Source organism: Bactrocera dorsalis, chromosome 4 (genome assembly GCF_023373825.1).
Source record: "Bactrocera dorsalis isolate Fly_Bdor chromosome 4, ASM2337382v1, whole genome shotgun sequence".
In the NCBI taxonomy this organism is placed as follows: Eukaryota; Metazoa; Arthropoda; class Insecta; order Diptera; family Tephritidae; genus Bactrocera; species Bactrocera dorsalis.
In genome coordinates this window covers 43,390,240-43,534,418 of record NC_064306.1, presented here as the reverse complement: position 1 = coordinate 43,534,418, position 144,179 = coordinate 43,390,240, and the positions used below count along the sequence as shown (strand labels likewise).

The 144,179-nt window shown below is 34.4% G+C and overlaps 3 protein-coding genes across 3 annotated transcripts; 2 read left to right on the top strand and 1 right to left on the bottom strand.

The window, feature by feature from the left end:
• Positions 1-4,390: 4,390 nt before the first annotated feature.
• LOC105223640 (pituitary homeobox homolog Ptx1) lies at positions 4,391-21,337 on the bottom strand. Its single transcript, XM_011201401.3, has 3 exons — positions 19,281-21,337; positions 5,155-5,513; positions 4,391-4,992 (listed from the first exon to the last, which is right to left on the bottom strand). The coding sequence occupies exons 1-3, from the start codon at positions 19,975-19,977 to the stop codon at positions 4,534-4,536; spliced, it is 1,515 nt and encodes a 504-aa protein (XP_011199703.3). The 5' UTR covers positions 19,978-21,337; the 3' UTR covers positions 4,391-4,533.
• A 62,611-nt stretch (positions 21,338-83,948) lies between these two features.
• LOC105223633 (uncharacterized) lies at positions 83,949-93,326 on the top strand. The gene is made up of 4 exons (XM_029549203.2): positions 83,949-84,691; positions 88,778-89,094; positions 89,445-89,612; positions 89,778-93,326. Exons 1-4 carry the CDS (start codon positions 84,400-84,402, stop codon positions 90,135-90,137), a joined length of 1,137 nt encoding a protein of 378 aa, XP_029405063.2. The 5' UTR covers positions 83,949-84,399; the 3' UTR covers positions 90,138-93,326.
• Positions 93,327-107,090: 13,764 nt separating this feature from the next.
• Positions 107,091-119,200, top strand: LOC105223634 (uncharacterized). Its single transcript, XM_029549206.2, has 4 exons — positions 107,091-108,205; positions 110,714-111,315; positions 111,638-111,784; positions 115,998-119,200. Exons 1-4 carry the CDS (start codon positions 108,199-108,201, stop codon positions 116,646-116,648), a joined length of 1,407 nt encoding a protein of 468 aa, XP_029405066.2. The 5' UTR covers positions 107,091-108,198; the 3' UTR covers positions 116,649-119,200.
• Positions 119,201-144,179: the final 24,979 nt, after the last annotated feature.

The following is a 144,179-nucleotide window of genomic DNA, read 5'->3' as shown; positions in this document are numbered from 1 at the left end:
AACTACTTTGAGAAATTACAATCTAAAAATACTACACAAATTTTTCCAGTTAAAAATAACTGTTCATTTGTAAAAGATAGCTTGCTCTCTGCGGTTTTGATGAATGCCAGGGTAGCAACTCGACGAAGTTAAATAACTTTTTCTTTGCCATTATCGCAAAAGGTCAACGTGTGCATTTTGCTATTTCCGAAACCCACACGCTGAGAGTAATGAGAAAAAATGTTTGTAAAGTTTTCATTTCCTGTGGTGGTGGTGTCGCACCTGTCTATATGTTGCAAAAGCAACTGCACACTTCCTGTGCAGATTTACTTGTGGGTGACGTTAGTGCTTGCAGCACAGTGCAGAACTCTTTACTTACTTCAGTCAACTGCATTACTAAAGTCTTACAAAGCACGTAAAGTACACAACAGTTTGCGGGTTTTGTGTTTGTGTTTCAAATGTGCGTCATCACACAACCGCAAAATTAATGAGTTTCAAATGCATAAATGGAGAATACAATTTTGTGTGACAAAAACTTTTACAAGGCCAACGAAAGGGAACCATTACCTAGTTTTAATGCCACTGCGTAGGTAGGTCAGCTCCAGTTCTAATGAATTCAGTGAAGTTAGTCAACTTCGATAGCACCCACAATGAACATTTGCGTTTGTAGGACACATGCTGGGGGAATAGAGGCTATAACTTTAGTACACAAATTGAAAATAATTGCAATAGTGCACCTACGGTCTGAAATATTGGCTATTTCTGTTGCTGAAAATTCTTCTTAAACAGACTACTTAAGTAAAAATTATTGAATTGACCTAGAAAAGCGCTATATTATATAACATTTTGATAATAGAGGGCGAAGATGTACAAAATGGAAGAAGTAAGTTTTTGTACTAATAAAATATCTTATTATTCCTGAACACAAAATTGACCGATTTAAAACATCGTTACTGAAGGTATATTTTCCTCAAAACGAAATATCATTAAATATGCATAAAAAATCATTTGACATAGCTATAAACAATATTTAAGAAATACTAAAAAACAATGAAGACAAACATTAACTTCGGCTACTACAGGTATAATATCTTTCACAAAAGTATTTTTTATACTATAAAAAGGTATGAAAACATATGTAATTATCTAAAAAGCCATAGTGATTTTCGTGAATATTTAAGTTTTTCTATCTGAACATTTTGGAAATTATTACTTTTGATAATAGTTTATGCCAAATTTTTTGAAGATACCTTGACAAATAAATAATATTTCCCATACAGGTACATGAGTTCAATCATTCGCCGTTTCTAAAAAATTACCACCTCTTTGTGGAAAAAGAACGTGTGCAAAATTTCAAATCGATATCATAAAATCTGGGGGACTAGTTTAAATATATCAGCTCGGTGACCAAAGAGATGTACCTTTTCCAATAGCCTTTTTTTCGACTGGTCACGGTGAGTGTTGTCAAGCTGTCCTGTTATTTTTGCTCAGTATTATTTGTCAATTCATCATGAAAAGTTTTACGCCTGAAAAATGTTTACAAATCGTTCAACTTTATTACGCATTATCACATCGATAGACTTTTTCTTGTGATGATATGTAAAGTCTAAAGTCTATGCGGACAATCCCTTACGTCTTCTTTTAATAATATTGTACGACCTAATCAACGTTATTCTGCGTATCCTCTGCATAGTCTCAAACTAATTGCAGACGGTATTATTTATTATAGTAGTCAAATTACTAAACAAGTAAAAATTGATGGGAGATGATACACATTACCGTCTTTCTCTTACTTCATTAGTTAAGACTGGTAACTTGGGTTCAAAAAATCGAAAAAAATTTTTTTGCTTAATTTAAAATTACAATGTCTTGAGAATATATTGTGAAAATTATAGACAGAAATTCGAAATATTTCGGGAATTATAACGAGTTTCCTAGAGCGCCTCGGAGACCTCTCTCTCGGAGTTGTTGAACTTTAAACGCGTTTTTCTCAACACATTGCTTTTCTGGTCGGCCCGGTTCCTAACTTTTTTTCTACTGAACCGATTGCTTTCAAATTTTAACAGGCTCTTCTACACATTTATAATTCTCCTCATAACAAGAATTTTTTCAACCCTAACCTTTTATTTTACAACCTTTTCTTTGTTTAAATAAGATGACTTTTTTTCAAAGTTCGCCATTTTGTTATTTACCCTTGAAATTTTACTTCAGTAGTTCCGACCAGAATCACATGTCTATAGATTAAGAATAATCAAGAATACTTGATTTTAGATAACATCAAGAGCCAAAACCCCCGGGCCACCAACGTGCATTTTTTTTTTTTTGTTTTTTTTTGTGTAAAAGAAGGTTAAACTTAATAATGAACGCTTAATCGCATTTACGATGACACTGAATTTTCAAAAAATGTTCCAGTGTTTTAAATATAAAATCTTGTTTTTAACCTTGATTGGTACATACCAAATTTTCGTTTTTTAGTAGTCTAAGTACTAGTTGTGTCTAAGTTGTAATTAATTATAACGTTTGACAACACGTGGATAAAAAAAGATAAAATACTTTTCTTGTAAGACATGAAAGTTGGCGCCAGTTAACGGCATCTTTTAATCACTAATTATTTATCAAAATAAATTTCATTGGAAAATTTCAAATTATTTGCATTTTTCTATATTAAATACAAGAATATGAGAAAGGATAACCATTGTGATCTAAAACCTCGAGACCATCTTAAAATTTTACTAAAACAGAGAAATATGTACAGATAAGTCACGAATTTTTTCTTATTTTTCCAGAAAAAATTATTGAAAAAGCACTTAAATGGATTCAAGAATGACAAAAAGTTCAAACTTAGCCCTTTTGTCAAAACAAATATAATTCGCTATATTTAAAAAATTCAAAATAAGTTAAATATAATTTAAATATTAATATTGAACCATCAACTAACCACAAATTGCTTGCGAAGGGAAATTCCGAAGCAAATAAAAAATGCCTTTGTTCCCAAGGAAGAACGTGTGACATAGGCGAAAATTTGCTAAAGAGCATGTTCTTCTGGCCAAATACTATTGGCGCAGCGTTCTCTGGTCTGACGAAACAAAACTATAAACTTATTTAAGTCCTATCGAGGTATTCATCAAGTAAGAAAACACGAAAATATCCCCTTAAACATGATGGCAGAAACATTAGGACTGTATCTTACAGTACACTGAAAATAATATGCCACCATAGTTGATATTTCAGCAGGGCTAAGTGTACAAAGTAGTGGTAATCCCCCTTGGCCCAAATACTCTTGTGTCAACGTTTTTTCCGATCCTCGAAACAGTTGTTAAAGTCAATTTCCGGAATAGCTTTCAATGCTCATAGCGATTCACGTTGAATTCCTTCAATTGATTCTAAACGATTTCCCCGGAGCGGTCGTTGGAGCGCACCACACCTCGATAAGCGAAGAAAACTGTCAACATAACCTTGTTTTTTGTCCTGTTTTGACGTGGTCTTTTCGGCTTCGGCTTACTTTTACCACGATATTCGGCCGATTGGTCGTAGATCCAAGACTCATCGCCTGTAACAATACGTTTCATGACATCCTGGTAGTCGGGAAACATTGTTTCCCAGACGTTAACGCTGCGTTGTTTTTCGAAAAATATAGTGATTTTCGAACCTATTGTACTTTCACTTCTCTTAGGCCCAAATGATCTTTCAAAATGGTTTCCTCTGACTATTAGTCGTCATTTCTCAAGCAATTCCTTCATTTTATTTCGTGTTGATCATCAATTGATGTTGACGCCCACCCTTGGCCTGGTTCGTCGTCAACGCGTTCTCGACCCTTTTTAAATATTTGTTGCAAATCGAAACTCTTGTTCGCCAAAAACAGTTATTACAGAAGGCCTTTTCCAATATTCTAAAAGTGTTGGCACCAGAAACTTGATTCCGCACAAAAATTTAATGGAATTTCTTTGTCGAATAATAGCCAGCCTAGTAAAAAAAATATTTCGACAAATTTGTTTTCGCACGAAATTGAAAAGTCTTACTATTTTTTGCCCACAGTATTACAAAAGTATAGGCATAAATGTTAATTGGATTTTTTTTTGTCATGGCGAACAGAATTTATTAAGCAAATGATCTCCATCTATTTTTCCAAACAAAACGGTCGCTTGGACATGGAGGTCACTCTCAGTTAAAAAAGGCTTCAATGTCAGTAACAAAATATATTCCGCTGGTGAAAAGTTTTTTATTCACTCCTTCTTATTGATTTCACTAGCAAAAATTCAGCAGCGACAGTCTTATGATGACTCCGATTTCAATATTTCACAAAGTCATTCATTGCTATAAAAGACATCTCCCACAGATTTCTTAATAATTTGCAAATCCTTTTGCATGACCTTTTCACAAAATTGAATAAAAATCATTTGCATTCGTTTTACTTACAGTGCGCATAATAGATAATATTAAATAAATATTTTATTGAACGAATCTCCTTAAGTATATTAATGAAAATTTAACTAAGTTGTACTTTTTATTCACTTATCTGCAGCTTCTCTTAACATTTCATTTCATTTCATAGCGCTAAAATCCTTGAGCTCCCTTATACCGCAATGTTGCATAGCTGTGTTGATAACCAGTAGCAGGCGCGCAATAATTCGAAGAACCAAAGAAGCCACAGCCGCCACCTCCACCACCCCCGGCACCAGTGAGTCCATCCACAGTAGCACCAACCGCTGGTCCACTGCCAAATGCATTATAGGAATTTGCATAATTTTTTGCAGCAGCGGCAGCCACCGCCGCCGTTGAATACATGCCAAGTGTTGGAAAGCTCAAAGTGTAAGCGGCTGCCGCTGCGGCCGCATGATCCATTTGCTGATGAAAAAATCCACCAGCACTGCCACTACCGGCGATGGCTTTATCGAATTTGTGCGTGACGGTGATGGGCGGCACCGGTTGTGGCGTACTCGCCAATATGGAGCGGCCACACGTAGAGCTCCGTTCATTGCGGCGAAATTTGGCGCGTCTATTTTGAAACCATACCTATGACAGAACAGACAAACGTATAAGAGGCAAAGAGTAAATGGCAGTAGTTGTGGATATGGAAGTGGAAGTGAGTGAATTTTAAGAAAAGTGCATAAATGTATTCATCGCATGTGCAGGTATTAAAATTTCATTTGCGATTTTGTTAGTACAGACACCCACCTGTACACGTGCCTCACTTAGTCCCACTTTGTTGGCGAGCTCTTCGCGTACGAATGCGTCCGGGTAGTGAGTACGTTCGAAGACCTTCTCCAATGCAGTCAATTGGCCAGAGGTGAACGTAGTTCGATTGCGACGTGGCTTACGTGAATGTTGTTGCTGTTGAGCTGACGTTATGGGTGGCGGCGGTGCATGTTGTGTATGCATTTGTTGTTGTTCACTGTGTTGGTGCAACATGTGCGAGGTGTGCGAATTCGGCAGGTGATGTTGTGAATTTTGACGCTGCACCGGCACTGTGTGTGTTAGCTCCATTAAATTGGATGCATCGGGGTAGTCGTCATTGCTGCTACGGAAACTGTCATCTGAAAATTTATACATTGAGCCTTTAAAATACTGGTGCGTCGGCTTTTATGATGCGAAAGCCAAAGAATAATAAGATTAAACGGGATGCCGACGGAGAGATCATGACGTAATTTATACGACCCTTTTGAAAAATATGTGTGTTTATGACAGAGGAGTAGAAGGCTCGTCTTTCCAACAAAGAAAAAACCTCCGAAGGCGTCAGTTTGTACTCGGCTACCAGTAATATTTAGTTTTAAATAATACTTAGAACTGGCTGCTACAAAAAAGGTCTTGTTAAATACGTCAACGACTCACTTACAGGATTATATCCACTAGTGAACTAAAAAAATCCAATCGGGTTTTGCCGAATGTGCACATATTTGAAAATATTTTTCATAATTTAAATTCATTCGGCAAATAATGGGGTTTTAAATAGGGACTCTAAAAAATAGACCTTTTCAGAAAAACAATTGAGCGTGTAGTAGAAAATTTGAATTAAAAAATGTTTTCGAGCTAGTTAGACAAAGAAGTGCCCGTAGTGTCAGCTCATTTCTGGCTGAATAGCTTCCTCAATAACCAAAATATGCGTTACTAGTCAGATAGCAATCCACACCTACTCCACGAGTTACCATTGCATCCCGAAATAATTACGGTTTGGTGCGGTTTATAGGCCGGTGGCGTCATTGCGCCGGACTTCTTCCGTGATGATCAAGACCGGCTTCAATGATAACCAAATATTTTTGGCCCGAATTGGATGACACGGATTTGGACAACATCTAGTTCGAACAGGACGGCGCCACATGGGAATGTGAGAATCGATTTATTGAAAACCAAGTTTTGTGAATATGTTATCTCACGAAATGGCCAAATCAATTGGCCGCCTCAGTCTTGCGATTCCATAATAATGGTATCGCATGTTCCCTCACAGAAATACTTTTGAATCCTCTTATTGAAAATCCGTTAGTTGGCAAGATATGATATGTTTGTATCCCCTAAAACTAAAATCTATGACGAACTGAAATCCGGATATCTGCCTCTCCGTCCGCCCATCCGTCCATCCGTCCGTCCGTCTGTCTATTCAAGCTGTAAGTTGAACTATCTGAAAACTACCTGAAATATACTACTGAAACTTGGTATAAGTATTCCTTGGCAAAAATGGAGAGCAAGTTCGTAGATGGCTGCCAAGCAAATATTTTAAAAACTCCCTTGATGAAAAATTTATGAAATCGGATGATAACCCCGCTCACTTCTCATATAAATATTGTTATACTGTTAAATACTAATAAAAACGCGATAAATCAAGATCTATATTCGCCAGATGATTAAGTTCTGTCCCCGAGATAGACGTGCTCAACCGATTTAAACAAAATTCGGTATATGACATTACCACAATATTTCTATTTTGCAGTGTTAAAATGAGCTATAAGCGCTCCCATGCAATACAATTTTAATTTTCATTTGATCCTTTCACTTTCCGCTAAACAAAACAAAGCAATTAATATAACGCGATAAATAAAAATTTGCACAAATAGTGTCTCATGACAAAAAATTGTCCAAAACGAACCAAAACTGTTTAAGGCTCTTGGTACCGAATATGTGAATCTCAGGGCCTTTAGTTGACTTTTTACGGAAAATATCGGCCAATGTGTCAATACTTAAAATTTGAATATAATCCTGCGATAAATCAATAAATAAACAGAGACGTTGAATATATAGGTATTTATAAGAGCCGTAGTCATAAATGGTCATTTCAGTGAAATGCCTTATCTCAGGACCTACTCGACCGATATCCACCAACCTGTCAATCTCTGAAATATATTATAGAACATATTTTAGAAATACGAATAGAATCATTTCCTAACAATAAAATGCCTTAATGCCAAAAATGGGTTAAGTCGGATCAATGAGTTCTTTAGCCCCATATACCTAATAGAAAGATTTCCGAACTGCCAGTTGACTTTCTACCGCATATATCAACAAATTTATGTGTCATTTTAATAAAATTGAATAGGCCTGTTTTTCTAATAACGGCAAACAATTTCCTTTAGACTTCATATGACTTAAAACCATGCACCTGAAAGTATTTTCCTGACTTTGCTCCTGGCAGGTTGCAAGAGTTTTGAATGTTTGGTTACACCAGAACTTAGCGCTTCCTTACTTGCTAGTATATTCAAATTTCCATCCTTTGTTCCACCAAACGCTAAACGCACCTTCGGACAGAAAAACATCCTTATACAAGTATACCAAATTAAGTGTACTACTGAAAATTTTCCACGCATTATTTTACATTTAAGAAAGCAATAAATTCCTCTTCTCAAGTGGACGCGTGTGTAAGCCATATAGTATATGTACTCACAAGTAGTAGCATCGTAAACATTAAATCAATTCCACGTAGTGTGAGCGCCTTCAAATCAAAGCTCAAATTACACATTAGGGGAAAATGACCACCGCATCTATGTGACTTAGAACATATAGCTCCTTACGCACACCCACACTATCAGCCACGCCATTGTGTCGTTTACAACACATTAAGATTTTTACGACGCGTCAGCATTTGGCGGGCAAGCGCCAGAGGACGCATCAAATGTGATTTTATGTGTCAATGGTCGTTGTCAATTTCATTGTGCCGTTGCGGTGAATCATTAAATTTTGCCGTCTAGTTGCACAGCATGTTTACAACCTCTCAGACGACAGCGCCAACTACAATAACAACAAAATGGTCAATTGTCATGCTTCCCACTAGACTCCGCACGTATAGCAAATAACTTGATTTTGTTATTACTCACTTAACACCTTTCGCCAGCTGACGACAAGCACACACGCAAACTCACACATAACTACACAGATCCTTAAATAGTTTTTCCTGCATTTCTCTTGAATACATCTCTTTAATACTTTCACTTTCTGGTTTTCATAGAAATTTTAGCAAGAATTTCTTTCACTTAATTTCACACTTTACGGTGCTTGGTAGACCATTAGCGCACCGCAAGGCAATTTCATTTGGTAATCGAATTAAAAACTCGTAAAATAATGATTTAGTGTTCACATTTGCCGAGAAATTTGTATGTTTGTCAAATATTTAGTAGTTATAGCACATGTTTAACAGCTCATTGGGGCATAAAAATGTCTAGCATTACCTTGTGTATTTCAATTTAATATATCAATACGATTTTGCGTTCATCAGCTAAGCTAATTGATTTCTAAAAAGCATTTCTAGGCATCTGTGATCTTTTAATTCTCAGCTGCTTTTACGATTGCTCCATAAAAGTATGTTGGATTTATGTATTCGCATCCACAAAGCCCGGTGACATTTTGCACTTTGTTTCAATGCTTAATTTTTGCCAAATTTTATATACACTATTAGCACTAAATTTTTTATACGGTTTTTACGAAGTAAATCTTCCCAAACTTTATGACGGTTTTGTGTAGAATCAGTAGACTTTGCTCTTTGGATTAGAGCTTTCTTAAATTTTGCATAATTTTACTATTCTTAAATGGTAATAAAATAGATGACTAGGACTTGATTTGAAAACAAAGCCCTGCGAGAGAAATAATTTTTAACCGAAAAAATGGTAATTTTTTCAATAGCCTTTTTTGGACAGATCACGCCTGAGTCGTCACGTTATTTTTGTTCAGTATTGTTTACCATTTCATCATGGAAAACTTACGACTGAACAACATCTACAAATCGTTCAACAATTATTACGAAAATTCACATTCTGTAAAAAATGTATTTGGCGCGCTTCGTTCTACTGATGGTGGACATAATCGGCCTACTGAGCATACTATGCGCAACATCTTGGACCCAGCATTTATTATTGAATAATATTCGTTCGAAAACGAATACAGTGGAGAGTTGATTCGACGTCATTTGCAGCAAATCGGACTGACGTATGGAACGATTTTGTGTGATTTGTAGTAGTCATTGATCCATATTTCTTCAAAGATTATGCCGGTGAGAACATAACCGCCAATGGCGACAGTTAACGCGCCGTGATAACCGAATATTTGATGCCTGAAATTTAAGCTCATAATCAAAAGATTTATTGAGCGGTGAGCAAATAATTTCACGTTTTGGGTCGGTCGATTGTCCATCAAGATATCACACCGTTAAACTTATTTATGTTGGAATATGTTAAATCTAAAGCCTATGTAGAATATCCCCTTTCGATTCAGGGCTTGGAACAAAACATCACGTGTGTCATTCGCAGTTACCAGTCGAAATGCTCGAACGAGTCATCGAAAATTGAACTCAACCGATGGGCTATCTGAGACGTAGCCGCGGCCAACATTTGAAAGAGATAATCTTCAAAAAACAAATGTCAAAGAAAGTTCTTTCGAATGTTACTGAATATTCCTCATTAAATTTGAAATTTTTGTGTTATTTCTTTAAATAAGTAGGAGACCTTGAAATGGAGCACCCTTTAGAAGCAAAGGCATACGAATTTGAGAAAATCTTGCCTACGATTTAGACATAAAAACATTAAAGGATGAAGTTGCAACAATCCATGAATTGAACCGAAATTTAATTTATTCATCTCCCTACAATTGCAATTTCTTTCATATATTTCATGGCATTTATTTTCTCGTAAATAGTGGTAAAAATCAATCACTTTTCTTGCCCTCGGATGGCGAATATATTGATCTCAATGCCTCTGATCTCATTGAATCTGATCTTTTCCGGTAATAATTTACCCTTGTTTAAAAAATGGTCAAAATCGGGATACCCAATATTAAAATTTTTGAACTTCCATTTGAACTTATATTCTGCTTAAACATGGATCAATATGTGTGATAATGAGTGATGTGAGTTAATTAGGTTGATTGTAATATATATAAATCACACACGAAGCATATTAAAGTAATGATAATAAGTGAGTTTATGACCTATAATTTAGGTTTATAAGTCACCAAATATGATTGCAATCCATTATTAAAGTAGAATATCGTATATTAAACTCTTTTACAACGCTTCTTAATACCGGTTTTCGTCACCACGGAAAGTATTTTGCAGACTTTGATTCTTACTAGTTGCGAGAGTATAAAGGGTTTGATTACAACCGAGCTAAATTTTCCTTACTTATTCAAATATATTTTGTTTAAACTGAAGTACTTAGCAGTAAATTTTAACTTTAAACTAACTTTTGGTAATCAAAGAGGTATTTTTTTTTAATTCTGTATGATTTTATTTATTATACACGAGTTTGGACTGCTTGTTATTTTTAAATATGCATTAAACCACTATTTTACTATTATCAGGAACTGAAATAATTAGCAGATAACTGAAACGAAATCACTCATTCACTGTAAAATACCGCGAAACTACTACGAAATATGGTAAACATAAATAAATTCACATAAATTCCAAACTATAATACGAGTTTATGCCCAGTAGCAAAAAGTCATGCGAGCAGCGCTTGTCAAGGAACCGCCAAATGAAATGTCACTGATCCATGCGATGACACAAATTACGCCGGAACGCGCATAACTCAAAACAATGTGAAGGAGGCAGCCAACAAACAGCGGTCGGCAGTCGACACTGCTTGCAAGCAGGGGCTGAAAATCCGAACGAACGAAAAAAACATACAAAATGATGATGATTTATAATTAGGTGAGAATTTAGTGCTCTTTAAAATTTAATTATTCATCTCGTTCGCTGTGGGAAGTCACGCCGACAGCCACTTGAATTGTGCGTTGTAGATTTTTGTTGTAGTTGCTGTTGTTGTTATGCTTGCCGACACAGAGTATCTGTGCGCATAATGATAAATCGTAGCACACACACGCGCCATATGTGGGCAATTTTTGAAAGGCGGTGCTTGTGATTCTGATTTGACAGCGGCGCATAACCGAGCTGTCAACATAAAAGCAACACAGTTGACATTTCGAGAGGGGGAAGTGGAGAGTAAAAAATGAAACTAAAGAAATAGTGAATTTATCTATGAATAGTATAGTCAGAGTTATGGATAGGTCTTCAATATATGTATATCTATAAAATAAGGCGAGTCTCATATTTTTTTCCACAATTAAGTAAAGATGTAACACAAGTAATATAAAGTGGTATAAGAGGTCCCACATAGAGTTTAAAAAGGCCTAATTATGAAGTTGATTGGTACTTTAGAAGGCCAATTGCCCTACGGATTCTCGAAATTATCAAGTTTTAAATATTATTTCTATCTTGGAAAATACTACGCAGTGTGAAGTATTTTTATATGATCTTCTTCATATCTCGTCAATCGATCGATATTCAAATACATATAGTAGAAGAAAAGATAAGATCTGATCTAAGTAGTACAGGACAGCGAGCAGGAAGATTTTCTGAAGTTGAAATAAAAAAAGTTGAATTAGTCAATCTTACATAGGTAAACTTAAATATATTTGAACTCCCTGCCGACTTTATAATGATTGCGAAGTTCTACAAGATTTGCTATTCCTATTTGATATTAAGTGTTTTCAGTCAGTTTCTGTGATAAATTCGCTATGGAAAGGGGAATATCACAACCATCAAACAAATATTTTTGCGGCAAAGCCTTTGTGTGTAATAACCTGGGCGGCAATTCTCAAACGTTGACGTATTACTTACACGCTTCATATGATATGTCTCAATTTTGATGAGTTGCGACGGAAACAACTGACTGCCGTTCACAACCACAATGTGTGAGAGTATATACATATTTGAATGGTTCATGTGTATGTAAAGTTAAGTAAGCTAAAGGGAAACAACATGAAGAAAACGTGAACTTCAGCTGCACCAAAAGTACAATATACTCCTCAGACACATTTCTTATAATATAAAAGGGTGTACAAATCGTTATCTTGATTTTAATATTTTAGTTTATATGGAAGCTATCGGATATTTTCATAAAAGTAGTAGGGATACCTATAGATAGATCACGACGAATTTTTTCCCACTCTTTTGAAATTTCTCTTCAGTAAGGTTTGTCATACCAATTATTCCAATTTGCTACCGAAATTCGGAGTCAGTGGCATCAATTATAGTCGTCATAATGGTCTTGTCAGATCAACAATTAAGCGTTTGGTGGAAAAATTCTAATCCACAGGCACAATACATAATTTTCCCGTGCCAGTGAGACAGAGAAGTGCCCGTAGCGTCAAGAATATTGCTGGCTAACGCATCAGTTGAGGAAGACCCGAATCAGTCCCTCTCACATGGTTCTCAAGCGTTGGTCATCTCTGTGATGTCGTTGTGGCAAATTTCTAATTTTGGCGTACATCCAGAATCGTCGTATGTTCGTGAATTATACTAAACAACAACTTGAAAATTATCCGGACTTTCATCGTAAAATCATCTTCAGTGATGAGGCTCATTTGAATGACTGAATGACTTCGTCAATAAGCAAACTATCTGTTATCGGCGTAATTGGGCCGAACTTCTTCCGTGATGATCAAGACCGACACGATGCTGTGAATAGGAATCGCTACCTCTTAATTATAACCGAATATTTTTGGCCTGAAATGGATGATATGGACTTGGACAATATGTGGTTCCAACACGACACAATCGATTTATTGAAAACCAAGTTTGGTGAACGTGTTATCTCACGAAATGGCCCAGTCAATTGGTCGCCTCGGTTGTGCGATTTGACGCCGTTAGACTGTTTCCTGTGGAGCTACCTCAAGTGTATGGTCTTTGCCAACAAGCCAGGGACGATTGATGAACTTCGTATGAATATCGAACGTGAAATTTCAGCAATATCGGCTGATTTATGCTTGAAAACCGTAGAAAATTTGGTTCAGCGTCTGTTATGCTGTAAGGATGCCCGTGGTGGCCATACAAAAAAAATCGAGTCCCATACATAATGGAATCAAATGAACTTCCAGAGGAATAAAGACTTTCATTGATATCTAAACTGTTTGTGTTTTATTTAAAAACTTTTATAGCGCTCTTTTCATTCTATATAGGGCTCTGTTATATTCTATATAGGTTCGACCTGTACAATGTGGATAATAACTCTTCGAATACATTTCGTTAAGATAATTTGTCAAATAAAAAAGTTTTCCATACAAGAACTTGATTGAGATCATTCAATTTGTATATCAGACTATACTTGTATGTAGGGGTCAGGGTATAAAAAGAGAAAAGGAGGTAAAAGAAGTTTCCACGAGTATTGACTGACTGAGTAATTTAAGTCCTCATAAAAAAAACTCAAAAAATTCATGGTAGGCAAATGAGTACATCGATGGCACTTGAGAAAGACACCCACAAACAACACAAATATATTTAACACTTTTTATAGAGACAATAATTCAGTCAATTACAAATTGCGGAGAAGTAAAAAACAAATTAAATGTAAATTCGAAAACACTGCTTCTTGAAGATGATTATAAATAAACACATACACATGTGTACGAGACTGGGAGGTATAAAAAAACTCCATCAAAGCGACGCAGCACAAAATAAATCTGTCACATCACAAGTGATGCCAATTTGTCACCGAACTTCAAACATCACCCTATCACCACCACAAATAAGTAGTTAAAACGAACGCGCGCTATTGTTGTTGCTTGGTTTTTATATTGGCTGTGTGTGCCATAAAAAACCACAAGCAGAACAGTATAGCCTCTGAGGGATTGTTGTCTGTCAAAATAATGTGGGATCGCATAAAAAACGAGTGCGCCACAGAAACTCCTACCCTTTAAGTGGAGCTTCCTTAAAAGAAACTGAACAAATAAATACACAGATCGAAAAACGAGTAGCGTACAACAGCCATGAAACCGCTGCAAGCAAATGCTCAATGAAACAGAAGCGTATAAAAAGTGAAATTTCAAGTGGGGTGAAGCACCAGATAAAGTGCAATGCACACCAAAAGATACTAGAAACCATAGTGAATAAAGCCGACAAGCGACTACATGAGTGTGGCAACATTTGAAAAGGATACACCTTGTGTTGCATCGTTGCACATGCGGCATGCGACTCAAACTAAATTAACTTGGACGTTGAAAATGCCGTGACAGTAGCAAAGAGCGCATCTACGTGCATATATCTAGCGAAAATAAGTGTGTTGCAGTTGTTGTTGCCATGCATTGTTTGCTGCAGTCACCAGTATCAACAAGTCACTTGTGTATATTAAAGTTGCGCCATAAAAGAGCAACAAGCAAGGATGAGATTGCACGCGTAGTATATTGGATGCAAGCGCGATGACGGGTATCAAAAACAAACAACAACTACAAATATGCTAAGGAATTAAATACAAAAAGGAAGAAGTTTACAGTTATTACAAACGAATTCGGTTTTGGCAAAAGTTAAGAAATTCTAATGCAAAAATCTCACTAAAGGCCAAAAAGTTTGAACAAACAGAGCAACCTTGTATATATAAATTTATAGGTACATACAGATATACAAGTATGTATGGTATATGGCGTCTATTTCCACGCAAAGTGAACTTTTTTGCCCAGACTTTTAGTTGAATTTCCTCCCAATTTGCGTATGTGTTTGTATTGTTTCGCTTGCGGTTGCTCTTGTGGCTGCGCTTGTTGCTGGTTGCCGGTTGCCTTTCTGGCTGTCAGCAGCAGCCGGCACTGTCAACACGAATTAACATTATGTCATTTGTGAGAATGTTGGAATTTTTAGTTTTTCGTTCGGTTTAAATTACTGCCTTCCACTGCCCGTCGAGTGGAGTGGAAATGCACTTAATAGTGTGCGTGAGCAATACTCTGTCCATATTATGTACAGGCATGTGCTACATGCGACTATACGTACAGTAGAATGCACAAAGGTGATGCAGTCGACAAATTGTTGTGATATTCAATAATTTGGCGCAACTCTTACTGTATCACTAAAGGCTTCGAACAAATTATATTTTATATTAACGAATCCATTTCATCGAACTCAAAGCAAAATTTGAACTTGAGCTAGAAATTTTCTTCGGAAACGGAACTCATTTTAAGATTTTAAGTGATATAAAAGATCTGAAAATATATGATTGCTAGTGTTGGAAGAAATTTAAGATGCTTGTAAAAAATTATGAACCGATTTCTGCCATTCTTGGTATACACAACGTCATTATCGGTTATATACGAGTATAATTAACTACACAGCAGATACCTGAATTAACCCTTTCGTCATATTCGATGTAGGTGTGACCATGGTCATTAACTGATCGGATTCTAAATTTCTGCATGGAAAGTAAGCAATTTGCCATTTTAAAGTAATAACATACTCAGAATGCAAAGTTTTAATCGGTATAAAAAGCAAGTAAGGATGAGCAAAGTTTGGGTGTAATCAAACTTTTCATACCCTTGCAACTTGCCAGTGTCAAAACCGGAGAAATAACTTCAGATCCACAAGGTTTGTAAATTACGAGGTATGACAATTAAGTAATGAGACTGATTCCATAAAAACTGTATATTTGAAAATTATTCTATAACTCTGCCATCCTCTTCAAAGTAGTCCCCTTGGGCAGCTATACAGCGATTCCAGCGCATTTTCCATGCTTCGTAACATTTCTGGAACGCTTCGACTGGGATGTCCGCGAGTACCCTCGTCACGGCCGCCTGGATGTCCGTAATCGACTCAAAATGGGTTCCTTTTACCACCGATTTTGTTTTAGGAAACAAGGGTGACATGTCGGGCGAATAACGCGGCTATTGCAACACGGCGATCCCTTTAGAGGCCAAATACTGGGACACGCTGTGGGCAGTGTGGCACGGCGCGTTGTCGTAATGAAGGATCCAGTTACGAGCGATGTCTGGGCGCACCTGGTTAACTCGTTTTCGTTGTCTGACTGTTTCACTGTGCATACTCAGTTCCGAGGCCAACATTCGAGCTGTTAAACGCCGATCTTCGCGGACTAATGCGCGAACACGCTGCACATTCGCGTCAGTCCGCACCTCGACTGGTCTCCCACTCCGCGCCTCGTCTTTCACGCTTGTGCTATCCTGAAATTTGCTATCGAATACACATCACATATACAATTTTAGCGTACGTTTCCGAAGCTTTTTCGCCCAAGCTGGCGCAAAATTTTACCGCGACGCGTTTTTCCATGTTCGTGACGAGCATTACAAACACACGTCCACTCAACTTGACGTAGCAGGCGAACTAAACAAGCTAGATCGATGGTACATATATCAATGGAGAGGGGAGGGATGTTGGAAAAAAGAAAGGTCACAGGTTTACCACAAGCGTGGCAATAAATTCAGTCTCATTTCTTAATTGTCAAACCTCGTATAAGGAGTTTAAGGAAAGTTTTCACCCAATTTTATCCATTTTAGGCGTAAAGATGCATCGTTATTATAAAAACATGCTTGATATGCATTTTGGAAAATGAAAAATGGAGTTCAAATTGATTTACATACATAAGAAATAGGAGTGTTTGTAGTCTAATTTGCGCCTCAACATTTTTACTACAAGTATAATAGAATCGTTATATTTGGAGTGGGCGGGTTTATCACACGATTTCATGCAATTTCACAGTGTTGGTTGGGGTTTTTGTGATTACCCTGAATTTGAATATTGTACCTTTAGTGGTTTAAAATGCTATACCAGTGTGACACTTTCAAAAAAAAATTTTTTCTTGCTTTTTAGATAGCATATATGTATTTCCAAAAATATCCTCTGAAATCGTTATCTTGAATTAATTTTGAAAGACAGCTTTCTAAACAGCGACTGCACGCAGGTTTATACATATATAAGTGAAAATTTAAACTTGTTTTTCTCGAAACGACATTTTTCAATATTGCTGACATCATAACTCAACGAGAATTGGCCGATCGACTTCAAATTAAAATTAAGTATGGTTGAATAAATTTAAATTTGATTAGTTTAAAATTGTCAATTTGGCATTAAAAAACGAAAATTGTTTACCTAAAAAAATGAAATTTTTTTCAGAACTGACCATTTTTTTTAATTTTTGATCCTAAAAATCAGAAGTCATTGTATAGAAAATACCATTAACTTTAATAATCTCTTTGAATTTTTTTGTTTCAGCTACTCTTTCGGCCGGAATCATGTCAGCAGTTCGGTCACTTTGTTTGGCACCTTCGAAGACAGCACATAACTTTGTTATTCTTCAACATTTTTGTAAAAAAAAATTTAAAATATAGCCGAAAATATATCGTTTTGTCAAAGAACTTTGAAACATTCGATATAGTACTTTCGGGCGTTGAGCGTAATATTTATTTGACCAAACTTATATTTCTTTAACAGCAATAAACTTTTTCATCAAATAAAATATTTATATAATTTAATTTATATATTTGAACGTCTCCGAGAAATTATTAGTAGATAAGTAACAATTTTTCGGTAAAACGTTCAGGCAGATATACATATAATACTAGATCTACTCAGTTGACTGATCTTAACCAAAAGTAACATATTCCACAAGTTCATCTCTCAACTCACTTTCTCTAATTTTAAAATCAAGCAATGCTAATAAATGTACTACAGTAATAAAAATAAAAAACCAGCATCATTTTTTTATTTAAGGAATGAATTTCCTTGTGTGAACATGTCAAAAATGATTGGATGGCACAAAAATCTTTTATGGAAAGTACAACGAGTTCATAGTGTGCCGAGGACGAGTTAAAGACGAACCGCGCTGTGAACGACCAATAACCTCTTATGGCGAGGGTCACGACCAAACAATTGAAGAATTGGTGGTTGGAAGTTGTCGATTGACAATTACAAACCTCGCTGAGAGTGTTGGAATGTCATTTGGCTCAGACCAACTATTTTGAAAAATGCGTCGTGAATGAAGCACGTCTAGTCTCATTTGATGCCAAAATCACCATTTCATATTGTGTTCCTCGCGATTTATTTACCAAAAAACGGGACTTAAAAGTCATATAGAAGAAGGTCTTGAAGGCTGCTATGCTGGATAAAGACTATTCCGACTATTTCGAGGACTGGAAAAAGCGTTGGCAAAAGAGCGTTTTATCGGACGGGGATAACTTTCAAGGGAATGAAATCGACTTGAAAGAATAAATATAGAAATTACGTTTTATAACCAAATTCAGCTTACTTTTGATAACAGTAATACCATGATATGGCCGTGTAAATTGACTTTAAGCAATACCAAAAGCTCCGTCAGGATCGGGAAAAACCTCTCCAAGCCGTTCGATACCAAACGAGATATCAGACAAGACGATAGGCAGTCGTCTTCAATTTACTAATGGAGAAATTAATTCGAGCTGCGGATCTGAATAGAGAAGGTGCAAACTTCTATAAGAGTGTACAACGGCTGACAGTAAAACAAGCAGTCGTCGCATTACCGACTTGGCTTTCACGTCACTGTTAAAAGTCATAACTTCGAAGACGTAGAAAAAGCGGTGTTTACTCCGATAAAGCAGAAGAAGAATGCCATATATATCCAACATTTGTGGACATAAATATGTGTAACCGAGACTTTCTGTATGTATCTTTAGCAAAGTATTTTCTATAATTTGAGCTACTGTCGTTTTTGGAGTCCATGACCCAGTAACTGAAATCTAAAAATTGAAAATTGAGCCTTTAATAACTCCTCAAGTCTTAATCAACTACACCTTTTAATCTAAAGTCGATATTTTTTCTCATGCCATCATCTGATCTCAAACCTCAAGTAATTGTCAACAAAACGAAAGGAGTGCAACTACTGCAGACAGACTCAATTATCCTTGCATTTTCGATTGCTATGAGAAACACACATATAAAAGCCGTCGGCAAACCCAGATTTTGGTGAAATTTCCAAAGGAATTAGTGACATTTATAGACATTTTGCATAAGCATAAGCGCACATACATACTTACATGTGTATATGCAAGCATAAATATGTACTATTTGAAGATTAACCCACCTAGATCATTTATTTGCGTACCATCCAAATTCTCCTGTTGCTGTTGTTGCTGTTGATGCTGATGGTGCAATTTACCTGAAATGCGGCAATCATTAGCCAATTCCAACAAATTGTTCACGGAGAAACGTTTCACATTCTCCGAATGTTTACTGCCAACAACGTGCAAAGGATAGTTATCTTCGATTTTTGTAAGTTCGTCAGGCGAACAGGAATTGCGGCAGCCAACAGTATTACCATTGCCGCTAACGGCAATTCGATCCGTTTGCGGCTGCTGTGTGGGATGATGATTATGATGATGTTGTTGTTGTTGTTGTTGTTGATGAGGATGCTGTTGCTGTCGATAAGCTGTGCCATCACCGGCGGCGGAGCTCATGTTAATGGTATTGGCATTGCAGTTGTTGTTAGTGTTGTTGCTATTATTGCAATTATGTGCCGCAAATGCATTATGCTGCGTCAGACTGTGCAGATGATCCAATGAAGACGTCGACGCCATCGATGACGCCGACGCCAGCAATGCCGACGCTGCAGTGACAGCACGACCGCCACCGTTATTAGCGTTATGTAATGTCAACGTGGGCACGTTCACCATTTGTGGGTAATAGAAATTGTCGGCGTTAGCAATTGAGCCACTCAATTGTGGCATCGCCTGTGGTTGTTGTAGATGCTGTGGTTCGTGATAGTTAAGCATGACTGCCATACAGCCACGCACACACGCAAGCGCCAGGCAAGGAGATATAAGCGGAGAAGGAGCGAGCAGCTGTTATATGCGGAGACGCGTGCGGCGGTTAACAAGTGAAACTCATTAAATTAGCGCAAATCAGTGTCGAATTTCGCTGACTGGACTACAAACTTGCAGCGGCGACGCTCCTATATACACATAAACAAGCAGAAATGTGCGCAGCCGTTATGTATGCAAGTATATTGGCGTGCGTGTGTTTATTTGTGCATTAATTCAATTACAAGTCAATTAATTAACGAAATTGTCGCACGGACATTTGTCGATCTCTATTGGCGGCGACAGCACAACGCCATGGAGTGAACTAGCTCGCGGGGTGCGCTGCTACTAGGATGCTAACACTTTGCTGGCGTCACAGTGCGCCACGCTGACTAGCTGTCAGTATTAATTTCGAGTATTTTATTTTGCAGTTGACGTACTTTTTATATTATTTTTTGTATTTTATTTTATGTATTTTCGCTCCACTTTTGTCAACGCGTACGGATAGCAACGCGATTGCGTAATTTAACAGCGATTTTTTGTGCGACGCAATCAGTTGGTCACCACTTTCGGTTGAAGTGTCGTAATTGCTTGCACAATCACTTTTGATTTCCCACTTTAGTGATTTTACTTTTCACGGCAAGGCTCCCAATAGGTTTCAACATTTTTATGTGTATTTGTAAATGCAGAAATTAAAACACTTTTCCGCGCACTTGATTGCTGCTGTTGTATTTTTTACTGAATTGTTTTTGTTTTTTACTCAATTGTTTTTTTTTTTATTTTTATTTTTATTTTATTTATTTTATTTATTTTTTTTTTTTGCTTTCTATTTCCCTTAATTTAATTTTTTTTTTGTAATTTTTATGTTTTGCCTTTCGAGTTCCCCAGTGCCTCTAATTTGTTGTTGGTCTTTCTGCAGGCAATTTGCTTTTTGCTCCTCGTCCTAATTCAATTAGCAAAAAACACAAATGAGTTAATTAACTTAATTGCTGTGCAAACACTAAACAATGCCAAAGTCGACTGACTACTGAAATTATTTTCAAATTCTTGTTGGAAAAGGCGACGTTTTTTCTTCGCGACGCAGCGCCCCTAGGTACACCTTCGCAACTGCACTCCCATGTTCACCCCCACACCTATTACTTATTTTTACACCAAAGCTATATGCTGCTCTTGTCTCAAGCAGATTATCTTCTCGTTGAGCAGTGGTGATCCGCAGCGAAAGTATTTACATATGTATTCATACACACACACACACACAGATGTATGATCCTCAGCATGTTCGTACTAACTGAGGCTCTCTCACTTTCCCACTTAGCATTCTTCTCATTTCAATGGCGTTTCTAAATTTAGTTCGCGTTTTCTAATTGGTTTGTTGGCTCGAGAAAATGTATATTTTCTTTTAATATTTATGTAATTGTGTTAGTGCTGAAAAAACCATATGGGCGTTTCTCCTCGTGTTAACTTCGTTCACGCCCATAATTCGTTTTAGTCATTTTTTCATTTATGTGTCACTTCATAAGTTAAAATCAAAAGATATGGAAAGATCGGTGAAATCAAAGTCAGAGGTTAATAACTTTTAATTTGTGGCTGATTATTTCAAAATGAAATTCAACATATTTACATGTTTGTTGATGGATTCATAAATGCTTAATTAAGAACTTATATAGTGACTTAAAACGAAAACTTTTTTAGAAACAGTGAGTGAAAACCATCATATTGGCGTAAGAGAGATAGCAGTGGACCTCAAGATCTCTTACAGATTGAAACAACAAATTTTGAGTAAGAAGCGTGTCAATGGTCGTAAAAAATATGATTTACAACGTTGCTGATGACTTTACACTTGTGACGAGGCGTGGGTTTACGAACATGACGTCGAAATTGTGCAACATTCGAGCAAATGGATAACAACTTGTTTACTATTCCTGACTACAAAATAATTCTGAATGAGAATCATCAGCTCAATGTGTAGAAGTTGGGAAATCTAACTATAATTATGGACGAAAACACTGATTGTATTCGATGCAGTATCCACCGAGGGACACAGACAAAGAGGAATACCTCCACTCCGTTGGAAAGACCAGGTGGAGAAGGACCTTGCTTTGCTTGGAATCTCCTATTGGCGCCACCTTGCGAATAGAAGAAACGACTGGCGCGCTGCTGTAAACTCGGCTAGAACCGTGTAAGCGCAGTCATCGCCAGTAAAGAAGAAAAATGAAGTACCTACATTCTCCACAGTCACTTAGACAGCTTAGGACGCCGGTTAGTTATGGTACCTAAAACTCTAATATAATTGATCATAAGATCCTTACAAATCGTCAAAACGCTTTGGGCTTATCACAAATTTTTTGAAACGGCTAATGCCAATTTCGGCTGTCTTCTAGTTCGTCAAACATAAAACTGCCAAGATTTTTTAACCCCAAATCATAAAAAGACTGAATAATGGAGGAGAAAGTGGCTGGATGTCCTATTGGGCAATGTCTAGTAAGAACCCCTACGATTGCGTCAAGATGAACTTTGCTAAGGGCAATTAGTTCAGTAGATTTCCTGTGCTCTACTCTCTACCAAAACGATCTGGCAGTTGCACAGGAGACTTGCCAAGCGCTAGAAGGCAAGAGGGCTATTCAGATTCAACTCGGCCTCTTCCTATCTGACAAAGGTAAGGGTGTCTTTTGACTAATTTTGAGTGCATACTTGGTTAGAGAACCGCTGTCGCAGTGAATGCTCACCTCCTAGAAAGAAGCTTCGTAGCAATATGCCTGCCGCCACTTTAATAGCAACTACTTTTGCCTAAAAAATACTACCGTGCTCCAGAAGGCTATAGCTAAGACTGGCGGAGAGCTCCTTACAGAAAACTCCGCCTCCAACGTGCCATCCTCTAACTTCGACTCATCTTACTCCTTCTTACTTTGTCGGTATACGAGTATGAGCAGAGAAAAATACGCATTTGCGCCGATATGTTTCAAGTTTTCAGGAATTCTGTTGAAGTAAAAGAGAATTCCGGCGAGATCTTGTTCAGGCTCCCTCATATATTTTTCCCTGAAACTAAATGCGCACTTAATCGCAAAATAAAGAAAGGATGTTAGAAAGTAGTTACAAAAAAATAAAAAATATGATAAAAATTTTAAAAAGTCTAAGATCCTCATTTTATCACACGCCTTAAGAAGCACATCGTAATATATATTAATCTACATATCGGAAAAGTGAATTCCAGAATTAAAATATATTTTGATATTCACAGAGCGCAGAAAGAGATATTACAAGCCTAATTCGCTGATAAGCTGAGTTAATATCCGGAAATGCCAAGCAACTACTTAATTTTGATAGATCACCTCCATAACAACAATTATCTTTACATATGTATGTGTATGCACATACACAAATACACACACGCTTAAAATATTCCATTACTCATTTTCTCAATATCCTGATATTTGATGTACGAGGTGAAAACTGTCAACAAGTATACTTGAATTCAAGTAGCAATAAATACCAATTAAGATGTCACCAACTATGGCACGCCCCCAACCACACAAGCACCTTACATGCATCGTAATAGGACACACATTTTCTCTTAACATATTCTATTTGTCATTCAAATATTCATGTGGTGGCGTGTAATACGAACCACTAAAGACCAAAAAACCAACACAAGCACGACAGCAACCAGATGTCCTCAACACATTGGCAAACAACAATGCGCGAAGGGTCCTTGAGAAAAGAAGGAAACCGGAGTCAAATGCCAACGCATGTTACATATGTGTTTATTTATGGATCTACATATGTATGTATGCATGTGCAATGTGTGTGCGTGTGTGGACTTCATGTCGATGTAACAAAAATATGCGCATAAATCAAAATGATTACAAGCTAGTCATGGCTAATTGCCACAACCACAAATCAATTCCTGGGAGTTGAAAGACGAAATGATGCGGAGAAAATGAAAATTTCCAGAAAATAAACGGATTTGATGTGAGGTTGAGCTAAAACGTTGAACCGTTGGCGCCAATGCATACAAGGACTTGTTCGTAGGCACAAACATAGGGAGAAATCGATAACGAATATAAACATACATACATGCACTTGTATGAAGTATGATAGTCACATACTTGTATATATGTATATTGTCCGCATGTCCTTTTGATTTCAGCACGCTTCTACCTCTGCCATCGACTCGTCTTTACCCGGTAGCTCTTCAGCTTCGTTTATATGGGGGTGAGGGAAGTAGTGGGCGTGCTGCAACTAGTGGCATTTTAATGGGAATTTATTGTGTGCTGCGGTTTCACTTCCTTCCATGTCAATAAACAACGCCTACTGGGAATTAATAAGACTTCCGAGTTTTCGAATGACTTTTAATTGATATTTTTTTGTTAAAAGTGTTTGGACATAAGAATGTTATTTGGAATGCATATTTAATTTCGGATTTTAAATGATTGCGAATTGTTGCTAAATCTTCTTAGAAAAAGCAAGAAGAAACGTTAACAAAGCTAATATACCCTTCACAAGTGCATTTCTTTTAGTAACTACGTGTTCAGTTTGTATGGAAGCTATATGCTATAGTAATCCGATCTGAACAATTTTTTCGGAGATTATTATTACCTTAAGAAGTAATCCATGTCAAATTTGGTGAAGATACCACGTCAAATGCGAAAGTTTTCCATACAAACCTCTGATTCTGATCGTCGGTTGTAGTGCATCTATATGCTATAGTGAGCCGAATCTGAGACAAAATCTTTTCGATTTACATTATTTCTATAACAATAACTCATAACAACATTTCTGGAAGATATATCGTTTAAATGAGGAAGTTTTTTCCCATGCAAGCATTTTTGATTTCGATCATCGTTTTGTATGGCAAGCTGTATGCTATAGTTACCGATCTGAACGATTGCCAAATGTGAAAGTTTTACCTTACAATAACTTGATTTCCGACGCTGAGTTTGTAAGCTTCAAAACGATATGCTTAAACCCTGACAGGACTAGTTCGTATATATAGCAGACGAACAGACGACAGACGACATGGCTAACCTCGACTCAACTCAAACATACTGATCATATATATACTTTATAGGGTCTCCGACGCTTCTTTTTGGCTGTTACAGACTTCGTGACAAACTTAATATCCCCTGTTTAGGGTATAAAAAAGTATGCTGAACGGTAATTAAATACAAATTTTATACCTCCAAAAATATCACCCTACATAATTTGCACTTTTACTTATCCTTGTGTTCTTTAGTGGCTTTCTTTGAGTGTATCAATGGTATTTTTAAATCTACGAGACCTCGAATGGCTTACTTTAACCTTTACATACCATACACATATATGACAATTTCATACCATTTATATCAAATATTTACTTTTTATATTCAAATATTTTATATTTAATATTAAACTTGTGCAAATTATCATATAAATATTTATACCAAAAGCAAATATTTTTTTCAAATTTGGTATAGCTTTAAAATTTAAACGATTGACTTAGCAAATACAAACACTTCCTAAAACCGGAAAACGAATATTTATTTTGTTGGCTCATAACTATGAAACTGTCCACAGTTTTGCAGCCTCTGTATGACTGACTTAAATTGTCGCCCATCTTAGCAAAGCTAGAAACCTTAGACAGAGAACGTATGTCATAGCCAGAGAACGTTTAATATTAAACGTTCTCTGCAGAGAACGTCTATCATAGAGAAGGTTCATCGGCGCGAAGAACGTAAAAATATTTTTGGCTAACTCGGTCGCGGGGGGATGGTCCAGTTTCACCACATACAAATTATGAGCGAGTTTCACCACGAAAAATAGCAAGATAATTGAAGCAGATTTCATGTTAAATTGAGAAAAATAATGCTAATTCCAATGTAAACAAAATTTATGCTTAACAGATTCGTTTATTTCCTATGCGCAACCGACTCGGCAATATAATTTTTATATAATTATGATCCCGTAATACATATATTTGGTATCAAAGCATATACTAAGTACACAAGTAGGTACATAGTTATATTAAAATTTACCTATTTTATGATGAAATCAAAAAAACTTTGCAAATATGTATGTACATATATAACTCATAAAAGATTTCTATTACTACCTAAATATGCATTTTATATACTTAGGTTTGATACGACATGTATTTACATACATACATATGTATATACATAAAATATGTCTATCTTACATATTTGCTTTGGTCATTAACTCGTTTTGATATCAATGTTAAAAGACCAAGCGGTCACAGCATTTGCCCATAATGTAACTTGTATGTATGTAAATCATTTCATATTTGTACCCATAGAATTTCTGATGACAAATACATATGTATGTATGTATACTAGTTCTTTGGCGACACTTTGTATGTTTACGAAGGCAAATGCGAGCCACATAGAATATGGACATACATACATTCATAATACAAGTGCCGCGCGCATCTTTTCGCATTCTTCTTTGTCACTAAGAACCCAACATTGGGTAAAAAATACAAGCTGTGCCTGAAAAAAATAAACGAAATGGCCGCGCGATTGTCACCGCTTCCCTTGCCCCGGTAGCAGCTTCGACTTCCACAACGTGCGTAAATATGTATGTATGTATACTTATGGAGCATGAATACATATCGACGCAGATTTTGTTGTCACGAAAAATATTTTAGACAAATAGGCTAAATCGACAACTCCTATGTTGCCCACTTTTCTCACTTCTTTCTTTGAACAAACACCAGAAGATGTTCAATTATGATTTTTAGTTCTACCAAAAACAATTGTCTAAATAGCAGAAGCTATCACAAGTCAATATGGCAGCCGAATTGGCGAAGCCCAATGTAGTAAATTTTACAACAAAAACGATTTCATTCATAACCGCAGGGCATATTCCACAAATTCAGTTCATTCTTCTTACAAAAACAGACGCCGTAACAGCTCCCCGAGCATGGCTTTGCCTACAAGCGTCTTTTCGCGACGTGTGCAAAAGCTAAAAATTGTCAATTCTAAAATAAGTATTTTTGCCGTGGCTCGCAAAAATTTGCGAGCACAGTGTATGCAAGCTCATACATTTCGCATACATATTTACGTTAGTATTGTTGTCGAAGCAGTTTACCGCGGCAAGGGAAGCGTAACACTCGGCGATCCACTGTATATTTCTTTCATGCATAACCAAACCATAGTTAGGACAACGCAATGTAAGTTTGAATGGTGGTGCTGATGGTACACCGCTTGGAAAAGCCACGGTGAGTACGCGGGGTTCGAATCTCACAGAACTTATTTTTAATTTTTGTTTCCTTTTATTTTATGGCAAAAGTTAAAAATCATAAATTGGACTCTTCTGGTGGTTGTTCAAAGAAGAAGTGAGAAAAGTGCAACATAGGAGTTGTCGATTTATAATATTTGTCTAAAATATTTTTCGTGAACAAAATCTGCGTCGATTATGTATTCATGCTCATACGTATACATACATACATATTTACGCACGTTGGAAGGCGAAGCTGCTACAGGGGGCAAGGGAAGCGGTGACAATCTGCGGCCATTCGTTTATTTTTTTCACACGGGGCACAGCTTGTATTTTTTACCAATGTTGTGACAAAGAAGATGCGAAAAGATGCGCGCGGCACTTGTTATTATGAATGTATGTACGTACATATGTATGTGGCTCGCATTTGCCTTCGTAAACATACAAATGTGCCAAGAAATAATATACATACATATAAAAATATGTATTTGTCCATAGAAATTCTATGGTACAAATATGGAAATGATTTAACATACATACATGTACATATGGGCAAATGTGGTGACCGCTTGGTCTTTTAACATGATATCAAAACGATTAATGACCAAAAGCAAATATGTTACGATAATACATATTTAGGTATATACATACTGTATGTATGTAATATATGTCGTATCAAACCTAAGTATATAAAATGCATATTTAGGTAGTAATAGGAAATCTTATTGAGTTATATATGTACATACATATTTGCAAAGTTTTTTTGAATTCATCATAAATAGGTAAATTTTAATATAACTATGTACATACTTGTGTACTTAGTATATGCTTTGATACCAAATATATGTATAAACGGATCAATAATTATATAAACTTATATGCCGAGTCGGTTGCGCAATAGTAAATAAGACGAATCTGTAAGCATAAATTTGTTTACATTGAATTAGCATTATTTTTTCTCATTTAACACTGAAAATGCTCAATTTCTGCTATTTTTCGTGGTGAAACTCGCTCATAATTTGTATGTTGGTGAAACTGGGACCATCGCGACCGAGTTAGCCAAAAATATTTTTTTACGTTCTTCGCGCCGTGAACCTTCTCTATGATAGGACGTTTCTTCGTGCCTCTGTGTCTGATGCATCTTGCGGAAACTGTGTCCTATAAAAAATGAGTTCTATGAAACGATTAGAACAAGTAAGAAAGCACTATGTTCGAGGGCAAACGAACATTTTATACTATTGAAACTTGCAAGAATCAAACCCAGGAAAATACCTTAAGAAGTAAAAAGTCAACAAAAATCTATATATATATACGTACTATATGGGAGTCGGGGTTGTATCGACCCGATTTTATCTATTAATTATAATCATGCCACATAATAAAAAACTCCTTCCTGGGATTCATAATTTACCTTACATACAATCATCAATCATATAGAGTAAAGTCAGCAGGATGCTCGAAAATTTTGATATTAGTTACATATATGGGGGCTTGCTCAAATTGAACTATTTTAGGCACAAAGATGCAGTGTTATGAGTAAAACACACATTGTAATTTTCGTTGAGATAACTCAAATATTGGCCGATATATGCAGCATAAAGTCACCCGGCAGTTCGAAAATCTTTATATTTGCTAAATGGGCGCTCAGGGAAGTTTCGACCATTTTTGCACACTGTGACATAGGAATATAAGAATAATGCCACGTACTAAGTTTAGTCGAAATCGGTTGGTTGGATCTGGAGATATGTAAACAGTGGGTGGTGCCACGCCCATCGACCAATTTCGACCCCGGCTCCTATAAAAGCCTTGTAATGCCATCTATAAAGTAATATTTAATGTCTCTGGCGAGTTTTGAATAGCACCGTTATATGGGCAGTGAGCAGAGTCATCTTCCATTTTCACACTGTCGATAAGAGTTCTCATAATATTTGTTGTAACCTTGGCAGGTTAGGAGATATGTACATTAAACTTATTCGAAGGCGGCGCCACGCCCACTTTTTCAAAATTTTTTTACCCACAAATGCCTTTTGCTACTCCGATCCCCTGTGCCAAATTACACTTTTATATCTCAATTTAGTGCTTAGTTAAGACACTTTATAGGTTTTCGGGAAATGGCGTTTTGTGGGCGTGGCAATGGCCCGATTACGCCTATCTATGAACTTGTAATATTTTTAGTACCAAAGAATCCGCACAACAAGTTTCATTAAGATATCTCAATCACTCGGATTTCTACCTTTCTTGTCGTCCTGATCAAAAAAAAAAAAGATCGTGACTCAGAATTGTGAACGAGTGCCCTTTGATTTGTTGCCGACGCGGGTCCTTATGAATGAATTTGCTATCGTTGTACCACGAAAAAGAAAATATGTCGGAAGCTTGCTGAATGGTCAATAATGTAGCGTCTGTGCTCTTTTGTCGCTTGTGTGAATGTTTGATTTTATACAAATGGAGTTTTTGCATGTTAAACACTAATACGTTCTCCGGTTGTAGTGCAAATATGGAGATAATGAGGTCGCACACCTTTTTGGAGAGGTTAACAAAGCTTTGATTATATGTTTTTACAAAAAAGAATAAAATCATATATTCTTGTACTAAAATCTGAAAATTACGGATGGTGTCATTCACTTGCAGCTGGTTCAAACAATTATTGGATTCGAAGAAAAACTGTTCAATCAGTTTCGTAATAAACAATTAGGGAAGACGAAATTCCAGTGAAATCGAATATTATAATTTTTCATAATTTGAAAGAGTATGAATGATATGAAATGTTACGACATGCCCATAAAATTAAGGTATTTGCGGTATTCTTCACTAACACCTATGGGTGAGTATGTGTGGGCAAACCTCTCTGTGTTTATCTCCATTATGAGTAGAAAACCATTATACTATGTGCAACATGTTGGAAGCCTATAACAATTCCAGCGAAATTTGAATTACAAGTTTACACGCAACTAATGCAAATTATTTATTAAACATTAAATAAGGATTGTAGAGCATTGGAATCAATGCCGTTTAAGCAGCGCACGGTTGATAAGTTTTATCACTTTCCCAGAACAGCGGAATTAACAATCGGCTTGTCTTGCAGAATATTAGTTGTTAAAGAGCGAGCATATGTGGACTCATGCACGTACACATTTGTGTGTTTTTGTATGGCGCAATACCTGAGGGAATGGTTGTCTTTATGCTTATCCAACAAAGGTTTTATTAAACATGTAAGAGGTGTCCAAATTAAACTTAACAAGCTACATATTCAAGTTACATATTCATGTGTTATGAAAACTTTATACAGGGGTCAGTAAAGTGACTTCTTACAAAATACAAAAATAATAACAAAAATTCTTTTAGGAATTTCATTTTTGATGAGCACGGCTAGGTAAAAAACAGTTGGACAGCATAACAAAAGTCCGCGCATTGCCAAACCTCCCATTTTAAATTGCGCGACAAAGCTGAGACAGTGAGAGAGCTGAATATTGGGCATGAGAAAGATATCGGCGCGATAAGTCCCGCGTTTCCTCATTCCAGATATTAAACTCAACTATGAGACCACAGCACTGTGTGACCCTGTTTTAACGCACCTGAAGGAGTTTCTACGTCGTGGCTGATGAAACTGCTCCACAGAAAGCGAAGACTGTTTTAAGATAAGGAGTTGAAAGTTGAATAATTATTGGACCACTCTCGTACATATATGTATATGAATGAAGAACAATATACAAGGTGGCGCAAAAGTAATCCTCCTATCAGAAGATGCTATAAATTTTGCAAATTGACCTCTAATGTCAGTTCTTTTTTGACACTTAATACGCTACACTGCTCCAGAACGCGGGTTATTAGTGACTATTTATTTGACCAATACTCGGTCGGTGACTTTGGTACAACGTGAATTTCGTTGCAAATATCCTGGTCGTCGGACGGCTAATGGTGAAACATTGAGACGCTTAGCCGCACGCCTCGAAGAGACTGGCACAACACGAGATGCTGCCAGGCGTGGCAGACCCCGGAGTAGCCGCAAATAGGTATCAGTCGATGATGTTTACAGCGAATTTCGGTACAAGATTTGACGATGTTTCCGTACAAAGTCCAGACGGTGCAGCTGTTAGCTGCTGACCGTCAATTGCGTCTTGACGCTCAAGCCATCCTTAGTCACCACCAAGAAGAAGATGATTTTTCATCAAAAATAATCATGAGTGATGAGGCCCATTTCCATCTTAGCGGGTACGTAAACAAGCAAAATTTACGCTTCTGGGGCACTGAAAATCCGCGTGTAACCCACGAACAACCATTACACCCGCTCAAAGTCACTGTAAGGTGTGCTGTTTTCGCTGGAGGAGTCATCGGGCATTTTTTCTTCGAAGACGTCGTGGGCCAAACGGTACTGTGACTGGTGAGCGCTACAGAGAAATGATCAACGAGTTGTTTTTGCCGCAACTTGATGAATTGGGATTGGAAAACGTGTGGTTCCAACAGGGTGGTGCAACGGCGAAGGATGCATTTCCCGGGCGCCTAATCTCCCGTTTTGGCGATTCGCACTGGCCAGCAAGATCGCCTGATTTGACCGCTCCAGACTAGTTTTTGTGGGGCTTTTTGAAGTCGCAGGTTTATGTCGACAAGAGTCAGACTCTTGCAGCTCTTAAAGACAATATCCGTCAAGAATGTGAGGACCTATCGCCGGAAGTTCGGGCCAAAGTGCTGAAAATGCCATAAAAAAGGCTCAAATGACAATCAACTGTGGCGGCGTGATATCATATTCTCGACTTGATGTAAAAAAATTTAAAAGACCAAATAAAAATAATCCATAAGCAGGATCAAAGTTTTTAACTAAAAAAAATGTCAGCCAAAAAACATCGTTATTTTTGCGCCACCTAGAGTGTTTTCTCGTGCAAACAAATCAAAATCAGTAATCAGTATCAGTTCAATTTTGTTTAGAAAAAGCGTGGAACGTGATTTATTTTATTTAATAATAAGCTAGAAAGTTCAAAAGACGCACCTCAAATGAAAAAAGCGATGAAATCATCGTTCCTTTTAGTTAGCATGTAAAATTTTGTAAAACTTTTTTGGCGCCTAATAAATTTTAGTTGTTGATAGTTAGTTCACTACCGCGCCCACACTTTGTAAAACATTCATACGTAGGTTGCCACTTATATTTCGAGATTCGAGATTCGACAACACTAAGCAATCTGGCAACTCACATCTTTGTCGTAAATATTGACATTTTCAACGTTATAAATACTCAGAACGTTATTTGTGTTGTTTACAGTTACGTAAAATATTCATCTCCGTCGAAACAATGGATTCCAATCGCGAACATTGAGGAACTTAATTCAATTTTTGGCGATAGAACTCCATCAAGTACCAAACTATATTGATCACTCTAAAACAGATTTCATTAGATCCAAAATCAGTTGTCGCTTCGAAAACTACTGATGCTGGGCGCAAACTGATATTGCAAAATCGTCATGTGACCTATCTTAAGATTGAGATAACTATAGGCCTTAGAGGGGCTAGCATTTATTGCATGAACATTTGACTGTAGAAAAAACTGTTTCACGTGAAATCCCACACGTTTTGTTGTTCGCTCAAAAAGGGCTCCTGTCGATTTGTTAGAAATGTTACAAAAATACGATAACGATGTTTCGAATCGTTTCTATGACTACGTGACAGATGAATCATGGATTTATACAACGGATCACTCTTCACCAGGATAATGTGAGCTCTTACACATCGCCTTAAACAACTGAATTTTTGAGCACTTAAAACATCGGTTCTAAGAATAATCCACTGTAAAGTTTCGACTTGGCACCGAATGACTTCTTTTTATTTCCGTACGAAAGAAACCAAGAGGTTTTTGACACCTGCAGAGGCGGTTGATGCGTTGAGAACGTATGTTTTGGAAATATTTCGATCAGAATGGCAATAGTGCTTCGAAAACTTACTTAAACGCATGCAAAAGTATTTTGAAAATCAATAAAGCAACTTCCGATGTTTAATGTTTGTTTTTTTCTCTAATCCAGAAATATAAAAGGCAACCTACGTTTATATAGTATGTTTTTACGATTTAAAAGTTTTGCGCTTCAGTGCAAAACGTACGAATATCGAGACGACATTAATTGTAAAAATTGTAACACCGAGTAAAAAAAGGCATGAATTACTTTTTACCTATGTACACCCAGCGAAACAAAAACAGGTGTAGTTTTTCTTAGTAATTTTTTGTAAGCGGTATTGGGTATTGCCCGACTTCACATATAGCGAGCATACGGCTTTGTAGAGAAAGCTTCTTCACATTTCATTAATTTCAAAGCATTTGCTTGTGTGATTAGCCCTTGTAATTCGTGTTATCTCTTCAATAAGATTTGATCTTAAAGTCATGCCTAAGCACACGCAGCTTTCTTTGTTACAAAAAGCTTTTATTATTTGTTTGCTGATCAAAATCAATTTATTCGTAAAATTGCAGCACAAAGATTAACGCAGAGTTGCAGCACTGATTTAGTAATAATATTTTAACTCGAATTGTTGAAAATCGGCTGAACGAAATGGGAATTTCAAGAATGTTTTAAAGGGGTTTCTTTAAAAAGCCACTCATGACCAGAAAATTAATGAAAAGCCATTAAGTTGGGTTAAAAATAAGCATAATCGTCGATTCACAGAAAATTGCATTCTTCCTACTGAGTAAGCATTCCCCCCATGTAATGGTATAGGCATGTGTTTCCAAGTACAAATTGAAATCAAGTGAAGGTTGTAAAATATTATAATGAGAGGGGTGGTACCGAGCTTGGTACCCCCAACCGAAAATGACCCAAACCCTATATTTTAGGATAGTTCTGTATCTTGTCATCGCGCTCGCTCGATAAGTTACAAAACGATGATTTTTCAAATAACTATTTTGAGTGCGACTTTTTCTGTTTCGCTGGGTGTTAATCGTACATACATAGTTACTTTCATTCATGTGCATATTATGTTTAAATACATACATATGTCTAAGTTTTATTGTGAAAAATACATAACGAAACTAAAATAAGGGCACAAAATCCCTAAACACACAAAAGTCACGAATTGACACTATTTTCAAACCATGCCCACATGTATGTATGCAAGTTTTAGCGAACGATAATTTATTGGCCCGAGCGTATTTGTTTCGACTTTTGCGCAAACGCTCAGCATTATCGTTCGATAGCACGATCGCACATTTCGACTCTTTCAGCTAATCTATTTGTGCGAGCGCGTTTGCATACTCGTGCTTCCAACAAGCACAGAAGGTTTTAGCAGCGTTTAGTGAACACTGAATTTTTATCGGAGGCAGTTTACCTTTCTCTCGTGTAGCGATCGCGTATCGCGTTTTTTCATAATATATTTGAATATATGTTGAATGAATTGAAAATAATTGTCTAAAAAAGGTCATTAATTGGAATTTCGCTTAGAAAAAAAATGTTGTTAAAGGTCGAAATCCTTTTAGTGTATGAAAAAAATGGTGAAAAAATATGTTGTAAAAGTATACATAAAAGAAAATAAAAATAGAAAGTGTTGTGAAAATTAAGAAAAAAGTGAAATCAATTTTAGAAATAAAAGAAAAATGTAAGTATTTGTTTCAAAAAAAAGTGAAACATGTTCTAAAAATAAAAAAAGTGAAGCATTTGATAACACCAAATATATTTGATATACAAGCCTTTGTGAATAATGTTTTCACCCAACACATAAGCATCTTATCATTCATACGTCACAATCAACAGAATCCAAGAGTTTCTATTTATAAGAAAGTAGCGCAACGCTATCATCAACCAATTTGTTGCTGCGTGCTGATCAAAAGCTATTAGCTCATCATTTGTTGGTAAGTTCCAAAGTTTAAATACTTTTTTGTCACATATCACCACAGCTGTACGCAGCAAATACTCATCGTCAGCTGTTCCCGCTAACAAAATATGTATAATATAAATTAAGTTGTTGGGCCATTTATTCTCTTCGGCAATTTTTGCGATGTTTAATCTCTTGGCTCTTTCTTATTTTGCTTGTTTCTCTTTGATAATTTTAGGTAAAGTTGTGTTCTTAAGTAGAGTGAAAGTGAGAAAAATGCAAAATAATTAAGCGATCTATATAATTACTAGTGGATCCGGCCAAACGTTGTTGTGGTATACATTTCATACCATTATTCATATAATAAACTATTCAAAATTTTGAAACTTTTATTTACGAATAAAGACGAAAACGTTTTTATAAAAACGGTATAAAAATCCAAGGAAATATCAATACCCTACCCTCCCCGCGCCATCCCTTTTTATACGGATCACAATTATTTCATTCACGGCCCGAGGCACCTTGGCGAAGACATCTATTTTGAAGGAAACTAGATCCAAGATGGTGGTTATTTAAATTAGTTGCTAGACATTTATAGTTAGTTACTAGAACCTATGATGAATTTTGTTCCTAAAACTTGGATTTTAAACCAAACTTAAAAAAATCGGAATTAAAAAAGTGTTAGCATCAGACACTCAGGTAGAGATATACTCATATTTCTAAAAATGTATTTCAAATATAAATAGTCATCGTTTTCGTTATTTCGAAAATTACTTACTTTTAATAAAAATATTAAAGACATGCCAGAACTAGTAAGAAATACCATCCGATCAAATTTGACCCGGATGACACAAAAAAAACAACATTTTTTCTTAAAATAGTCTACTGAGTCAATACAACCTTGCCAACGCCAATACTATTTTCAAAACACTTATTATAAGTCTTGGCTAGGATGGCCTTCAGTACTTTCAGCGAATTTTGGTTTTTTTCGATTTTGGTTACCTAACGATTCGATTGAGGCTACGTTGTCAAGTATCTCTTTTGTGACCTCGATTTGGCGTCTGTATTACAAAAGATTCAAGTCTTTTCGTACGATTCCAGATAAAACATTAACTAATTATTATTGCACCGATCCATAATAATCCATATATCTTTCATACCAACATGACGATTTTCAAACAACGTCTTTTTAACTTTCCCTATATTATCGTCATTAAAAGAGACGTGTATATACGACACTCATGAGTTAAGCTTTCGCTGACTCCACGACCTTAACTGAATGCTTTAATGCTGCTTAAATACTTGTATTCGTAATAAAATAGACTCCCAAACCACTTCCGCAACATTTTCAATTATTTCGGAGCTGTGATTTTATTGGAAACACAAATATTTAAGGAAATAACCTTAATTTTTTTCTGTGGTAAAAACCCCCAGACAAACTTTTCCCGTCATGAATGTGGTAAACAGCTGTGAAACACACACTAATTGATATAGGGAAATAAATTTTCACATGAACACAAAAAAAGTTTTACCCAACGTTCATTCTAAGTATTTACATGTAAGTATGACGATGTTGGGTTTATTACGTCAATGGTTGTCGTAACCTTGTATTTTAGGAATGTTGGTTTTACTAAGGTACGGAATTTTTTTTTTATAATTACTTTTAGTTTTGTACGTCCAATTTAAATCTATCAGTCTGGGTCAAATTTGATCTTTGATGTTGCTATTATTATGAATTATTATTTTCATGTTTGTACATACATGATAGCTTTGATTTTATAAATCTTTGGAAGAAAGAGAGCAAATTGTACCCTCTACTACGTAAATTACAAAAATATAATATATTTCTAACTTTTTTTTAAGAGAAACAGCTTATTTTTATTTTTTTATAAGCACGTGTCAAGGTAGCTTTCAGCTAAATGTTCTTGCTGAATGTACAAATATGGTGTTCATATCAATAATTCTGGTTGTATAAAATATTGATATAAGAAATGCGCAATTAATTCGAATTAAATGTTGGTACGTGACTTTTTATGGATAAAAAACTGGATAATAAATACCAAAAAATTTACATACAGGTACATTTGATGAAGATTTAGATTTTGTATTTTAATTGCGAAATATCTTGGGAACTCTCTTTAATTGAGAACGCAAAATTGAATGACGAAATCATTGAAAAAATGAAGGAAATTAGAAGAGATTTCCACAGATAGTTCTGGTATTATTCACTGAGCTATTATTTCACCATAGTCTATTTAAATTGCGATTGAGTTTAATGCCAAACGTGAAACCAAGCTTATGAGAAGGCATTTGGAAAATTGAAATAAACGGCACGCTAAAGGATCATAAATATTTTAGTGGAATAATAACTATTAAATGATTAATAATGAATTTATATTGGCGAAAATTACTTATCCTCAATGCCCAATGGTCACACTATAACTAGGGAAACTTACTCTGGTCTAATACCATCAAATAGACTGCTAGTGTTTCATAAATCTCATATTGCCCCACCACCGACGAAGGTTGTGCGTAAGAGTACTATAGATTATATTTTCTAATGAAAAATTTATAGAAGAATTGATCAAAGGGAGCTCATTAAATTCTCGAGATCACCGGCCTGGCAGAAATCCGAGTTTCATGGGAAGGTTATCGCCTACATTTTAGATTTTCGAGTATTTTTCAGAAAAGTTGGAAGAAAACAATATTCTAAAATAAAACGCAATTTTTTCAAAGCTTCATGTTTTTCATTTTCTTCTTCGGTTCGCACACGTATTAAGCGGAATTTGCGAAATACATATCTATAAGCAATTGAAAAAAAAATCAAAATGTATGTCAGCACCTTTAATTAACGCTCAACAAATTTTCACTGCGCCTAAAAGTAGATTACAAATATCGAGAAGCATACCAAAAGCTTTCGTTCACGTTATTAGAAGCAGCAGCCTAAAAGTGTGCTAGCAGATTTGACTTCGGTATGATCGCTGGTATTTTATTGTTTGCATGTGTTAGTTGCCAAGCGACATAAAAATCTAACGCTGCTGCACTTGTCCCGGATGCAGTCTTAAATTTGTTTAATTTGATTTTTAGAAATTTGTTATTTAGATTTATAAAATAAAACAATTTTAGTTTATGCATATCAATATCATCTTGTATAAATTTTATACATTAGATTATTTGTCAATTGGGATGTAAATATTTATTTATAAACAGCTCCGCTGAGACTGGTTTATTTATCAATTTAATGAGTTTTTGTCTAAACCATGAGGGCCATCCCTCAAAGTGCTTATGAAAAGTATTTGAGGACTGGTAAAATCGTTCGCATAAGTGTATTACAACTGACTCATACAAGCCGTACCATGCTGTACTCAGGTGTCATGCTGCACTCAGGTGTCATGCTGTACGCAGAATATGCTGAGTTGGTGCATTCCTACACATTGCTTACTTGGTGTTGATGTCATATCAACGGTGGGGTGATTAGGAAGGTTTTACCACAATTTAATGTGAAAATATCTAGAATTCCAGTCTATAAAGTGTCTGACTGACAATTTCGGTTTCATTTCAAAGGTAACTCCATGGACTAATCAGAAACAATGATGCCGCATAATATCCAGATATCGGTACAGTCCACCAATGGAGAGAGAGAATAAGAGAGTGAAAAATCTACAACAAAATGTTTCCCTCAAATTAAACTCTGTGATTTAATACATGATCAAGTTAGAAAGGATAACGCAATTAGTCAAAGCGCTGGATGTGGATTGATATTGTTTTAATAACATTTGTAGAAAATTTCCTTGTGTAAAGTGAAATTTTGTGTTGAGTCGAAATTTTCCTAGGTAACCACAAAGGATCGAATCAGTTTGCAAATTTAATGTGCTGAAAAATTTTCAGACTCTAGAAGAAAATATGAGCTCTAAGTTAGACTACCATCTAAAATTTTTTTTGGATAATTTTTGGGATGGATTAAAAAAGAAAGCAATGAAAGCGGTTCCGCCATATCTAAAAGAAAGATATCAAAGTTGATGTGATCGTCATATGATGGCAGATGAATGATGGGCCTTAAACAGATATTGCCATCTGGAAAATTAGAAAATAAAAGCTCATAAAAGGAGTTTTATGTAAACATAACACATGATTTCAAAATTTTTCTCTCTGCTAACAGATTATTTAGACTCACAGGAAAAAGAGCAAAGTCGCTGCAAAAGAGGCGCAGACAGTTTTTTCGCGTATGGGGTGAAGCTTAGGGGGAAGAATTGAAATCATCATCATCTCACTTCCACATCCACCGTATTCTCCAGATCAGATCAGTCCCCTTCGACAGTACTGATCATTGGTATCATTGCGAAACTCATACGGCTATACAGAATGACGTTGAGCACAACCATCAAAAAAACTAGGACATGCTGGAGAAAATGAAGCGTGCCGGTAATCTGAGTCGCAGTGGCACCATCTACTCAAAAAGGACAATGCTACCGCAACGCAACGTCAGCGCAGCTTTTCAAGCCTATAAAAAACTAAAAGAGTTTGGACTTGCCGTGAACGAGAACAAGCAAAATATCTGTAAGCCACAGATTCCTCGCGTATTGGGAACTACGTCACTGTTGCCCGCCATAAATTTGAAAAAGGTAGGCACTTTCTCTCGGAACTATCAATAACTTAAGCCTGGAGATCAAGCGCAGAATAACTCTTGCCAACAGGTACTTTGGGATTGGTAGGAAATTGAAAAGCAGTTTCCTCACTCTATAACCCTCTCATTATTCCCGCTTCATTATATAGAGCAGAGAACTGTTCTTCGCAAGATATTTTAAAGATCCAATTCGAGTTAGCGTTAGCGATGAGTTTGATACTCATCCCAGATGATGAAATCTCGAACTGTTGGAGCTATATGGCGACTTGGATATACCCAATTAAACGCATAAAAATTCAACGAATGCGCTGGCTAGGCTATGTCGTTCGCATGGAATATTATGCTTCAGCGAAAAGCTCCTTCGACCTATGTGTGGACAATGGAAGCAATGCTGCACACGCATCTGGTGGAAGGACCAAGTGCGTAACGACCTGTCTTCACTTGTAATAAACAACTGACGGGAGCTCGCAAAGGATATAGGCAACTAGCGAAGTGTCTAACCATTTTGAAGAACAATAACATCAAATATTCTATACTTGTGTTAGGTGATCATTCCAAACATTATATTGAGTCTATTGGAACCTATTTTGAATAAATAAAAACTTTTGAAAATATAGGGGTTTTCTATAAGGCATTTTTCTCCGCTCTTTTGACATTTCTCTACTGTAAGGTTTGCCATTTCATCATGGATATACAACGAGTCGAAATTATTAAAATTTACTACCGAAATTGAGAGTCAGTGGCCTCAACTTTAAGAGCGCTACGTTAAATTTATGGTCATCATAATCGTTTCATTAGATCAACAATTGAGCGTCTAGTGGGAAAATTTTAATCCACAGGCATAGTACATAATGTTCCCGTGCCAATGAGATAAGGGAGTGTCCGTATTGTCGTATTGACTGCTGGCGCATCAATTGAGGTAGACCCAAATCAGTCTCTCACACGTCATTCTCAAGCATTGGGCATCTCTGTGATGTCGTTGTGGCGAATTTTGTGAAAAGATCTTGGCCTACATCCTTACAAGAAGAAATTGACGCAAGAACTGAAGCCGCTTGATCATCAGAATCGTCGTATGTTCGTGAAAATGATCCGGATTTTCATTGAAAAATCATCTTCAGTGATGAGGTTCATTTCTGGCTGAATGACTTCGTCAATAAGCAAAATATGTGTTATTGGTTAGGCAGCAATCCACACATACTCCATGAGTCACAATGGCATCCCGGTGGGGTTCACAGTTTTGTGGGGTTTATGTGCCGGTGGCGTAATTGGACCGAACTTCTTCCGTGATGATTAAGACCGCCACATTACTGTGAATGGGAATCGCTACCGCTCAATGATAACCGAATATTTTTGGCCCGAATTAGATGATATGGACTTGGACAATATGTGGATCCAACACGACACAATCGATTTATTGAAAACCAAGTTTGATGAACGTGTTATCTCACGAAATGGCTCAGTCAATTGGCCGCCTCGGGCGTGCGATTTGACGCCGTTTGACCATTTCCTATGGGGCTACGTCAAGTCTATGGCGTAAGCCAGCGCTGATTGATGAACTTCGTACGAATATCGAAGGTGAAATTGCAGCAATATCGGCCGGTTTATACTTGAAAACCATAGAAATTTTGGTTCAGCGTCTAAACTTTTGTTTTGTTTACTTTTGTAGCGCTCTTATTGAAAAATCCTATCATATTTCATATTTTTTGATTACACGTTGTTTTGGATTCTAGGTGACGATATGTACTACGTTAATAAGTTCCAAGACGTTTTATTTAAATATGATTTTGAAAAGTTCGGAGTATTTTAGTTAGAAGTTGAATACTTATGTATACGGTTTTCTGCTGATACACATATTTAGCCAAAACTATTAACTCGCAAATTGAAAATAATTAGAACTTACAGATTATTCTTATTTCTTTGCAACATTTTTCACCTTAAAAACAAATCATTCAAATCATTTAGAGATTCGCAACAACTTCTCTAGCAGCTCGAGCTTATTAATCTATATAAACACCATACCATATCATATATAAATACATATAAGTCAACAATTAAGTATATTCAATAACTACAAAGTATTCATTGCTAAATACAAAAACTTTCCGATTAATTGTTAGTGCGAATTTCAAATGGAGAAAATTATGAGCATACGTGACGATGATAGTAAAAATAATTGCAATTAAAATTGTAAAATTGCATACATTACAAACGGATCTAAGCTTAACCACATCTTTACAAAACATTTATATAAATGTATAAATACATATGAATAAATGCCTAAGTTATGATAAATTATTTAAGGGGCACCACCGCCCTATGAAACCACCCAAAGCGGATGTATTTTAGTGACTATTAGCAGGAAAATGAACCTACAAGGGCATTGTTGACGTACATACATACGCCCTACCACAACTATTTTCACACTACACATATCGTTGTAAATATATAAGTGCATAAATGTTAATAGTAAATGAGTTAGCATATGAATTAAATTTGAATAATATTATTCCAATTGAATTAAAGTTTCAAGACGAAAAGGGGTGCATATATGTTCCTTATACAGTGTTATACTATAAATTATTTGAGTAACATTGTGGTAGTATAGTAATAAAACATGTATCCCATAATGTGAAATTAAAAAAAAAACAGTTAAAATATCACACATTTTTCTCAAAACTACGAAATCGATTTACTGATTACCAAATGATCCGAATATTATCGAAATTTCGTAGCTTCTTGAATAGACAATATTTTCTAGAGATATTGTTTTTATATACTGAACAGGGTAAATTAAGTTTGTCACCATTTTTTTTAACTCCCAGAAGGAAAATATATATCTTAATGATCAGCGTGACGACCTGAGCCGATTTAGCCACGTTCGTTTGGCTGTCCGTCTCTCTGTATATAATCGGACTCGACTAAACGCTCTTTTCTTTCCAAGAAACTGCACATTTATCGGAACCGCCGATATCGGACCACAATACACTATAGGTGCCCTATAAACTGAACGACCAAGTGCTAGAATAAAAAACTTTTTAATCCGAATAAATCAAGCCTCTATAGCATATAGCGACCGTACAAATTGACCAACCAATTCTTGTGGGGAATTTTTTGTATTATAGCTTCAGAGCAACCGAAGTTAGCATTTTTTCTTCTTTTAGGTTTCATTGACGTACAGGGTGGGCCATCTAACGTTTTAAATTTGAATTATCTATATTTCGAAATTGGAAACGTCAAATACCATTCGGAAAGTGACAGATATTCAGTAAAAAGTCTAAAATTTACGAAATGGGTCGCTTTTCACTATTCTACAGTTCGCAGATTGAACAGAAGATCGTTTGACCGAGGATGGTCAATTTGACCGAAAAATCATCTTTTCGGACGAGGCTCATTTCCACCTCGATGGTTACGTTAACAAGCAGAATTGTCGCATTTGGGGCACAGAAAACCCGCACGTAATCGTCGAGAAGCCAATGCACCCAGCACGAATCACTGTATGGTGCGGATTTTGGTCTGGTGGAATCATCGGCCCATTTTTCTTCGAAAATGAAGAAGGAACCGCCGTAACCATCAATGGTGAGCGATATCGCGCAATGTTAACCGAATTTTTCTTCAAGCAAATTGAAGAGGAAGACTTGGACAACATTTGGTTCCAGCAGGACGGCGCTACGTGCCATACAGAAAACGCTACACTCAAACTTTTACGCCCTATCTTCGAAAATCGCATAATCAGCAAAAAAGCTGTTAAAGATTAATGTTACGCCAACCATCCAGAAACAATTCAAGATCTAAAGTACGAGATTCAAGCCGCTGTAGCGGCCATATGGCGTGAAACCATCGAGAAAGTACTCCAAAATTGGGTTGATCGGATAAGCTACTGTAAACTCAGCCGTGGTGGTCATTTGTCCAAAATAGTTTTCCACAAATCAATTTCATTAAACAACCTTTCAAATAAATGTTAGACCTTTGAAAAATATCAAGCCGTTTTTTTTATTGACTTTTTAATTTCCAAATTTTATAAGGCCCACCCGTTAGAAGATTGAAATCACCGCAGCGGTGAAGGATCTTTTTTCAATAATTATTCAATTTCTTTTATGAAAAATTTTATGTATTCCTAAAATTATAAATAAAACTACCGACTAGTAAGCTTCGGAATTTGCAAATAAACAAGTCAAAAATTAAAATTTCCAAGTACTTTTCAGAGAGTTCAATGAAAACTGAAAAGTGTTGCAATGAAATTAGACTTTTTGTAGAGTGCAACAAATATTAGGTTGTCGAAAAAGTCTTTTCGTATTTCTAATGAAACTTCAACTTATTTTTATACTCTCGCAACAAAATTGCTAAGGAGAGTATTATAGTTTTGTTCACATAACGGTTGTTTGTAAGTCCTAAAACTAAAAGAGGCAGTTGTAGGGTTATATATACCAAAGTGATCAGGGTGACGAGTAGAGTTGAAATCCGTCCGTCAGTCCGTCCGTGCAAGCTGTAACTTGAGTAAAAATTGAGATATCATGATGAAACTTAGTACACGTATTTCTTGGCTCCATAAGAAAGTTAAGTTCGAAGATAAGTAAAATCGGCCTACTGCCACGCCCACAAAATGGCGAAAACCGAAAATTTATAAAGTGTCATAACTAAGCCATAAATAAAGATATTAAAGTGAAATTTGGCACAAAGGATCGCATTAGGGAGGGGCATATTTGGACGTATTTTTTTTGGAAAAGTGGGCGTGGCCCCGCCCCCTACTAAGTTTTTTGTACATATGTCGGAAACTACTATAGGCATTTCCATATACAGTTCAAAAATGGAAGAAATCGGATAAATACCACGCCCACCTCCCATACAAAGGTTATGTTGAAAATCACTAAAAGTGCGTTAACCGACTAACAAAAAACGTCAGAAACGCTAAATTTTACGGAAGAAATGGCAGAAGGAAGCTGCACCCAGGCTTTTTTTAAAAATTGAAAATGGGCGTGGCGTCGCCCACTTATGGACCTAAAACCATATCTCAGGAACTACTAATGTATGTAATTAATTTTACAGCAAAATAAAAAAATATGTAAGTGACGGATACTGAAATCTCGATTATTACTTTATCATGAGAGTATAAAATGTTCGGTGACACCCAAACTTAGCCATTCCTTACTTGTTTATAACGGGTGATTTTTTTGAGGTTAGGATTTTCATGCATTAGTATTTGACAGATCACGTGGGATTTTCAGACATGGTGTCAAAGAGAAAGATGCTCAGTATGCTTTGACATTTCATCATGAATAGACCTTACTAACGAGCAACGCTTGCAAATCATTGAATTTTATTACCAAAATCAGTGTTTCGGTTCGAAATGTGTTTCGCGCTTTACGTCCGACAAATTTTGTTCAGCGATGAGGCTCATTTCTGGTTGAATGGCTACGTAAATAAGCAAAATTGCCGCATTTGGGGTGAAGAGCAACCAGAAGCCGTTCAAGAACTGCCCATGCATCCCGAAAAATGCACTGTTTGGTGTGGTTTGTACGCTGGTGGAATCATTGGACCGTATTTTTTCAAAGATGCTGTTGGACGCAACGTTACGGTGAATGGCGATCGCTATCGTTCGATGCTAACAAACTTTTTGTTGCCAAAAAAATGGAAGAAACTGAACTTGGTTGACATGTGGTTTCAACAAGATGGCGCTACATGCCACACAGCTCGCGATTCTATGGCCATTTTGAGGGAAAACTTCGGACAACAATTCATCTCAAGAAATGGACCCGTAAGTTGGCCACCAAGATCATGCGATTTAACGCCTTTAGACTATTTTTTTGTGGGGCTACGTCAAGTCTAAAGTCTACAGAAATAAGCCAGCAACTATTCCAGCTTTGGAAGACAACATTTCCGAAGAAATTCGGGCTATTCCGGCCGAAATGCTCGAAAAAGTTGCCAAAAATTGGACTTTCCGAATGGACCACCTAAGACGCAGCCGCGGTCAACATTTAAATGAAATTATCTTCAAAAAGTAAATGTCATGAACCAATCTAACGTTTCAAATAAAGAACCGATGAGATTTTGCAAATTTTATGCGTTTTTTTTTTAAAAAAAAGTTATCAAGCTCTTAAAAAATCACCCTTTATTTATATTAACTAAAATAAATTTTAGTAGAACACTTTTTGTCATTTTTCCGCTAGAGCCATTTTTCCATCAGTGTAAAACTTTCTTCAGTGTAAATTGAAATTTCGAAATTTCCATAACGAAAGGAGCGAACCATTGTCTAGCTACACGAAGTGATACAGCATCGTCTCCGTATACTTCACAAATTTCATTGGAGGCTTGCCTGGCATTCTTCCCTTTTTAAACAAAAATTTCAAAATATAACGAATTTCTTCTTTATTTTCACTTGTTTTTAAAAGCCTGTAACTTTTTTTCAACTTCTTCGAATTTAATTTTTCTAAATTTAGCTTAAAATCTCACTTTTCCAACACTATATGGTATAACGCAATGTGATTGGTAGCACTGGAAATACGAAAAGACTTTTTCGACTATCTAAATATTTTCGCATTTTTATCAGTTTTTTCAAATCTCTATCAAATAACAAACTGCAAGTACTGAATAATTTATATTAAAAACGAATACCAATTTACCATTTTCATTTGGTTTTATACGAACTTATTCCCGCCTTACTTATTTATTATATCTTTATTGACGCATATGGGAGGGAACGATTCCTTGTTTGAATCTTACAGCCAATTATTGTTATTATACTTTTAACACACCTGCATTGTAATTATCGATAGAGTCGGCATATTTAAAGTATGTATGATCAACACTTCTGACTGGATGATCAAATCATGTACGGACTGACAAAAAACAACAATTTAATGTATTAACAAATCTTAATTATAGCCTTGAAAGGGTGCTCCTTAAGCATGCCAATGCTGAATTAAATTTTGTATGCACTCTTTATAAACCTATGCTGAGATGGATATAATTTTTGTAGTGCTATTCGCTATATTGTTGAACAATTTCCACGTCTTGTTCGTAAACCCACATCTCGTCACTAGTCTTGATGATGTTAAATGAATGTAAGATCCCCAGCTACATTGTCAAGCATTCGTTGTTTAATTTTTGCATGGAAAAAATCGCTAGACAAACTTTCCGTGTTGTAAACAAACAGCTATCAAACACACATTAATTGATAAGTGGAGAAACTTCCCACGAACATACAAAGAGGTTGCTCCAATCTAAGAGAAATATGTTTGTCGACTCCGTTTGCGTGTTTGGACCAGAGGGTATATATTATAAGGAAAATGCTATAGAAATTGAAATAGTTACTAAAATTGAATTCAATATCGGCCAATATTTAGATTTTCTCTAAAACCAAACAGAAATAATAAAAATTCTATACATAGTCTAGGACAATTTGAAAATACTTTGTTACGGCTTTAAACTCTACTCAGTTGAATTAACTTCAGATCAACCCAACATTTTTATGGTAAAACGATTTTCAACTATTTTCAGTGGGAATTTCACTGTTGTTGCCAATCCAAAAATGGCAATTTAACAGATAATTAATTACTGATGATTTATATTACGATGACAAAAATGTTAAGGTCAAAACTGAGAAGAATAATTATATGTTGCATAACAAACAATTTGGAGGCTTTTAGAAGCTCCTGCCATATTAATTGAATGAAAGACAACACTTGTGAAATGCAGAAAATCCGTTCTGCATATAATTTTCACAGACGATGAAAATTCTAACTTTGGGCAGGAGCAACGTACGCTATTTATGGTGGTTACAAACCGGCTTTAAGCTTCAAAAATGTAATTTTGCTAAACAAGTATATTCCAAGGAATGATAAATTGTGTAAAATGTTTATTTTTGAAACACTTTCCACGGCTAATTTATTTAATTTTTCAAAATTTTAGCATGCCTCATCCATTTTCAGTATTTATATAGCTCCACGAGCTTAAGAATATTTTTTTTTATTTTTATGGATTTTTAAATAACAACCGGTTAAAACTAGTTCAGTCATCCCATTCGTCATTTTTTTTTTAATATTTTTTTTCTTATAGAAATTCATTAATGCTTAACTTCAACTTTTTGTTAACAAAAGAAGTCCATGTTTGGCACTTCAATGGAAATTTTTTTTTAACGGTATACTTAAGTTGAAAACCATAATACCAAATTTCAAAACTACAACCCTAATACAGTTTATGTTTATTTTTTTTCGATGTGTAGATACATTGTGTAAAAATTTCCAGTTGATTCAGACTTGTTTTGAAGTAAAGGTAATTACTAAAGTTGTTTTTATTCCATTTAACCCACAGTTTGTTTGGATAAAAGATATTTGCTAATAATTAATTCAGTAATTTCATCACGAATTCTGATTGGTGTATAGTTTAAATACAACACAACCACAATGACTGCAAAAACGAACGAATTCCAACCAGTAATCCAACGAAATGTCATGGGAGAAATTTCCAATGGCCTTCGACATTTAGCAGTCATCAACGATAAAATTGTCTTAGTCACGTACTTTGAAACATCAATGAATTAATGCAATAACAAATCTACTATATGTATATCGGAATGTATTAAGATTTTGATTTGCGAAGTTATTTACATATAGGCATATATATTATATACCAAATATATATATTTATACTTTGCAATTTAAGACGACGTGAATAATTAATTCATTATTCGTCACTTGAATTGAATTTACAATGATAATTACAGTGATCTGATCGATTAAGTCGTACCGACTAAATCAAAGCTGTTGAAAACTATGAAACCTAACTTTTTGATATTGCCGCCTGCTATATTGCCGCATAGTGTGTTCTAAGAATTAGGGAAGTTTGGTATATGGAAAGTCCGGAAAAAGACATACCGTAATTGTTTCCTCCTTCAACTTTATTCCTGGAAACTTTAATCGCAACGACGCAGATGCCGCTCGTGGCGATTTTTTCTCTGCTAACATACAGACAATGAATGGGGAGAAGCCGCTGGAGAAGAAGCGCTATGAACGTTTTTACGGATGGAATCCTTACTACAAAGTGCAGCCTCTTTCAAGGAGGTGAACATTCACTCTGACAGCAGGGCGGAAATACTAGCGCTGAGCTCGCTAATTGTGCGCTCAAAGCTAGCCAAGGAGTGTCTTCCTTCACTAGATAATAGCATCAAGCTACTTCATTACCAGACTTGTTTGGTCTTGGCGGAATCGCTGACAACTGAAAAACTGACGAGTTGGCCGGAGGGGTAACTCTTAACTGCTAACGTTGGAATTAAAATTTAAATTTTTAAATTAGGTCACCACCCGGGGAACACAACCATCAACTAACCATATAACCAAGAGATTTTATATTTTTTAATTTGGCGATTTCAAACGAAATATCAACTGTCAACACTCGAATACGAAATTTGGTCCAAAAAAAAAGATTGATCTTACTATAATCAGATAAAAAAGTAAAGAACGCATCGGACAAAACTCGACGTTCAATAGACATATATTTTTCAAAGTACTTGGCTGCATTATATCAATTAAGAATTGTAAAAATTATTAATTAAAATAACTCATTATTAAAGCGTTTATAATGAATACGGCGGTGGGGTAAATCATTTTCATTGGGGTAACCCTACGTGTGAATTCTAATCTAACAATATATTAAGTATTCAGATATTTTGAAGATATGTGGCTTACCTTAGTACATTTTATGACTGGTTTTTCAGCCTGGATATAACGGCATCTATAAATAAAAAATAGAGAGAATATTAAATAGACTGAATAATTATATAATTAAGTATAAAATATATATATTTCTTAATCATTATTTATTCATTTATAACAATTATATTTTCGTTTACTACTGGAATTCCTTCATTTCCACGATTTGTTCTCTCGTTTCAGATAGAGAATACAACAAAACAAGCATTAAGGTAAGTTACTTTACAAGTTTAGTTTGTAAGTATAAGGAAGAATATACGAAATGGAAAATATATTTATATAAAAGGATCGATAAATATATTACCTACCATTAATTATAGCTATCGGAAACTATTATAATTTGTTCTTTAATATGTTATTATATTTGAAAGGGTGTTAAAAGTTGTAGATTTTTACTGTTGAAATCTTTAAAAGCTTAACACATCTGTAGTTGACGGAATTCCAAACTTTATTTTAAACGTCATTGATCGAACTGGTCCATTTAAACAAAAGGCGCAAACCAAATCGACGATATTTGTCTTTCCAGTTCGGTACAATCCTTCTTTATGCTCATGTGAGGTTTCATCTCCATATGTCGTGTTAGTGTATGTTCAGTAGCTGATTGTTTACGACGCGAAAAGTTTTTTGGCAATTTTTGCCAAGGAAAAGAAATTGAGCAAGTTTATCTGAAATTATGTTTTTTTTCATTAGAATAACGGCTATGGCATCGTTGAAATTGTTTTAGGGAGTCTACCTTAACACGAATAGAAGTATTTGAGTTGCACAACACATTAAATGAAGATTGTGTAGTATTCGGAAACTTATCTCATGCGGGGCGTCCATCCACCTCTGCTAATAATATCGAAAGAGTTAAAGAAACAATGATTGAAAATCGTCATGTTGCCATCAAAGAGATAACAGAAGAGCTCAACATCTCGACTCAACACATTTTGGTTTGAGTTTGTGGTATGGAGTGCGTTAATGCTAGACGTGTACCAAAAGACCTGAAACTTTCGCAGAAGCAACGTCGAGTGGAGGTCGCAAAAGAGATGCTTGACAACATATAGCTGCCATCATTTGTTTACTTGCGTGGTACGGTTTACCATAAATTTGTTCTACGAAGTCAAATGGTCACTACTGAACCGTTTCGAGGTGTCTACATGAAGCAAAAGGCTGACTTTTTGGACAAATTCGAAACGAGAGTCATCGCTTTGCCACCATATTCACCAGATTTGACTAGCTCTGATTTTGTTCTGTTTTATAAACTGAAAAATCGGCTTGAATCATAAGTACATTGCAGTCATTAACAGTCATTTGCTGAAGGCCATCGCAGCCGAGGCTTGCAACAAGCGTATGGGAAATTGTATTGAGCTGTGACATGCTCGTATTGACTCAAGTAGAGTATATTTTGAAAGCGGTAATAAAAATGTGTATTAAAATACTTGAAAATATAGTTTTTTTGTTAGTCCGGGTCAAATCTGATCAGATGGTATATGAAAAGTCAACTTTAAAAGTCGAAAAAGTTTTCGTATTTCTAATTAAACTTCAACTTAATTTTTTTTTTAATTATAATGAACAATAGTGAGCAAAAAAAGTAATATTTGTGTATACCACTTTTTGCCATTTCTCCGCTAGAGACATTATTCCATCAGTGTAAATCTCTCACATCAAAATTTCCAGAACGGAAGAAGCGAACCATTGTTGTGCTACACGAACCGATACATCTCCGTAAACTTCACAACTTTTAATGGTGGCTTGCGTGGCATTCTGCCCTTTTTTATACAAAAATTTTAAAATATAGCGAATTTCTTCATTATTTTCACACATTTTAGAACAGATGTAACTTTTTTAACATCCGGGAATTTAATTTTTCTATCTTTCTTTCTATCGCTATATGGAATGACACAATGTGTATCACTGGAGATACGTATATACAACTGCAACGACATTTATTGACAATATACGAAAATACTTTTTCGACTACCCTATAGTTTTGTGAGTTGTGTGTTTTTTCATATATATACATACTTATTTACTTTTTTTGGGGTTTGCTATGAAAATATAAATAATAATGAAGAGTTATTTTTAAATATTATATTATATATATAGAAATAAAAATTGAAAAAAATTGCTTCTCAAGTTAAAAATACTTTTTAATTTCTCAATTGGTATAATAAAACCTAATTATGGAATATTACTAGCAAACTGTGAACTATTTTTTTTAATTGTTGGCACTTAGCTGTCATTTTGAATGAATATTTTTACTGTTGAAGAACGCGTTAGGTAAACGACGTCAGAGATGTCGAATTGAACAAGTTACACATGCCGACGGAGAGTTATGTTAACTGCCAGACATTTTTTGCTTCGCTTCTCTCCCAATTGTGCCAATTTTTTAGCTGATGCTCACGGTTATTTCAAAACTCGGTTGAACGCTTTTGTTCATATTGCTTCTTTATATAACTACAATAATAACTATAATGAATAAGTTCATGTACTCGGATCATTATAACGTATGAAAAATTATGAAAATTTTCACAGTGATTTTCTAGCGCTTTTTCGATGTTTAGTCCAAAAATAACGCTACTAATCATATTTATAAAAGTATTCCAAATTTTTGGACATTTTAGACGTTCCCTAACACTGCAAAAAGTAGTCAAAAGCTTATGAAACCAATTTAGAAGAAAGTGTAAAAGAGTATATATTTTCTATGACGAGTGTTTTTTCGAATTATAATTTGCATAAGTTAATATTTTAAATATTATTGGTGATTAAAAATTTGCACTCATTAAAAATGAAAAAAAAAATAAATGTTAAGAAAATACTGCAAGAAAGTCAATGAGGTCATAAAATGAAATTCTTTGAAATAACTGAAGCTCTTCGTGGCCAACAGCCATAGTATGTGTTTTTTGTTTAGCATTTATTTTTAACTAGAACTACTAAATATAGCTTGTTGCCCATTGCATCCGTTCTCAAAAATGTTAATATACATTTATATTAGATTACATCATGCATATTTATCGTAAGAAATAACAGCTTCCGAGAATTCACGATTAAATACTTTAATCTACGAACTGTTTATGAAAACCTTGTGAAATTGCAGAATTTTTTTTGGCTTCAATTTTCAAGGAAATTGAGTAAAGCAGATTTTTAAGAATTTTTTATTTGTGGTTGGTGGAAAAATTAATACATTTTTTTAGAAATTTTTTGCAAAATTATTGACATTTTTTAACTATTAGCAATGTTTCATAATTGTTTTATGCACTAGAGAGCTAAATTCTTGGGTCGGCTTTGGAATACCGTCCTAACATTATTTTCAGTCAAGTTATCCTTATTATTTAGGACTTTTTGCTTTCCTTAATTAAGACGGGTTTTAATTACTTTTGCTGTAAAAAAATATAACTTTATGTACATAATTAAAAAAACATTCTTTCAAAAGTATGTATGTAATGTAAGTAAGGAAAAAAGCAGTGCTCTCTTTATAACACTTGAAAATGAGCAGAAATATTCGAAGAAGTTTCACGTGCGACTAGGAAAACAAACTTTGTAAGTTGATGTTTACGTGAGTCAATTGGGAATCGCAAGACCAAAATAAATAATAACATAAATAATTCTATAAGCAAGAAAAAAAGAAAAACAAATATAAAAACAAAAACAGAAACAAAAGAAAGATTGTTAAAAAGGCGGCGTACCTGTCACGAACGTTGTTCAAAAACCAATAATAATAAAGAAACATAAAACAAAGTGAGCGAAAAAGGCTATAGAAATAAACGGTAGCAAAATACTAGACTTCAGACATCAAAAATCGCATATCAATAAAAAAATTTCAATTTTAAATTCCTCTTTTTGACAAGACTTTCACAATATCGTTGCAAGAATTAGATTTATATGCGAAAACGTGTTAAATTACAAGTGAATACTGGACGCAAGCGCTTCGGCTAGCAATAGATCAAACGCATTCGTACAATATCTTTTTCGTTTTGGTCCAAAATCGTGGCAAACATTCGTTTATCAAACTGATTGAATATTTTCGGTTTTTTTGTTTTTGAAAATAAGTAAATAAAAATTGAAAATAATAATAATAAATCAAACCAAACGCACCCACAGTCAAGCAAAGAAATAAAAAATCTGAAAAGTAAACAGAAACTTTTGACAAGCAACGGGAAATAGAAACGAATTTACAAGACGACGAAACACAACAGATGGAGGCACACGAACGGCAAACGTGGTACTTTTTCACTTTATTCGCATTCTGTTTTCACAAGTGAGTATTCGGTTTGGATAATAATTGTAAAAGATTATTAAATCATACTATTTGGAAAAAACATCCTTAAAATAGGAAAACAAATGATTAGATGTTGTAAAACTTAAAATTTTCAACTTTGTAAGGTATAGATTGAGACAAAAAAGCGCTTGGATTTTGTAATTAAACATAAACATTAAATGATATTTCAAAAAAGTGGTTTTTTCTAAGTTGTTAGGGCTGTCTTTACTTACAACAAAAAATTTGAGCGCAATTAGTCAACCAATTTGTTTGCAGCAGCTGCATAAGTCGGTAGAGCGCAGGGTTTTTTCAATGCATAAATATAACGAACAAATAATTTGTCTCAAATTTTGTGTTTATAACAAAATTTCGTGTGTGGAATCGTTGCAAATGTTGAAAAGGCTTACGGTATTACAGTTTTATCAAAAACACAAGTCTACAAGTGACATAAAGCCTTCAAAGACGGTCGCAAGATCGTTAAATACACGCCTCATTCTAAACAACCTTCAACCTCTTCAACTGATGAAAATTAAAAAAAAGTAAAGGATATAGTGCTTGAAACTCACCAGGCAAGCGTTAGAGAGATGACAAGAGAGCTCGACATTTCTTGCGAGTCCGTTCGCATAATTTTGATGGATATTTTGGATACGAAACTCGTTCTGGGGCGACTCGTCCCGATAAAGCTGATTTTTTTTTCTCATCGAGACACGATTGCGACCGCATTTAAAGCCAAAAGCGCAATAAATCCCATCGATCAACCACCCTATTCACCAAATTTGGCTTCGTGTGATTTTTTCTTGTGCCCGAAACTGAAATTGCAGCTCTTTGGAAATCGTTTTCAGTGGATTGAAAAGATAAATTAAAATTCACTGATGGAGCTGATGGCCATCCCAAAAAATGTTTCGAGGAATGGAAAAATCATTGGGTGGAGACTACTTTGAAAACGACAAAATAAATATTGATGCAAAATTAAATATATTTCGTTTTATTTACAATTTTTGTCATAATATATTAGATATAGTACCTATACGACGCAGAGTACACTTAAGCAGCGTCAAACACTGATATGAAGTGCTATCCTGGTGCCAATTATTGTGCTGACTAGGTGATAAAGATTAACTTGTTACATATATCTTGCAGGACATGGCCCACGAGGTCTTTTTAGCTGACTCATCTCACATCTCTTCCCCGTACCTTGAATTGGTTGACTGCCAATACACGTTTTTTTTCTTCCCTGACAGCCAACATCGAAGGAGAAAAGTCCAACGGTTAAATTACGAAAAGAATAACTGTCCGATTAGACTAAAATTTTGGCATTATTCGTCATTCACTTGCATACATATATTATCGAAAATGGGAGAAACCAATCCAAAAGTAATGACTATACTTACATATTATACTTAGTCACACACTCTTCCAGAAAAGAGTATGACGTACAAACAACATAGGAAACATTATTTAATCACTGATGTCATGGTAATGTTGCAGAAAGTGTGTGATATTTTTTACTTTTTTTTACTCCATTCCAGAAATAGTATGAAATATGTAGCTTTTATAACATTCAGTATCAAACAAATATAATATATAGAAAAAGCAAAGAATATATTTGCTTTCTGTTTGTAAGAATGTATATAAAAATATGTTGGCCAAACATTTTTGATTTGCCTGTGTGTACCTTCCATTTATAATGTTATACATATATTTACAAGTTTTTTGCTCAGCAATGTGGGTGACAAGTGCGTCATAGTTGAACTTGTACTTGAAAGTCATGGGAATGAGCTAGTATCCGTCTTAACGGGCACGGGTTGGTCAACTAGTGATGCATGAAAGTGTTAAGAAAACTACAAGTTCTCGTATACATATGCATACACAATAGAAATGTGCTCACATAGGTAAATAAATGAGTACGTAACTGTTATTGTTACTTCTATTTGATTGCTTTGCGTCATTATTAGGTAGATGATGTCACTATTTCATCTACAGCAATTCTCTTTTTATACCCTGAACAGGATGTATTAAGTTTGTCACGAAGTTTATAACACCCAAAAGGGAACGTCGGAGATGCTATAAAATATATACAAGTACGTATGTATGTACATTAATGATAAGCATAACGAGTTTAGTCGATTTAGCCATGTCTACCTGTCTTAATATAGGTGAACTATTCCGCTAGTTTTTGATATGTTGATCCAAATTTTACGCACGTCTTTTGTTCCACAAGTAGCTACTTGTTGGAATCGTCCATACAGCATATATGTATGTAATTGTCATACAAACAATACAAACTGAACTATGGAAATCAAGATCTTGTATGGATAACTTTTTTATTTTAAAAGCTATCTTCATTACACTTGGCACGCATTATTGTTCAAAACAAAGACACAATCAGTGAATATATGGTTCAGATCGGAGTACTGGAACATATAGCTAACATACAAACTGATCGATCAAATTCATGTTTTGTATGCAAACTTTTTTTATTTCTGAAGGGTGTTATAGCTTTCACATTTTGTCTTGCTCTAATTACATTATGAGATATAAATATGTATACGTGTAATTATAAATAGGTATAGAGATATGTCCGTGATATTTTTAATGACTGCTGAAATGATTGATATTCAGTGCAATAAATTATATTCCAAGTATATCATTAAATATGAGTTGTTGTTGTCGAACATTCTTATGTAATCCTTATAGTTGTCAACGCTCATCATTAGCTGTTTTAGGATATATATTATTGAATATTTAAATTGGTGCAAGCATTTGTTCAAAATTGTACAATTAGTACTGCTTTGTCAAAAGTTCCTCATACGTCACGGCCGTCCTCAAGAGCCTCGTTAATGTTGCACTAAAATGTTGGCGTACTTTTCCTTACCCATATACAAATGTGCGTATATACAGAACTATAATGTGAAGGAAGTTATTATTGATTGAAAAAAAGTTTTTAAGAGTTTTTATTGTAAATTTTTTACTAATGAGGGCGTTAACAAGCTGTTAAGTGTAAACGCAAATAGTCAGCGTCAAATATGCGAATTTTGACATTATGATTAACTATTTACTGATATGACGTACAGGATTGGCCCCCAACTATGTAGTTTTAAAAAAGTTATGAACAAATTTTAATGTTTTGTCTACTTTTAAGCATTTCATTGAGTATGCATAACTGACCAATGAAGGGAATTACATTGGCACTTTTTGCAGTACTCAATTAATTTGGAAAAATGCCTGAGAAATTTATATCTTAAACAGGGTATACAATAAAAAACGCATAAAATAAGTTCAAAATGTATTTATAAACCTTTTTTAAGTTGGTCCCGCATTCGAAAAATATTTTCCATATCTTGCATTTCAATTTAAAACTCGAAGAGACAAGAACAAGTCGTCCGTATTTCCTGAATAATTGCTTGTAAAAGAAATACATACATTGTGACAAAAGAGTACCCGCAATTTTAATTTATTTTAAATTACCCGGGTAAATGATACTTCAAAAAATGAACTTTGCTAAGATGGTAAGACTGTCCTTAATTAATATGCCAAATATGAGCGCGATCTGTAAACCACTTTGTATACAGCAGCTACTCAAGTCGGTACACCTCAGTAGCGCACTGCGATTTCCACAATGGACAAAAATATCGAACAAAAATTCATGGAAAGCACTATAACTGCCGATGAGTCATGGGCTTATGAGTTAGACATACAAACAAGTCAACAATCAACAAAATGGAGGGAAAGAAACGAGACGAAACCAAAAAAACATGCATCATGAACTCCGGAGGGACAGACGGTCAATTAGGAGTTTTATTTGGTCGTATAAAGGCGTTTGTGTGAGAAAATCCGTCGAAAACGGCTGGATTAGCAAACTGAAATTGCCACTCCGTAGAACCCGTTTTCAGTAAATCGAAGAGATAAAACAAAATTTTCTGAAGAAACTAAAGGTCATCCCAAAAATTGCTTTTGAAAAGTGTTTCGAGGACTGGAAAAATCGTGGCTTGAGAGTATTAGTTGTGGTTGGGTTACTTTGAAGGCAACAAAATAAAGATTAACGAATAATTAAACATTTTGCGTTTTATTTACAATTTCCGGGTACTTTTGTCACAATGTATTTGTTAAACATAGTTGTCCGATTTTCTTTTTTTTATCTGTTCTGTGAAACTACATGCACTTAGCTTTTTAATTAAAGGTAGACAACCAGAAAATAATAATAATCGGTTGTATGAGCGATATGGTATATAGTTATCCAATCTGACTAATTCCGACAAATGATTAATAGAGTATCAAAATCAAATTTCAATTGGATATTTTAAAAACTGACGGGGAAAACTTTGTCTTTAAAATCGCTGACTCAATACCGGTATAAACCTTTATTTTCTTAGACAGAATTGTTCAGAATAAACCGCAAAATATTTCCCGCAACACGATTTTTTCGTTTCTTTTTTGCCTCCCTGAAAACCTACCCGCTCGAGTAATATTTGGGGAAACTAGCTTTGGGCATAAAACCGTCCACCGAACTACACATAAGCTAAAAAACCAAATCAACAATCGCGCAACTGCTCTAGATTATTAGTCAGTTAGTAGTAAGATTAATCGAAAATACCCAAACTTTGCACATTCATACTAATATAGACACATAACTTATACATACAAGCTCTGACTTCGGTGCGCAGAGTCAAAGAGTAAAATGCGAGAATTACAGGCCCACAAACGTAAGCGGGTCAGCCAGCAGTGCTGTTTGCGTTTATGTCAAAGCTAGCTTAGCTGCTAACGTCAACGCCGCCGTCGCTGCTAACTTCTCAACACACGCGTGTCTATGCATACTGGGCTGTATGTGTGTGTATGTGTAATGTGGTAGAACTAATAATGTTTGCTTGGAAGATTTGTTATGTGGGGAAAACCACGCACTGGCACGTATTGCGAGAAAACATATTCGAATTCGCGAAATATTTAATTGTAGGAACAACAACAACGCATATGTGATGCAAAAAGCTTCAAACGTATGCCGTTCATTCGCCAAAGCGTTCGCTTATCGATGCATTGATTAGATTGTGTTGCTGATAATAATTGCATTTGTTGTTGCTTTTGTGCTATGCTATGCACATAAGTGTGTAAACAATAACTGCATTGAAAATGTCTACTTCGTGTACTCATCACGTCACCTAAAGCGAAACGTCATTTTAACCGGTTGCCATATAATCTGTATGTAGTATGTATGTATGTATGAGTGATTGTTGTGCGAGCACTGTAGGAATGGAAACTAATTAGCTAATAAATCCATATTTAGTCAATTTCGGGTGTACTCATACTAGTTTTTGGTTTTTGTTAAATTATTCTACGTTCAAAATTTTTTGAAAATTAATTATTGTTCAAAGTAATGCTACAAACTCCGAAGAAATTGTTAAATTGGAAAGGTCCAAATTTAATTTTCAATCTCCAGTGTCAAAAATGAAAAAAAAAAATTAATTAATTTTAATTGGCAAAATTAAAAAAAAGATTAACAAATCTTAATTAATTATAATTAATAAAAAAAATTAATTAATATTAATTAATAAAAAATTTTAATTTTTTTTGAATATTTTTTATTTTACTTTTTAAATTAATTTTTTTTAATTAATTTTTTTTAAATTAATTTTTTTTTAATTAATTTTTTTTACTAATCAAAGTGTGGAATCGAAGATTTTTTTAATAAAAAAAAAATTTAATTAATTTTAATAGATATTTTTTTAATTAATTTTTTTTATTAATCAAAGAATCGAAGAATTGGAATCGAAGATAATTACTATTTCTTGAATTTTTTTTGCTGCTGTCATGATTACAACCTCATAGTCACACACTGACAGCTCTAACCTACAGGAGAATCATTGCTTTTTTTCTCTTCACTTAAGTACTATCTTTTATCTTGGTTCGTAACTGTAGAAAACGTATGTATATACATATGTATACCGGTTTACATGAGACAGTTGTTCAAATATGGAAAACCATTTTGCCATTGATAATGTCACTAGTACAAAAAACTGCATTTTCCTGAAGGGTTGTACATAATCGACAACAAACAGTACGCACGTTATGTACGCCTTCAATGAAGCACACTTTTACATGTACATATGGTATCAAATGCATATTTATATGCATAGTATAAGCGCATATTAGAGTGATTATAGAAACTCGTGAACCGGCACGAACAATGCACTTTTTATCAAATCAGCAAGGCAGCTGTCAATGAGGCTGTTAATTTGTTTCAATTTGAATTTCATTTGTTTTCGTATGTTTACTTTATTATTATATTTGTTTTTTTCTTTTTGCCGAGCTTCTAAGCACTTTTGCTTTGCAATTCGTTGCAAAGTGCTGAAAGTGAAATTATTGTTTGATTGTTGATTATGCCGTTGGGATTTTCTCCAGACACTTTTCTGAAAACAACGGCTTGGGAAAAATTATTTCTGTGCCGTGCTCGCATGCTATTTGTCCACACAATCGATGCCTTTAATGTTTTATAATTTTGATAACAAATTTCACGAGACTTTTACTCGCTACAGAGAAGACGCCGATTCGAAAGGAATTTCTCACTCAGACTATTTACAAAGAATTCTTCACATTCTATGAGGTGTAAAAGTGAGGAGGCATGTGCACAGAAATACATATGTTGAACTATGATTGGGTCCAAAGACATCATTTGAGTCAACTCTGGCTGTGCAGCTTCCGCTTATTGATGCCTAGCAGCTTCTGTGGTTGTGCACGATAGGTGATTAGCGTTTGTCAGTTTGTACTGTAATTTTTAAAGCGCGATTACTCTTGCGCCGCGCCTTAGTTTATTAGAAAATGATCAAATTAGTATCAATTATTGGAGCCAACAATAGACATATTTATGCAAATGTGTCTACTGAAAATGATGAAATGATTCAGGGTTTTGTATTCCCAAATTGGGTTTCATATTGTTTCAATTTTTAGTCATTTCAAATTATAAAATTTTAAATTATATACATTTAGGTATGAGTGTATTATAATTACTCATATACCAAATTGTAGTAAGACTCCATTTTACTTTCTATATAAGCAACATAGTGTTTTTTTGACATACAAGTATTTATATATAAATTCACTGTAAAAATACACAAATTTAAATCATAATGAAATCATAATGAATGCTAACCGATCTGAATAAGTTCTTTGGAAATCGACACATTGTCTTGTACAGTCATACATGCCAAATTTCGTTTTTCTTTCTATGGAAGCACCTAATTTCGATCGTTCAGTTTGTATGGCAGCTACATGCTATAGTGACCCGATTTCGGTAGTTACGATAAATGAGCCGATTCTTGATTAGAAAGGACATGTACAAAAATTCAAATCGATATCTCAAAAATTATGGAACTTGGTCGCGTATATACAGGACTAAATCCACTCAGCTCGTCACTCTGATCATTTTGATATGAATATTTTATAAGACCACCAACGGCACCTTATGGGAGTAACAAACAGGGTGGCAAATTTAAAATACCTTATTCATGGTATAAATATATAAACTGAAATCATTAAACGTAGTATATTGGGGGAGAGTTGGGGTAGTATCGACCCGATTCTAGCTATTATATATAAGATGCTAGTTAGTCACCAAACCATTTTAAACGTGTATTTTTCCACCAGGACAACGCCAGACCATACACTTCGTTGATGACTCGTCAGAATCTACGAGAGCTCGGATGGCAGGTTTTAATGCATCCACCATATAGCCCGGACATATCGCCAAGTGATTACCACCTGTTCCTGCTCATGGCGAACGCCTTTGTTTGTGTACTCAAAAGAGGCTTGTGAAAAGTGACTGTCCGAGTTCTTCGCAAATAAGGAGGGGGGCTTCTACAAGGGGGGTATTTTGAAGTTGCCGTCTAGATGGAAACAGATTATCGAGCGAAACGGCGCATATTTGAACTAAATCCGATCACTGTAACTCTTTTTAAAAAGCACCGAATAAAGAACAAAAATGCGGAAGGGAGATATTTGACAACCTTATATTATTATGCCACATAAAAAATATTCCCTGGGTCTCATTAAGGTACCCCACAAGCAATCACCAATCATATAGAGTAAAGTCAGCAGGATGTTCGTAAGTCCTGAAATTAGTTGTATGGGTGCTAGACCAATTTTTCGCCCAATTTTATCTATTTGAGGCACAAAGATACACTATTATGAGTAAAACACGCTCTGTAATTTTCATTGAGATATCTAAAATATTGGCCGATATATGCAGTATAAAGTCACCCAAAAATTTGAAAATCTAAATATTCAACCTATTTTTGATACAAAGAGTTACTATTACCAGAAAAGTTTTCTATCTGAATTTCAATTGTATTATGGGATATACATTGACCGATATTTTCAGTCAAAGTCAAAAGTCAACAATAGATACTGGGCTCCACATATTCGGCACTTAGAGGCTCGAACATTTTTGCTTGAATTTGGGAAGGTTTTGGTCATAAGATGGCATACTTTAAAATCATTATTAATTCAAAATTGTATTCCGTTATTTTAATTGCTTCTTGATTTTTGTACTGGAAAGTGAAAGAATCAAATGGAATTTAAAATTGTGGTATGCGGAAAGTAGGCGTGATTGTAGTACAATTTCACTCATATTCGCATTGTCATATAGGGACATCAGAAGAATGCCACATATTAAATTTATTTGAAATCTGTCGACCGAGTCCGGAGATATGTGATTTCACCATCACTCGGGTTTTAACTCGTCTCGTCCTCCTCATAATTTATATATATATTCCTATATCTATCTCGGTTTTAGGTGATACGTACAACCGTTAGGTGAACAAAACTATAATACTCTGTAGCAACTGGTTGCATAACATGCACTACTCTTCTAACAGTATGACTCTTTTCCTCATGACAAAAATAGCGCACCTGTTAGAATATTTACAGTTATAGTGTCTGGGAATGTTTAATAATTGTTACAGTTAATATTAACAAATAGGATTTTATCAAGATCTACAACCCCTCCATAAAACCACATCAGTTAATACTAACTTATTTGAATTATTATATTTCTTAAACGACGTCATCAAATAATTGCCAAGTAATTTCAAATGATCTACTATGGCTGTTCCCCAGAAACAATACATGACTCCCACCACACCAAATTTCAAAGAATTCTCGTCATTCGACAGAGTGGTGTACTGTCCCACCCCATGACAGGGCCATAAGTAGCTGAACAAACAATCATGTGATCAAATCGCTAAAATATCAACTAACTGCACTTCAACTAACTACTAGGTACTAACTGTTCAGCGTATGTTCACGTGGTCTGTTTGAAGAGGTTGCATGATATAGCTAGATCTTCAATGTATACAACGTGGTATGAATGACTTGCCACATAGTTAACTTACTTGAGATACATAACAACACGATGTAGATGATAATAATACAATGTTGATAAGTAATTGACAAAAAAAAAATTATTAAGAGTATTTCTTAAATTAGTTAGAAAGAAAAAGGAATATGGTATAAATAGCATCCATCAATAGGAATGACGTGATTTTGACAGCTCGTGGCGGCCATATTTGTTTACGGACTTATGTCAAATTTTGTCAGTGGCATACTGTAAATTTTATTATTTCATCTTGTCAGTTTTCACTTTGGTACGGCGAATTGAGAATTGTCCAAGAATATGTATTATGCCAATTCACGTTCTCCGCAGGCTACTGTTCATCGAAAAATCATCTTCTCAAATGAGACCCTTTTCTGGCTTGTTGGCTACGTCTACAAACAAAATGGTCGCTATTGAAGCAACTGAAATCCTCGTGTAATTCAGGAAATGCAATTTCACCTCTAAAAATTTACCGTTTGGTGCGCACTGTGGTATAGCGATGACATCGGACCTTATTCTTTTCGAAATGATGCAAGAAAGGCCGTTACCATCAATAACGAGCGTTGTAACGCGTTGTTGACCGACTGTTTTTTTGTAATTTGATAAAGTCGCTCCGGCTTATCTCTATTTCTAAATTGGAATGTCGGTTCCTAAGTACAAAATATCTCCTAAACTACTAAAGTTATATCAACCAGATTTTCTGAGCACAAATATTATATAAACTCCTACCGACAGTGTGATAATAATTAGATAAAATCGGAAGATAACTTCGCCCACTCCCCATATAACGGTAATATTCAAAACTACTAAAAGCGCAATAAATCAATAACCAGTTACGCCAGGGACATTCAATTTTACCTCCGAGATGATATGATAGGACTTTATGGGAGAAAATAAGAAAATTGGACAATGGGCGTGGCACCGCCCACTTTTTGCTGAAGTCACATATCACGAGACAGGACCGACTGATTTTGCACAAATTCTTTTCATATTGCTATGTCACAGGATGAAAATGCGCGAAATCGCACCAAAACCACGCTTACTTCCCAGGAAGCACTTAATATAACGGGCTAAAACTTTGCAGTAATAATTCCCTTAAAGTATGCCAACTTATGACCAAAAATAGTCCAAGTCAAACAACAACTGTTCAAGCCCCTAGATACCGAATATTTGGACCTTAGTGTCTAAAATTGACTCCAGACCGAAAATATCGGTCAATCTGTGAGATATAAGCACTATTGAAATTCAAACAGATTCCTTTCCTGACAGTAGTATTTCTGTGTATCAGAATATGTTGAATTCTCTGAGTCCCCATATACCTAATATAGAAATATTCCAGCTTCCAGGTGACTTTATATTGCATATATCGGCCAATATTTGAGTTATCTCAATGAAATTACCAAAAATAAAAATCAAGTCGATATTACCCCGACATATAGTACATATAATGATTTTCATTTTATGTCAGTTTATGAGTTATAATTGCGTACGTATCTAAATATATAGATTTTTTTAGATTCCCATCCTCTGGTTGTCGTTTTACGTCTTGGGCTATTTCCCTGTTTTAGATTCTTGCAACTATATAAAATATTCGGTTACTCCCGAACTTAGTACTTTCTTCCTTGTTATACAAAACTTAACTTCATTGGTCACTAACTGATTAACCTTAGTTAACATCAAGCCGATCGTAAGTGGTACTAGGGGTCGTATTAGAAAGTTTGTTTTCGAAACGAGAAAATTAGTAAGCACTAAATTTGGCTGATAAGATGAAATTTTTTTCCCATAAGATTATTCTCTGAAAAATGGGTTTTTGAAGAAGTGGTGATTTTAAGAAAACAACCACTATGCAAGGGAGGGGACGTGCAATCAAATGAAATAACAGTTTATACGAAGGACTTCGAAATGTTATCATTCTTACACAAATAGTGATGAATTACAGAAATATATGATTTCGGAAGGTCTCTATATTCAGGATTTTTGTCGAAAAAAACTTACAATTCTAATGAAAATTTCTTCATTCAAGTATGATATACTATTACAGTTTTTAAGTAGCCTTCAAAAAATAGATCGATAGGTACATGGCCTTTGAGAAACCTTGCTCAGAGCAACTGGACTTTTTGGAAAACATAATTTTGAGATAATCGCGTTTAAGGTGTTACATAGGTTTGCTGGTTTGAAACTATCGATATTTTATTGTCTTATTAAATTCTACAACATTTCTAGAATATTGTCAATATTTCAGGTTAATCCAAGTAATAGTTTCGGAGATACAGCTTTGAGAACTAGGCGAGGTGCGCCGTCTTTAAACTCGTTTTTCTCAAAACTGTATTTTTGAAGTCGGCTGCAAAATTTCTTTTTTTTTTGGAAAAATATTTGCCAAAAATCCACTTATCAGTTTTTCTTTTTCCTTCGTCCAAGTTCTAAGTTAATCTTTTAACTAAACCGCATTTTTTCATATTGATGAAGGTGTTATCCTGCCAGCACAGGCGCATCTTTTTTCAGAGGGTCACCGGAAATGGCGCCGCAATGGCCGAAATGAAAATATTTTTTTTCCGAAAATTTCAAAATGTTATTGTTAATGATGTATGTTTGTAACAATAAAACATTATAATAAAATATTTAATATTTTACATGAGAAAAAAAATTTGAAAATAAGGCTGTTTTCTACCCGAGGAAACCCATGTCACCCCTTAAGGTGTTGACAAGTACATGGAGGTACTTGCTCACCGTTGACAGATGTAACTTTGGCTTGACTGCTCAAACAATTAAAAACCAAAACAAAAAAATTAAAAAAAATGTTCTATGAAAAAAAAATTACTTTTTGGAATTGTCCAATTTTCCGACAGTGTCGGCTTTAGTATACCGTCGCAGGATTTCGGGAATAAAATGGGTATGGGCCTGCGGCTATAACCATATATATTCTTCAAATTTTGTGTTTCCAAATTGTGCTTCAAACAGTTTCGCTGAAAATGTTGCAGGAGCGTTTTAGTGAGATTACTATATTATGAGCATAAGTATTTGATTTGTATAAAGCATTCAGTAAAGCTCGTAAATTCATCGAAAACTTGCCTCATGCGTATCGTCCATTCACCTCTGTAACAACGAAAATGTTAAATAAATAGTGAAAATAAGTCATCGTGTTGGCATCAGAGAGATAGCAGCGGATATCAAAATCTCTTATGGATCAACTAAACACATTTTGGTTAATGTTTTGGGTATAAAGCGTGCCACCGCGAGACTTGTACCAAAAGACCTGTATCTTTTGAAAAACGACGTTGATTAGAGGAATAAAGAGATGCTTGATAACAGAGTTGAGGATCCTATATTAAAATATATCATTACTAACGACGAAACTTTATGAATATAACACCGAAAACTTCAAACAATGCAGTGAATGACGCTCTAAAAACTAGATGAAAACGAAAAAACCAAAGTTTGCTCAAGGCACTGCAGTCCAACTTAGCCGTGACTTATAGCAAATATATGAAAAAATGGATTCAGCATTGGCTTCTATAGGCCCAAACGGAGCCTATTTTGAAGTCTATAAAAAAGATTTGTATCAAGATAAGTGAAAATGTATTTTTATTATTAGTCTCGGTCAAATTTGATGAGATGATATTTATGTTTTTGAACTATGTATGTATATGTTCAAGACATTTAAATTCACCCAACCAGACGTATGTATGTATGGATGTGTCTATGTATGTACTTACATATTTATGTAAACATGTCGAGCACGCTACTCGAATTGGTAAAAAAGTGAGCTGCTATCTCTTCACAACTGTCTACGCCGTAACGGCATTGTCAATCAATCAAAAGCATAAACAAAAAAAGTAAATCAGTAAAATAAGTTGTTGATGCTACTGACGTCACTACAATCACAATAGACCTGAAAAAAGCATACCTGTCGCCTTCACTTTACAATTTTTTTTACTGTTTCTTTCGTTGTTCTTTTATTTTTTTCATCGGAAATATGTGAAAATTAACGCTAAATAACAGCGCGTCATCGACAGCCAGCCACTGACAGCGCCAGTAGGTAACCAGTCGCAAATGAAGTGCAACAGGTTTTCGAGATTAGCCGGTGGCAATATAGATAACAACAACCACAACAGATTGTAATGAAAATAAAGTCCCAAAAAGTTTTTTTTTATAGACACGCTCTCCAAATTTCAAAATTGACATTAATGCTGAGCACCACACTCACAAGCTTCAAACTAATTACATACCTGTATGTATGTTTGCATATATAATATTTCGAATTGTAATTCTAGCATATCATACATACATATATAATAGTACAACTAGTTAGCGCGCTAAATGCTATGTTGTGACGATTACTTTAAATTGTGAAATTAATTGAAATTCAAAGATGTAATTTAATAGCAATGAAACTTGGGGGAAAAAAATTAAAGAGGCTGGTTGTTTGTAAAACCCCAAACTACAAACACACAAAAGTAAATAAATAAGTGGTCTATTGTCGGCGCAAAGCGGCAACGCCACGCGAAAATAAAACCTGACTTAAGCCGCCGAGGTGATAGTGCGCGCGCGAGCGCGCTGTGCGCTCAACAGGTTTAACGAAGTGAATTAAGTATTTTTTACACACGGCCAGTTGACATACATATCAACACATTCGTACATTACATATTGACACAGTTGTAGGGGTTTTACGTTTACGTTTTCATTCATAACTTGGTTGATTGAGCGCAAGAGGAGCGCATTGGGGTAGGTGTGACGCTTTACTCGTATTAGCGCTGTTCGAGTCTTAAACATATTGGTAGTTAGCGCTAAAAGGCGCATATGATTCGCAGCGCAAAGAGCGTGGTATTGCATGACAAATAGCTGAGCGTAGCTACAAAGGTACAGAAGATAAGCGGTGAGCGCTTTGCAAAGCGCAATTAAAAGAGCTTGCCAAGTCATACTGGACAAAATGATAGATAATAAGTTACACATACAAAATGTAAAATAGCAAACATTTTGTGGTGAGCGCTTTGCAAAGCGCAATTAAAAGAGCTTGCCAAGTCATACTGGACAAAATGATAGATAATAAGTTACACATACAAAATGTAAAATAGCAAACATTTTGTGGTGAGCGCTTTGAGCGTTCCAATTCACACTGGACAAAATGATAGATAATAAGTTTTATATACACATACAAAATGTAAAAAGCAAACATTTTGTGGTGAGCGCTTTGCAAAGCGCAATTAAAAGAGCTTGCCAATTCACACTGGACAAAATGATAGATAATAAGTTACACATACAAAATGTAAAATAGCAAACATTTTGTGGTGAGCGCTTTGCAAAGCGCAATTAAAAGAGCTTGCCAAGTCATACTGGACAAAATGATAGATAATAAGTTTTATATGCACATACAAAATTACATATTATGATACATTATTATCTATCGTTTTGTATAGTATGACTTGGCGCGCTCTTTTAATTGCGCTTTGCAAAGCGCTTATCTTCTGTACCTTTGTTGCTACGCTCAGCTATTTGTCATGCAATACCAATTTGTGTAATCAAATATCAAGCGCTCTTTGGCACTTTGCTACTCGCAAGCAGTGAAGTTTTTCGCTTCTGTGGTTTGGCTGCTGCGCGCCAATCGCGCGTCACACATGCGCTTTGCGGCTTGTGACACGCGTACGAATTCCATATTATAACATAGAGAAAATGTTGACAGATTGCAAGAATTGCATGCCGTTGTGGGAAAAAGGGAAATTTTTCTGATTTTTACATGCAAGCTGACTCATGCATGTGTTGAGGGTGCTGGTGGGAGTGATATGCGCTTACATATTGTCTATTTTGCGATTTCACAAGTGGTTTAAGATATCAAAGTATATATTTAGTTTATATCTCAAAGCATGCATTTATTTCGAAATATAAAAAACAGTTCTTATTTGTCACATGAAATAAGCAATTATATTGGAAATCATGTCTTTGTATATTGCAGATCCCATATATGAATTCAATTCCTGAATATTTCTTTTTCTAAACACAATAAGCATATTATTAGGGCACTAAATAAATCTATTCAAACGACAATCTCTAACCCTTGCTCTTGCTGCGTGTTTCTACGATTCGTTCCCTGTGCTGTTGTTGCTGACTTGAAGTTATATCGAAGAATGCTGAGAAGTTTACAGTATGCACTTCTTTGGATGAAACTCAGTGTCAGTTTCGAATATGTAAAACCGAATTTCGTTGCTTGTGGCTTAGCGCTATCCCACAATTACTCATTGGTAAAGATTTTTCGGTTTTTTGTTCTCGAGCCTGGCCAAATTATACAATTTATATAAAAATTTAGCCAAGTAAATTTATGAATGGATATAATAGTCACTTAGTTAGTTGTTTCTAGTCCATAATTTTGTCGTTGGCGTTTCTTACTTGCGTCATAAGTAGCCGCAACCCCAAATTTTAATTGAAACTTACTGTATATGTGCGTTTACTTCCGGCATTTGGTTTCCCCTATCAATCACAATTTGCGTATGGAATTGTATTCTCGGTAAGATTCTTATAAATATCCGCAAACAACTTTAATTTCCCATATTTAACATGATTCAGTTAAAACCGCTCAACTTAATATTTAGTTACGGTTAATATACGTATTTACCATTGAGTATCAGACCAAAGCATACGTCACTGATAAAGCACAGTCAAACCACAATAATACTAAAATCACTTGAATTATTATGATACAGTACAATAAGGAAATAACCCCTACAATGTAATGTAGTGTATGAAAGTGTAGTTTTTTCAGTTTTTGTGGGTATTTCAATTAAACAAGAAAACACGAAATGGACAACCCAGCTACTAATTATAAGTATCATGAATACTCTGTGCGTTAAAACCCACCAAATGAAAAATAATTTTCAAACTAACCACAAAGAACTTTTTTAGTTTCTTGAGCGAAACTCTAAGAGAGTGTTATGTATTTTATGACGTAAATATTGAATTCTTTCAACAATGTTAAAATACCACACATATCTATTAACAGATTGATTTGTTCATCTAAATTAGTTTTGAAAACTCAGGTTTTGCTTTATCAATTCAAATTAAGAGGCACTATTAATGTGAGATTGTAAAAAAACAATTTTATGCCATATTTCGTTAGGTTAGTAGACCTTTACAAGTAAAATGATAAAGCTTTAAATCGATATCTCAACCTACCGCTATGTGATCTGTTCAATATTTTACATGATTCTGTTAATATTTATACGGTTAATATATTTACCACTGAGTATCAGACCAAAGCTGATAAGGCACACTAAAACCACAATCATAATTATTATGATACAGTACAATAAGAAAATAAACCCTAAAATGTAACATAATGTACAAAAACGTAGTTCTTTCAGTTTTTTTTGGGTATTTCAATGAATTAAACAATAAAACGCCTGGGTTGTCCAGCTAAGAGTGTGCCAAAACCTACTAAAAAAATTCCGAATTAACCACAAAGAAATTTTGTGATTTTTTAATGGAAACTCTAAGAGAGTGGTATTTTCTACATTACGTACATATTAATAGTTTGACTTATTCATCTAAATTCGTTTGGGAAAACTCAAAGAAAGTGGTATTTTCTACATAACGTATTAACAGTTTGACTTACTCATCTAAATTGTTTTTGAAAACCAAGGTTTTGTATTATCAATTCAAATTAAGGGAATTCATCTAAATTCGTTTGGGAAAACTCTAAGAAAGTGGTATTTTCTACATGACGTATTAATAGTTTGACTTACTCATCTAAATTGTTTTTGAAAACCAAGGTTTTGTATTATCAATTCAAATTAAAGGGTATAGCTAGTGTGAAATTGTATAAAAATCGAATTTCTGCTATATTTCGTTAGGTTAGCAGATCTTTAAAAATAAAATACTACAGCCGATATCACGAATAGTTCTGAATTATGACCTTCTAAGATGTAGCCGTTCAGTACAATCAACTTAATCAGTTTACCTTCAAATGCCTATTAATTGAAACGTCATTTTAAAATTGTCCTATCCGATCGATATTTTTTCTGCATATTCTATATATAGTTCTCCTACAAAGGCCTACTCTATGTGATCTGTCCAATATTTAACATGATTCAGTTAAAACCGCGAAACTTCAAATTTATTTACGGTTAATTTATTTGCCACTGACTATCAGACCAAAGCATACGAAGCATACGTCACTGATAAGGCACAGGCAAACCACAATAATATTAAAATCACTTGAATTATTATGATACAGTGCAATTTTCAGTGTTTGTGGGTAAAAAAAACACGAAATGGACAACCCAGCTACTAAGAGTGTGCCAAAACCTACCATTGAAAAATTTCCGAATTAACCACAAAGAAATTTTGTGATTTTTTAAATGGAAATTCTAAGAGAGTGGTATTTTCTACATGACGTATTAACAGTTTGACTTACTCATCTAAATTGGTTTGGACAACTCAGGTTCTGAGTTGCTCTTGTGCTGGGTTGGCCAAAAATTATTAAAACAAATTAAGACGTACAAATAGTGTAAATTATAGATCGCTTATATGCTATATTTCGTTAAGCCTTAAAAATAAAATGTTTAAGCTTTAATTCAATGTCTCTAATAGTTTTGAGTTATGGCCCTCTAAGTTGTACAATTAAACTTAGTAAGTTTGTCTTCTTCCTTGAAACATTTTACAATCTAGTAAATATATTTCACAATTGATCCGATTACTGTTTTTTTCTGCATGTTCTGTATATAATTCTCCATACAATTACCTTCCACTATCTGATCTGTTCAAAAATCGTATTTTCTATATATAGTTTGTCATACATTGATCTACCGCTATGTGCATACCGCATACATATTGTATATCTGAACAAACATTAAATTTTGGCAGACCAAAATGATCGAAAATTTTAATAAAGTTCAACATTTTTTAAAACCGGAAAAAATTTAAATTTTTGAGATTTTTCAACCGTCAGTCATTTTATGGATAACATAACATAGTGGAGATTTTTTTTTTAGTTTTTATCAACATTTGAGAAAGCCGAAATCACTCTAGCAGTGGAGGACTTTTCTTAGCGCCGTTATATTATTACACTCAGTCCTTTTTTTACGCGATCTCTTTTTACGCTATTTCACTTTAACGCGGTTATTTTTGCAGCAGAATAGGAAAATTATTTTGTAGCAAATGATACTGATGCCGAACGTGCACGAATTTTTCAAAAAGAATTGAGTCTCTGTATTTTAAGATATAAAGAACTACATCGGAATTTATTGGGTCCAAAAAGAAGCATTCAAACAAAATTAACTGAATTGCACCATAAATTCAGTTAATTTTGTCAGTCGGAGATGCTTAGTCAATCAGAACATCAATCCATAGTTGCGCCGGCCATCAAAATAAGCGGCTAAGAATAATTTCCACTACGGATAATGACAGTGAATCTCTTTTATATATGGTTTTTGTTTTGTATTTTTTATTTTGTTATGAATGAATAAATCATATGTATGAAATTTGAAACTGATTGTATTGTTTTTGAATATTTTAAGTGGCAGAACCAATAATCGCATAAAAAAAGGACTGAGTGTCCTTTTTTAATTTTAATGTGTATTTTCAGAATCTGAATATTGCCAAAAATTGCTTTTTTTGCGGCTGTCGGTTAAGTGTGTCATGTTAAGTGAAGGAATAAGTTTGCGGTTTCTACAATGATTCATGGATTAACTGGATGCATCCCAGATATATCCGATATTCAATAATTTAGTGGAATCTATAAGGTTTTGGAATGGAATTTATAAATTGCATATAAGAGAAAAATACTATTATTCGAAAGAAGCGTCACAGGCTTGGGAGGTAGCAAACAACTTTCTAGCCAGTTTTTCCAAGATAGGAGATCCAATTTCACAAATTATTGTTAAGCGAAAAAGTTTCTATTTAAACGCAAGAATTTTATATCGTACGAAAATATATAATTTTTTTTGCGATTATTCAGTATTTTTAATGAAAATGTACTATTTTTGCAATTTAAAAGCATTTTTTATTTTTGAAGCGTTCGAAGAGAGCTTTCCTATAAAGTGCAAATTATTTGTCAAAGAGCTAAAAAAACACGCACACAAGTTCTCTTCTTCCCGGTTGCATTGTATTCTATACACTACAGTAAATATATGTGATTGTTTGGAGAGAGTGCGCAAAACGTCACCTTCTTCGTGGCGACAAGTAAATATCATAGTAGCTGTTCCGCAGTTCTTAATCACATGCATATAGCTATTTAGTTATACACGCTTTCCTACATTCCGTTGTTGCAATTTCGTATCCGTTTTTCGTCTCTTGTTTACCATTGACTTTATTGACGTTTGGGCGCTTTTATCACGATTTTTATTTATTTACAGTTTTTTTTTATTATTTCACTTATATTTTTGCACATTATGCCTGCGTCTGAAATACACTCAGTTGTATTCTTTAGTCCAATCGCTGTTTTAGTTGCTTTGTCTCTTCTGTATTGCATTGATCGCGTAATCGATTGATCGGTAGTAATTCAATAAAAGTTGTTTTCTTCGCTATGAGTGCATATATTTTTGTTTGTTACCGGCGTTTAAAGTTTCGCCAATAATTTGTTATTTGGTTTAAAATTATTGATTTCATCATATATTGTAATGCAATAAATAATTGTGAATAAGTGTTTGTGTATTTGCAAAAAAAGAAGTGCTACTGCACATGAAATTTAAAAATGTTTCATTCGTTATGAATGAAAGCAGACCGCAAACGCAAATAAAATATATCATCCAGCGGTTTAAATTTTATCAAAATGATTAATAATTAGCTTTCGATCGTTATTGTGGCATATAAAGAAAACAGTAATAATAAAGTTAAATAATAATATTTTTTTATATAACCTTTGTAATAATGCACAGAAGAAATTAGTGCACAGTGGGTGCTAACTAGCTAGAGTTATTATACACGGCATCATATCCACCAACAAGTATTTTAAAGACAAAGGCTTACTCACATTTATAACCACATTCATTCCATAAGGCAGTCCATTTCGCTGAATGCTTACAATTACCAAGCTATAAGTTTCTTGATATTAAAAAAAGTGTGATTAAAAATAATAATAAAAATCCTTGCAAACATAAGAATTAAATACAAAATCTATAGGCAGACTTAGTTTGGCAATCCAAAAACAAAACACTAAAGCATAAATATTCATAAATACAAAAGATTCTCCTCTCTACAAGAACTTTAATCGGTCAATTTGGATGGCAGCTATATGCTATAGTGACTTGATCGGAATCATTCCTTCGGAGAATGCACCTTTGCTTTAGATAGTAATATAAGTCAAATTTGATGAAGATATTTCTTCAAGCTAAACAGTTTTCCATACAAGAACTTTATTCCGATTGTTGAGTCTGAATGACAGCTATATGACATAGTGATCTGATATCGTGAATAGGTGAAAATTTCAGAATGATATCTCAAAATCTCAAAGACTTTTTCGCGTATATACAGATGGACAAAAAAAAGACGGAGGTCATATATTTGATATGGCAGGGTCTATTCTGAATAAGTAGGAGTTTAACCTGCCACACTATCCGGGTAAAACGCTGTGCAAGGGTCACTCTCGATTCTCGCAGCAACTCGAGCTCTTCGTCTGCAACAGGTGGTTGTTTGACTTCAAGTACGCCATTCACTGAGAGGAAGTCGGCGAAGGTGTTAATCGCTCTACTGTGAATGGCTGTCAGTGCATGTCTGAAATTTGTTGCGTCCGAAGTCTGTCGACGTATTGTTTTATGTCGTCGACGTGGTTGAGGAAAGAGCTATTGATGCTTCTAGCAGACAGTTCCGCTCCAAGCAGATGACTGTAGGGATGATTTCTTTGCCAGCAGAAACCGCTTGGAGAAGAGTTCATTATGCTCCTTAACTGAGAGCATACGGGCCTCACGGTGCAGCTATTCGAAGGAAGATATCAAGAGGTATCCTGTCGTAGTCCGGAGTGTAGTGTTCTGACATGTTTGTAGCTTCCTCGTTTGAATTTCACTGCATCCAGGCGATCATATTGGTGCGGCTGATCGAACTGAGTGGCAACAATTAAGAAGACTGTAACTCAAAAAATGTCTGTGATTTAAATTTTGAATTTGAGAAAAGCTTAATTCAATATAAGGCCTCCAGAGACAATTGAACCCAACCATTAATAAGAATAGAGAACTTCAGATCTAAATCATACTAAAACCGTTGCCTTAACTAAGATTGGAAGTGTTTCAACTTCATAATATTTGAGAAAGATTTGATTGCAAAAAATAAGCCTTAAAACGAAGAAAAATAATTTACTTTTTTGACAAAAGATTACAAATACAATTCGTAATAATACCGAAATGTCCACAGCTCCACAAAGACTGAAAAGTTCAATTTTCTGCTAATAGCGAACCACTGTGCATTGCATAGAAAACAACATATCGGCCAAATCGCCAATGTGCAAATGCGATTGCGCGTATTGCAAGTATGCAAAAACATACATACGTACATATCCGTACACACATGTATGTATGTATGTAGATGGCTTTGGTGGGCAGCAAAGCAGGAAGACAGGTAAACACTATGTTGCGTCTACTGTGGCAGCCGCAAAGGCGGCGGAGTTACTTCCGTTTTGACGCGTTACCACACACACCGGCCGCCAAAACAGGTGGACATAAAGAAAATAATAAAATTTTGTGCAAAATAGCTAATGAATGAAATACTAAACACTAACAAAACAAATAATAAAAGTGAAAAAGTCAACTTGCAGAGTGAGTAGAATGTTGAAGGAGAATCGCAACGCACGTGAGCACAATAATGCTTGCACAAACAACACTGCTAACATTGATGAGCTTGCGAGTGTTGAGTCGTAGTGTTACAACGAAGAAGAAGAGTAAAATAAGTGTGCGCTTCTTCATTGACGAAACGCGCGAAGAATTTCATCATTCATTGAGAATTTTGTGTCTTGAAAAAAACGAAAAATAAATATAAACAAATATAACGCATTTGAGTTGAATGACAAGTTCGCGTTGATCACGTTGTCGTTAATATTTCGCAAACAACTTGTTGGCGTTAACTCTCTTTTCTTCGAATACTCAATAATTAATTGAGCGTGCGTTTAAGCCAAATATGAATGAATGCGAATCGCAAACGATAACAAGTGTAGTTTAGACAGCAACAACAAATGTTGGTTAGCTTCAGAGGCCGGTTTTGGCGTGCGCAGGCGCAGCGATCAGCTGTTATTTTGCTTATTTTTTACAATTTAATGTGCGGCTTTATATGTCCTTATTTTATTCTTTGCAGTTTTCAATTATTTGCTGTATTGACACATTCTTGACTTATTTTCGTGACCACAAACACAAATAAAAATGATTCGGTAGGTTGTCTTTGAATGTACTTCACTGCAATGACCTTTGGGTTTTCTGTTTGGTGACTAATTTCGTAGTTATGAACAAACAAAAACTGGAAGATCCATTAAGCCGACAGATTTTACAGATTTTTATAAAAGCTTCCTCATCCCACTTAGTCATGTAAAAAAAAGTGAGTTGAACGTTGTCCCATATCGTCATCTAAAATTAGTTTACAGGCGAAGGAAAAACGATATAAGAGAAACCACTAATATTGAGTTTTGGTTATAAAATGGTTATATGTTGGTTATAAAATGGTCATCATACACTCATATTGAAACAAAATTGGGGTTTTCGTTATAAAATGGTTAAAAATTGATTACAAGTGCGTTTCAAAGTAAACCGGACTTTTTGAATCTAACGCCCCCTGGTGGCGCCATCTATATGTCGACTGGTGCGTTCGAGTCTACTATCTTTATCGGTTTTCCAGCCTTCATTTGCAACTTTGGATAATTGTTCATCACGAGCAAATGTTGATTAATACAAATCATTCAAAGAGGGTTCAGGACGTGCTGACGAGGAACCACTTCCAGGACGGCCATCAACTTCAACTGATGATCTACACAACAATTGGGATTGGTGCTTGAGAATCGACCATCAACAGTCAGAGGTTTTACTGGCATCGTTAGAATATATGAGGGATCAGTGAAAATCGCTTTCGCCAAAAGTAAAAACGATTGGTTCTAGAATCACTCAATTGTTTGGAAAAACAGCGTCGCCTTAACGTCTGTGAAACATTGCATTCCGACTACCAGGATGTCATCAAACGTATTACTATTGAAGTAGAGTCTTAGATATACATATGTATTCTCACGACACCGAAACAGACGATCAATCGACCGAATATCGAGCCAAAGGTGAGCCGAAGGTCAGAAATCAAGGTTATGTTGACAGCTTCATTCGATTATCGCGGTGTGGTGCACTCCGATTTCCTTCTAACCGGCCACACTGTCGATCAGGAATACTACTTGAGTGTTATGCGTCGTTTGCGCGAAGCTATTCGTAAAAGGAGGCCGGCATTATGCGCCGACAACTATTGGTTTTTGCACCACGATAATGCAGCGTCGCATACTGTGTTGATTCTTCGTGAGTTTTTCGCCAAATTTGAAACCAATATCATGCTGGAACCACCGTATATGCCTGATTTAGCTCCGTGTGAACAAGGAAATCGTTTTGAGACTATTTAATCACTACGCGCATTGAAGGCTTTTCGGAAATTGACTTTAACAACTGTTTCGAGGTTTGGAAAGAACTATGCAGTTCATTAAGGACCCCAGCAAGTTTTTTTCTGCTGCTGATGCCTCTGCTCAGCTGCTGGTGGTGACGCTGGCGCTGCTGCCAAAAAGAAGAATCGGAGTTCGAGGAAGACGACGATATGGGCTTCGGTCTCTTCGACTAAACAACTCAATACTACATTTGATAAAAATTTCTAATTTATACAATATAATTTCACAATATATGACATTGGGGCTAGTCGTATGCGTGCGAAAAAATTACAGGCAGAAGAGGAAAGACTGGTGTGACAAAACTGTCCAGCCGCTGTTTATCCAAAATGTTGGCCTATGTGTAGTCGGTGAATAATTTTCCATCAGAACAACAATTTGGAAAACAGCGGCTGGGAAGTTTTGCCACACCAGTCTTTTCTCTTGTGACTGCTATTTTTTCGTGCCGTTTTTAGCAATTATGATTTTTGCGCATGCATTAATGACATGACCTTACAACAACAAAAGCTATGCTCAAACGCCGAATCATTATTTTGCGCGCAGCAAGCGATAAGTGTGGGGTGACAAATTTAAAGTGGAAATGGTTGGTTCCGGTGCCTGCGTTAAAGCAACTGTGGCACGTTATGTTCTTAATCATTTCTTTTTCGAAGTTAAAATATTGACGTAGGGCTCATACCCGCAATATCCTTTTACAGTTCTAAATATATGTGTACATATGTATATAGTAAATTGTATATTTACAAGTTCAACCGCTAAGATCATGTACAATGTGTTCTTGTGGTTTTATTTTTCGATAACAAATAACTGTTATTTCCGATCACGCCACTAATTTCTAGGTACGAGTATATACTCGTATATTTGAGATCATAATTGAGATAAATATTAAAGGAAGTAATATATTAATAATTATTTATTTATATATCATAAATACATCATCAACAGGAAAACCAATAAATGCGTTTTAATTAAAAATAAAAAAAAGTTTTGAACTTAAAAAGTTGTATTTAGTGCGATTTTCGATACTCAGAAATTATATGTATATGAATATTATGAAATAAGAGTCAATAAGTATTTCTTAAGGTGTTCTTCTTTCAAAACAGTGTGAAATATTGCTAGATTTATAACAACTAAAGAGTATCTCGTTTTCAATATTTCATATGTATGGTAATATAACTCCTCTGACGGATGAAGGGTGGTTGTACATCCAGCAATACACCAATAAATCAATTCTTTTCACTACTTTGATCAACTACTTTGATGTATATACTATGTACATACATATGTGTAAAACCAAACCCAACAACGCTCTGTACTTATTACTAGGTGCATACTGCAAGGATCACAAACGGAAATATATTTTTGGGTATTGGACGATAAAAATGTGGCATATAAATTTACTATTTGTTATGCAACGAAATGTATGAAGTATTAGAGTCATATTTGGAACTTTATTTACTTATAAATTTAAGTATCCGAATCCTTTCCTTTCATTTCCCTGATAGTTATTAAAATCAACACAATCAAGTGATATTACTGTATTCGACATATTATATTAGTATTTTGGAAAGATGCATATCCATTTCACTATTTTGACATAATGCTAATGAAAATATTCCCCCTTCATTCAACTGAATTATCTCGCGAAAATACCGACATACTTATGTGATCTAAACTAAACCGGTTACCACGACAGTCGGGTCTACGTAACCGGAACGAACCCAGTTTTTTAACCGGTCAAAGACTGTTATCTCGGCAAAATGTTGGCGCTACAACAACAACAGCATCTAAACTAAACTCAAAGGTACGGTATTTCATATATTGGGTATACATGTAAAGGAAAATTAGTGGAGCCACAATCCTAAACCGATTTCATTTATACAAAATGCTAAATGATATAATGGTCAAGAGAAGATGATAATTTCATAAAAATGTCACAAAAAAATACTATTTTAAGGTCGGGGACTAGACCTGTCCCAATATTATTTAACCTCGGCATTAAACAAATGTCTAGTTGAGTACAAATTTTCAAGCAGTATTATTAATATTACTCACACTTTCAGAAAGCGAATTAATTAAATCGAATTGCCCGTCTTGATTAATTGAAACATTAATCGATTAATTACTAAATTAATCACAACATTTTCTTCAAAAAAAAAAATCGCCTTTCAAAAACTGTTTGTCAACGTGAAGTGGCACTTCATTAAAAGCAAACGTTATTAAAGTAGTTAGAACAGTACTTTGGAACAATTGAACACTTATTTTTGGGGACTGGCATTAATTATGCTCGACCCAAGGTTTAAGAACTACATCTTGCAGATAATAAAACTCTTGCCTCAACAATGCTGTTTTTATTAAATGAAATGAAATGGACAATGCAGATGAAACTGAAAATGGAAACGAAAAATCGAAGCCAAAATAATGATACATTTCTTCAGACGAGGTCAAGTCGAAGTTTTTATTTAAATTGCTAAGTTTCGGATCTAAAACGAAACACTGCCGAAGCATGGGAACAAACGAAGTTTGTTTGTCCTGCTTTTTGTGTCTGCTTTTCATACAGACATTCACCTTTGATTCGAAAATCAAAACAACTATTATCAAAAGCTTGGGCAATAGCTTTGGAAATCCGAAGCAGATTAACAAACGAAAGCTTTCCGAAACTACTATTTTTGCAAACTTACTTGAAAAGTAGATGTAAGTGAATTATTTTATAAAAAAATTTATTAAAGTTAACAAAAAAATAGAGATCAATTTATTTCATTATTGTAATTTGAAAATCATTTAAATTCACTAATTAATCGATCAATATCTTGTAAATAATTGAAATCGTTTCTTTGTCCTTGCAATTCATTATTTGAAACATTAATTGAGTAATACATTTTGTTTACCAACCCTACTAGCGTATCAGATAATGAACTTCACCAAAAAGTGGGCGGTGACCGAACTTAATTATAATCTTATCGCACTATCAACAAGGTCCAATTTAATGCTGCTGGCAATATTCTTTTGGCAGTGACCTTTGTATGGGGAGTGGGCGTGGTTATTATCCACCATATTCACATTCTAGTAAAAAATTACATAATTCATTTTTCGTACATAGGCTGAAGTAGCTAAAGTAGTTTGTACAAACAAAATCTATTAAGGGCACAAACACCCACTTTTTAAACCACAAAAGCGCCCTATTCTTTCTGCTTATTTTATGTGTTTGTAAGGCATTGTAATATTTGACTTAACGCCATTTTGCGGTTGACTCCGATTACCGCTACCTGTAATACCACCTGCTTTAAGATCGAACAAAGACATTCATGTGTGAAGGATTTTATAGCTTCGGTGCAGCCGTATGAGGTATTTTAAAATTTCGCGGGTTTGGCGAGTCCACTTGTCAAATATTTTGTTTTTTATTATGTTAATATACATATGCACATATCCCTGAGGTACGACAACATTTTCAGATATATTCATGCTTACTTTGCTTGTAGTAAGCCTAAAGGTTAAATGCATTTTCATAAACTTGGCAAATTTCGTTTGCTAAAATAAACGGCTGAAAGAATTAGTTCGTGAACTCTTGCCCCAAAAGAATATTGTAACTATGCTTTATCATCCATATTGGTAAGCCATGTCAGCGTGTGACTTTTTCACAACTCGCACAAATAAAACTTTCATTTTAATATTGGGCTGCAAGATTTCATATCTTCATTGTTTTTAGAGAAGATTTTATTTATGTACTATCAAATTATATATATTTTATCAAAATACAAGCCTACGAGTAGTACACAGCCTTCAAAGACTGTCAAGAGATCGTTCTGGACGATCTTCGACCTGTTCTACTGATGAAAATATTCAAAAAGATATGGTGGTTGAAAACCGTCAGGCAAGTGTTAGAGAGATGGCAAGGGAGCTCCACATCTCTAAAATGATTTTGGTGGATATTTTGGATTGATCGAAGAGATAAAACCAAATTTTATGAAGGAGTTGAAGGCCAACCCAAAAAATGTTTATGAAAAGTGTTTCGAGAACTGGAAAAATCGTTGACACAAGTGTTTTACATCTGGTGGGGATTATTTTCAAGGAGACAAAATAAATATTGATTAATGATTAAATATTTTGCGTGTTATTTAGAATTTCCGGGTACTTTTTTGTAACAATATATATCTCTGTCTAGGGTCATGATGAAAAATACGTGCAAGCTATAAAAAATGCTGACTTCTAAAGTCAATATCAAGTGACATAGATGACCATATAAGTCCTTAGTAAATTGTCAATTTAAATTAGAGTTACAAATTAATAAATTAACAGATTCTCATGCAATTTGCATATACAAGCCAGCACTATATACCATAAATAGTTGTGTATGCGCAAAGGCGAACGCGCATCGCATACGAAATGCAGTACACAAGTGCTTTTTCTGCAATATTGCTCATAGCATTTTTATATATCTTTTCATAGTTTATGAAACATGCAACAATCCAATATCCATATCATAATAATAATAGTATATAGTAAATAAACTTGGGAAAAACCAAAGTACCGAATTTAAAAATTGCAAATAGTGTGTGTGTATGTAATCTTTATGCAAGTAGTGGGGGCCAACACGAAATTAATTTGCTTCATAAGAAGAACACAGAGAATTATGTGTTTTGTAGCGGCACAAGCCGCCAATGATAGCGATAGAGGCGCGCACACATCACTGTGATTCATCGATGCACTTTCAATTGTGCTCAATGCAGTGGATTGGTGACTGCAATTACATGTGTGTATTTACAAGTAAATGCTGCTAACTAAGTTGCAATGAATTCGACGTCACAACTCACAAACAAAACACAAATTATAATAATAAAGAATAAAAGAGGAAAACAAAAACGACACAGCAGCACATTCTTCTACACTTACTTGTCACCCAAGCGATCTGGTGATTTTTTTTCGCTGCATCGCCAAATGATCATGTAGCCAGCGGCTGATATCCAAACAGTAAACGGTGTAGCATTTAAGCGGTCAGCGGCGCATTTGGCGACGAGTAAACAAGTGTGTGCATAATTATTGTAAGTTAAACCCAAGCTCCATCTGTTGACTCATGCGCTACGCCAAAATGAAATTTCATCAGTTGGGAGTTGGCGCGCGCATACGCGTGCTAAAAAACACACACACACACACATATGTATGTATATGAGGCGAAACCCCCACCAACACACAGACAAATTACACAACACAGCTTGCGCTGACAAGAGCAACTAGCAGCTCACTAATTGCCGTTGCAGTTGCCGCTGCGGAGCATGTTTGGCACGCGTTGTAAATGCAGCATTTGCACGAGCCATTCATCGTGCTATTCGGTTTTTTTCAGGCGGCACACAAGCGCTGAGCGCGCGCCGACCGTTTTTGTTAGAAACAAAAGTGCTCACTTATAGTTTCAACTCACACTCAAAACGCCCGGCCCCGCTTGCATATGTATGGGTTGTTTGTTGGGGGGCTGCTTGCTTGGCGCGCGCCAATACAATACAATGCTCAGAGGGCGCCTTTGTTATGTGTGTGTGTGTGTATGTGGAGTATAGAGTAGCGCGCATACATTTATAATCGCGCCGATTATACTCGTTTAACTTGCTTAACTCTGTTTAAGATAAGCGAGCATTAATGCTGCGTTTTGTATGTATTAAAAGAGTGATTTTGTGTTAAGCGCGCGCTCGCCAAATACCACAACAGCAGCGCTGCTTGCAGTCGCGCTAAGCGCTGCGTTTATGTTGCTGCGTTTGTGACTGTGATGTCGACGCCAAGCGGCGCCGCAACCGTGGCCCTCGTTAGAAGCGTACTAAACAACTTTTTATATATGTTGTTTACATCTGCCTAAGCATAAACAACAACCCCCTTCACGTACAACTGCTAAGCTTCTATTTTCCGCACGTGCTCAGCTACTCCTCCTCCTCCTCCATATTGACATTTTGTTTTAACTTTTCTAATAACGCCACTCTACTGTTTTGGCCAATATTCACCAATTAGTTGTTGAGCGCGGCATGACGCTCTTTCTGAACGATGCGCACGCTCTTGGCCAAGATCGCCGCTTGAACGATTAATTGAGAAATTTAATACCGATGGGGTTGAGGCAGTCGCTTTCGTTGAGACAGTCGCTTCGTTTTCGTAGTCGCCAGCGCACGACGACGCGTTCTTGCTGCTGTTACTTTGCAAGCCGACGCTGTGCCACACATATACACGCTCGTGCCGTGCCGCTATGGCTGCCTAGGTGAACTTCGCTCAGATCCTAACTGTTAAGACGACGTATCTGTTGCTTTACTCCGCTCGTTAGTACGTGTGGTTATATGTGTGTTTGTTCGTGTAAGCGCGCGCGTGTGTGTGTGTAGTGTGTATGAGCGCAATGTTCTTGTACTCAATACGAGCGTTTGTTTGAGCTTATGCCGTTGGGGCTTTAAAAGCGATTGCGATTGCTGATTTAACTTACAATCGGCATTCAATAGCGAACAAGTGAAATTATAAGGAGATCGTGCGTGCAATAGTTAAAGAAATTTGTAAATAATTTCAATTTGCCAATATAGAGCACATATAAAAAACATAAAAAAATACTTAAAAAGTTCACTAAATTAAATAAGCAAAAAGCCTTTAAATATTCGCTGCTAAACAACACTTGTTGCAGAGCAGGACATTTTTAAACAGTATTGTCTTATTTACCGACTGAAATACATATAAATTTATGTTTAAATATTGAACTTTGCGAAAGCATAAAAAAATATTAAGAAAAATATTTCAACTCAAAAATTTGCAAGTCTGACTTTCTAAACGCCAAATTGCGAAATTGTGCACGAAACAACGCCATTTCCATTTCGTGTGCATTATTCTGTGATAATTTTTATTAACAAAGTTAAACAAGCTCAACAAACAAAACAAACCAAAATGTCGCTAACACAAGTGAACAGTAACAACAACAAAAAAATTAATAGTGCACTGGATTGTTGCGAATCGCGCACAGTACGCACAATTAATACGAAACATTTGCAACAGCAACAACCACAACAACAGCATAGTGTCAAAGTGTTATCGACAAGTGCCGCCAGTGCAATAAATTTCGTCACTGGAAATACCGCTACATGCCAAAAGTCAGCGACTAAAGCCGCTTTAACAGCGAAAATGCAAAGCGCCGCATTAAATTGCCAAACGCGCGCACACAGAAGGATGCCGATGATGAGTAAGTCAATCAGACAAACCAAAGTAGAAAAAAAAAACAATAGAATAGTACAAAAAGCAATTGAAAAGAACAAAAAAGCCAAAAACAAACAAACAACAAACAAACAGTAATGCAAATAATAAGTAATAATACTTATTAAAAGGGTAGTGGTGGTGTGAGCTATGAAGGTGTTAGTAATAGTGTTCCATATTTCGAACGTGGCTTATACGAGTACAGACTTTTGGGCTTCCCTTGCCACGATTTCGTATTAATCATTTATTATTATTTTATTTTTGTTGTTTTTTTTCTTACTACTTTTTATCTTTATTATGTTTATAGTTTTTTTTGTATATTTTTGCTGTTATCGTAAAGATCTCTTCAGGCGTTTATCAGAAAATAGTTGCTTTAATTTTTTATTATTACAAAGGTTGGCAATAATATTAAGTAAACTTATTGCATTACCGCTTTAGTGTCAAGGTGTTGAAATAGGCATTTAAAATTGGAACCAAAGCGATGAAATTTCACGAAAAACGCCTTTTATTATTAATATTAAAAAATTTCATTAAAATCTTTCATTCATAAGTTTTCAGCTGCGAAACTTTTTACTGAAAAATTTTTTTTTGCTTGAAAACATTTTATTTTAAAAAATTATAACATAATTGTATTGTTTTTATTGTAATTTTAATAATTTTTTTATACTTTTCCAAAATAAGCGTAATAATGTAGTGTTTTTCATTGTAAATTTAATTTTTTTTTTTCAAAAAAATGTAATAATATTGTAATGTTTTTCGAGGTATTTTAATAATTAATTTTTTTGAATTTTAATAATTATTTTTTTTTTAAATTATAATTTTTAGCATTAAAACGAATTTACTTTAAAACGTCTATGCCAAAATAGTATAACTCTTGTTACGTATAAAAATTATATTTTTTGAAATTTTTAACCTTTTAAATAAATTAAAAATTAGAATTTTTTGACAAAATGTTTTTTTTTTGTTACTTTTAGCTCAAATATAATATAATATTAGTATGCCTTTTTTAATTTTAAAATTTTTTAAAAAAATTAAAAATTTGAATTTTTTGACAAAAAAATTTTTTTTTTTTGCTTTAAATTTTTTATCGCAATTATTATTTTACTGGCTTTTATATTTGCAATTTTGGGCTTTCTGAATAAATAATAAAATTAATTTTTTGAACTTTTGCAAAATTTTTTTTTTATTTTTAATCTCAAATATAATTTTTCTATAGTTTTATAACACTTAAAATTTCCATTTTTCTGAATACATCTAGAAATATCTTATTAAATTAATATCGATTCTGCTACCTGACTTTGTATAGCGCCATTAACCCGCTATATATTGGGACCCAAGTAGATTTGGCATATATGTACATACATATCTACACATAACATTAAATTTAACTGAACGCCTTCAATAAATTATGACGTACGCCTCCGATCAATCTAAGTACGAAAGTAGCGCAACAAACAATGCGAATGCTTGACATTTATCTTAATATTTTCTCCTTGATATACTTCGTTAGAAATGTATTTTTACATCCCACATATACACATGTGTGTATATACATACAATATATTCTATATTGATAAGCTTTTTTTAACATCTGCTTAACTAAGCGGTAGCCAATGACAACACGCCTTGCATATATCCACTGCTTAACTAGACTAAATGAGCATACAAATGTACGTGAAGGTAAACAGACACACATTCCCATGTAAGATGGAGTGCATTTTAGCTTTGATATGCTACTACATATGTACATATATTTGTATGTATGTATGTAAATGGCGTTATATAGTATATTTGCTTAATTAATAATAATGTGATGAAATAAATATAATTGCAGTGATTGCTATAATTAAAAAGCAAACAGGAGTCACATACGCAAACACACACATGTACATACACACGTGGAAAATGCGAAGCTGTTATTTAGCTCAATTGTTTAAGGTAGCGAACAAACAGGATACTCTTCAGTGATTTTCCTTTACAGGTCAACGCGCATCCGCCTACTAGCGAAGCACTATGTAAGCGATACGTGTTGCGCGCGCCCGTGTGTGTGTGTTTGTGTACGTAGATAATAATTCAAGCAAGTGTGTTATTGAATGAAATGTATTAATGAATGAATCAATGACAGGCATTAATATTAAAGAAATGGCAATGCAGTATGTTTTTGTAAATATGAGCAAATAATTATTATCAATTAAGTAAAAAATAAAGCTTTGTGTTTGTTTAAATGCTAACTGTGCTTAAGCCTTTAAACGTTTCTAAAAATAGATCTAAATGTAAAATTAAAAATGAATAAGCGGCAGCAACATATAGTTGTAGCGAGTATTAGTAATGAAAAAGTAAAAAAAACAAACAAATTAAAAAAAAATTAAAAAAAAAATAACTAAACAACAAATTAATTAAGTAATAAATCAAATTTTTATAGTAAACAATAACTTTATCAAAATATTTACAAAATAATTGTAGCAAATGCACAGCGGTGCTAGCCTGTACCATTACAACCAGCCACACGAGCCGACGTCAGTTCGTTTTGTGTTTATAGAAGTCTACTATGTAATGTTAGTCATCGCAAAAATAAATGCTTGCTTTAAAAAACAAAACAATTATAATACAAAAACAAAAAACAATAATATCTTTAAATGCTGCACATATTTTCATATATAAAATTAATAGAAATATGACAGAGTATTGTTGGTGCTTACAAAGCACAACAATTATAGTGGTCCGATTCGGAGATTATACCGTTGCTTTTGGCGACAATCCATGAAAAATTTTGTGAAGATAACTCATCAAATAAGGAAGTTTCCCATACAAGAGTTTAATTTTGATCGTTCACTTTATATTTTATCAGCCTTTGCGGTTGGCAGTGCTCTTTAAGAAAGCTCTGCTCAACCGCATGACCACACACATATATGTACATATGTATGTATGTAGCTCTCGCAGCAAATACATATAACATTTTCTATGTATTGCATACAAGTACATACATATACACCTTTTCAAACAACCACCAACAAGATCGCTTCACATTAAAATCGTTGCTTTTAATTACAAATGATAATTAGCAAATTTCTAATAAAAAGCAACTGAAAATTGCAGGCGACTCATCTGTGCTATGCGCTTGACTAAATGCCATCAAAGCTACAAAAAAAATGCAACAAATTGTAAAAAAACAAACAATTGACCGCAACAACCGGCAACATGCGGCAGTAAATTTCTATTATTGGCGGCCTTTGCCTTGATCTTGACAAAAGCCTAGACAGTTTAAGTCTCTAAGTCTGACTAGATTACACTTAGACCACCTGTCAAGCACAATTGCGCACATATCTACATCTACATATCCGCCGCCGAAGCGGTAAACTGCAGATCGATCGAGCACGCGTATGCCGCATGCCAACACGCTCGTCTACACGCATACTTTGTTGCAGCAGCTTGTGCTCTTTAATAAATTCTACAAATTACTGTGTGTACGCTTTAGCTCCGCTAATTGCACTGCTATATATATAATATGTACATAATGTACATAATGTATGATATATGTATGTATTATATGTAGGCACATTGCTTTGGATAAGTATGTATATGAAAATACAGCAGAAATTTCTTCACCGCTACTTGACAGCACAACGCTGCCATTGCGAATTTTGCATTGGTTTTTAGCGCATTTGCTGGCAGCGAGTTTTTATAGTGTGCGTTAATTTCGCAGCGTTCATTGGTGTATGCAACAATTGGCCGAAGCAATTCGCACGCTCAGGTGTGTTCAACTAAGCATGTGTATGTGCGCTAGCTTGTCAGCCTATCGTGTGCATGTGGTAGTGCGTGCTTTGATGTGTGCTTGTGATGAAATGTATAGCATATACATACATATGCATATGTGTTGAGAAGTTTGTGCACATTTTAGCGCTCAAAGTTAATGTGCATTGGTAAAGGAAATGATTTGTCTAAATTAAGCATTTTATTTTTTGAGTTTAAAACATAATTTCTTGTCTTTTTTATTAGTTGTATGTATGTATTATTCAAACCTGTCTCAAATTCACCATTTCTCATGTATTTCTCTTTATTTATGTTCTACTTGCAGAATCCTATGTACTCCTGCCAATCGTTTGCATTGTCATATTGGCGCAAATTTCCACTACTTCAGGTCGAACATTACACGGAAGAAAACGAATTCTACACTCATCACAGAATCACCTGCAACATCACAAACATTTAATACAGAACGAACGTGATGATTTATCGCCTCTACTACATAGCCTACAACCGCAACGTCGTCATCACTTGAATGTGCGTTCGACCGAAATGTGCCCAGAAGAACGTATGAAAGCAGCTCTAGACCTTATACGAAATCAATCGCTTAAATCGCTCAATACGATTATGGGACAGATTGAAGAATTTGTAAGTAACAGCAATAGTAATTACAGTTGAAGAAATTTCAATAATACTAAATACAATTGAATTTCAATTTAAAACTAAAAAATGATTTTTATGACGCGTTCTTCACTTTTAAGAAAAAAAAAATTAAAATAATTTTCCAATACTTTTATACTCAAAGCGTCTAGCTTTGAGTTTTTTGCACTACTTTCCTCAATGAATTAAAAAAAAATTATCATGTGACTCTAATATAATATATACATATTTGCGCAATTTAATTAAATTTTTTATTACAAATTTAGTATTATCTCAGCTAGTTTTTGTAAAAGAAATATACTTTACTTTAATTTAACAAATTTCTCCTTATTTTCCAGACTAAAGTTCGTTTTGTTGAAACTGTGGAGAATACCTTCCACAACTGGAGCAAACACAGTCTAAGTTTAGATCATCCATATACCAAATCGTTCACCCGTCAAATTAAATTGAATAAAGAAGCATGTAAAAATGTGAATTTTGAACAAAAAACAATGGATGACAAATTGGTAAGCATAAAATATGAACTTTAGTATATCTAATGTTAGTATTTTTATGTAAAAGAAAAAAACTATAAATTGTAAATTGTTTAAAAACAGTTTAAAATAATGTAAAATCAATGAAAAGTAATCATTTTTCCTTCTTTCTCTTGCTAATTCTCTTATTGTGTATAGAAAGAAATTGTTAAGATATATACAACATTCAAAATCTTGCGAAGCGTACTCAATGAAACTAAAAATGAGGACAACGTGCGGGAATGGCAAAGTACATATAAAGAAAAATCCCGTAGTATAATCGACTTTTTAGAAATCACATACGACGAGCTCACGAATAATATAAATGCTGCACACAGTGCATTCATGAGTACACGAAACTGCAGTTCATTAAATATTGATGACTGTATTAACGAGACCATCATACCCGATTACAACAGAACCGCCCAGGTGAGAGAATGGTTGATAGTTGTGGAAACCATAAGCTTCTTCCAATTTTTAATAACCACACTCAATAACTTGATGCAGATGTGCAATTAATGTAAACAAATTCAACCAAAAAAATCAAACAAACAAATTATGTACTTATGTACATATGTATGTATGTATATGCCTAAGAGGCCGTCACACCGGTTCATTAAAAATATGTAGCGGAATACATAAACCAGTAAACAATGAGGCGGAATAATGTTTTTCATACAGATTTACAAAGAATTGCAGTGTGTACGATTTTTAGCGAAAGACTTCTACTATATATATATATATATGTTTAACACAATTATGACTTATATTTTATTACTATAAATGAACAAAAAAGGCTTTTGCTTTACTAGCTTATGATAATTTTCCAATTCCTATTATTAATTTTTAATAATTTAATTAAAGACAGTTTGTTATAGCAACTTGACGGTGCGAGTGCGCACAAAATTTTCGTTTTATATATTGTATTGAATTTTGTAAACAATTTTTATTCCAAAGAATCATTAAACAAAGCATATAAAAAAATAAAAAAAAAAAAATATTGAAAAATAATTAAATTTATATATGTATATGCAACATTAAGTCGCTGTCAAAGAAATTTGTTTTTAAAACAACCAAAACAACCAAAAAAACATAAAAACATTTTGTTTTTCATTTTCCATTATAAAATACTCTTAAATATTTCGTGACATACGCAAAATTGTAAATTAAGCAAAGCATATTTCGAAAGTAAAAGCATACTTAAAAACAGTACACATTTTAAAAAGTTACCAAAAATTACAAAAAATACTTAACTATACATATATAATGTAAGAAATTGTAAATTATGTAGAAACGTTAACAATGAAGCTTATTAATTCAGCAACGCCAGCGCATAATATAATTATATATATGTATATCATAGTATTAATTAAAAGAATGACAAATTTTAACTAAACTATTTATTTATTAATTATTTATTTATTTATAACATATTTTATATGCAATTATACACATAAACATTACAAACTTATTTATTACACCAAAACATTAAAGAAACACCATAAAGATATATAAAACTGTTATTTGTTTATTTATTTTTTGTTTTTCGGACAAAAACTCATAGAAGTTAAATGTTGGCAGCAAGTGGTCACAAAAATTCTGAAAACAGAAAAAAAAATAAAACGAGAAAAAATGACAGAAAAAAACAGCAGTTGTTATAGCATACTAATGATGTGATCACATCAATAGTATGCCAAATATTATACCATCTACATATGCAGCAATATTATATGCTGCTTTCAATATCCAGTAGTTTGTGGATCAGAAATCAGTTTGTATAAGGTAAGGTAAGGTAAGGTGTTAACAGAAGTGATCACAACGCGTATCATACGTTGCTATGATATCACATCGCACAACGCAATACTCCATGATACATATGATACAACATAATATGATGTGATCATATGCGAATAGCAACTGAAGCATGTAGTAGCACGTAAACAAATGCATATGATATGACGTGACATCACATCACATGCTGTTTTCGTATAATTAATAATCTGAAGGTTGAAAGATGAGTACCACTTTTGTTTACAAAACATAAAAATGCATATTATATGACATCACATTACATGCTGGTATCATATAATTAGGTGGCATGTGAAGAATCTCGTTACATGTGTGTTTACAAAACATGAAAATATACATATGACATGACATCACATGCTGCTATCATATAAATAGCAGATGAAGAATAGAATAACACGTGTGTTTACAAAACTTGTAAATATGCATATGATAAGACATCACATCACATGGTTCTACCATATAATTAAATATCACATCACATCGCGTGCTACTGTCATATAAATAAATAGCAGGTAGGCTTACAAAGCCTGAAAATATAGACCTGATATGACATGCTAAGACATGAAAAAGTGCATATATGTATATATATGATGTGATATTACATCATATGGAAATTTAAATTCGTCAAATTAGAAAACCACTTCCAAAAATCTCAAACTGCTTTTGTTAACAAACTTTAAGTGTGAATATGCGACCTGTACCACAATTTAAAATTCAAAATGCCAATCTTGAAGCCACATCACACGTATATCTCTTAATGTTTTAATAATGCTGCGGTTTGAAAAATATATGAAAATTGTCGTCAGCTGCCAATGATAAAGCTTAACGGTTTAAATAAAATCATTTTCACTTACACTCATTGCTTACACTTGGTATTTATGAAAGATTAGTTGTGTCTCAATTTTAATGCTCATATTTATATATTTATTAAATTATTAGTAATTACTTCCACTTGTACAAATCACATCTATGTAAGTATGTAATATGTATGTGGCTGTTGTTATGAAAACTAAACCTTCACAATGAGCTGTAAATTATTTGTTGTACATATAATGAGCTGAGCGAAATGTTAAAAATAAAATTACAAAGTGACATCACAATTCAATTGCGAATGCACACATATACATATAAATAAAAAAAAAACAACCAAAAAACAAAAACTAAGTTTAAAATTCAATATGACAACAGAATATGTTCAATAAAAATGTGGCTATGCATGTACTTAAAGTATAATATAAAAACTAAAAAAACTAAAAAAATTATAAAAATGGACATAGTACCCTAAAACTAAATTATAAAATATTAAAAATAAATTAATAATATTAAAAATAAAGTAAGTTAAAAGGAAAGAAAAATATATGCTGTTAAAAAACCTAAACTAAAGCCATAACAAATAATAGGCCTTCTAAGACCTTACTATAAGTAAGAAATTCTTTTAGTTTTGTGAATATATGCCTACATACATACAAAAATATTATAATAATACACGGCATTATTAATTGGTTACTTAATTTATTTAATTATTTATTGTACTTTAAAGAAAAATAAGTCAGTGAAACTGAAACAAAACAAAAAAATATATACAAACAAATATATTGGGTTGGCGAAAAAGTCTTTTCGTATTTTTTGCATAGATGTCGTTGTAGACGTAAATCTCCAGTGCTACCAATCACATTGTGTCATACCATATAAGTTGAAGTTATTATGATTAGAAATATAAAAATACTTTTTTGAATACCCAATATATACATGTATAAGAAAAAACCTTTGAAAACAAAACAGTGTAAGAAAAAAACATGTATATTAATTGCTATGAAATAATATTAATAAAAATGCAAATATGTACACACGTAAATGCCAAAAGTGATTGTAAAGTAGAAACAAAATTAATTTAAATAAATCGAATTTATCTGTAATCATTAAATAACATTTTAATAATTGTTTTCTTTTTTCATTATTATATTTACTTTTATCATTTATTCTATTCTAGTGTAATATTTCTCGCTTTGAGTAATGCTGCACTTGCCAAGATGGTTACTAATACATAATTTGAACGGCGATCATTAACTCATTTATAAAAATGGCATATAAGAACTGGGTTATCGAAAAAAATTTTCAATGACAAACTAGAAAGCAACATTAAAGTTCTCAAGCAAGGTAAAGAAAAATATCAGCCATTCTTCCTCACATTTTCGAAGTAAACAACTTTACTGCAGATGCTTCGAAATCGAAATTTGTTTATATGAGATCTAGTCAAAAGAAATTTCTTTATTTTTACAATAACTTTTAGTTTTTTTAGCGTAACAAGATTGATCAGATTTAGTTAAATATAAACTGATTTTTTTCCAATAATATGTATCTATTTTGAAGGTAAGTTCATAATGCCACTCTCATAGCAACCCTCGTCTCTATTGATAAAAACTAGATTAGAGAGTCGATTTTCACAAGCTTCTTTTATGACGAATATTTCACCAGCTAAATCATTCGTCATAGACAAGAACAGGCAGTAATCACTTGGTTCTCGATCCGGATTATAAGGTGGGTATACAAGTATCTGCCAACCAAGCTCTTTAAACTTTTGGCGAGTTAATATCGTTCTGTATCGCTTAGAGTTGTTCAAATGGAATACAATTCCTAACCTATTAGCCAAAGCAGACCGCTTCTGAGCGATTTGTTCCCTTAAATAGTCTAACTGTTGACAGTACTGGTCCAAATAAGAAGTTCAATCATAAGGGAGCAGGCAGCTCATAGTAGAGATGACTCTTTGTCAAACCCATTAAACATAGAAAACCTTCGCATGATTGGTTCTTACAGTGGCTGTCTTTGATTCGCTCTCTCTCTGCTCGCTTCTCATGTTAAATTAAAAATTACATGTAAAAAAAAGCACACAGAGCTATCAAGTTGAATTCGCATAGGCGCTATCTTCAGTGCTACCAAATTTTATTTTAAAATTTTAGAACAGTTTTATTAAAAAAAACTGTCTGAGAAGCATTTTTGGTACTCAACCTCAACTTTCTAATGCTATGTAGCATAACCCGTATAGATTACTGAAGCCATCAAGTAAAAGTTATAGTTACTGCTTGTTTTAACAGGGAAAACTTTCAAGTGGAACCCAACGCAAAAAGACGGGATAGCTTGACCAATGTAAACAAAAATAATTCTCTGGCTGAAACTGAGTAGTATTTTCAATTTCATAAAATTTAGAATATATATGTATTATATGTATATATAGATATAAATAATAAAATTTAAAATGGATCGAGATAGCTTAAACAGTTTAAAAAAAAGATTTAGCTTATGATTTTGCAATTCCAAGATAACATTTTTTTCCAAATTCTTATCACGCATAGAAATGTTATTGAAAATAATATAAAATTTTTTATGCTTGCGTATTTTGAACAATTTTTATGATTGCTTCTATTCATGGAAATTCTCTTCATGGAAATCTATCATATTGAAAGTGCTCCATGGTACATACATATGTACATACATATATACATATAGAGATTAGCACGTACGAACACTTGTTTGCCGGTAGTATAGGAATTTCGCAATCACCACACCTCAGAACTAACGTCAAGCGTTACCTGGGTTGTATTGAAATTGTTTCTAATGCATGTCGGCAACATACGAGTATTAATTTTCAATAACTGAGGTGAGCATATTTTATTCAGTACTTTTTTTATTAATTCTGAATTGCAAATTCGTATCGTATGCGTAAATTTTCACTCAATTCTTTGGAAATTTCAATTGACGCATGTTATACGCATTTAATCGAATTCAGTTATATAAACATAAATGATTATAAGACTATGAAAATCGACAATTTCGATTTCAAAACACGGAAGCAAGTTCAATATGTCCTAACTTATTTTTCATGAAATTTAAAAAAATATATAAAAAAAGAATAAGTCTATATATAAAAAAAAATAAGTATATACTTTTGCAAAGATGAAGAACGAATAAATAGTTTTTGCAGTTGCTTAGCTTTATGAGATCACCACAAGAAGATACATTCCATTATACACGATGCGGTTTCCAAGGGCGATGTCGATGCTATTCATACATTAAAAATATAAATCAACCAAACTCTTTGTGAAGTAATAAATTTTATAGCAAAATCCTTTTCTTTCCTTTCGACTGTTAGCATGAAACAAGTTTTCTACGATCCTAAGCCTATCACTGAATCCGGAATGATGTATGCCAATAAGCGTTCATTTTCTCGATAAAGTACATAGATTCCTCGCCACATGTATAATATTTGATACACAATCTTATTTAATTTCGGATAGACTTTGTTGGCTATAATTGATTATAGCTATATTTATTTGAACAACATACATCAAATATGTTAAACAATGTATATATATGGTTCAGTACTATAAATTTCAATCCTAAATATTATAATTCAATACCGTTGCAATCTTAAAAATATTTATACAATTAAATCGATTTATTCGAATTTCATTTACAAGTGGATTTCGCCACCCCAATTACATAGGTATTGATGACTCAATTGTTTTTTTTGTTTTTTTTTTTTTAAAGACTTGTGGTTTTCAATGTAGGTATACTTTTTTATGAGTAAGTCTTTTTGACAGCACGTCGGTCAATGTGCTCCATACGAAATGGCTATCGATTTTCATGAAAAAAAGTTTGTGCAGCGACGAAACTGAGTGTCATTAGAGACGCCTTTACATTCTCATAAAGTTACTGTTTTGGGGCATTATATAGGCGGAGGGAATCATTGATCCATGTAGAGGATCTCAACATCTCATGAACTAACCTTAGTTAATGTTTTGTTAAATACGGGTCAAATTCGATCTTTGGTGAATATCAACAAATGTAATACTTTGTTAACGTCAAATAAACATGGCATATAGATAAAAAAAGGTCTTTTTTTAAATGGTTGCACTCATTTCGGACCTAACAGTTTTATGGAATATATACAGATATCAGCCCTGTCTTTTTGCGAATCAAATACGAACTTTATTATTACCTATAATATAGCGTTAATGCCAGTTAGGCTTCAGCAAACTGTAAAACTATATTGTTGTGTATAGACTCTGGCAAAATCCGGACACACAACTTGTTCGTAATTGGCTTTGAGTACGGATGGAATTTAAGAAAGAAATGTCTGCGTTTTACACATTTTTTTCTCCAAAAAATTGACGTCTTCGTATTTTTATACCGTTCGTGAAACTGAGATGGCGCTATGGGCATATGTAGGTAGACTTTTTGCAAATATCTACATACATTTAAGTGGCACATATGAATTACCTAAAAGCTGTAAGTATATACTAGAATATGAGTGAACTTATGTATATATAATATATACTTATATGTAGACGGAGCATACATATGTATGTAAGAATATCTGTTTTCCTCAGCAACAAATAACCGTTATATATTCATAACGGTACTTGAAGCATTAAAAACCACAGCAAAAAGTTCATCCAATATTAAATATGCATTTAAACTTGTTGAACAAAGAACATCAAACCACAGAAGAGTTCAGGTCTTAAGAATATCATGGAGGTGAATATGCACTTATATGGCTTTAGGCACAGGTTCGATATTGAATTTCGAAAACGTATTACACATACATACTTATATGAAAATAAAAATAAAAAATTGACAAAAAAAGATTGATGGCATTTTTTCCTTAAAACGAAAAATTAATTAAAAGCTAAAAAAAGATGGAGAAAATTAAATAATATTATAAAAAATGGGGTTCACTATTATACTTTGTGGAGCTAAAATCACTAGTACGGCAAAAATATTTTTTTATCAGTCATTTATAAAAAAACTTGAGAATCTGACCACGCATTGCTGTGCCTAAAGTATAGATTAAATACCATTAAAATAAGCTATTTAATACAGAGAAAATAGTATAGACGTATAAAAATGCCAAAGTTATTGCCAGTATAAATATCCTTAGGATAAAAAACTTTTAAAATGATCTACAAAAATTTTCCCCTTAGAAAAAAAGCAAAAATCTAAATCGGTTTTCAGTAAGAATTATGTAAATATTTGCTGAGTTATCCATTTTTCTCAGATTTTGATTTAAAAAATGTTTTTTTTTTACTTTTTACTCCAGTTTTTACATGAAAAAAGGTTTATCACGTTTTTATTTTAACTTTTGGACTAAAAGTAAATATCCAAATGCTAATTTTGAAATTTAAAAAAATATATCGCTCATTTGTTGCAAGACCGGCACGTTTTTTGATTTATGCACGTTTTTTGATTCATGCCGGTCTTGCAGCAAATGAGCGATATGTATGTATGTACATATGTATGTATGTATGTATGTACATGTATGTATATCCATTTTCTAAAACTTTATTTCTGGATTTGGAAAATCTGAAAATAATATTTAAACCCAAAATCAAAACAAAAAAAAATATTTTATGAATTTTTGCCTCTGATTTTGAGATTAAAAATTCAAAAAATGTTTTATCAATACTTCAAAATTAATTTCCAAAATCCAACAATCAAACTAAAAGATATTTTATTAATTTTTAAATTTAAATAGAAAATTATATTCGAAACCCTGAATTAACCCTTTTGTGCATTTACAAGCCTTTGTCGTTTAATAACCAAAAAACTTACAATACAAAATTTTGCCATTATAAATTGAATTTCCTATCTTTAAAGTTTGACTAAACCACATACATACATAAATGTATGTAAATATTTATCTACATAATCACACAAAGGCAGGCAAATAAAGTTTGTATGCATGTATATGTTATTGTACACCAACCCTACAAATGCATATTTAACGAATGAATAATATAAAATGGCTTTCGTGCAGCTGATAAAATTTTTTATGAATGAAAAAATTAACATACACACATACATATGTATGTACGCCTTAAGAGCGCAACTGCCCTTATAAGGTCGTGCACTGCTACATTCACGACGTTCGCTCGCAAAATATCACTCAACCGGCTCAGTGCGTACAACCTGTTGCTTGTGTTGCTGTGAGCATTTCAGCTGTGAATTTATCAATGGTATATGTATGTATATATACTACATTACTCTCTCTTGCTCTCTGTTTGGCTGCATCTCTTATTTATACATATTTTAATGTATATAAGCATAAAACTCCATATTAAAACTTATATACACGCTTTTGAGTTGAGTCTTTTTGGGAAGTGTAACTCAATTTGATGGTTCTACGAATCAAAATTTGACAATTTACGCACACTTCCTTGCTTTTCGTCAATGGCAACGCCTATTTTTCCTATATACTTTGTGAGTCAATTTCGCGCTATTTACTTTGTCTATTTTTTGTTGTGTTTGTATGTATTAGTTTGGAGTAAAGTGAGCACTGAGTTTAATTTTATTGTTGTTATGCTCTCGCAAAGACACTACATGTTGGGGCATTTTGTGGTTGTGATGAAATGCGATGATGAAATGTTTAATGAATTTTAATTTGCGGTTGTTTGACCAGGTAAATTTTCAGTAAGAAATTTTTATTCTTCATAAAATAGTGAGACTGATATTAAGGGATTCCACTTGTGAATTAAAAAAAATGGATTTTTATGTAAATGTGTACATTTGTATAAAAAATGCATTGACAACGATTTCCGAAATTTTGAAGGAGATATGGGCCTATATAACTGGTAACTTAGTATAATTGGCTTTTGAAACTTTAAACGAGCTTTTCTCAATACATGGAAGGGGGTAGGTGAGAAATATTTCTCCGAAGCCAACGATGGACATAAAATTTTCAAACCATCGTCTTACATATACATACATGTGTCAGGTAATGATTTCAGGAATGAGAATATATTTTTGGTAATAATGTAAACTAATATTATAATAAACTATATTATATATGTATAACTAATATTATATAAACTAATATATAATATAAATTTTAAACCACTCAGATGTGTAACTTTTCCACAAAAAACGAAATTTTGATTGTGTCATGGGTTTTTGGATGAAAACCGTCACACATTTATTTCGAAGATTTTTCTGGAGACCGGGTTTGTATGTAACAGTTGGTATAATTTTTTCTAAAGGAATCTTTCATTGGTTTATATGTAAATACTTAAATATTTAAGATTCGCTGAGTCCTTTGCAATTCTTCATAAAACCGAAGATATTTCTTAATAAAAAAGGACGAATATGTAAAATTATTTGCAACGCATGTACAAATTTGGGATCAATAACTCTTGAAAGCAGTATGATTCAAAATGTATTCCCTAAAAGACCTGCAAGTAGCTTTATAAAGAGTAATCCAAGGCCTAATACAAGGCCTGAATTGAAGCGGGATTGTCCGCAACCAACAGAAAAAGTCTAACGGTGTCACAGAATCTTGGTAGACCGGCACAAAACGTGAACTTATCGGCACACAAGTGTTCTCTTAATAAATCCATTGATTGATGTGATGTTTGGGAAGTGGCGCCGTATTGTTCGATCACCCTATATGTATGTATGTATGTGTATTTACATATATAAGTGATCTGGTCCCTCTATGTAGCAATATTAATCTAAAATTATGCACGTGTTCTTTTCTCACGAAGAAGATGCTCATCTGAATCACCGATATCTGACTACTTTATGGAAAACGTTTTAATTTGACGAGATATCTTCACGAAATTCAGCAATGGCCAAGGCAACGGTACAACCTCCGAAAAATTCGATCGGACCACTATAGCATATAGTTGTTCTTTAAACTGATCAATGAAAATTAAAATAAATGTAATAAATATCTTTTTATACACATTTATGCTATTAGAAATGCACCAGTGTGTTCGGTGCCGTAGAACTTAACACCTCTCACCAGTCCTTGGAAAGGCGAAGAAAATTATGTGAAAATATTCAAGCCAATTCCAAGATTTTTACTTCCTCTTCTACTAAAAAAAATCAACGATTTTTGAACTTTTTAGCGATTTTTTGTCTGACTGGTCAAATTGAAGCCAATCTATAATATACATATATGTATGTAATATTGCATTGTTGAATTCGATTTCTTCTCCGCCCAAAAACCGAGCTACTGTGTTCTATGCTACAATTTACAATTTTTCTTCAAAAGAAAAAAAAATTACCAAAATTTGCAAAAAGAATGAATATGTACATATAGACGTAACACCATTTGTAGTGCCGCTACCATTGAGCGTTGGACCACCAAAGTTGATGAAGTAAAAACAAGAAAGGTGGAAATTAAGTACACCATATCGGGTAATCATTTCAGAAACCTGCTGGGTGCACCGTTGGCGGTGTGACACAATTGAATTGTCAAATTGCAAACTCTATTTGCTCTAAATGTATTTAGTTTGGACAAATGGACAATGCAATTAGGTTACAAAATTTGCACACATCTTTGAGTGAAACAAAAAGCATGAAAAAACTATGGCAGGGAGCACGTGCAATTTTTCCTATTTGTGGGTCAATTTGTGAACTACAAAACATGCGGAAAATTGCTGAGTTCAAGGATCGATTTTGTGTTTGTTTTGGGAACATTTGTTTTGCTAAAAATAAGTCTTTTGCAATAGTGACATTATATAGGTATGTATACCCTTGTGGAAACAAAAAGTCGCTCGAAGTTTGGTTCTGATAGAATTTGCTAAGAAACTTAAAAGCCTCATCGAAAAGCTTAAAAGACAGGTGTCTTTAAAATACAATAGAATTTAAGCAGATTAGAATAAATTTGTTTACTCAAGAGTACAAGTAGTTTATAATATCTACAAGTAATTATTATACTCGTTATATACGGAGCTATATTGACACTCTGAGGAGGTGGGTATTGTACCCTTCGTAAAATAAATTTTTGAAGTTTACGGAGACGATACTGTATCAGTTATTCGATTTACACTGCTGGAATAATGTTACTAGCGGAAAAATGACAAAAAGTGGTCGACCAAATGGTATATATTTCTTTATTTATAAGTATAAATCTAAAAAAAATAAGTTGAAGTTTGATTAGAAATACGAAAAGACTTTTTCGACTACCCAATATTTTCTGAGACTGTAGCCTCTGCGTGGAAAATAGCCTATGAGGCATAGCGTGAAGGTATCTTGTGACATAAAAAAGTTTTCCATACAAGGACTGATGTGCAATCGCAAAATTTCAGATTGATATCTCAAACACTGAGCCACTAGTTCGTATACAAACGGATGGGCAGAAGGGCATATCTGTGATTTATAAATTTTTGAAAAGTGAGCCATGTTCTGAACTCTTATAAATTCACATAGATTAGGTTAAATGACTAAACCCTCAGCATTTTCGGCGGAATCATAGACCTCAGAGACCCCCACATATCGTTATGCACAGTCTTTTGTAGTTGGATATAAGATCTCGACGAAAGTGCCCTGAGCCCATGTTTTATTTCTATTTTACCTACTTATTTTGTCTGCATGTCTAAAAGTAATAGATACGAGGTTTTTTACATGATTTGGTAAAATTCGGGACATTCGAAGAGAAAGTGTTGAGACAGTTCTAACTAGACTTCTTCCAAAGAATTGATGCAGCTGACATCCGGTAAGTTATTCAATCTTTCTACATGAATCCCGATCGGAACTTAGAAAATTTAGAACTTCTACATCGATTGAAAAATGGACCTTGCTGGGAGCGAAAGTTTCTCTGAACCTCTTTTAATTAACCCTAAAGCCACAAGGTTCTTATGACTGCACAGCTGCCATTAGTTGACCAATGTTTGCTGAACGTTGAAAGAAATAATTGAGGTTTTGCTATGCGCTCTTTGGTCTTTTGCATCCTTGCTGAGCTGAGCTGAAGTCTAAGAGTCCAAAAGTGAACTCCAAGAAACCCACAGAGCTCCTACTTCTTTCTATTCCGCACTTATTGACACTGAAGTAACAGTTCCAGTAAGCTCATCAACTTGCAGAATCTTACAATATCGTTATCATAAAATGTTGACATTTTCCTATGCAATTAAGTAAGCCTGTGTAAGTTGGCTTTATAGAAAAATGCCTTTATACTTAAATCGTATTAAAAAATGTTTTTTTTTCATGAATTTACGAATCATTAAGTTATCTATTTTATCTTATTAAACTCACAGCCCCTTATTCTCAAGCAAATATATACATACATTTGTATGTATATCCTGTACGTCGGTTGTCCTTTAGAATTCGGCATTTTTCAGTCATTTTCTTTCGGAATGTCAAAAAGCATGAAATATTATTGCAATTTCTCAAAATCACTTCAACTGTAATTATTTCTTCTCAATTGCGTTGTCCGAAACGGTGACACTACCACTACTACTACGACAAACACTCATACATACACACAACAGAAAACAGAAAACTGCTTGCATGCATGTACGAACACTATCGGCCATTATGTGAGCCATTTTGGCCATAAAGTACTAAACCATGGGGCGTATTGCTTGATCTCCACCGCCAAGTGCCACCATCAGTGCACGATATCTGCCCTCGCAATCTACGAATGTCAGTTATTCCTTTCAATTACATAGATGCATGTATCGATCGGTACAACTTTATTTATCACCAAAGGTAGTAGAGGTGTAATAGAAATGTTTACAATAACAACAACTTGCACAAACAACTATTCGCAGACAATAGTGGAACAATACGTGAAAATAAGTTTGGCATCTTCCTTAGGGAAAACAAAAAGCAATTAAAGACGCAAAGAACAAGAAATACAACAACAGCAACAACGTAAATTAAATTTTAAACAGACAATCGGGCAGTCAAATGGAGCTAGTTTGGCTATTTCGCAGCTGAGCGGCGGATATAGATGCTGCAACAACAACAACAACAAAAACAACAACAGCACAAACCACATTTGTAACCAAGCCAGTGCCATTGTCAAGCTAACACACCACTGCAACAACAACAAAACATTGATAATTGCATTGATGAGCTCCTGCTGCTGCTGTCGGTATACAAAAAGTACGCTAACGCCGCAGGACATCAACAGCAGTTGACCTTCTTGCTTTCTCTGCTGCCGCGCATTTTAAGGTCTAACCAAAAATCACACAAATACACCTATGCGCACACATGCATGTAAAAAATTCTCCACATTTTGCATGTTTATGTGGAACGCCTCAGCAAAATATTAACTTTTGGTGTGTTTTGTGTATGCGTGTGTGAGTCTGTGTGCGCAGAGGTGTGACTGTGTGCACAAGTAGGCATAAAAATGCGCAAACATGATATCGTATTAGAACTGCAATAAAAATAGTTGTAGTAGTGTTGTGATAAAACGTGTTGGCAGTAGTAAAGGAATATAGGAATTTTACAACAACCACACAAATGCATATACAAGTATATGTAAGTGAATAAAAAAAGGAAATTGAGTTGTCAGATTTTAAGTAGTTGAAGGTGTTAGTTATTGTTTTTGCAATGCATTGCTTTGTGATTTTACTGATTTGCCGTAAGTATATACATATATATACATGCACACATACATATGTACATGCAAATGTACATATGTACATATGTTTGAAAATATTTAGACAGGTAAATGACTATATTGGTATGCCTGATTTAATAATGTGCAACGTCACGGTGTTATTAGTGAAACAAAAGTCATCCAAAATAAAGATAAATGAGGATAAACCAAGATAAAGGATTTACGGCTGCGCTTTGAGATTAACGCTGTATGTCCACGATTCGCCAAGTGTTAGTGAGTGGCGAATCGAATAGCTTCTTCCTTTTTTTCTAATAGACTGGTAGCACTTGCGATGTAACTCTGCGCCTGCGCATTTATTTTGCGATTGGAATGGATAGTTTTAGTGAAAAAATGCATATTAAACTTAAATTTGACATCGCCGAAGGCATCCCAAGCAACATTGCTTCGCTCTATGGACTCTCGAAAAATTCCAAAAAAAGTACGACGTTTTGGAGACAAATTTTGTTCCGTGATGAGGCGCACTTCCAGCTCAATGGGTACGTAAATAAGCAAAATAACCGAATTCGGGACGAAGAGCAACTTGAAGAGCTGCCATTTTATACAGAAAAAATAAGCATTGATGTGGCTTGTGGGCCGATGTAATTTGTAATTTTGTACTTGCAACTCAAAGCCTTTTTCTTCGCGGAGTGTCACTTATGATGGAAATAATGATAACTTTAATTTTGTTTAACTCTCCGCAGTTCCCCCCCTGTGGATCGCCTCTGGCCCGACTATTTGATACATAAATTAAAGCCCTGCGACATTTGGTTTCAACAAGACGGCGCCATTTCCCACACATCGCGTCTATCAAAGGCTTTATTGAGGGAACACTTCGGTAAGCAGATAATTTCACGTTTTGGGCTGCTCATGCAGACACTCTCGCTTCGAACCATCAGTTACCAGTCGAAATGCTCGAACGAGTCACCGAAAATTGGACTCAACGGATGGACCATATGAGACGTAGCCGCGGCCAACAATTTAAAGAGATGGTCTTTAAAAAATAAATGCTAAAGAATGTTCTTTCCAATGATAAACATCACCATTTCAGGAGACATTGTTCAGACCTTTGATTTGCCATATTATATTTTTGAAATATATGATTGATTATATTAAAAAAAATCGTAAAAATATCTTGTCTTTGTACGTCTGAAACCAACCTAACGCCTTAAGAAAAAAACCAAATTAAATTGTTTATAACATTGAGAGCTCATGCAAATTCGATTAAAGCACATATAAAAAAATTGTAGTACAGAAAAATTTGCTATGAGGAAACACGATATAAGGATAGCAAAACATATTTTAAACTGAAAGAATCCGTAGTATACTGGAAATTAATCATATTAACTTAAGAAGAAACCTTAATTGAAGTTCGCATTGCATACATTCGATTCTATTTATCGTAATTTACAGTAACTGCTTGAAAATTTGCTATTTTATTACAAATTAGTAGCAGCTCATCATTTCTTTTGTTATATAAAATAAAAGCAGCATTAGCAACTTTGAACATTTACTTTCACGTTTTTTTCTTCCAAGTTAAGGCAAGACGTATATTTTAACCAGTGGCGGATTCAGCGGGGCGAATTGAATATAAAGCAGAGGAACACTTTCGATTCCTTTATACAGACACGAAAAAATGGCGGCAGAACTGAAAGTTGACGAAGAATAACTAAGGGTCTCATTCCTCTATTGGATACAATCGGCGAAAATTTGAAGCCGCGCTTTTCTAGAGAAGTGTTGTATGGATTTTAACTCAGTTTGCTGCTTCTAGAAAAAGAATGTGCTTTGAAAACCAAAGAAATAGAAAATCTTACTGACTGCTTGATAGATTAGATTCAAAGGCATTTTGGATAATAACAACGCCGTGCGACGTTTGAAGCTCAAAGGTGAACTTGATCACTGGTAGTGCCATATCATCAATGGAATGCAGGTTTGTGAATTTTCGAATTAAAAAATTTCGGTTGCAAAAGTAAATTTTAAATTTCAATTTCGCGGGATACTATAAATCAAAAACTTTGATACTTTAATTAGAATTATAAATTGATAAAATATATTTTATTTTATAAAATAATTATATAAAAAATTTATATTTCATGGCTGTAATTCTAACTGAAACAGTATAATTAAAATAAAATTAAATGAAATTAAATATAGTAAATAAGACAAAATATATTAAATAATTAAAATTATGTTCAAATTTTATTAGATAAACATAGTTAGAATAAAAGATGCACACAAACGCTAGAAAAATAAATTTCAAAAACTCATTTTTTTTTTAATTATTAATTATGAAATTTTTTTCAAATAAAAATACATATGTATGTATAATTTTTTATTTAAGATTTTCAGTATTATAAAATTTAATCAAATTAATTGAAATGGTAGTTCCATCGACTTTAATGCTAATGCTTTATTTAAAAAACTTGGTTTTGCATTTTTTATTGAAAAATTTTGTAAAAAAAATTATATAAAAAATTCAAAATTGTAATATGCAAGAAAGCAATTAAATTACATAAAAATTTTAATTACAAGGCTTACGGGTATGTGCTAGCTCGTTGCACATCTTCTGTAAAGCATAATCATCGAATCACACACACCCACACTCTCACTGCCGAAAATCATGAATAATCTATGCGCAGGTATATGAAATTAATCGACGAATGAGAGACAAACCACCAGCAGACAAGGCCAGCAGGCAACTATGCCACCATATACCGTTCTTATTGGTGCGGAGGAAAGAGAGAAAGCGTGCCCGCAAAAGAATCACCAACATAAAATATCATGAGAGCTGAATTATATACATAAACTTATGTATCTACAAGTATGTTTGGCGCGATTGTCTTCGCTTGCCATCTACATTTACGATTTGCCTCCCGCTCTAACCTTACCCTAACCATGCACACTGATAAGTGAGTGGAAAAGCGTATAAATGCTCAGTGAACGCTACTCACTCAGTGGCCGTCTATACGGCCAGTTGGCCCAAATACGTGTGTGCGCATGTGTGGATATGCTTGTATATTTGCTGAGCGCGGCGGATCGCATTGCTATGGGTTTGGGTAAATTGAGCACAAATGAGATCATTGGATTAGGTGAGGAGACAACAATGGACAGAAGAACCGTAATAACAAGCACATGCATACACACCTACCGGAGGCGTATAGACAGACATACCTACATTTGCTGAGATATGCATAGCTCTGGCGTTGTTGCTTTCTTTTATGAACGATCGCGTAATGTATGAATGTATTCATATATGTATGTAGTAGGTATGTATGTACGTTAGTCATCAGCAATAGTCGGCTGTCTGGTCTGGTACTGGTATTGCCCGGCCTGCTGGCTTGGCCGGTAAAGGCACATATCACCTACCTACATACATATAGACACACACATACATACGTACATATAATCGTTAGCGTAATCGTAGCCGTTGTTGTTGGCGATGTCGTTGCTTTTGCTGGTGTTATTGTTATTTTCGCCACAGTGGTAGTGCTAGTGGTAAAGTAGTAGTAGTGTCGTAGCTGTGTCGGCATTGGCAGTGTGACGAAGAAAAGTTACGGTCGACGTTTATGGCTAAGGTTTGATCAGTCTGATTCAACAGTTTGTGCTGTAAGGAAGTGTGCACTACTGAACGGAAGTCACTTGAATAAGTTTGAAAAGCGTTTTATCCAAAAATACCTACATTTGCATACCTGCAGACAACCGGTAGACGCAAGAGTCTAATCTAATAGTAATAAAAGCAAATTGTAGTAGCAGTGACAAAGTTCAAATTCAATAAAAAATCCACGATTCGATTTTGATTGGACTTTAGTATCGTTAAATAGTTTAAGCCAAATTAAAAATTTTGTGTGTGTGCATGACATGACGAGAAGACTGACAAACAAAAGAAGAAAAATAATTAAATAAGCATAAATAAATTAACAAAAAAGTGAACAATGAGCGAGCGAAAGTAACTGTATAAAGTCGAAAGAAAGCAAAAATCGGCAAACCGAAAACGATAATAACACAATATTGCCGTCGTGGTACGAAATTAATGAAAAAATTGAAAGCGTCGCTCAATACTACGCTTGATTCGCGAAATTAGCACATTCTTGTGAAATTGGCTAATTCAAAAGATTTGTTGTAACAAACGCGAAGCAGTAACCAACAACCTTAACATACATACATATATAAAACATATAAAACGCGTACTTAATATTATTATTGCCGGCATTTGTGCGCGACATCGTGTCTTCAAAGTGAAGTGTCGTAGCACTTCAAAAACAGCAAACGCCTTAGTCACGAACGCCGCGCGCCGATTTTTGGCTATTAGCGCGCCCATCGAGCGCAGCCCCCCCAATTACCCCACGTGGATGAGCAAAGCGGAATTTACTCGTATTTACTTGGATTAGTATGCGGTGTGTGTATTGCTTTTGATTTGTTGTTAATTTAAGTTTTATTTAGTTAATCGTCTAAGCAAAGTTATTTATATTTTCACTCACTTCAAAGTTAGTTTATTTTTGGCTATGAGCATATTTAACTTATCAGTTCATTGGAAGTGCATTCATACAAAATTGAAGTGTTCAAGCTTTTAGTTATTGATAAGTTGGATTGTAACTATGTATGTACATACATACATATGCCTGAAAGAGTTATGAGAATGACAAGATATTATCTATGGGTTTGTGGTGTTTTCCAATAAGTTAATTAAAAAAAAATTACGTCAACGCAATTAGTTATGTAGTTGAATGTGTGTAAAAAGTAGAAAACTAAAGAAAGTATTGGATTTAGTCGAATTAAAAAGAAATATTTTAATTAATAATTAGAAACTGGGATGAAGATTAAATATAAATAAACAATAAAAATTATGTGTAAAAATACATAATTTTAAGTTTAGGAATTAATTACTGATATAAACTTAAATAAAATAAAACAATACAAAAAATTAAATTATTATATTTAAAAAAAAAAAATACATTTTAAATAGAAATAAATTAATCTAAAATCAAATGTAAAGTAATTCCATAAAATAAATTATATTTTCATAATTAAAAAAAATCAATAAAAAAATATATTTTAAGCAAAAAACTAATTTAATTTAAGCTTAAATAATTTCTAATTAAATTAAATTATTTTTATATAAAACATAATTGTTACGATGAACTATTTTTTTATTTGAATTAAAAAAAATAAAAATGTTAATTAAAATAATTAAATTGAATATAAAAGAAATTTAATTAATTTTTAAACACAAAATAATTCTATAAACTTAATAAAAGTTACATAAGAAAATAAAAAATAATATTAATTTACTTAAAAACTTTTGTTAAAATTATAATAAAATTTGAAAATCAAAAAAAAGTGAATTTTAATTACAAATAAAAATAATATTAAAATTTAACAAAATTTACATAAAAAGATAATAATAATTTTCTTAAAAAAGTTATGTCAAATTTCTATAATATTAAAAAGTTCTTCGACTCAGATTTAAATTATGTATGAATAAAAATATAGATATACTTTTCCTCTTTTAAAATAAGAAAATATTTTAATTCGAAAAATTATTTATGTTATTATCAAATTTAAGACTTTAAGCACCAAATTTAAAAATCAATTTAATTTTATATGGACTTCTATAATCATAAATTAATTATCCAAACTATTATCGAATTATTTTTAAGGCTTTGAGCTCTAGTTTCAAAAATCAAACCCTTTCCTTTATTTTTTTTATTGACTTCAAATAATCAGAAGCTTCAAATGTATGCGTATTTAGAAATTTTTTCGTAATAATTTTTTTTTTAATAAAATTTTAATATATTAAGAGTTCTATAATTGCATTTTTCTAAAATCAAATTTGTGTATAGTATGTGATCTCGACTACTTTTATATACTATATTAATTTTTATACCCTAAACCCAGTCTGTCTGTATATACGAGTATAAATCCTTCAGTTTTTTATATATCGTACTAAAATTTTGTGCACATTCTTTTCTCCTGAAGATGTTGCCAATTTGCCAGAATTGCCGGTATCGGACCAATATAGCATATAGCTGCTAAGCAAACTGAACGATCGAAATAAAGTTCTTGTATGAAAAACTTTTTTATAAGTCAAGATATCGTCACGAAATTTGGCATATACTATTTACCAAGGCACTGCTACAATCTCCGAAAATATTGTTCAGATTGGAGCCACACAAACCAACTGATTAAAATAAAATTCTTGTCTGGAAAAGAATAAAAGAAAGATATCTTCACCAAATAACAGTAAAATATTTTTCATTGGATGCAAGTCGTTGGCTGGTTACGATTCTGATTTATGTAGTTAATATTTTTATTATTTTGTTATTTAGTTGCTATAAAAAATGCAGTTGTAAAGAGTATTATCTAAATATTTTTCCGATTTTAGTTCAATTTGAGTTTTAGTTTTTAGTGGTAAATTTTTATATATCTTACGAATCAAACGGTTATAATGAATATTAGAATTTCTGATCGCGCTGAAGCCATTAAATTTTTATTTGTTATTTTTTCTGGTAAATATTATTTTTAAAGCGAATTTGATACTCGGAACAAAAAGTAAAACTAATTAAATTAAAACAACTAATTATTTTCAAAATATAAGAAATAAATTTAGCGTATTACGTATAATACTTTTAAAACGATATTTTAGACACGAATTTTAAATATTTTAAAAACAATTTTCAAGTTAAAATTCTTTTTAAAAACTAGTTTTTTCAGTTATGATATTTCCCAATAATCATTATGTAGTTATTTTACTTGAAGAAACTTTCACATTGAAAACAATTTCTTATAATTTAAATTCATTTATCCATTTTCATTTATATCTATTTTTAATAAACTCGACGTTTTAGTCGTTGTCGTAAAAATACGGTAGTTATAATAATCCTTTCTCTTCTTTTCAACCACACAGGTGGTTGCAAATCACTTGCAACCAATAAATCCAGCAAAACGGCGAACCAAAGCGAATTTTCACACACCCAAACGCACCCACGCCTCTCATTCAGCGTGCGGTCACCCACAGAAGTAAACAAATTAACAAAAACAACACAGAAAACCACATACGCACAGAAAAGTTGCAGTAGTCGAAGCAGCAGACGAAGTCAACGCGTCCTTACCAGCAATCTCATTTTCATAATGATCGTAGCAACAATATGCACGAGCGCCTTAGCAGCGCCCACAACAACTAGCAATAGTCCCGCCAATAATACACAAGCCACACACACACAAACAGTGACGGCAACAACAAGAAAAGCCAGCACATACGCAAAGAACAAGGCGGTGGGTGTGACGTTAACACAAAATACGATAGATGTGAGTAGCGGTGTAGTCTACACGATGGCGCAAACTGCCAACGAGGGCTCGCGGAAACGGAAACGACACAGCAAACGTCACAGTAATTGGAACATTGATACGTCCAAAGATCTGCCATGGGTGAATCCTTGCGGTGGTTTCTATGTGCCGTCGGCGACACAAAGTGGCAGTGCCATGCGACGGAAGAACCCAACGAAACAGGTGGGTTTGAGTGAAAAAAATTAAATTTAAAAAAAAATTTTAAAAGATGTTTAAGATTCGAAAGCAAAAAAGTACCAAAAAAAAACAAAAAAAAAAATAATAATGGATTTGAAAGATTCGAAAGCATAAAATTAATCAAATTTAAAGTTTATAAAAAATCGATATACGAGTCTCGTACTATGTACTCGTATAATATTTTGAAATTTAGAAAAATTTAAAATTCTAAAAAATTCAATTTTAATTTTTTCAATTAATTTACTACATATTATTACCGTTATTTGCATGTGTCTAATAACTTTTTTGCTTTTTTATATACTTACAGATTTTCAACATGCTTAAGAAGTCGGCAGGCAACGAGTACAAGATGTTGAAAGCCGGTCAACAAGATATTGATATAAGCAATATACATATTTGGTCGCTGCACAATAAGACTTATAAATTTCTGCCAAAATTGAAGCTCAACTCAACGGTAAGTTGTATACATATCTACATGCATATAGTCCTTATTGCATTTTTCTAAAACAATTTTAGTGCTCTTAAGCTGCTCAAAGCATACACGCATATGCATGTTTATACAAATGTACATACAATTACATATTTCATTGGCGTACAAAAATTAGTCTGGTATTTCCGTTGCTGTGTGGCTAATAGTAAACGGAAATATCTGCGTGAAAAATAACCAACAAAAAAGCACAAAATCATTGAAAAACTGCACGTCATTTCGTTGCTCATTACAATGTATGCAAATAGATTGAAAAACCAAAAGCAAAAATGAAAAAATAGCGATTTCAATTGCTGTACAATTAAAAACAGTAGTATAAGCAATTCAATTATACATATTTAGATACCGAAGTTCGACAAATAAAAAAAATTCAAACTCAAAAGCTTTCTTAGGCAGTTTTTCGTGCTTAAAAGCTTTACAAATCAGTTGGGTAGCTTCGTAAATGTAGGCATAGTTTATTGTATAAAGCAAAGCTATAATCTCAGAGAATATTGTTCACTTCGGATCACTATAGCATATACATAGCTGTCATACAAATTGATGGCTTAAAATTAAGATAAAAATCTTTTTATACCCACTTTTGCTATAAGCAATGCAACTGTGCAGGATATTAGAGCTTCGATGCAGCCAAAATTAACATTCTTTGTTGTTTTGATATTCTCTGGTGTATACCTATGTAGGTTTTCGTGATTCTCCAAAAGTCTTTCAATAAACACTTCAACTATATATTGTACATCGTCAGCTGAAATGCAAGACAACGTATCATCAAAACAAACGAAATTGAGTTTTTAATTGCTTATGATTCACTACATCGCAATATAAATATACATATGTATATTGAAAAATTTCAAGCTTCCGCTTTCAGATATAACCGATATATAACCAATATATAACCAGCTTATAACCAAAACCTAAATTTTGTTTTAATATGAGTGGCTTGTATTGAAATCGTTTTTCGGCTGTAAACTTATCTCAAATATAACCAATATACATATAACCATTTTATAACAAATACTCAAATTTTGTTTCAATATGAGTGGTTTCTATTATATCGTTTATACTTCACATGTTAACTTAAGAAAAGTCATGTTACGTTATTTTGCATTTTTGGTGACGATATTCTAAAACCGAATAAAATCGAATATAGATATGTGTATCTTAAGGTATTTCCGATACAATTTTTTTTTGTATTTAACTAGTATCGTGAGAGATTGATACAACCAACTTTGCGCTATTTACTAAAATACACTTTCATACATACTATATACAAAAATAATGCTGATACGGTTCCACTTCGCTGGCGAAGATCTCATGTTTATACCAACAAAGTTAAATGTTATATATATATGTATGTACATATAAAGATATATATTACATGTATACATGTATGTGCAGTGGCCGCATGTCGTCATGTGTGAGGGCAAAGTCATTTCTAATACACATATTAGTAATATACTATTGTCAGTGAGTCACTCAAACGGCACGCGTCAGACGCATTTATGTAAGGCATTTGACATTTGTAATACTCAAAGAATGCGTTATGCAGTTGTTTTTGCAACAAGCACAAACTTTTTTTAAAGACATTTATGACAGCTAACTGAAAAATAAATAAGACAAAAAAATAATAATATTTTTTATCTAAAGTTCAGAGCAGCTATTCATATATGTATAACTAAAGCATTAAGCTTTCACTTAACGTAATCGGTAGCTTGTGTGGTCATAAATCGCAATAAATATTGTTATAATCACTGCGACTAGTCATATTCATTCATCGCTTGAGAATGTTATCTTATCACAAGTGCTCCCTTTATGTCCGCACTGGCTAAAAAGAAAACTTCCGTACATATAAGGGCAAGGTGTATAATATTTGTATGTATGTATGTATGTGCGCATGCGCTAAAGCGTGTGATCGATGCCAAGCGATCGCGTGTTGCTATCAATCGCAATATCGCATGACTGATACTTGGCAGTGGCGCAGGCAAACTTTTTTAGAGTGGGGGTGAAGGCGCGATAAAATTTTGCTTTTGGAAATTAAAAAAAAAAATAATTTTCAGTATGCATTCATTTTATTATAAGCAATTTCATTTTTATTTTATTTTTTTGATATATTGACTTTCCTTGTCATTTTTAAGCATAGTTTGTTTCAATTTAAGGCAAAGTAAGGTTTACAAACGAAAAATCTCTCCACTATCCCCACTTTTACTGAGTAAAAACCCGCAATTAATTACTTAAAGCGAAAGTGTTCCAATATTTTAACGAAACTACGCCACTGTTAAACACAATGTACTCGGTAAACTGATTTCGTTTTGGACCCATTGCTCATAAATATTGAAAAATAGTCATTATGACATCACAAATTGTGCCATAGCAGGGAGAGGCAAACATATGTACTACGTACATTCACTGAAAGTTTTAGACGCGTCTAATGAAAAAGCAAATGTTAAAACCAAAAGCTAATTGAAATTGTTTGTTTGTGTTTTCAGTGTGTCGATTTTGATTTTGTTGTTGTTTGACTTTTTATTTACCATGATTCATAGTGTACCCGATGTGCGTTTGCTATCTGCCATCGTGGCGAAATCTCACACTGTATGTATGTATGATGTACGTGTGCCTGTTGGAGAAACAACAAGTGTCCGCAAATCAATGACTTAAGCGAATAAAATAAGAAAGTGAAAGAATATTGAAAAAAAAACAACAGCAACAAAAATCGGTGAATGGGGTAGTTGCAAGTGGCTGAGAGCGGCCAGAAAATGAGTAATTGGGGAATAGATTAAATAAAGAAAAAATTAGCATGCTAAACTACAGCTGGTGGGCATGAAATTATGGCTAACATAAAAAAAAAAATAATTTTCTAAATATTGCTGATTGTAAAAAGTTATTAATTTATGTTTTATTGGTGCTTTTTATTGCTAAACAGCAAATATTATAGCAAAAAGTTGTATTTTTTGTTAAAAATAAATAAATTTTTTTTTGAAAAAAAAAACCGGTTTAATCAAACACGGGGCACAAACGCCGGTAATGATTGCGGTCAGGTGCTTCAAATTATACCGTACGTCAATAATAATAGTCTTAAATAACGATAATTTTCACGCCAACAGCAGAGCGCTTTTGTATAAATGCGTGCGGCTTGTCTTCGGCAACTTATCAACATCACGTATGACATTACGGTACTTAGCAAACCAAGCACATACATACAAACATACATATATAAAAAAAATAGGTACATATTAATTATTTGATAAAAAAAGGTGTCAATGGCTACGTGTTTTCATTAACATTTTACAGTTATTTATGAACATCACATATAACGAAAAACAAAAATAATAATCTAGCTATGCATATACAATACATATTTACATATAAGTATATTTAAATTGAAATATGTCTAAATATTCAATTGAAAGCTTAAATGTTTGTCCGGCGCGCTAACACGCTTAGTAGCGTTCAATTTATAAAAGAGGAAGCGCGATGACGCCACAACTGAAGAGCGTGCGCTTGTGGGCGCTGAGCGTTTATACGTTCCGCTGTGCTCCGTAGCGCGATATCAGCTGTTTTATAGCACACGCTGTGCTGGTATTATACTCTCTCATTTAAGTTGCGGTAGGTCACGGTTGATTTTGCGCGCATGTCTATACATACATACGTGTATGTATGCACATAAAAGTTGTTGAAGTGAACAGGTTGCAAATATAGACTGTTTACGAATGCGCGCGATAAAATTGTATTGTATGATTTTTAATTGCTCATTGAAATAGTGAATATTTGCATTTATTAAATATAGTGCAATAACTGATCAAATTTGAACCGGACTGACAACAACAAAAAAAAGCAACTATAAAAATCTCCTAAAATATAACGACACGAGTTATTTAGGGCACATCTAGAGTGAAATTAAAAAAATTGAATTAAAAAATATCTGATCAAATTTGAACCGGACTGACAATAACAAAAAAAAAGCAACTATAAAAATTTCGTAAAATATAAAGAAATGAGTTATTTAGGAGTGATTATTAAAAAAATAAAATTAAAAAATGTCCGATCAAATTTGAACCGGACAACGAAATTTATAAACTAAATATAAAATTTTTTAAATATATTTCATTAATTTATAAAACAAAATATATGAAAAATTCTAAATTTTTTAACTAAACAAAAATATTCTCTTTCACTTCCATTGCAGATCGCACTCAAACGCTGGTACCGCAACATGCAATCCTTTGTGGGTTCATTCGCCTATTTGCGCAGCATACAGCGCGCCTGGGATATGGCCAAATTGCAACGTGAAAATAGTACAGGACGCGAACTGCGACGATTATTTATCAGCGCTCGCAACATGTTGTGCGAATTGGAGACGGCCATCAATGGCACAATGCCAGCGCCGCGTATGCTGCGTGGCAGCGCGTTACCGCAAGTGACAAGCGAACAAATGAATAAGCGCTTAAAGCTTTACACGAAGCGACGCGCTGAGAGCAATCCGCATATAGTGCAGGAGGCGAACACAATCGATTTAATGTGGGTGAAATATTATTACTACGAATTTTTGAAGACCATGTGGAAGGTGCTGCGTCAACAAACAAAGCGACGCGGTCAAATTGCGCTAATGGCCAATCCAAAGGCGTTCAATGAGGTGGAAAAGCACTTTGGCAGCATAAGCAAAAACAAGCGTGTCAAAGGTCATTTGACGCCGCTGAAAACGGCTACAGCGTCGTTGGAGCGCAGTGATAGTGCTAGCAGTAGAGGCGCGGCAAATAGGCGCAAAAGTGCGCATGGTAGTGCAGTAAGTGGTATTGGTAGCAGAAGACGTTTGGCGCATGCGCGCAACACGCGGTGAACCGGTGTGTGTGTGAAGAACAAAGGTTACAGATTTTAATTTCATATATGCATTTACTTACTTGCATATATGAAAGTAACATTTTGAGTCTCAAGCAATTTTCGCTTTACATACTAGACGCACGTGCTGCTTAAATGCATACATACGCACGTCTAAACATGCCAGGTCAAAGCATTGCCTTCCAAATATACTTATATAGCTATACTATATTATTGAGTTTATTAGTATTAGAAAAAATGTGTATAAGAATTTAGCTACTTCTTTAGCGCACAGTGACTGCATTCCAGTAATGTTTAATAAGACAAATCTACAACTAAAAGTATCAAAAATATTTTAGCAACACGTTTGCTTCAGCAATGGCAAACAAGTATTAAGTAGTATTGCACCAATACGCTACAACAAAAACAAAGCACTTTGTATTTAATTATAAATTATTTGCATGCAAAACTAAGCCAATAACGATAATAACAACAACAACGTAATATAAGCAAAAATCTCGCCAGTTACATACAAACATACAAGCATATTTATTTATTACACTACATGCCGTTTCATATATTATAGAACCCGCAGCGCAACGCGCGATTGTTGTTTTTACAATTGCACAAGTTCAAGTTCAATGTGCGGAACAACAAAAGCAACAACATGAAAAATCAAAAGGCAATTTTCATTAAATTACTTATCAAATGCGCGGCTGCCTTCAATTTTCAATTTCATTTTCATTTTTCACTTTCGGTTTCATATGCACAACAACAACAACGATAACAACAACAATTGAAAAGTAAACAAACACAAATTGATAGTTGTAGTATTTCTAGTCAACACATCGCACCGTCTCAATTACTTTGATAACTGAGCGAGCACACACCCACAATCATAATTAACAGCACCAGCAGGCATATACATACATACATACAACTTTACATGCACAAAAAAGCACATATTAAATTCAAAATACATATAGACTGGCTATATTAACATTCAAGTGGCGCAAGCTGCTTGACTGGTTCCTATTCGTTCACACTTATCATTATTATTTTCATTCTAAATGCTTGTTCATATCAGAAAATGCATGCAGAAATCACAAATCCATAAACACACACATACATACGTGTATAAGCTTAAGTAGCTTTATAAGCACGTGAGTAGAGGCGCGGCATGTGAGCGCCCATAAGGAGATAAAAACCGCGCCAGCAGCGACGGCAAAAGTTATAACTGCATTTAATGAGTCAAATGCCGGACAATTAATTTCAATTACAAAATTGTCGATTCGAAAAGCGAGAATATACAGATATTAAAACAATTTGGCGGTGTTATTTAGATAAAAGTTATAAAAATTTGTTTTTTGAATTGGCAAATTTTGACTCTGCTTAAATATGAAGGTACAATTTTCATAATTTTTGCTTCAAATTTTAATGAAAAAATATTGAAAATTAATCTTCTATCACTCTGTACATAAAAATGTAAGCAAATTTTTCATAACTTTTTTAAGATTTTACGAAAATAAATATTGAAAATTGCGTTACGCGCCTCTGCTCATAAGTTTAATACGTACATATTATCTCACCTAAAAGCAAAATAACGTAACAACACTTTTCACAAGTTCACAGACGAAAAAAAAACGTTAAAATAGAAGCTACTAATATTGAAACAAAATTTGAGTTTTGGTTATAAAGTGGTTATATACTGGTTATAAAACGGTTATATATTGGTTATCATTCACCCAAAATGAAGAAAAATTTGAATTTTGGTTATAAAATCGGTATATATTGGTTATTATATCTGCCACTGATTTTCGATTTTTTTTTTATGCTACGTTGCTTTGCATTTAGGTGACGATGTACTTACTTATATTTCCATACCCATATGCACTCTCATGATTACTAAATACATTACGAGTTTATTTCGAAAACTGATTATGAAAGACTACGTACAAAAACTCTCACAAGCTCTCTCTCTCTCCCTTTATATTAACTCACACTATATTTCTAAATTTATTATCTTAACTGTATGTCAGTGTGTACAATTAGCACCTAAGCCACGAATATCTAAAGACAAAATGTGTAAATGACTTGCATTTCTTAATCTAATCTAAATCATTGAGTGTAAACATTCGATAAATATTTATACATTCATAGAAACATGTATTTATTATTGCAATAAGAAAGAGCAAAAAAACCAAGACAAAAAGAATTATATTAAAAAATAAAAATAAAAAATAAACTTCATTCAGTCAAGTGCTCATTTGCATTTGCTTTTGCGCTGTGATATTGTATATGTAAAAAACGTTAAACTGAATCAAATTAATTCAAATCAAAGACCCAGCTAACTTGCGAAGTAGGTCTATACTTAAAAAAAAAAAAATAGTATTATATTTAGTATTGTTAAGCAAAACTGAAAAACCGCAACTTTTGTATGAGTACCTAGGTCGCTAAGTGTAAAATTTTATTTTAAGTATTTTTTTAAATTTATAATTATTTATAAGGGAAAAAATTATTAAAAATTTAAAAAATATTTGAAAAATAAAACTATGAAAATTTTATAAAATATAAAGAAAGGAATTTTATTTTTATTTACGGTACAACTAGAGTAAAATTAAAAAATTAAAATAAAAATATTTAAAAATATAATATACTAAAAGCGATAACTCATATAGTTTTTGAGTTACAGCCTTCTAAAGCACAGACGCTCAGTTAAAGCAGCTCCATGGAATTGGCTTGAGTATTTACCCGGAGACAAATTATCCGATCACTATCCAATTTTACATGATTTGTATATAATTCCCCCTACAGTGACTTAACAGTTTTTTGATCGCATCAAAAATCAAATTTAGAGAGACCAACGACCAAAATTTTGGGCAAAACTGAAGTTGTTTTAAAATCGCCTTTATTTTATAAATTTTTTTTAGCATTAGATAATATATTTTTATAGAGAATTTGTGTTCAGGTTTCAGCCACGGATTCAATGCAAATAATGCAATCAATGCAGCCTAGTTTTCTCTTCAAAAGTTTTACAGTGTATTTTTACAAATATGTATGAATAAATACAGCTTTAGATTAAAAAAAAAATTGCTTCCAAAAATGGCCTCTCCTTAGGCTCTCACACCCCTTAAAAAGGTGTTCGAAACAAGAATTTGAAAATAAAATTCATAATTCTAACTTCAACTTATCATTTAAGGTTTCTTTCATCAAACTTTCCCTACGATTCTAGAACAAAACGACTGTTCACTACAGAACAAATCCTACTATCTCTCACCTTGTAAAGGGATCACCACTAGCATACTACTTTGGGCGAAAAATAGTAAGATTTTGTTGTTTATTTGAAATTCTTCAAAATCTATGTCGGTCGTCCCCCTCTAAGTAATCCCCTTGGCCTCAATACAATGTGCCAACGTTTCTTGCAATTCTCGAATCAGTTGTTAAAGTCTAGCGCGTAGCGATTCGCATTCAATGCCTTCAATAGACTCAAAATGGTTTCCCCGAAGCGGTCGTTTAAGTTTACTGAATCGTCAGAAGTCACACGGAGCTTAATAAGCGGTTGTGATACAAAATTAGTTAAAAATTTGGCGAAAACCTCACGAAGAATCAATCAATCAAAGTATAATTCCGACCTCCTTTCATGAAAACCTTCTCGCAAATGACGCATAATACTCAAATAGTGTTCCTTGTTCAGAGCTTGGCCGGTCGGAAGGAATTCGAAATGCTCTACATCTCGATCTTTTTCGACCTTATTTTTGACGTGGTTTTTTGGCTTTGATTCAACTCTGCCATGATATTCGTAAGTATAGATCAAAGACTCATTATAACCTAATGGTTGGAAAATATTGTTTCACAGACGTTAACATAGGACTGTTTTTCGAAAAAATTTAATGATTTTGGAACCAAACGTGCTTTCACTTTTCTTCAAAATGTTTTTCACTGATCGTTCAGATGTTCCCATAATGCCAGTAAGATCTCTGACTAGTCGATTCTCAAGCACCAAATCCTTTTTTTTTTGTTGACGTTTTGGATGGCATCTGTTGATGTTGATGACCGTCTTGGACTTGGTTCGTTAGTACTAATCCACACTTGCTCGCGTCAAACAATTATCACCGAAGGCATTACTGTCGAAAGAGGTTCTACATGAAATTAAAATTAAAAAGTCTTACTATTTTTTGCCCACAGTAGGTTGCCGGAAGTACTGAGTGGAGAGATTATCTAAGACAATTTGGAGTATATTTCAATTAATACTCGAGAATTAAGTGGAATTATAATCATAAGTTAGCCTCTTCTATTTCTGAGTAGCAATTCGTAATATTACTTAATATACAGGATGTAGAGTTAAGTGTTGTTACTTTCGAAAAGTTCAGTGCTCAAAATCTATATTTAGCATAACCAAAGTACCTATGGCATTATTATGTGCATATTATGTATACCAACCGATCAAATTTAATTTAAACCGCGCTCGCAAACCCCATCGATAAGACCAATTTTGTTAGGTTTTTTATGTTTCTGAAGTTTGATCTCCTTATGTTAGTAAGTATCTGTTTGCTAATTCTTTGTTTGCGACGCGAAAAGTTTGTTTGGCGATTTTTCCCTTAGAAAACAAATTTAGCGACAAGCTTGCTTGAACTTTTGAGTTTCGAGTGGAATCAGGCTCAGAGAAGCGTTGACAGTTCCCTTTATCACGAGAACACATAGTAATTGAGTGGCATAAAATAAATTCAGTGAAGGTGGTTATGTCATCGAAAATTTGCCTTATTCTAATCCTCTATCTACCAACTATAATATCAAAAAAGTTTGAAAAACAGTGTTGGCATCAAGATGTCGGAGAGGATCTCAACAATTCTATGCATTGACTCAATCGTTTTGGTTAATGTATGGGGTACGAAGCTGATCCCGTTCAAAAAGTACTGAATCTTTTTTAAAAACGACGACGACTAGAGGTCGCCAAAGACAGGCTTGATAGCGAAGCTAAGGACGCTATATTCATCAAACGTGTCAATGTTGATGAAGAGACGTGTTAGTACCATATTATGGCATCGTAAAGTGTACAACAATCTAGCGAATATCGCTCCAAAAATATGTTGAAACCGAAACAATCACGTAAGAGTCGGTCAAAAATAAAGATGATGCTCTTGATTTGATTATAGTTTGTGACTCACCAGGAATGTAAATTGGCGTTTTGAGGCGGCTACATGAAGCAAAAATTAAAATAAAAAAAAATATTTCCAGTCCGGGTCAAATTTGATCAAATGATTAAAAAAGGTAGTATTCATATTCACGATATTAGCTACAAATAATAATTAATGAATGCAACTGTCTGGGCATGTGAGCTACATATATCACTTTAAAACTAATTAAATATCTTCAGTTTTTACCTTTCTAAAGAGCCATATTATTATTGCTAATTAAATGTAGAAGAACTCTTCCGTACATATTCATATACACACATATACGGAATGTTTTTAAATTACAGCAAATTAAAATGCATTAAATCGTATAAGCAATCTGTTTTTATACACTTGCTTGATTTATGAAATTGTGAAATTCACGTGCCCCCTTAAGTTAGCGATAATGCTTTGTGAGACTCGTACTATTTAAGCTACCTGTAGTGATTTCGCCAGCTTTGTAATGCTCGTAAATGAGATTTGCACGACGTGCAACTTGCTGTGATTGAGTAATAATTATACAGCGCTTACAGCAGACACAACTTAAGCGACTAGATATGATTGTAAGAAAACCAGAAATCTTATTTATAGACAATAAAAATGCAATGAATTTATTAAAATCTCTATTTGTGCGGTGGTTTACACAAAGCCAGTTTAATGAAAGCGGGGACTCACAAATTTTATCCGTTATTTATAAAAATAAATTTAAATTTGAAAACACCGTCTGTTGGAGGTAAGTATGAGGAACACATTATTGTTTAGTCCAAACTGCTTTTTTCTATAATTAAATGTGCGTATTAAGTAGTAGTATAAAATTTCTGAAGTTCTTATGTAATAATAATAAAAATTGCAGTGTAAATTACTTTGTTATTCATTGAGGGGTTTGTGTTGTCTAAATATTTCAATAAGATCTTGCTTTTGTTAGTTTAGCGGACGTGCATTTTTTTTATTGCGATAATATCCAGATTCGTTTTTGGGCAGAACGCAACACATCCTTAACAATGAAGTATCATCTCTGACATCTTTATAGAATCGGCTTTAAGTTTTTGGATTTCAACACTGTTTTGTGACATAATATACTTCCGTATGCTAAAACTTCGAACTCGAATGCCCCGAAATTCCGTTGTATTGGAGCGATTATCATCATTTTTGTTAAAGTCATATTCCTTTTAGTCAAAAGAGTATAAAAAAAATTTTAGTCGTCCTATATGAAAGATAAGCTTATGTAGGCTAACTTATCAAAGCACAGCACGCCTACAGGTATACGAACGGTAGATCACATGAGACTGCACTTAACTCGCTAATCCTAAATATAGAATAGGTACTAGAGCATAGGATGAAGGATGAAGTCATGTGTAGAAGTTCACTCAAGTGAGGAAAGTTCACTGATTGGGAGTGGTGAGAAATTATTATTTTACATATGGCTCAAGCAGCTCACGAATTCCGGTTTTAGACCAAGTATCTTCTGGGTAGCCAAAGAACATCCGTTTGAAAGTGAGCTAAAGTGAGAAGGCGCCCTACTCAAGGTTGTCCGCTGGGTTTGGAACACGCCAAGTAAAAAAACCTACCAATGAAATATAAACAACACTCTCGGAATAAACTAGAGTAAGCCTAGTCGAAGCCTAAAAGTCTGCCTGGGGTCTCTCACCAGGCCTCATGAGTTGATGTTGCACCGAGGTAGTGAGGTCAAACCTGTTTTATGGTGTTTTGGTGTGATGTGAAAGAATCCAACGTCAACACTGAAAATGTTACTCAATCTACCACAAATAGTACCACAAATAGTGGAAAAGAGTGGATTGTGCCGGAGAATGTGACTCACTTGTGGAACTTACAACTTCTACACAGAGGGATCAAAAATGGCTAATGAAGTGGACGCCGAAATGTATTGTTCACAGCTGGATCTTAGGCAACTCTTCAAGTTCCCGGAATCTTCCAAGCGGAAGACTTCGCACTCGAGAAAGAGGTTGCAAAAACTAACAAAGCAGGAAACAACATAAAAAGACTAATGTATGTTTACTTCGAAAGCCTGAAAGCAATACAGGTAAGAATCTCACATTGAATTTTGTCAGAGAAAGTCCTTAAAAGAAAGGACACAGTAGAAGCAGTGGCTGCTGGAAAGCGGCTGAAAATGTACTGTATCACAGGTCACTAAGGAGTTCTGGAAAACGAAATAGTTGAAAAGATTGCCAAAAATGCTATCTGTCTGAATACCGAACCAGTACAGGAAATACTAAATCCACTAAAAACGATACACATTGCATTTTCCGAAGCGGCTGACGTATCAGGATGAGTTGTAATGTTGGAATTAATGAATGATAACCAAAATCACGTGTAAGAGTCTAGAAGACACACACGTTTTTTTACTCACTCGATATCGAAAGGACTGTAGGACGATTATTTGCCTAATGGCAGGCCACAACTAACTGGCATCACATGTGAGCTGGATGGGCATTACTAACGACGATACATGCAGAAAATACAAGGAACTAGACAGGGGAGAGACGCTGGAACACCTCCTCTGCTTCTGTTTCGGAGATATCTCTGTGAACTCTCAAAGGTATCTCTGTGAACTCGTCTAGGGATATATCTACATATAGTATTATGAAGACGAAAAGAGTGTAAATTGAAGAATTATGGCAACAAGTTATAAACGCTGACCAAAGGGATGAAAAATAAGGTACCTAAGCAGTGTTTATACATAAAATTGTGAACTGCTTGACATTTGACACTACGGTATCAAAACAGCTATATGAATTTTTAACACTTTTAACTAGATACAAACAGGGGCAGCACATGCCAACGCTTATATGTTAATAATGTCCTTTTCACACTCAACAACGATTCTCAAATACACTTATCAGCGATAAGCAGCTTAAAATTTTACTGAACAATAGAAAATGAAACGAGGCATTTCCTGTGTGAAGAAACAATGAAGGAATTAAAAAACGTTTAAAGATACCGACAGCAACATGAACTCATCAGCACCAAATTCCATGATGGTTTTTCGTTCGTTTTTAAATAGTCACAACGACGTCGATCGATGGGCAATGGACCGAGTGGTCAAATGTTCCATTGTCCTTATTGCATTTCTCATATTTTACCATAGATTTTAATCCTGTTGTGCATTTTTTATATTTTGGCAATGGACAACAACAACAACAAGGGTTATAACTGTCGTTGTAGTGAGTTAAAAGGTAAATATGAATATCCATATGTGTGTACATGTACATACATATATATGTATATACAAAATATACATATGTACCATAATATATGTATAATGTATTTTTTGTGTTTAATTTGCCTATTGAATTTGCGAGATTTTTGTTGTAATCATTGTTTTACATGCCGTGAGCACACCTCCATTTATGAAAATATCCCCAGTCGTGTCAAATATCTACCTTTTCTAAATACATATATACAACTGTATAGTTACTGCGAAATATGTCTACTTTCCTTGTCCCTGCCGCATTTAATAATCCCTTACGGATTTAACAGGTTAACAACTCAAAATACTAATACCGTTACTTCATACAAATGGCACAAAGCGCATCCTTATATAACTCCAGAACAGTCCTGCTACAACTCAGCTGCCCTGCTGTCACTCGGCTGCCAATTCATAAATCTGCAACAAACTCATATCTACATATACCATACATACACACATACACACTTGTTGAGTCCAATCTTCAAATCTATCTGAATGACTTGACCATTTCCGACTTAAATATTCCTTTCTATTGTTTCGCAAAGACGACTCATCGCAGCCGATAAAGGCCAAGGCTTAGCACCTGAATTTGCCTAAATCAGCTTAAAGCTATTTACATACCCTTATATATACATACATATTTATAGCTACTCATCGCCACCACTCGCATTATTCGCCATCGATCCCTTAAATAAACAAATTAGTCCAGTGTTTTGGACAAATTTGCTTTTGTTTATGCTTTGCTTGCATACAATGTGTTGTTTATGTGGACTTCGTAAAAGACACACTAAACCGGATGATTATTGTAAGTGGTCTGGACAGTGTTATTTGTGGTGTACTTGTAGAATTTGCAATGTACTTAAGTACTTATATTTAGCACAAGTCATTGCATCGCAATTTGCCTATTGAAACATCCAGGTGGCTATACGAATGGGTGCACATATGATAATACCTTGAGTGTAAACTTTGGGTACTTGGAGTTGAGCGGATTATAGAACACTTGGTTAATGCTTAGAGATGTATGCGGTTTGATTGTGCAGACGAAATCGTAATGCTAAATCCCACAAAATATATTCTAATGAGGCATTAATGTTGTGATTAGTACTATAATGGTCGGTGACTTCGGCACTTCGGAGACATAGCAGTTAAGTACGTTATTCTACACATATATTCGTATAGATTCCTTTTGAATAGCGTTCATCTGATCAATAAGGTGAAAACAAAGCTGGTGGATCTTATGCATAATTATGTCTGCAATCGACAAAAAAGTATAGTTAGGCGAAATTTTCTTTCTTGGTTGAAAGGAAGCACACCTGGAGTGACGGTATTTCAGCAACAAAGTTGATGGTTTGGGTAGAAACAAGAATATTTTAATAATTCCATAATGTTTCGCTAATTTATAAAGATTTATGTAAAGTGAACTGGCTGTTGAATTTCATATATAATTTATTTTTTGGACCGATCCAATGACAAATCCGCCGTTTTAAGTGCTAAAATATCTTGTCAACTGTAACTCCGACAGCATAATAAGTTGCATTTCAGCGACACGGGTTGTAGTGATAGCTTCACGGATCTGTTCTTAATGTCATCCTGGGAAAAAGTGAGTCTTCCGGTTTAGTCATCCATGTTGAAAATATTTTTAGAAACCCTAAAAAGTACTTATATACAGCCATGGACATATAAAAAGCACAAATCCGAATCCAATATTACTTCTAATCTCTTTAAATCGTAAAGCAGCTGAACAATGAAAATGTGGTATTTATTTAAGTAACTGTAACAAGTTATGAAGAGATTTCTATTAAATTTGTATGCGGCAATTTTGTTAAGTTCATTTTTAAGTTCGTAGTTTATTTTGAATTATTTTGTGTTAAGATTTTTAATTTCATTTTGCGAATCAATAATTATTTCGGCGAAAATGGGAAGGGGAAAACATTGCACACCGGGAAAGAAACGCTCATATGCAATATGATTAAAAGAGGAAAACTCCTGCCGGAAATTCTGAAGTAATGCATTGCTCTCGAAAAAATGATATATAAAAAAATGACCCATCTGTGTCAATAAAAATATACCAAAAACCAAGATCACGTAAAGCTGATATTAGTGTTGACAAAGCCATAGTATGGAAGAGCAAAGACGATCCCTTTGAGTCAGCAAGAGAAATTATGATCAAAGGTAATGACGAATACGGTGTTCACGTGTCCAGAAAGCTTGACTCAATGAAGTTCAACTCTTTTGACGAGTTAGTAGAAAGAAAACACTCCTGTCAAAATGTGCTTTGGAGTGGCGAAACTAAGATAAATAGGATGGGTCCAGATGGGAAAACATTTGTTTGTACAAGGTATACCTGTACCAAAAAAGAACATTAAGTATTATATAATGTTTTTATATAATGATTCGCGTTTTCATGGCACGACGTCGGGGCCAATTCGAATAAGGGGTAAAATGAACAGGTTTCTGTATTTTCATATACTGAAAAATAAAATGGTGTCATTTGTATTTGAATCCACGCCGAAAAACTGAACATGAAAACGGATTGGCCTACGCAGAGCCCGGATCTGATAATTTATGGAATGATGTCAAAACTAAAATAACAAACAAAAAAAAAAATCAAAAATGTTGATGATTTATGGGCTGAAATTGAGACGGCTGGGTTTTAGTGAAGGGGTGATTAAAAATGGTGGATCTAGTAAAAAATACTAGCGAAGGTATTTTTGATATTTTTAATAATTTTTTACACATGTTTGTACCTTTTTGTAAACTCCCTTTAGAACGTGATGATTAGGTGCTTAATTTGCCATATACAATATTGATGTTTTCGTCTTCTTTTTACCAATAATAGAATATTTAATGTTTTAGTAATATAAAAGCTAATAATTTTGAATATAAAACACATGCCCATTTAAATCCGTATGTAATTAACTTAAGGAAGAAATAAATGTTTTTTATTTAGTGACCAAGTGTGCTATTTATTAACCATTGCTGTATATGAATGAACACAGTGACCAACTGAGTTGATTAAGGCATGTATGTTTGTATAATTATGTATATACTTCCTCAGTTTTTGAGATATCTATTTGAAATTTTGCACAAACGTTTTTTCTCTCTAAGAGCTTATTTGTTAGAAATCGCTGCTATCGGATTTATAGGAAATAGATATACAAACTTACCATTCAAGGTAAAAGCCTCGCATGGAAAACTTATTTGAGAATGTATCTTCAAGATATTGGCATGAATTTTTGAGATCAAAATCTTTTTATACCCTTTTATGTTATTAGAAATGTACCTAAAGTGGATTATAGCCTCGTTGCAGCTAAAATTGGGGACTAAAATAAACTCTTAATAAGAAAAGGAGGGTTGCTAAAGGGCTATTAACATGGAAAGGGAGAAGTTTGGTTATTTTGTGAATTGATGATTTAGTACTAATATAAAATTGAGCAAAATCGCTAATATTACATTTCAAGCCAAACATTTTAGAGATAACTATCTGTACTAGAACATCTAAATAAAACAAGTTACATATTTCAATTTGGTTACGAGTCCAATTTTTGTTTGGCGCTTTTTTTCAAACTCCTCTCATCTTTACGCACTGCGTTCACTTCAAGCATTAAGGTATTTATGTAACCACATTTTAACTACCGGTTGCATAAATGTGGTTTACTAGGTTGTTAACCAGGCTGAGAACTCCGACTGGTTACGAGCATTAAATGCTAGTTATATAATTTCAAGAGCACCCCGCGTAAGATTAAGTATAAAACAAAAATTATGGTTGGCTACTTGTGAGGAATTCACAATGTTGCATATGTGTGTGTGTGCATTTAGAATGTTTATTACTTAAATGTGTGTGGTAAAGACTTAATTAAAATGTCGTTGAACTGACATGCGGCGGTAGCAACATTTATGAGTTGGCTTAACTCTTGTATAAATATTTTTTTTTTTTTTGTATTTTATTGTAGCCTTTTTAGTTTTAATTGCCGAATTATTTTTCTTTTAACTACACGAACGTAATTAAAAGCCAACAGCTGTTGAATATATGTGTATTTAAACAAAGATGTGTGCATACATCTACATATGTATATGAGAATATACTTTTGGGCACTCTGAGCGCAGAAAGTATTATATACATTTAATGTACATATGTTTGTGTGCAAAAAGAAGATCAAGAATAAAATCACAGTCATGCTTATTTTGCAATGCTTGACTTGTTTTTTGGCAATTAAAACTGAATTTATGAATGATTATCGCTTGCGCCTAAAGCTTATAATTGGATTAGCGGTGCTGTGGGCAGCATGTATGAATTCTTTATCAATTTATAATAGCAAAAACATTACGATATGTCGCCAATATTTATTAATGATGAAAAAGTCACTTAACTGTACAACAGCAGTTATAATGCTCTCCATAAATGTGGGATCGAATTTGCACGATCAAACATGTCTAAAGACCATTTTACAGCACTATTTTTTTTTTTAATTCAGCTTTATCGGGACGAGTTGAGCAAGAACGCGTTTTTTACCCAAAATATCAACCAATATCATTTAAATGGAGATGTCTCTTGCTATCTCTCCAATACTTACTCGACTGTTTTCAAGTTCATTTCACTTTTATAATATTTTCATCAGTTGAAGAGGTCGAAGGTCGTCGAGAAAGAGGTATGTTTTCAACGATCTTTCGACCATCTTTGAAGGCTTTGTACCACTCGAAGGCTTGTGTGTTTTAAAAACTGATACATTTCCCTTTGGATCCCTCGAGAGGGTTACAGTGTAGTAAGAATTCATCCGCGAAAAGAATTGCCTTTTTTTAAGGTCCCAGGCTGCTTAAACTTTATATATGTATATGTCTTTTATAATGACTTTGCTTTAATCAATAGACATAGTATACGAGTATAGTAAGAAAATAGTGATAAAGTATTCTGCTTTAACTGAAATTATAACACTTTGGATTTGATTTCCACAAATGAAAAGACATTTACGTTTAAACTTCCAGCTACAAACATTACCTGTCATGAGCTGAATGGAGGCTCAGCTGGAGTAGCTACGGTCACAAAGTTTGACTAAAACTTAATTCTGATACCGTGAAGAGCAGTTGGCACTTGGAGGTCGCTATTTTCTCCTAATTGTGGTTGGCTCTTCGGGGAGTACGATGGTTCAAACCCAAGTTTGGGGAGAGCTGACATTGAGCCAGAACGTAAAGTCGTATTGTGGCCAGTTGCCACACTCAGAGGTTTTGGATGGACCTCAAACCCGACTAAGTTGGATCAGGTGCCCATTCGACCTTACCAATTATTTTTATCCGCTTTTTACTTGAGCATCGTGCAGTTAGGTAACATGACATGTACCCATGGCATACCACAGTATAAAAGTAATATATTTTGATAAAAACTATCGAAACTAGTAATTAAACTGTTAGCTTCTTCAAATAATAATAACAATGAATAACAACGCTACGGACCCTTCCATAAATTATATATTCTTTCTCACAAATCTAGAATCTAGTAGAAATCTTTTCCCCAACCTTATTCGAGCGACCCTCTACATCTTTACCTACCATGCATAAAGGTCAAATATTAGATTATTCAAAGGAAATCACAGAAAAGTGGGCTCGAAACAATCTAAAAAAATATTTTTGTAACTGAAAATAAATAATATTAGATTCATTGGATTCAAATTCCAACGATTATTCATTATCACTGTTTACATCATTTTCCAATTAATCAAAAATTAAGCATTCACATGCTCTGTATAATGAAAAAAAATTCCGTTAGCTTCACACACTGCGCGGCGTACCTCTATAGCACACTCACCATTTGCGGTGTATGCTCACTGTGCACTCACCTCTTCTCACATCAAAATTTTTCAAGTATGCGTAAGAGTAAAAAAGAGCGCTTGTTTTTGCTCTACCATGCGTATAATGAACCCGTTCGTTGGTCGTTATCGGAAATTCCATTCATGACGTATGGACAACGGGGTGAGCAACTTTAGATAAAATATAAATACATATGTACTTAACATACATACTGATTATGCTGGCATATCGCAGATAGTAGTGTCGATACAGTCATGCAGTTGAGGAAATGTGTCAATGTCAATGCTAGTGACGTCACATACGATACATCCGCTTACACATATCGGTCATTATCTATTAAACTACACAACATAATTGTGTTATTTTAAACAAATATTAGAATTTGGCGCCAACGAGTGATGACACAATTGGTAATGTGTAACTTCCGCATATGAGCTGGCGTTCGATGACGTTTGCCAAAGGTAATGAAACGAGCATGTACTTCTTTGTGGTCATTTATTTCGGGTGCGATTACTAATTTTCGTTAGAGATAAAAATAGATTTCGCCATTTGATTTAACTTATTTTTTTCCTAACATGATAATTAATAGTGTAAGTATACACGATAATATATTGACATGAGCAATGAAAGTGTCGCTCGAATTTTTTCTATTTCAATAGGTTGAATTGATTAAGCAAATGATTAGATTAGATTGTGTATAAGTTCAAGTGGGTTAGTAAGTAATTTGGAAAAGTTATTGGCATTTAGCACATAAATCTATTTTTATACTCTCGTAATATGCTAATATGAGCCTAAAAGTTTTATTGACATAACGCTTGAGCTAAAATTAGATATTCAATTGACGGTACTTGGTACCAGTGTACCTGTGCGCTCTGAGGAAGTTGGGTTCAATGCTCTGTAATCAGATTAAAATCAAGTGATTATAACCACTTATCAGTCAGAAAGTACTCTCGTTTTGCAATTCCTTGATTTAAACAGGTATTTTATTGCACAAATGAAAAAAGTAGTATACATTTACCGCATTCAAAGTACAACTTTTAGATTCCTTGGATAGCCAAAAACGGTCGGATATAAGGATTTTTCTGCTCAAAATTATCTCAAATCAAAACACAAAAAATATTTATTGTAACGATATAGATAAAAGAATATAACGCCAGAAGGGCTAGTCCAAATTTGGATTTTTGATTAAATGACCACTTCAAAAAAGTCAAATTTCTAAAGCTGTGTTAAGTGGGAACTCCGTATTTCATCATATCATGCAAATTTGTGAAATAAGGTCCGCAAAAACTATTGTTATTTTCAGATTAGAATGAATTGTGATAACTCTGCAAAAAAATATTTAAAAATTGAATTTACCAGTAAGCTTGATAGGGCAGCTTATCGGTCTACCGCCCACGTTTTGTTCGAACCAAATTTAATGGTCATTCTTTGATAACACTGTATTGCAGATATTAAGTTTTACACTTTCTAAACGTCTCGACTTAGATACACATAAGTAATCAACCAACAAAAATTTCTAAACAAACTTTAGGCAAACGCTCTATGAGTAGTTGCAATATATATAGTTGTGCAGTGTTTTATTACAATGACTTTTACGAAAAATTTTGTGGTATGTACGATACCATATATAGTAATTGAGATAAAAAAAACATCAGGAAATTGAAATTTAGTTGATATTTCCAAAACATGTATTTTGCTATGTTGGTAGGACTGTCCTGTCTGATTTTCAACTCGTCCCGATAAAGCTTATTTTTCTTTCAAAAGAGTACCATAAACAGGTCTTTTTGGATATGCTTGTTCGTGCGAATTCCGATCGCACATGCATGGAGAGCATTATAACTGTCGCTGAGACATTAGTTTATAAGTTTGACATGCAAACAAGTAAACAATCACTAGAATGGAGGAAAAAATCCAGCCGAAACCAAAAAAACAACGTCAAAGTCGCTCGAAAAACAAGGTAATGTCCATTGTTTCGATATTCGTGGTTTGGTACATCATGACTTTGTTCCAGGGAGACGGACGGTCGATAAGGAGTTCTATTTGGCGATATTAAGGCGTTATCGTGAGAACATCCATCGAAAACGGTCGGAATTGTGGAAGAAAAATTTATGGATTTTCCAAAAGCCAAAAACGCAACGAATACACCATCGTTCAACCACCGTATTCGCCAGATTTGGGACCGTGTGATTTTTTCTTGCTCTCCAAACTGAAATTGGCGCTCCATGAAAGGCTTTTTCAATCCATTAAAGAGATAAAACAAAATTCGCTAATTGTCATCTCAAAAGGTGCTTTTGAAAACTGCTTAGAGGTCTGGCAAAATTTTTCGCATAGGTGTATTACTTCTAGTGGGGATTACTTTGAAGTCGACAAAATAAATATTTTGAGTTTTATTTACAATTTGCGGGTACTTTTTATTCACAATATATACACAAGATTATTGATATTGTAGATGTCTATACTTGACTAACTTTTCTAGAGTCGCAGTTTCATTGGAGCATAGTTTTAGAAACAGTATATCCAAAATGGTGTCACTCAGAAACATTTTAGTTGAAAGCATATATAAATTTACGAGTTATAAGCAAAAATTACTTTTGTAAGAGGCGTAAACTCACATACATAGTACTAGAGCGTTAGGGTTTCATGAAACAACGTGGGTGGATACCGTCCTTTCATTTGCATAAATGAAAACTACCTGTGACAGTTTTATATATCGTGAAACAAATAATGAAATGTTGTATATTCGCGCCTTGGCTGTGAGCAAAACATTTTTACTTTCTGGAAGATAGAGGCAAGAAAGGTGCTCTGCATAGCGCATTTTGAAACACAGAAAAGTGAAACACGAAAAATGCTCTTTTGAAAACTATAACGGATAGCCACTTTGAGTAATTTTGGATCACTTACGAAAGAAGCAATGAAAAGCAATTTATTAAGGCAGCAAAAGCAGGAGCCACCAATACTAAATGTTTGCAAATGTCCACTCAAACGCAGAAAAATGAAACACGAATTTTCATAAGTTAACAGGAGAAGGAAAGAATGGTGAAACCTTTTACATATAATATATTACGCAAATTGTCAACTTATCGACTGATCCAGCTTTTAATTTTTTATTTGTGGTTTGATCAACATATTTTAACTAGTGTGTTTGGTCGTTGTTTGTTTACGATTTTAACTAAGTATTTATGTTTCCAACGGCGTCACGACTACAGAATTTTTGAAAATGTTGTAGAAATGTTTTGAAGAGCATAAGTATTTGAGTAGCACAAAGCATTCAGTGAAGGTCACGAAGCCATGGAAAACTTACTTCATTACGATAACATTGGAATATTTAAAGAAACATTGCCTCAAAATCATCGTGTTGGCATCAGAAGGATAGGATCTCAACATGTCTTATAGATCCGAGATGCAAATTTTCGTTAATGCTATTGGTATGGAGCGTGTTTAAGCTAGACATCAAATAAAAGACCTGCATCTTTTGTAAAAACGATGCCGCGTAGAGGTCGCAAAAGATATTAAAGCTGAGAACTCTACATTAATCAAACAACAAATATATAAATTCATCAGGACTGGTGCTGAGATGTGGATTTATGAACATGACGTCCAATCTAATCATCAATATAGTTTGAATTTTTTGATGGAATGTTGTTTTGCATCTTAGGTTAGCCATCAGCTGCTCGAGACATACGACTACATTGTCATATTTCATTGAATTAAGAGACAGAGGCTACGCTGGCTAGGTCATGTCGTCCCAATGGTTAAAGACATGTGAAGATGTGCTCTGCGAATATTCGACAAGGTACAAGCCGGGGCAAGCAGAAGAAGAGGAAGACCTCCAGTCCTTTGCAGAGACCAGATGGAGAAGGGCCTATCTACACTTGGAATCTGCAATTGGCACCAAACAGCGAAAAGGAAGAAAGACTGGAGCGCTGCTGTAACCGCGTAAGCACTGTCTATTGAAGAAGCCATTTTTAGTTACGTTCTGGTTAACTTAACCAAGATTCTTTCATTCGGTAAGTAATCATTTTTTTACCCACAACCTAACTGACTGACTACTAACCAGACATAGAGGAAACAGTCCTAAGAGGCGATATGCAACATACTAGCATATACATACTATAAATAATGAAGTCGCATAGATTATAGCTCAGTACTGAGCTAAGCTCAAAATCGTTCAGTGCAACGGCATTTGGCTTTTGGCAATTGCCGCATAGCGCGCTTTGCTTTTGCTACCGCTCCCGCTGTTGCACGCATACACACAGAGTTGCAAAATAAAAAAGGACACAAAGTGTAAAATAAAAATTACAACAATAAAAGCAACGTTTAAAAATGCTTCTTCATTTCGTCTTGACAACATTATCATCGTTATTAGGTTTAACCTTCAACAGCGTGTAGCCTTCGTTGTCCTGACATTTTACAAAACGCTGGAACGTCGTTGCCTTTTTTGCTGTGGGCGTTGCACAAGTTTGTATGCACAGTTATATTGGTATATGGTTGAACAAAAGATGCTGCAAACTGCCAACACTTTACAAAAAGTGCAACAGCAATAAAGACAAACAAAATTTCAAGGATTTGCTGGGCATTTATGTTGCCCTTTGTTTACTTTATTGCTTTCGCATATTTTGGTTTATCTCCTTTCTATTTGTTTGCCTCTTGTTTTGCCTGTCCTTTGTCGAGGTTAATAGTGGTGTTGTGTACAAAGCATTTGATAGATATGCTGTGTGTTAGTGTGTGATGTCCTTGAGGTGTCTATTTTGACTATTAAGTCCTTAAATAAATGCTTACATATAAATATATATATAAGTGTACTTACATATTTACATTGTGGTGATTTTTTTCGGTAGGCCACCTTAATTTATGCATTTTTGGTTGCAGTTTCTAGAAAACGAAAGAAACGCATTCATTCACACTTCACTCGCGACGTATGTATGCATCGGTTGTTAGTTCGTATTGTAAAGTTGCATTTGCGTAGCGACGAGTCGGAATGTCGAAGTCAACGCGAAAACCGAAAGTTGAAAGTCATATGTGTGTCGTTGGCCGAATAGGTGACCTGAAAAATGACAGGATAATGTGAAAAATGTGTCGGATGTTTAGAGAAATAAAATGTAGGTATGTTACAATATTTCCAGTTATTTAAGAAAGCGTACTTCTAATGGTAATACCTATACAAATCATGCTAAGAATGTAATACTAAATCATAAACTAGTATACTAATCGTTTGCAGAAAAGACAGTTATTTGAGTTCACTCGGTTTGTGAGAATGTTTTGCAGTTTTTCAAGCTAGCTCAGGGTTTGAGAAAACTCAATAGTTTTGGTTACTCTCCGCGAACTGTTTTTTTATTTGGACCTTTTACTAATTCAAATTTTTATACTCCATTAAGTTTGCCACGAAGTTTGTAAAAGGAAAGCCGAAGAATGATCAGCGTAATAATCTAGACCGATGAGCAACTTTAGAATACAGAGAATGTTATGGTTGTGACATGAGACGTTCAAGACAAAAAAAAACGCGTATAATCTAATGTTTAGGCCATAAATTCAGCTTTATTATAAAGATAAGGTTTGACCATTATGTTTAATAAATAATTTCGTCGAAGTGACCCTAATAATTCCAGCCGAGAGGCTTAATAACACGCTGAACATTCTCTTCCAAGGAGTAAACTGAGCTCAGGCTACTATCGGGATCACATTTGGCGGATTGTTGTTGGCCTATGCTAAGTAGGTTAGCTGCGAAGAGTAATACGCAGCCCTCGGGCAAGAGCTGCCGGAGAGGAGGACATGTCTTAAAATGCCCCATGCGCTTGATGAACTTCTGGCCGTACTGGTTCAGTCGAGACTTACTCCTGATTAGTGCCCGAAACTGACTCTGAACATAAGCTCCCATAAGGACTTATGTCAACCCTCGCCTGGCCTTCTTGCTTGCAGAGATACCCATTGTGTTCATATAGGGCAACTGTTATGATGCGCGGAGATAGCAGTTTGAAGCGGAGATAAATTAGAAAAAATAAAAACAGCACAACAACAACAAAAAGGACAACAAAAGATGATCAAGGTGCGGAATACGTGACCGTCTTCCGTACTTATACTTCCTATACTAGCTTTCTGCAGCTGCAATCACTGAAGAATCCCGGGCTACTCAAGACTCACCGAAACAAGAGTATATCAGCCAAATGATGAGGGCATAAGAAGAATCCTTAAAAAAGTGCAAGGGTTGCAAATAATGAAGATGACGATGTTAAGAACGGCTTACCGCAGAAAACGAGCAAGGACGGGTCACTAGTCCGCAGAGGGAGTAAATGTGGTGGAATACTTATAACCACAAAAACACAAAGACAGCAAGGGAAGAATACATCTGCAATAGCTACGCAGAAGTTCTGAAGATGCAAGGAAAATCTCAAACAAGTTGATGGTGAAATCAAAGGGATTCGAAAACAAGAACCCTAGAAGGGACACACTAAAAAGGTCAGATCCGACAAGTATGCGTTAAAATTGGCTGAGTTAATTGCAGGTTGCGACTCAAAAAAAAAACGCAAAAAGATGTATCCACTGATTTTGACCAAGAAACTTTGCTTGGGAATACAAAGGTCGCGACAGGAGAGAGTAAGATATTTGCATAAAATGCGGTCAATCGTCACAAATTAAAATAATGCACAAAGCCCACATTATGCAGTCTCTGCGCAGAGGCCAAACACGAAAAACTCGACAATAACTCGGGCTCTCTCCCAGATAGTGATGGAAAACGGCTGCGATCTATTCATCTTAAGCGGGCAATATAAAAAGAATGAAGCTATCATAGAATCGAATAAGGAGATTTTTGGTGTTACCTCTGCCACATGCCATATGGACGGAACATCCATTCATATTCACGAAAGAATATAGAATTATTACTACTGTAGGAAAAGTTTTGTTTTTATTAACTATTGGCGGCATTAGATGCTTCCTAAACAATAATTTCATATTTTATATATAATATTCATATAATATTTTTATTTGGCGACATTGTCAATTTCAGAACGCATTTGAGTTTATGCTAGCTTAAAATAAGAGTTTATACCTTGAAAGAGTTTAAAAAATCTTTCAGCTATACGAGTAATTAAAACAAAAAGCTCTCAAATAGCACTAAACTGTCTATAATGTGAGTTGTGTTTCAAATTCAGACGATTATAAATATATCAGGATAATAAGACGAGTTCAAAAATATTCCAAGCGAATTTTAAGTCTCACTCTATCTTGTTGTAGCATGAAAAACACAATTCGCCTTATGCTCGTAGATATCCAAATATTTTGAGTCAAAATGGAAAATTTGTAACGCGTTTCATGCTCAATACGATTTGTTTGCAAACTTTAATGCCGCGCACACGCAAATCCAAAACGTATGCGACGAAGTCAGCATAGAAAGGCGCTTGTACCAACCGAATCGAAACAACACATAGCCGAACGGTAAATCAGGCGCGAGCGTAACACAGACTAGTCTTTTGTCAAAAGCCTACATCAAACCGTCCAAGCGGTAGTTGAAGAGAATAAACTCACACCGTGGCGGCGCATGCGCAAAAGATTTTATGCAACGCCATGTGGTATAGGTGGTGGCATAAGAACACACTTGTGCGGACGTGGCACCCACTAGGCGGTCGCAGCCATTCGTTGCCGATTTTCAGCGTATGCGTGAATGTACACACGCGGTCACAGCGCAGGATGTGCGTAAGAGCAACAAGCGATAATGCTAAATGGTGTTCGTTTGTTGCTTTTTGACGCGAAAAGGGACGCGAGCGTATAATTACGATTAGTAACGCTAATCGACGCCTCAATTTAAGCGTGACACGCATTTTGTAGCTCATAAAAATATAAATACACATGCTTGTACAGACATCAATGCAAATGTGAGCGCAGGCGATAAGAAGGATATTACCTTGTGAGGTAGCAAATAACAACAAAAGTTGAAAATAATCAATATAACAACGCAGCCTGAACGCCGACACCGCCATCTTCAGCGGCTGCCGTGGCGAATGCGCCAACAGGTAAACAAAGCAAACCGGCTGAGGAAATGCTAATAAAATTTTTAGACTTACCTACAACTACGCATGTTTACAAATACAATAATGCTTTGACGAAATAGCCGTAAAAATGTGCACATAAAAATATTATGGTGTGTTGAGAGCGGGGAAAAAACATTATTTAGACACAATAATATCTGCAAACTGCAACTAAACAAAGTTACCTTGAGTATGTGCATAGAAATGTGTGCGTGTGTGTGTCAAACATAATGTAGCCAAAGCAAAGCGGTTATTAGACGCTGTTGTGACACTTTCCACAAACACAATCGCATAATTGGAAATGGCTTACCGCGCATGGCACAGTTGTATGCCCTACAGCAAGCAAGCTGCTTCGCGCAGCTTCTTGCGCTTTGCTGATTAGTCGTCCACTAAGTCAACTAGTCAATATAAATGATTCCCGCTGTTAACTGTTGAACGTACGCGTGAACGATGACTTCATTGCGCGCAGCGGCATGCTATTCGGTAGCATTGTTCGGTCGCTGAGGTAGCGCCGTGACCACGCAGCGTCCTACGGCTACTGCCGCTAGTCATAGAAATGATCGCTAACCAAAGTATTGCATACGAATCAATAGCAATTCCTGGTAGTTGAGAAGTGGTAAGAAATTTAAGCTACAATGCGAAGCGGGTGTATTTTTGTGGCAGCGGCACTTAATTATGGGTTTAAGCGCGTTAAATGCGCGCAGTGCTGTCTTAACCCTTGTATGCTCTATGCTTGATATTTAATTTCAATAAAAGGAAGTATATAATATCAAAGAAATTCGTACATCCATAGATAAAATAGATCATCAGTCGACAATTCTATTTTTATATAACTTGCAAAAAGAGTAAAGTCGAAAGAGGAGTCTCTTATCAAAGGCTGTTTTCATCTTTTTATTCGGAGGTGTTTAGTGTGTGGCCGGTCCGAAACTTAGCGCACAACCTTGCGAAGAGACTTTTTGCCTTTCACTTTAACTCGCCTTCAAACTTATGTTTTTTTAGCAACACAAAGGATACTTTTTCTAAGACTGGAAGTCGTGAGCTGCTTCAGCTATATGTAAAAGAGGTAATATAGGTAATACACTTAAACAAAAATCATTAGTAGAGGAGTTGGAGTTGGAGAACTCACGCCTCCAATGCAGTTGGTTTTATATTCCACTAAGCAAAGTCATCCACCTTTTTGTTATTTTCCATACCAGTTTCTTTAGGAAAATTCAAGTAACCTGAACGCTTTGATTATCATTTGGATGTATGCTATACATCAAGGTCAAATAGGCACTGTTTTCTTTGATAACTTGTTGTTATTTTGAAGGTAATTTAGTAATGCTACTCTCATAGAAACTCTTGTTTCTTGTGAAACCAGAAACTCCTCTTAAGATAATTTTTCATCAGCAATAACATACGTTTTAGAAAAAGGCAGAGAGGAATCACTTGGTGCCAGGTCCGAACTAAAAGTTTTATCCCTGCTCCCGGAGTTCCTGGTGAGTTACGTGTACTATCGATGTGAATGGATGCGCTTTCCTTGATGATACACAATTTCTTTCCTATTGGCCAACGGTGTCTGTTTCTGGGCATTTGCTTCCTTCAAACGTTCCAATTTTTGACAATACAAATCCAAGTGAAGAGATAGGCCGTTGGGGAGGCGTCCGTCTAACTTTGCCATAAACTCAAAAGATATTAAGTCTAGTTTTTTAAGCGAAATCTTTCCTTTCTAATATTATATATTCTAACCCGATTGTATACATAATATAATTCTAGCCGATAGGCCCAATTTTTAACCCTTTATTGCAGCAATTGGGATCGTATGACATAAATAACGCGTCGAATATTCTCTCTCAAGTCAATTGTGGATCGTGTCGGGCTTATCTGTGCGCGACTTCAGATATAACACTAACCAGCAACGATCTGGGAGGCAACGCCATGGGCTTATGATGCGAAATAATGCATTCACCAAAGTTTCCTTCAATAAATTGATCGTTTCGTGGCTGTATAGCATGTATCGCCGTGTTGTTGGAACCGAAGGTCTTCCGCATCAACATCCCACAATGCAGATACGGAAAAATTGGATTTTGTAAGTTCCTAAGTCCAAATCATTTCACAAAATCTTCCACAAAGTCGATGGACATATCTGCAAATATTACACGTGATGGCAGATTGACTCATTTGGGTCTTCCATGATATCAGCAGAATTATTATTGACAGCAGCAGGTTGCTGCTTAAGAACTATGCATCCAGACTCCCGGAGCTTCAGACGTGTCACTATCAATGCGATAAGGATAGCATTGTCGTAAGGGAATACAATTGTCTTCCTATAAAGCTAGCCGCTTGCTTTCCTCCAATTGTTGACAGTACATGTACGAATTAAAAATTTGGCCCCAGTTTGAAGAGTGTTTTCAGTACGACATCTTATCTTTCAAACACTATATTAGCGCAATCCGATCGATTACTATAATATAGGTAGCCGCAAAGTTCAAAGTACGATTTAAATGGGTAATTTTGAGAGCAATAATGCTACTTCGAAATGATTACCAGATTATTAGACATGACTTACTTGACTGGTGAATGAAATTTTAGAAGTTGATTAAATATTTCCATCAAGTATTCTTTCGCCTTAAATTCAGAAGTTTCGCCTAGTAGGGATAGATATACAAGTATGGTCGATTCTCAATTTCAATACTACTCTAAAAAATTGACTATGTCCTTGAAACATTTCGTGGGATATATTATTCACAATTCTATATGGCTGAGTACTCCAAAAACAAAAAATTTTTAAATTAGTTCTATACAGAATTTCCAAATACCATAATCTCGAAAAGTGCGACCAATCTTATGTTAGACGAATATATTGTGTAGTTCACATTTTTTAACGCGCCGACATGTAAATATTTTCATACACCTACATATATCGACCTACTATCTAATATCAATATTATCTTCACACTGCATAAAATCACTGTAACGAATGAATGAATTGTCTATTAACTGCTGTGTTTATTGACAGGTAAATAGTATTTTATTGCGGTGATTTTGACTGGCAGTTTCACGTGGATTATAAAGCTTAATTGGTTAATAAGCTTAGTTGATGGAGTGGAAGAATACCACGTGCGATACAAAAATTTCCATTCGTTATGTTAATTGTGATTATTTGTTATTCTAATGATACATAGGGGCTACAACTTGGACGCAATTTGGGTGTCCAAAAAGATTATATATCGTAAATATGCAAAATAACGTAATATCACTTTTTATAAAATTACAGGCGAAGGAAAAACAATATAATAGAAAGCAAACCACTCATATTGAAATAAAATTTGAGTTTTGGTTATAAAACGGTTATTGGTTATATCTGAGAGTGGAAGTTGAAAATTTTCTGCTACATTTATGTAATATGATGTAATGGATCGAAAGCAATAAAAACTAAATTTCGATTTTTTTAAAGATACGTTGTTTTGCACTTTAGGTTACACACATATATACATATTTCCGAAATTATGTCACAGTTTATTTTTTACAAACTTTACACTAAGAACCCGAAGTAAGCTACTAAAGCCATTTCCAATAATCATGCAAATATTTTGTATGAAAATGTTTAGTTTTTTTAAGTCACATTTTGGAAAACAGATAAGTTTTTTCATTGAAAAACTTATTTGTATTTGTTTAAATAAGCTTTAAACTCGATATTCAAGGGTTAAATATAAACCTTAGCCACAAATTAGCAAACTTTTGGTCAAGGTCATATTTTTATTTGAAGCTGATTCGCAAAAGATGTGCATCCCAAAAGGAAATAAATGCACATAAGCATCTATTTATGGATAGTGGTTTATGATGTCATGCACATTTTATGGCATTTTTTATACATCTTAAAGTCCCAAATCAATATTATGGTATAAATGCAATAAATGAACCATTGAGCCAATTTAAGCAATAAATCAAATGATTACTTTATGCAGTGCAAAACCTGGTTTTGATCTAAAGTTAAAATACGAGTAGCTGCTGAAACAGAGAAAAGGGATTATTAGGCAACACACTAACATTGTGGCACGTTTGACGTGAAAAGTGCTTAAATCAAGTTCTCATATTTTGCTTGTTAAAATGATGAGTATACATAGTAGATGACAAAACAGGAAGAAAGTTTACTTCAACCAAAACAAAAAAAAAACTATTCCTTGCAAGAATTTGATTTTCATTGGTCAGTATGAATGGCAATTATTTGCTTTAGGGGCCCAATATCGCCGTATCCGACAGATGGGCATTTTTTGGAGGGAAAAGGACGTGAGCAAAATTTCAGAATCAAATTTGAACGAGCACAAGTGCACAAGTTGGAGTATCAATGTCATATCTCGGATTTTACTTTTTTTCACAGCTCGTTCTTTTTTTTTATTTAAAGCCCCTATCAATTAGTCTACTCCGTATTGTCCGATTGTACACTGATGTCTGTAAGGTATTCTTGAGGTCATTTTCTTAGGAATGTCATCGAAATTTTTTCTGATCCTGGAACCATTCGTCGTTCCTTAACAAGTTTACAGAAATATTTGGGGTCAATATCCTGCATGAAATCCAATTTTAATGCCATTTCTTCCTCGGCATATGATATCATCACCCTCCTCAGTATATTAACGTAGTCTGGAGCGAACATTTTTTCTTTTATTTAAAATTTCGGACCAACGACTGAGGCGGAAAGGAAGGGCAGTATTTTTTGGACATCTTAAATATATTTTCATATCCGAAAAAAGCTGAACGTTCCTTCAAATCCTTTTCAGTTACTCTATTCCGTATTGTCTGCCGAAGCAGAGAGCAGCAATTATTGAATCACTCCCAAACCTTACTTCACGTTTGACCTTAAAACCGCTAGCTTCAACTTTTCCTATTTGGCCTATAAAGGTGTTCAAGGAGCATAATTGTTGATAAAACTAAAAGTGCGTAATAGCGTTAGGTGAGGTCCTGCAATATAACGGTGCATTTCGCATTGTCAATTGTTGTCAACAACGTTTGACTATAATGTTTGTTTATTTGTTGTTGTTGTTCTGTTTTGTCTCGCACGCACAATTGTCAGGTGTTGGCATTTAAAGGCCTAACAATGCCAATGACAAGCGAACAAATATCGGGAAGTGCTTTCATTTGGAGGAGTATATATACAACGAAATCAAAAACACTCTCAACGCAGCGCAATAGCGCTAGCAGCCAAATGCCAGTAGAAAATTGAACATTATAAGCAGCTGCAATGTTGGAGGCACAGGACACAATCAAGATGTTGCTGGCACCGCACACAAACCGGCCGAAAATCATCTTGCCATATGCTCGCGGTACACATGTCCTGATTTGTTGTTGGTGTTGTTTGGCTTTCTAAAGTCTCC

Bases quoted from the DNA above. Each gene is read 5' to 3' on its own strand.
- LOC105223640 (XM_011201401.3), bottom strand. From the start codon at position 19,977: ATGGCAGTCATGCTTAACTATCACGAACCACAGCATCTACAACAACCA. The intron at 5,514-19,280 runs GTGGGTTAATCT...ATAAATTTTCAG, and splicing joins TACGCAAATAAATGATCTAG to ATGACAGTTTCCGTAGCAGC. The intron at 4,993-5,154 runs GTGGGTGTCTGT...GTTCTGTCATAG, and splicing joins TAAGTGAGGCACGTGTACAG to GTATGGTTTCAAAATAGACG.
- LOC105223634 (XM_029549206.2), top strand. The intron at 111,316-111,637 runs GTGGGTTTGAGT...ATATACTTACAG, and splicing joins GGAAGAACCCAACGAAACAG to ATTTTCAACATGCTTAAGAA. The intron at 111,785-115,997 runs GTAAGTTGTATA...CTTCCATTGCAG, and splicing joins AATTGAAGCTCAACTCAACG to ATCGCACTCAAACGCTGGTA.
- LOC105223633 (XM_029549203.2), top strand. From the start codon at position 84,400: ATGTCGCTAACACAAGTGAACAGTAACAACAACAAAAAAATTAATAGT. The intron at 84,692-88,777 runs GTAAGTCAATCA...TTCTACTTGCAG, and splicing joins CAGAAGGATGCCGATGATGA to AATCCTATGTACTCCTGCCA. The intron at 89,095-89,444 runs GTAAGTAACAGC...CTTATTTTCCAG, and splicing joins TGGGACAGATTGAAGAATTT to ACTAAAGTTCGTTTTGTTGA.